Below are 111,813 nucleotides of genomic sequence, written 5' to 3' on the forward strand. Positions count from 1 at the left end.
AAATGGAAATAATAATAGCATTTCCTCCTGAGGGCCGTTGTGGAGATCAAATGAGATTGATATTAAAGCGCTTATATACTGCTATACAATAGTATGGTACTTCCTATGGCACATATTACATAAATGTTAGCTATGAATATTATGAGGATCAAATGAGATATTTGTATTTAGCACTTAGTACAGCTCCTGGCACACAGGCATATAATGAATGTGTTGTCTTTATTTTTTTTTTTTCTTTCAGCCAGTTGGAATAAATGAGTGGATAAAAAGGCATTCCTTAAGTGCAATTTACTATAAGCAAAGCACAGTTATAAGTGGTAGGAATACAAAAGTAATGCAGTCACTGGTCTTAAGGAGCTCACTTCTAATAGAGAAATCATACATATGAGGGATTAGCTGCAAGATAGAAAAAAAAAAAACTCAATGGTCCTTAGGTTTATCAGCAAGGCAACTGTTAAAGCATCTTTGGTATAATTTGACTGACAAAAATCATAATTTTTTTCTGACGTGGAAGAGCCAAGAACTTTGGTGGCGAGAACTTTTTTATTTGAGGCTTCAAATGGGGTAGGCCGGGGATATATCATGGGCCAATACTGAGCTGGACAATGATTGTGGGGCCAGGGTGGAAATATGGTTAGTGTTGTGGGGAGTGTTGTTAAATGTGATATCTGAGTGTAGGTCCTGGGCTGCCTCTACATGGGTTTGGGAAGAGATAGTAGTCATATTTCTATAGTGCTTTATAGTTTCCATTAAAAACGTAAATTCCCTCAGAATGATTTCAGAACAATCTGAAAAAACTTCCACGAACTGATACAAAGTAAAGAGAGTAGAGCCAGGCAAGCACTGTAATCAATAATAGCAATATTGTATGATGACCAACTATGAGTGATTTAGCTATCTGTAGCAATGCAATAATCCAAGACAATCCCAAAGGACTCATGAAAAATGCCAATCAGCCTCCAGACTGACGTATCCTATTTTCCTTTTTTATTATTAGAGTTTACTTGCAAAAAATTAATATGGAAAATGTTTTACTTGTGTGCACATATATAATGTAGGTCAGATTGCTTACCATCTTGGAAGAAGGGAAAGATAAAATTTGGAACTCAAAACTTAAAAAAAACCCAATCAAACCTGGGGAGGAGTAAAATATTTTAAAAAACTTTATTGACATAAGCAAAAAAAGAAGAAGAAAGAGGAGGAGGAGAAATAGTAGTAGTAGTCAAGGGCCATTTTTCTTATTCCTTGTAATTTTTTTATTCCCAGTGTTTAACACATTACCACATTACTGTTTTAACTAGACTGACCTACTACCCCATCTATTGCAGTTGGCGAGAGATCAGTGCAGGTTGTGGCAAAGATGACTGAATTCCTTCTTGAATTTCAGGGGATGTTCCCCCGGAAGATGGTGTTGAGGGCTAGACTGAAAGCTGGGACTGTGATCTAGAGAATGGGGAGGGGACTCTGTCCAGCAATGATTGGTTAAAAATGAAGTAAGCTGATCTCCCTCCCAACCCCCCCACATATACATCTCTTCTCTCCTGTTCCCTTCCCTGACTGCTGTCTTCTACATAGTTTCATCATAATCTATCTCCTGCCTCACCTCCACCCTCTCTCTTACTTGGATTCTTTCTAGACTCCACATCTTTGTTCTCAACTATTGCATTGCTGCCCTGAGAAATGTTTGTCCTGGGGCCTTCTCATTGGTGATAACTTCCTTGGGACCACCATTTTGAGAAGGACCCCTAGCCCAGCTTTGCATCACTGTCACCAGAGCTCTCTTGCACTCTTCCTCCTTCTTGCTCCTTGAATTGCTTCAGCTCAGGGACCTTTCCTCCCTCACCCTTCCCATCTACATCATTAGAGCATAAAGCGTTTGTGGATAGGAGCAGTTTTGTTTTCTTGTATCAGAATCCCCCAGCATCCAGAACAATACCTGGGCATACAGGAAGTGCTTAATAAATACTTAATATCCACCTGTGTGTTCCCCTAGGCTCTGCTCTGAAATCTTTTCTTTCTCAAGTCCCTGATGTCATGAATTTAATTATGATCTCTATGCAAATCTTCATATCAATTGCTAATCTTGCCTAAACTCTGGTCATTTTTTACAAAGCTTGCTTGTTGTCAGTCAACAAGTAGGTGGCGCTATTGATAGAACATGGTACTGCAGTCAAGAAAACTTGAGTTTGTCCAACCTTGGACATTTACTAGCTGTGTGACCCTGGGCGTGTCACTTAATTTTACTTTCCTCATCTGTAAAGTGGGGATAATAGCAGCACCTACTTTCCAAAGCTGTTGTGAGGATCAAATGAGATAATTATAAAATGTTTGGCACAGTGCCTGGCTCATAGTAAGAGCTATATAAATGTTAGCTATTATTATTAAGTGCTCACTCTATGCCAAGAACTGTGTGAAGTGTTGGAATATACAAAAAACTATGTTTAGTAGGCATCTCATACTTAACATATTCAAAACAGAACTTTCCCCAGAGTGTTTCCCTTTTCCAAACTTTCTTATTATATGTCAAAGGCATCACTATTCTCCCATTCACTCAGGTTTGCTGTCTGTCATGCTCACTCAGCTCCTCATTCTTATCCCACATATCCTATCCTGTTGCCAAATCTTGTGTTTCTACCTTTACAATATCTCTCATTTATGAACCCTTCTCTCTTCCTCTTTCTCCTTCTCTCAGCTTCCTACCTGATCTCCCAGTCTTCCTTCCTTAATTCCCTCTGATTCATTCTCCACTCAGCCTCAGGGGCAAAGGCTGACTTGTCACTTCCCCTGCTCTATGAGCTCCACTGGCTTTCTGGTGCCTCTAGGATCAAATACAAAAGTCTCTTGGCATTTAAAGCTTTTCCTATCTTCCTAGTCTTTTTATCTTATTCCCTCCACATCATCTGCGACCCAGGGAGAGTTTCGGACAAAGTGCTCCTCCTCCCTACTCTTTGCTTTTTCAAGGCTGTCCCTCCTGCCTGAAATACTCTGCCCTCCTCACTTCTCTTGAGTTCCTGGTTTCTATCAAGATAGATTAAATCCTACCTTCTCCTGGGGATCTTTCCACATGTCTGCAATCCTCCCCCCCCCAAAAAAAAGCAGCTAATTCATTTCTCTTTCAGATCATTTTCATCTATTTGATATATATAATATAAATATATTTATATAAAATATTTGATATATTATGGGGTATTCAAAGAGGACTAGCAGCTTTGTAATGAGGGCTTGCTAAGGCAATTGTAGGGCTGCTCATCCACCTTTGGTGTCCATAGGCACCCAAGTCTTACCAATGGCTCCAAGAAGCTGTAGCATGTGTATTGTCCACAACTGGGTAACTTTTTTGACAGAGGGGTTAACCAGGTGATGGTATACCAACCAGTTTCCAACTTGTTGGGTAACATGGAGGGTGTCTACCCTAAGTACTCAAAGACCTCCCTTGACAGAATGAGCAGATGAGAACATTTGTCCCAAAGGCCATGAAAGCCGCTGAAGGCAGGTACTGTGAAAAGCTTGGTCAGATATGGATCATCCTGACTTTTGTCTTGCCCTGGATTTGGATGACTCTGGAAGAGGGAGTGAGGTTGATGACTTTGCTTCATTTAAATCCAATTCACATCCAATTCAAGACATCTCACATATCATTGGTCATCTTTGAAAAGAAAGACAAACAACATATATTTTGTATGCTCCCAGGTTTTTACATGTTTCTTCCATTAAAATTTATATTCCTTAAGGACAGAGGCTATTTTGGGATGGAGGGGGGTTTTTCTTTGTATCCATGTAGCTTAACCCAGTGCTTGGCACACAGTAAGAGCTTGACAAGTGCTTATAGACTATTGACTGACTAGTGAGGGGAAGAGAGATGTGAAAATTATTGTAAAGGTAATGATACCCATTTTCACCAATCAACATTGCACTAGAAATGTTGGCTTTGTCAATAAGAAAAGAAAAAGAAATGAAAGGACCTAGAATAGGCAATGAGGAGATAAAACTACCACTTTGAAGATGATATGATGATCTTCTTAGAGAATCCTAAAAAATCATCCAAAAACCTACTGGAAACAATTCACAGCTTTAGCAAAGTTGCAGGACAGAAATAAACCCATACAAATTATTAGCATTTTTATATATTACTGACAAAGTCCATCAACAAGAGATAGAGAAATTCCATTTAAAATTACTGTAGAGACTAGGGGAGGAGATGGGGGGAAAAGGGAGGAAATTTGGAACACAAGGTTGTGCAAGGATTAATGTTGAAAAATTATCCATGCATATGTTTTTTTTTTTATTATTATAGCTTTTTATTTACAAGTTATATGCATGGGTAATTTTACAGCATTGACAATTGCCAAACCTTTTGTTCCAATTTTTTCCCTCCTTCCCCCCATCTCCTTCCCCAATGGCAGGTTGACCAATACATGTTAAATATGTTAAAATATAAATTAAATACAATATAAGCATACATGTTCTAACAGTTATTTTGCTGTACAAAAGGAATCAGACTTTGAAACAGTGTACTATTAGCCTGTGAAGGAAATCAAAAATGCAGGGGGACAAAAATATAGATTGGGGATTCTATGTAATGGTTCATAGTCATCTCCCAGAGTTCTTTCGCTGGGTGTAGCTGGTTCAATTCATTACTGCTCTACTGGAGCTGATTTGGTTCATCTCATTGTTGAAGATGGCCACATCCATCAGAATTGATCATCACATAGTATTGTTGAACTATATAATGACCTTCTGGTCCTGCTCATTTCATTCAGCATCAGTTCATTAAGTTTCTCCAGATCTTTCTGAAATCCTCCTGCTGGTCATTTCTTACCGAACAATAATATTCCATAACATTCATATACCGAATTTATTCAGCCATTCTCCAATTGATGGGCATCCACTCAAAGAGGGCTGCCACAAACATTCGTCATGCATATGTTTTGAAAATAAAAAGCTTTTATAAAAAAACTTTTTTTCCCAAAAAGTCACCCAATCAATAAATATTTAGTAAATGCCTAAAAAAAAAAATACTGTAGACAAAATAAAGTATTTGGGGGTGTACCTACCAAGACAAACCCAAGAACTTTATGAACACAATAACAAAACACTTCTCACACAAAGTCAGATCTAAACAACTGGGAAAATATTAATTGTTTATGGCTGGGCTGAGCTAATGTAATAAAAATGATAATTCTATCTAAAAAATAAAAAAAGGTAAGAGAGAACAATATTTGGAAACAGATTAAAGATGATGGAGATCAGGTTGACCAACAATTGAAGATGATATTGAATTTTACAGCCTGGGGTGCTGGCTGAGAAGATGGTGTCCTTGGGAGTCCTAAGGAAGTTCAGAAGAAGAAAGGCATTTGGGGGGAAGGGAAGAGATACGGAATTCTGTTTCGGACAAGTTAAGTTTGAAATGCTTGAGGATGTCTCCATTTGGAGCTTCCCTATCAGCCTCTCAAAACTCAGCATGTCCGAAACAGAAGTCAGTATCTTTCCCCCTACACCTGGCCCTTCCCCAAATTTCCCTATTTTTATCGAGAGTACCACCATCCGTTTAGTCATTTAGTTCCCCAACCTAAGTGGTCCTCGACTTCCCACTCCCTCTCTCCTCTTCCACCGAATCTAAATCTTGTCTTTTTTGACTCTACAACCCCCCCTTTCCCTCTCAAGGCTATCATTTTAGCCAGGCTTTTAACCCCTCTTGCCTGGACGATTGCTGTAGCAATTCCCTCCCTCTCTAAGCTCCTTGCCCTCTCCACTACGTCCTCCGCACAGCTGTTAAATGATATTCCTTAACCCCCTTTCTGACTGTGTAGTTCCCTTGCCTGATGCCCTCGGTGCCATTAGCCATGGCCCGGGGCGCTAAGAGGGGTTAGATGTCCACGATCATTCAGCCAGTTTAAGTCGGAAAAGAGGGCGGCTCTCTCCGTCCAGCGTTTCCTCCTCTTTCCTAGAACCCCTAACTTCATGCAAAGGCCGGCTCGGGTTCCATCCATTTTCCGCGGGAGTCTCGGTGGCGCTCTCTTCCTCCCGGCTCAGCCGTACTTGCTCACGTTTCCCAGGTGGCCGGTCCCCAGAGGGATAGAGAGAGCAAGGTCTGATTGCGTGGGGAGGCGGCTTTCTCCCAGAATAACGACCGGCGCATAGTAGGTGCGTAAATGTTAGTTGCATTGAATCTCTGAGATGATTGTTTGTCTCGTCGGCTCTCAGTTCCCCGGGTAACAGACGGCATGCATCTTTGAACCCCTCTAAAGCGCTGGGCGCTGTGCTCAGTAAGGGCTGAGGAGGTGCGGGTCACCTCAGTCTTCTCTCTCTCAAGGTCCCTTCCACATCCCTGACGGCGTCAGCCTCCAGTGGAGGCCGTTAGAACACGCGGGCGCAAAGGGCTCCGCCAATCTGCCTCCCTGGTTTTATAGCAAAAGGAACGGAAACGCAGAGGCGGGAAATGACCAACCCAAGTTTGGAGTCCGAGCCCTCGGCCCAGTCCGGCTGCAAACTCACCGCTCTTCCCGTTACACCGCTCGGCCTCCGAACCTGGAACACCTGCCAAGGACAATGTCAAGGGCACCGCTCCTTCCCCGGGGGGGCCCCGGGACCTAGGGGCGCCCTTTCCCAGGCGCCCGCAGGGCAGCGCGGGGCTGGCCGCCACTCCGCCCCCGTTCCCACCCCGGGCGGAGGGCTCCGGGGAAAGCTAGGTGAGGGGGCGGGGACTGCAAGGGCGGGGGGAAACCCCTCCGGATCCCGAGCCGCCTGGACTTCAGGGCGGGGCTGGGCGCGCCGCTGCGGCTCCAGTCCGGACCGGGAGCCCAATCCCCGATCCTGGAGAAGATCCCGGGAGGGTCCCGGGCTCTCGGGCTGCAGCACGGGATTTCCCAGGATCCCGAGAGCCAGTTGCAGGGTCTCCATCCTCGAGAGGGGGCGCTGGATCCCGCGACTCGGGAGCTGCTTCCCCGGGAAGTTTCAAGTTTGAAAGGGCAGTTGGAGGGGCCGAGGCTTCCGGACGAGCCGCATCTGCGGGGCCCGAGCCGCCGCGGGCAGCATGGGGGACCCGCGGCAGGTGAGTGCGACCCGGGCGCTGACGGGAGGGGCGGGGACACCTGCGGGGGGCAGCAGGGGCCGGCCGGAGGGGCGACCGCCGAAGCCCGGAGGGGAGGAAGCAGGGTGACCTGCTGCGGAAGGAGGCCACCCGACAGGCACTGGGGGGTGTGCCTGGGGTGGGGTGGGCGGCAGAGAGGTCCCTCCCGCGGGCGGAGCGCGCGCGAATCTGCACTCCCCGGCCCCAGCCCCAGCTCCTGCGGACTCCCCGGCCCCTGCCCCAGCTCCTGCGGACTCCCCGGCCCCTGCCCCAGCTCCTGCGGACTCCCCGGCCCCTGCCCCAGCTCCTGCGGCTCCCCGGCCCCTGCCCCAGCTCCTGCGGACCCCCCGGCCCCTGCCCAGCTGCTGCGGACTCCCCGGCCCCTGCCCCAGCTCCTGCGGACTCCCCGGCCCCTGCCCCAGCTCCTGCGGACTCCCCGGCCCCTGCCCCAGCTGCTGCGGACTCCCCGGCCCCTGCCCCAGCTCCTGCGGACTCCCCGGCCCCTGCCCCAGCTCCTGCGGACTCCCCGGCCCCTGCCCCTCCTGGGCCTGGCCTGGCGGGCGCCCGCTCCGACCTGCTCTCCAAACCCCCACTGCTTCCACAGACGGTGGTTCTTTGCGTGCATCTCCGGGCTCTGAGTCCGTGAAGCGACGTTTAAGACCCTCTGCCCAGCCTTACGTTTCCCCCAGGAGGGCGGCCCCGAAGACTTTGGCCCAGATGTCTCTTCCAACCGTGGAGCCCCCGTGGAGCCCCGGGAGGGGCTGAGGGGACCCCTCCGCCGCAGGTGGCGGCCCACACACTCACTCCTGGGGCTTTCCCCAGGGCAGATGGGATGTAATGGAAAGACTCCAGATTGGGAGCCTGGAGACCCAGAGCTCCTTGAAGTAGAATTAGAATTTAGGGCTGGAAAGCTTCTGGAGGTGACTGGATGATTATTAAATTTAGATGGAGCAAGATGGGACCTCTACGGTCTAGTTCCCTTGCCCCATTTTACAGGGAAGAGCCTGAGCCTTGCCAACAAGTAGATCACACAAATAATGTTAGGCAAAAGTCAGGACAATGAGGGACAGATCTTGGGATCTTTTGATGTTAAATCTGGTTCTCTCTCTCTGCTCACTGCCCCACTACCTGTTACAGGACCATCTCTGCCTCTGATTGGCTCTGTGATCTGCTTATTTATTCTCTGGGGTCTCTCAGTCTCCCCATTCTTAAAACAGTGGAATTACTCCAGAATACTAATGGATCAATAAGGTCTCTCTCTCTCTAGGTCCAACAGACTGTCATACATGTCCAGGTTTAGGAAAACACAAAATATGGTAAAAATGGAGTGCATGAAGAGCCCCAAGCTAAAAAGAAGAGGGTATTAAATTGGGGGGCAGTTCCCAGCCCCTGCTAACATAGGGGATGAACTTGCCTAGGTTGTCCTTTCTCTGGGCACTGCTCAGCCTCTTCATCTCCCCTCACTAGGTTGGCTGGTTTGTTCCAAGGATAGCTTGTACACATTTTCCGATTTCCTGGCTGGGAACCTCCCTACCAGGGAGAGTGACTCAGGACCCTAGTGGCCAGGCCCCCCTCTCCATGGGATCTTTGTTTGCTCAGGAGCTTGGCCTAGGGCCCGGAGCGGGTGGAGGGTGAAGGATTTCCTGAGCCATTTGGGCCCCCACCCCTGTCTTAGGCCCCAGCCGGACTGGGAGGGGCAGACAAGAGGGCAGCTAGAGATCAATTGGGGCTTCTCCCCTCCCCCAGGCCAAGAAAATGGAGACTGGTGTGACCCCCAAGGTAACATAGAAGTTTGGAGGGATCCCCTGGGCGGGGTTCCTCTGGGCTGGTAGCTGAACTGGGTGAGGCCAGTTTCTGCTACTGGGAAGTATTTTATTTTTTTATTTTATTTTTTTTTTTTTTTAATTTAATAGCCTTTTATTTACAGGATATATACATGGGTAACTTTACAGCATTAACAATTGCCAAACCTCTTGTTCCAATTTTCACCTCTTACCCCCACCCCTCCCTAAATGGCAGGATGACCAGTAGATGTTAAATATATTAAAATATAACTTAGATACATAATAAGTATACATGACCAAAACATTATTTTGCTGTACAAAAAGAATCAGACTCTGAATTATTGTACAATTAGCTTGTGAAGGAAATCAAAAATGCAGGTGTGCATAAATATAGGGATTAGGAATTCAATGTAATGGTTTTAGTCATCCCCAGAGTTCTTTTTCTGGGTATAGCTGGTTCAGTTCATTACTGCTCCATTAGAAATGATTTGGTTGATCTTGTTGCTGAGGATGGCCTGATCCATCAGAACTGGTCATCATCTAGTATTGTTGTTGAAGTATATAATGATCTCCTGGTCCTGCTCATTTCACTCAGCATCAGTTCGTGTAAGTCTCTCCAGGCCTTTCTGAAATCATCCTGTTGGTCATTTCTTACAGAACAGTAATATTACTGGGAAGTATTTTAGCTTTGAAATTTGGCAGCCCCTAAATTTTTTTTCCTCTGAGCGAGTTAGTGAGACTAATCTTTACCCCACCTCTGGGTTCTTAACCAAAGAATTCTGCTCTTCTTAGTATCTAAGCCCTATCTGAAGATACTCCTCCTGCCTTGATGATGATATAATAGAAAGACTTCCTAGACTAGGAATCTAGATATCCAAGTTCTAGTGTTGCCTTTGTCATTAACTCGATGCATAACATCAGACAAGGTACTTACTTCATCCTTGGGATCTCAGTTTCCTCATATGAAAAATGAGAATAATCCCCCCCTCTCCTCCCTTCTTGGACAGAAATGGGAAATTACTTTGGAAAGTTTGAAAACATAACCTTTGAGGCCAGATAAGAAGGGGTTGTACTGGGGCACATATGTGAGGATTTTGAGCTAATATTTGGATTCCTTTGAAGAGAATAAGGGGGGAAAACAGATTGATTTAATGGTAGTTATTAGGTAGGACTTAGTGGATAAATGGTAGAAATGTCTTCCTGGGGGATCTTGGGAACTAGGGATTCCCCCCCCAAACTTTTTAAATGACTTGGATAAAATCCACCTGGAATGGGAGGAGAGAAGGAAGTGAAGGAACTGGACTGGTGACCTTTAAAGGAGATTTAGATGACATAAAAATCCTGATGGATGATGTTTGAATTTCATTCTATTGGGTGTGAATTCCAACCTGATGGTCTAAACACCATGGCCCTATGAGTCCAAGGCTGTAATCTGCATTTACTTCTGCCACTTAAGTTGAAAAATAGGAATTAGGAAGTTCAGGTTTCTCTTCTTGCCTAGGAACTAATTTAGGATCAGAGAGAAGACAGTTAGACCTATCTGTAAAAGGCTGTAAATAATATTGACCCTGGCTAATATCATCGTGATTGCCCAGAGTGACAGCAATGAGTGTCAGAGGCAGGACTCAGTCTTCTAACTCTGGGTTCACCCACATGTGGTTGACTTCAGTTGAGCTTGTCCTAGAGGGCCAATATGAAGCCAAGCTTTAATTTGTATGGATTTGCATAGAGACAGCATGCTGGCTGCCATGGGAAAGCAGAAGCCCAGAGTGGGGAAGCTCCGGTTCACTTTAGACATTGTTCAATTGCTATGTTCCTTGTCAAAAGATAATTAGCAAATAATAGGGAGATGCAGGAGCTTGTTCTTCCAGATGTCTTTTTGGCCAAAGGTTTCAGATTTGGTAGAGGAAAGAAAGTTTGACATCATTTTACCAAAGACCTTCCAGGACTTCTTTGAGGAGCTCCCTTGGATGAAAGACGCATCCCCGTGGCACTGGGGTCCCTCTATCACAAAGGCTCTTCCCCTTTTTGGAGTTATCCCCCCCTCGATTCTGGAGAAGCCTCGGGCCTTCCCATCTGACTTGTGCCTCCTTTTTCTCTTGCAGGGGACTTCCACAGTGCAGCTGTGCTCAGGTGAGAGCTTGTCAGACCCCAATTCCCAGCATCGGCTGGAAGGTGAAAAGGAGGTGATCCGAAAAGCCATTCAAAAAGAGCTGAAGATCAAAGAAGGTGCTGAAAATTTGCGCAAGGTCACCACTGCCCGTCGGGACCTGGGCCATGTGGACCAGCTTCTCCGTTCCTCCACCCGAAGACTGGAGCAGCTCCATTGGGACCTGCAGGAACTACATGCTCACATCTTGCTCCCTGACGAGGCCCAGAGCCCTGCTGGTGAGCCCTGACTGGACAAGGAGGATGGGTCTGGCTACTGGGGAAATTGGGGATCCAAGAAAAGAGTAAAGGCCAGGTCCTCATCCCTTTAGCCCATGAAAGCTACATGGGGACTGTATGGGGGAAGTTCTGGAGTATGGCCTGAAGGCTTTATCCCACATTCTAAGCATTCTTCCCTGTAGCTTAGTAACCTATTATGGAACCAATGTGGCCTTATGGGGAAAACTTTGTATCTGAAGTCAGAGGGTCTTGATTCCAATTATAGCTTTGTTACTTATTACTTCTATGTCTCTTTCCTCTTCTGTGACTCAGTTTCCCCTCTGAAAATGAAGAGATTGAAATAGATGATCTCTAAGAATGGTTCCTTCTAGTTCCAAATCTCTGATCCTATCCTCTTTTTTACCTCTAAATACCATGAGCCAATGTTCAGCAAAACTAAAATTGAAAACATTTCGGGTCCCTACTTCTGGGGTGTCCCTTTGTCCCGTAGGAGCTCAGTCTGATGGAGGATGATTATTCTCAACTCTCAGGTCCTTCTAGTGAAAGACTTCACCTTTATTGGATTATGCACCCTTTAGGCAGTCTAGGGAAACCTAATGGCTCCTTTCTCAAACTAATGTTCTTTTTTTTCCTAGTAAATTTATTTATTTTTAATACACGTTGCTTTATGAATCATGTTGGGAGAGAAAAATCAGAGCAAAAGGGAAAAACCATGGGGGAGATTAAAAAACAGACAAAAAAAGTGAACATATGTTGATTCAGTTTCCTTAGTTTTTTTTTTTTTTTTCTGGATACAGATGATACTTTCTGTCCAGAGTCTATTGGGATTGCTTTGAATTACTGAACCACTGAGAAGAACCAAGTCTTTCATAGTTGATCATCAAGCATTCCTGTTGTTATTGTGTACAATGTGTTCCTGGTTCTGCTTGTTTCGCTCAGCATCAGTTCATGTAAATCTTTTCAGGCCTTTCTAAAATTAGCTTGTTCATCATTTTTTATAGAACAGTAATATTCCCTTATCTTAATTACCACAACTTGTTCAGCCATTCCCCAATATTGGGCATCTACCCATTTTCCAATTTTTTGCTGCCATAAAAGAGCTGCTACAAATATTTTTGCACATGCATGTCCTTTTCCTTCCTTTAAGATTTCCTTGGGATTCAGACTCAGTAATTAGAATAATGTTCTTAAATACAACAAAACAAAATAAAAAAAAACACATAGGGTTAGAAAGAAAACATATTGAAATACAATTATTAAAATAGAAAACTAATAAACAAGTTCAGATTCCAGATTAAGAACCTCCCTTCTAGTTGTTACCTAATAAATGACTGAGCAGCATAGAGATACTGGGTTTTGTAATTCTTTAGTCTTGAGATCACCTGATTTCCCGGACATGACCATGTTTATTCTCTGCTGCCCTATGTGGCTATCTTATAGAACATGCCGAAGAGGCTGAGATGTATCTTAATGACCAGGGAGTTTCTAGGTTTGAGAAGAGGCCAAGTTTAGGAGATCTGTCCCCCACCTTCCACCCTAACCTTTTTCTACTCCTGCTGTTTTCTCCCCATCCTGAATTCTTGGACAAAGGTTCAGGAGAGAAAGGAGAAGGCCAGGATTTTGTTTTCTCCTATAAATTTCACAGCCTCTGAGCCTCACCCAAGGGAGGAAAAGCCAGTGACCAGACATCTGGAAGCTTTGAGAAAGCAGCTGCAGATAGAGCTGAAAGTGAAACAGGGAGCAGAGAACATGACTAACACCTATGCCAATGGCAGCCCAAAGGTGAGACCCTCATGACCTATTTTAGAGTTGGGCACAAGGATACTTAGAGCCTGGGCCTGGGGCATTCTCTCCTCAGCAAACGTGAGAGGAGGTTGGTAAACTGAGCATTTAATGTGGGAAAACTTCTTGTGTTCCTACAATAAATGCTAGGACACTCTGAGTAAAGACAATAACAATAAACATATATTAAGCACCTGTTGTATGTAGTGTACAGTGCTAATTACTGGGGAAGGGCCAAAATAAGATCCTGCCCTCAGGTACTTGCAGTCTGGTAGGGAGGTAAGATGCCATAGGTACCCATAATCCAAATTATTATAAAATAATTGAATGTATTAAATCCTACAAGAAGTGCTGAATTAGATCTGTAAAAGATTAAAAAATCATGGAGGAGAAGAACATTTGAGTTTGGTCCCTAAAAAATGGGCAGCACAATATGACAAATATGGAAATATGTTTAAAAGGATTGCACATATTTAATCTATATCAGATTGCTTGCTGTCTTGGTAAAGAGCGGAGAAAAGTTTGGAACACAAAGTCTTACAAAATGAATGTAATTGGAAAAATAAAATAGTATTGAGGGAAAAAAATGGGCAGAAATTCCATAGTGAAGGGGAATATATTCTAGGCATGGGAAACACTGAGCAAAAACACAATGATGTAAGAGATCAAAAAGTATTTAGGTGCCAGAGAATAGTCAGGCTTGGTTATCGCTTACTTGAGCACCAGGAAGGGAGTAACATGAGATAAAGTTGGGAAAGAAGGGTAGCAAAAGATTGAATGCCAGACATAGGACCTACAGCTTCCCTGAACTAGTGATAGGGAGAGGCTGAACATTCTTGAACAGAGAAATGATGTAATGAAATCTGTGGATAAGGCAAAGGAGATAGGAGATCCAGGGTTCCTGCCTCAGGAGGACCTACAGTGAGGAAAGAGTCATCACTTTTGGGGAGCCCAGGATGACAAGACAGATGTCGCTCTGGCCCACAAGAAGGCCTAGAAGAGATGCAGTCATATCCCTGGATAGCTCCTAGATTGAGGAGGGAGAGAAAACAATGGAACACGCTAAGTCTCAGTTAAAATCCCCCATCCTAAAGAAAGCCTCTTTCTAGTCTCCCTTAGTTATGATGCAGGGTTGATTATTTCCAGTTTATTCTCTAGATAACTTGATTGATTGTACATAATTTTTTGCTTGTCATCTCTCTGGCAGACTGTCAGCTCCCTGAGGGCAGGAAATGTTCCAGGACTTCCCCAAGACTTAGCACAGTGCCTGGCACTAGTAAATACTTAAATGTTAATTGGCTGATAGAAGAGTTTAAGAGATAATTATGGAGATAAAAATATTAATTTCATAGGGCTCTCCCACTGCTGTGCTTTTGCATAAGCTTTCCTCCATGCCCAAAATATCCTCCCTTTTCCTAATCTCCTCTCTTTTTTAACCAATTTTTTAAAATTAAAAAATGTTTATAATAGCTTTTTATTTTTCAAAATACATGCAAAGATATCAATATTCATCCTTGCAAAACATGTCTTCCATATTTTTCTTTTTCCCTCCCTCTTTCTTCCTTCCCTTAAACTGCAAGTAATCCAATATAGGTTAAACATATGCAGTTCTTCTAAATGTTTTTCAACATTTATCATGCTGCACAAGAAAAAAACATGTGTTCCAAATTTTCCTTTCTCCCTCTCTTTTCCCTTCCTTCCCTCGACTGCAAGTAATCCAATAAAGGTTAAACATGTGCAGTTCTTCTAAATGTATTTCAACATTTATCATTCTGCAAAAAAAGGAAAAATGAGAAAAAACAGGCAAGTAAACAACAACAACAAAAGTGAAAATACTATGCTCTGATCCACATTCAGTCTCTATGGCTCTCTCTGGAGTACATGGTTCTATCACAAATTTATTGGAATTGGCTTGAATCACCTCATTGTTGAGAAGAACCAAGTCCATCACAGCTGATCTTTGCATAATATTGTTGTTGCTGTATACAATGTTCTCTTGGTTCAATGTTCATTTCATTTATCATCAGTTCATTCAAGTCTCTCCAGCCCTTTTTCATCCTGCTGATCATTTCTTATAGAGCAATAATATTCTATGACATTTTTATACTATAACTTATTCAGCCATTCCCCAATTGATGGGCGTCCACTCAGTTTCCATTTAACCAGTTCTTTAGAGACAAAACTCAAATGCCACCTCCTCCATGAAACCTTTCTTGATCCTGTTGATTAGTTACACCCTATCCAATGGGTGTTCAGAGCTAATACAGATGAGGTATCTGAATCTTTTCTTCTGCAGGGGGATTTTTGAGTAGAGTTTGGAAGGGGGTCAGATTGGCTTGATAGAAAAGGTTGTGTTTGAAGGTCTGCTGTAGGTGTCATGGGTAGGTATTGGCTGAGGCATCTAATGGCCTGGTCCTCTCTGCTTCCCTTGAACCCACAGGAACGAAGACTGCTGTCAGCTGCTCAGCAAATGCTTCGAGACAGCAAAGTGAAAATCGAGCTTCTTCGAATGCAGATTGGGAAGCTGGGAGCCTGTGGGGAGGCTCTGGCGCTAGGTGAAGCACCTTGAGCCCCTGGGGCTGGGGAAGGGTCTGAGATCTGGAGTGGGGAGGTCTCCCATGGGGCTCTTCTTCCCCCTCCCACACTATTCCCCACCTGCTACCACATACATACTGTCCCAGGACCAGAACAGAGAAGGGAGCTCCGGGTTGGGGACCTTCGTCATCGGTTTCGCATTGAGACAGCTGTAGCAGAGGGTGCCAAGAATGTGGTGAAACTGCTGGGGGGCCGGAGGCTACAAGAACGTAAGACTCTGGCTGAGGTGAGATTGGAGACCAAGGTTGAAGATGGGGTTGGGGGGTATATCCACTGCCTGAGTGTCTCATTCATTCCTCTGAGAGGAGGTAGGCAGAACAGTAAGAGAAAAGAGAGGTCAGTTTAATGTCAAGAGGACCTGACTCTGCTACTTGCTCCCTGGATGACCTTGAGCCTTGGACTCAGTTTCCTCATTTGTAAAATTAAGGATGGGCTTGATAACTTCTAAGGCTTCATCTTGTTGTTCTGAATTACATGAGTTATTCTGCAACCTTGGGAACTAATTCAAATAGAGAATGTATTTTTTGCCCTTGCCACTTTTACCCTTTCTCTACCTTTACTTTCCTTTTCCTTTTCTTCTCCCCTCTCCCCCTCTCAGATTCTCCTGGTGTCTCTTCCTTTTTTCCCAGTCCCTAAATAGGACAATAAGGAAAGATCTTCTGAATGGACCACTCAGAAACCCTGAACTTTAAAGGGAGAGAATAGAGCAGGGCATTTGAGGGGACAATTCTGGTCTCTACCCTATCTCTATTTCTTCTCTTTGCCCTGAAGGCCCAGACTCGACTCCGAGAATCCTTGCAGAAGCTGGATCTCCTCCGTTTGGCTCTGGAACGGCTAATGACAGAACTTCCTCCAGCTCACCCCCTCCGAATCCTTGTGGCCCGAGAGCTACGAGAGGGCATGCCAGGGAGTCCCCCGCCCACTGGGTCTCTCATCAAACCCATAGCCCTCACAGGTAAGGATCCCCTTTACTCATTTTTAACCTTCACCCAGAGCATAGAGGAAGGTCTAGAGGCACTGTCCTCGATGCTCACTCTAGGCCACATGGCCCTCCGCCTGGCCTTAATGGTACAAAATTTAGGGCTGGGGAGGCTGAAGATGGTATTCCTGGTGGGTTTAGATTTCCTGGTATTCTTCAGGCTTAAGCTCTGCTTCCCTTCTCTTTCAAGTCCTACTTTTAAGAAGAGAGAACCTTGTATGGAGAGTCAGGAAGACTGACTCATTAGTCTTCTATGAAGTGGAAGTGGGTCATTTGATTTCTCTAAGCCTCTATTTATATGTTAAATACTATTACCAAACAAATAAAAATAAAAATAAAATAAAATAAAATACTATTACCAAATTCAACCTTGCCTCCCTTCCTGAGATATTGTGATGATCCAAAATATTAATGAAGGTGAAAAAAAAATACTTAGCAGTTTATTCTACAAGTCCAAGGTAGCTTTATTTATTGTACTGTTAATAATATTTTAATGATAATAGCAAAAGTTCCTCCTCTGCTTCCTTGTCTCTAGAGATATGCCAGAGGCCAAATGACCTCTATGATCCTACAGAGAGGAATCTTGCAATGACATTGAGTTGACCTGGATAGTAAGCTCTGACATTTTATAATTCTTTTCTAATATCCTCTCTTGTAAGGTCCTTGCCAGCTTTAAGATTCTTTGAGTCTGTGTTTTTTAATTCCCTTCTTGTCTTCTTTTGACTCCCTCATATCTGCCATCTCTTGCTTCTTCTGTTATATTTAACCTCTTCATGTCTTTATTTTCAACTTCTCCCTCTTGTATTTGAGTTGAAATGACCCCCTAAGGGGTCATTATCTTAGAGTTTCCAGAATCTAGGAAATGACAGAAAACAGTCTACTTCAAGAACCCCAGGGCATGGAAGAGTAGTCATTGAGAGTCCAATCTCAAAATCACCTGAAAGAGAAGGATGAAGTGCCTCTGAACTACAGAGGAAGAGGGAGACAGGAGCAGCCCTAGTTTCTCCTCCCCAGGCAAAGGGATATTTATATGATCCATGGGGTATCTTGTCACCAAGGACTTGAATCTCTTGGGTCCTTGCCTCTTTCTTGCTTATTTCTTAGAATTGGGGCTTTCTGACCCAAGTTAATAAATCAGTTAGCATTAATCAGTTAAATAATTTATTAACCATTTCTTAAGTGCCATAAATTACTTAGTTTTAAAATAAAATTTTATAGATAGCTTTCATTTTCACATCATCTAATATATTTCCCAATGTCCTTTCACCCATTCTTCCCAGAAAGCCATTGCAATAAAGAAAAGAAGTTCAACAAAATTGACATATTGAAGAAATCTGACATATGTATGGTGTTCCACAATCATGTTTTCGACTCCACTTCTACAAAGAAGCAAAGAGTAGCATCTTCTTATATCACATCTTTGGGATGAGATTAATCATTATAATTTCTAACCTTTCTCTTTTACTTTTTTTTTTTTTTAATTTTCTTGCCCTTTACACAGTTATAGTTGTCAAAAATAACATTTACTGGTTCTGCTCACTTTACCCAGCTTCAGTTCATGTTAACCTTCCAGTGCTGCTCTGCATTCTTCACATTCATTGTTTCTCATAGCTCAGTAATATTCCATTGCATTTAAGTATGAAAAAGTGGGTTAGCCATTGTCCAGATGTTGGTCAAACTTAGTTCCAGTTCTTTGATGTTTGTGGGACCTTTCTTTTTGTCAAATCAATCAGTATTTTCTGATGTCTTTCTGTGTAGTTTGAAGAAGTCATGATCTCTGCCTTAGAAGGGCAGATGCCCTGGTTGGAGAATAAGACATAATAGATAAAAATATCTTCTTGCATAAAGTTTTCCAGCCTGGAATGACCTTCTTTTTCTTCCTGATATTTTGTGGCTACAATGCTGGATTTATGTTGCAGAGTTAAGTATTGGAGCTGGGATGCAAATGTTGCCATACCTGACACCAACAGATTCTCAGTTTCCTCATCTCTACAACAGGAATAATAATATTTGCCCTCATGGTGCAGAGTTGTTGAGGAGAAAATACTTTGTATGCTTTAAAACATTGTATAAAGACAAGTTAGGGGTGGGAGAAAGTTATTTGACTTCTGTCTCCCAAGTCTCATCTTAAGGGCCAGCTCTTCCTTGAAGGTTAGAGGGTTAGAATGGTCAGAGATCTTTCCTTTCTGAATGTTTCCAGCATTTGCTATTTGTACCACTTGTTCTATACTTCACAGATCCTCCATAGTAGCATTATTCTTTTCTCTTCAACTTAGTGTCAGGTTCTTGGCCATATCTTCTTCTTCTGTGCCCCTTTAAGGCTTGGGATCAGAGTCAACAAGGTTGGATGTATTATTAGACCATAAGCTCATTGAGAGCATAGATTGTCTTTAATTTTTAAAGTTTCTCAATGTTTAACACAGTGCTTGGTAAGAGAAGTTCATGCATTCATTTTTATTAATAACTTAAGATAGAACAACTCCACATTTTAAATTCCCCAGGAGTGCTCCAATTTTAAGAAAAGAAATTCACCTTATTTATTTTTTATTTAATAGCCTTTTATTTACAGGTTATATGTATGGGTAACTTTACAGCATTGACAATTGCCAAACCTCTTGTTCCAATTTTTCCCCTCCTTCCCCTACCCCCCTCCCCTAGAGGGCAGGATGACCAGTAGATGTTAAATATTAAAATATAAATTAGATACACAATAAGTAAACATGACCAAACCGTTATTTTGCTGTACAAAAAGATTCGGACTCTGAAATATTGTATAATTTGCCTGTGAAGGAAATCAAAAATGCAGGTGGGCAAAAATATAGGGATTGGGAATTCAATTTAATGGTTTTTAGTCATCTCCCAGAATTCTTTCACTGGGCGTAGCTGGTTCAGTTTATTATTGCTCCATTGGAAATGATTTGGTTGATCTCATTGCTGAGGATGGCCAGGTCCATCAGAATTGGTCATCATATAGTATTGTTGATGAAGTATATAATGATCTCTTGGCCCTGCTTGTTTCACTCAGCATCAGTTCATGTAAGTCTCTCCAGGCCTAAAAGAAATATACTTTTGATAAAACTTAGCAAATATAGCCTTTATCGGATCATGAGTTTCATTTTTCAATTCAGAAAATAGTTACTATGAAAGTGGAGGTGATCAGTCAATCACTAATGAAAGCGGCCTTCATATATTTTTGAAAGGTGGTTATATGGAAGAGATTGGACTCTTTGTTTGGTCTTAGAGTAAGACCAGAAGCAACAAATAAGTTAAAGGAAGACAGATTTTGGCTTAAAATAAACATTTTTTTAATGATTCAGCTTCTGAATGCCTCCTTCTCAGGGACGTTATAGAATGGATTTCTGCTGTGGGAAGAGGTTATACTAGATGCCATTGAAGTTCCTTTCAGTCATGAAAACTGTCTGATGCTTTTGAATGGTTCAGATCTCCCAGGCTATAGGAGCTCAGGAGAGAGGCCCTCCAGGGCTGCTGTTCCCGCTTGGCCCTCTCCCAGCTGAGGGAGGGGGGAGGTAATAGAACAGCTTGGCAATGGTTGGCCTCTGAGTAGTGGTCATGACTTCCCACATTTTCTCTGATTTCCATGACTGCAGATATGGCTCCTTACTTCCTCTTTCCTTTTCTTTCTCCCTCCCTCTCTTATTAGTCTTACATAAAGGTAAGAGGAAGCCAGGAACCAAGTAGTCCTGCCTGAAGAATGTTTATTCTTTAAACCGTATTTCTCTGCTCAAAGTCTTTTGAGCTCAAGGATGATGGGAGAAATTAAATCTGAACCTGGCACTGTACCCCACAGGGACCCTGGAGGTTCGGCTCACAGGATGCCAGGAGTTGTTAGAAGTGGTTCCTGGCCGGTCCCGTGTGGCTACACTGGTGGGTAGCCCAGGAGAAAGTCGGCCAAGGGGCTGGGGCAAACAGCAGCGTGTTGAAGAACTGACCAGTAAGTTTGGGAAGTGACCAAGTGGGTCCTCTGGGGTAGGTAACCCTTCTCTCCCTGATATTTGCTCCTCTGGAGCTTTGTATATCTCTCCCCCAACCCATGGCTTAGTCTTGCCCATGGCAGGGGAGTCTCCATCCTCTCTGTGACCATCCGTCTCTCCCATACTCCACTTAACCTCTCCCTGCCTGCTGAGTTCCCCATCTCATTGGCCATGACCTCCACCAGAGGCTCCCTGCTTATTTACTTCCTGACACTCCTGCTGGTGTCCTTGGTACCCCATTTCCTGTTCTCACTGGCTCTAATCCTTACAGAGGAGGTTCTGGCAGTGCTGAAGGTGGATAACCATGTGGTGGGCCAGACAGGCTGGGGGCCTGTGAGTGCGCAGGCCTGGGACCAGACTTTTCTGATTCCTCTAGAGCGGGTAAGGCTGACACTGGCCCTGTCATCACTTAGTTGAGTGGAATTAACACTGAGTCAAAATTCTACCTCCTCACCCTTCCCCAGGATGGGTAAGGGCCCCTCTTGCCCCAAAACTTAACATGCCCCTCACGTCAGCTTCACTGGGAGTGAGCTGGGTTCCCAGGGCATTGAGAACCATCTACCCCAAATCAACTTCCATTGTAGTCTCGTGAATTGGAGATTGGGGTCCAGTGGAGAGATTGGCGGGAGCTTTGTGGTGTAGCTTTCTTGAAACTGGAGGATTTTCTGGACAATGCACGCCATACACTGTCCTTGGCATTGGAGCCTCAGGGCCAGCTCTTTGTGGAGGTAATGCAGTTCCCTCTTCTGTCCATGGGCAAGAAATATCCTTGAAAGTCATTCTGATAGAGGTTATAGGGTAGGAGTTGTTGGAAAAACTATTCATAAATGGGAAAGGTTCACATGGCCCACCCTGTACCCCCAAACTCTTGAGGAATGACCCTAGGCCATCTTCTCTCTGGCTCTGATTTTAGAGCTGGGTTCGGGTCTGAGCTTGATGATCAACCTGTTATGGAACTTGGGCTATATCTTTTGGAAACTGATGTTGGACTCCTGGCAAAGTGAATAGAGCACTAGATTCATGAGCAGAAAATAATGGTCACAATCCCAGCTCTATTTCCTAATCCCAGGGGACCTTAGGGGAGTCATTTAGCTTTTCTAGGCCTCAGTTTCTGAATCTGAAAATAAAGGTGTTAGAATAAATATTCAAAAACCCTTTGAGTTTTAGGAAGATAAATTTTAAAAAATGAAAAAGAGATGGGAAAAAATGGACAGATAGTTCTTGATTGAGAGCTGCTTACACAGAGAAACTACTATGTACGTTTGTAACCCCTATGGCTTCTCTCTCCATGCTGCCCTTAGGTGATGTTCTGTGACCCTGTTATCGAAAGGAGGCCACGGCTTCAGAGGCAGAAGTGCATTTTTTCCAAACACCGTGGTGAGGAATCTGGTGAAGCTGGGGAGGAGCTGCCAGAGTAAAGGGGGGAAGAAAGGGCTCAGCTGACCCGGCTTTATTTCTTTCAGGTCAAGACTTCCTCCGGGCCTCACAGATGAATATCAGCATGGCTGCTTGGGGCAGACTGGTCATGAGCCTGCTACCTCCTTGCAGCTCCCTGAGTACTCTCAGTCCTCCTGGGGGGCGGCCTTCCCCAAATCCCCCACATGACTCCCCTGGCTCCTCCTCCCCCAGGTAGGTTTAGTGGAGTTGGAGGGGAAAAAAAGGCTTTTGTTGTTCATTCAAGGTCAGAATCATCAAGTCTTTATGCCCCATGAGCTTTGCTATTTCATCAAGCTAAAGATTCATAGTGTGGAGGACAGAGTACTGGATTTGGAGTCAGAAGACTTGTATTCCAATCCTGTTTCTGCCACTTAGTTACTGTGTGAACTTGAGCATTTAATATCTCTGGGCCTGTTTCCTTACCAGTACAAAGAGGTGGTTGATGAGAGATGACCCTTCAAGTTCTAAAATGCCATGCTCTCATGGAAGCCTTATCTCCATGCTCCCTTTTCCCCATAGTTCCTTCCCTCTGACAAAGCCTCTGGTTGAAGAGGTCCCGCCACAGAAAACTGGAATGGGAGAGCAGCTGCCACCAAAGCCCCCACGTCTCCACCTGCCCCTGGATTCAGCATCTGTGGGATCACCGGTAAGGAGCCCATGAGGTGGCAGATGAGGGGCAGGGCTGTGCATTTTCTTCCTCCTTCGCAACCTGGGATATAGAGAGCCATAATGGTGTCTGAGAGGGGAAGCCAGTTTTGTTTTGAGAGCTCTTCCCAACCCCTTTTCCTTACAGTGTACCAAACGTCCCCATATGGAATACCGGAACAGTCTGAGACAGGGTTCGTGTACCACTCCCAGCAGGTAACCACCACTAAAGATCAGAACAGGAATAGCATTCAGAATGACAATAACTCAATTACCTAGAGAATGCCTGTGTGCTAGGGTTGTGGGGGGATGGGAGATAAGGCAGAAGTGGAGAGGCTAGAGGCAGGGATCTGGATGTTCCACCCCAGCCTCCGCTGTTGCTTCTTTGCCCTTAGCTAGGCTTTCATCAGTGGAGGTACAAGATTTAGGTAGTAAGAGAAATCAGGACCCAAGAGGTTGAATATAGTGCTCCGGTGGGTATTTTTTCCTTTATTCTGCAGGCTCTCCTTCCCCTTCCTCTAGCACCCACCCTTCTTCCTTCTTGTAGGAAACCTCCCAGGTTCCAGGACTTCTGTTGTGTTGCTGTGCTGGGCCGTGGTCATTTTGGGAAGGTATGATAGGACCTCAGAGAGGTCTCAGGTCACAGAGGACTTCCCTTTTGTGTATGGGAAAAAAAGGGTGGCAGAAGGGGAGGATTTAGATGGGAAAGGATCCATTCTCTAGAGAAGGGGATAGGATTTGACAAATGCAGATACTCAGGATGCCAATGGATTATTCTCACTGGATAGCATAGGAAGCTCCTTCTTAGTTCCACCCTTTTCTCTGAATCCCAGCCTGTCTCTGGGTTCCAGGTTCTCCTTGCTCAATATAAGAAGACTGGGACATTCTATGCAATCAAGGTGCTGAAGAAACAGGATGTTTTGAGCCGGGATGAGCTGGAGAGGTGAATGGATGGGAGCACCTTTATCCTGAGGGGTGGCTATAGTAACCAGGGCTGTCTCCAAGGCAAACAGATGGGGAGGGGGATGACAGTTGGCCCCAGATCAAGAATACCCTTTGGAACTGGCCTCCTACCCCATGCTTTGATGCCTATACCCCATATCCCTGTTTGCAGCTTATACTGTGAGAAGCGGATCCTGGAGATGGTGGGCCATTCTGGCCACCCCTTCCTGCTTTCTCTGTTGGTGTGCTTCCAGACTTCCAGCCATTTTTGTTTTGTGACTGAGTTTGTGCCTGGAGGTGACCTGATGATGCGAATCCATGCTGATGTCTTTCCGGAGCCCCAAGCTCGGTGGGCATTCTTCTCTTCCCCTCTTTTGTTCCCCCACACTGCTCCCTATCTCTCTTTTCTCTAACTGCCTGGTGAGCAACATGCCTTTTCCTCTGGGCTCCTCAACCTAAGGCCAGTTGTTGGTTCATATAAATTTTCATTCAATGCAACTAAGACTTAAGTTTAAGATACTGTGCTGGGTTTGGGGGATTCAAAAATGCAAATTGTTCTATAGTCACTATCCTCAGTTCAGTTTATTACTATCCATAGGCACAAATAGACATCTTGATGATGCAGCAAATGAAGTGCTGGGCCTAAATCAGGAAGACCTGAATTCAAATCTGACCTCACTTAGTAATGGCACCCCTACCTCATAAGGTTTTGAGGTTTAGAAGAGGTGCCATGATGAAGAAAAAGCACTGTATAAATGCTACTACCAAGCATAAGATGAGGTAGTGATAGCAGAGGAGAGATGCAAAATGTTTCAGTCAAATGGCTACTTTTGGCTGTGGAGCTCTAGGCAAACTTGATAGAAAAGGTGGCACCTAAGCTAATCACCATGAAGAGAATTTCAACAAGACTTTGGGGCCATGAGTGCAGAGGGTTTTTGAGAATAAAATCCCTCCTTTATTTGTCCCTCATGTTCTAAGGGTCCCTTCTCATTTGCCCTGTCTCTGGCTTATTGATCCCTGTGTGTCCTAGGTCATGCATTCTCATCTTAAAGACTTTTTCTAGGGTTCTTTTCAGGTCTCCTAAATGCCATTGCTATGATCTCTCTTCAGGTTCTATCTGGCTTGTGTAGTCCTAGGCCTGCAGTTTCTGCATGAGAAGAAAATTGTTTACAGGTAAATCCTCAGGTTGTTGAAGAAAGGGAGTCTGCGACACCCTTCTGCTTCAAGTCTGAGCTTCTTCATTGGGAGATATCCTGGCTGGGGGTTGAAGAAGACCCTTGCCTTTCTAGCTCTTGCCAAGTGAAGACCGTTAATTCAGAGCTGATTAGTTGAGGTCTCTTGAGACCCAATCTTCTTAAGTTTCTTCTGTTGCCTTACTTCCATTTTTCCCTTTGGTCATCAGGGACTTGAAACTGGATAATCTCCTCCTGAATGCCAAAGGTTTTCTCAAGATTGCTGACTTTGGGCTGTGTAAGGAAGGTGAGCTTAGTTTGGGGGCAAAGGTTGAAATCCAGCAATCCTCACTACAGGCTTCTTGGTACCTTGCTTTCAGGGTTAGGATAAATCATCATGTAACTTCCAAATGTCAATTCTAAGTGATCGTTTCTTGGTTCAGATTTCTCTTTAGATGAGCTCAGACTCAGTTTAGCTCTACTTGGGAAGAATTGTCTTTCTGTTTATTATTTACTGGGGCTATATGTGTATTCTTTAAAGGATTCTGAGGCAAGAATTTACTTACATAGAGTAGAGAAACTTTGGTGTGAAATGACTCTCCCCGGGTTCCCCCCGACCCCCAACTGCCCTGGTTTATATATCGGAAATTAAGAATTTAGGCGCTTATGTATATGTTGAGCTCCACTTCTTTGACCCACTGCTCTGATATGTTGGCCTTGCAGGAATGGGCTTTGGAGACCGTACCAGCACATTCTGCGGGACTCCAGAGTTCCTGGCACCTGAGGTGCTGATAGATGAATCATACACACGAGCAGTAGACTGGTGGGGGCTGGGTGTGCTGCTTTATGAGATGCTTGTGGGCGAGGTAAGTCCACTCTTTCCTGTCCTGCCAGAGCACCTTTCTACTGAGGCATGAAGCCAGGCAGGAGGGACTTGATAGGAACTAACTCCCCTCACCTGAAATGCTTGTCTTCACAGTGCCCATTCCCTGGGGACACAGAGGAGGAGGTATTTGACTGCATCGTCAATGAAGAAGCTCCCTATCCCCATTTCTTGTCTGTGGAGGCACTTGCACTCATTCAGAAGGTGGGCACCCAGGCAGGCAGGATGCTGTACCAGGACCCTTGGTGCAGAGCAACTTGCCCCTCTCTTCCATCAACCCCTAGTCATTAAGATCCTACTTCTGTCTAGTAGCTATTGTGATTAAGGAGAAGAGGCCTGGGGCTGCCTAAAGTGAGTCTTGTCTCCTTTGCCTTCCTAGTTACTCCAGAAGCGTCCCGAGAAGCGTTTGGGGGCAGGCCGACAGGATGCAGAGGAAATAAAAGTCCATCCTTTCTTCAGGGTAAGATGGTGGTGCCTCCAGGAGGGTATGTGTACATAATCCTTGTGGATTGGTGCCTTGCTTTGGGAATGAGTACTCCTGGGTCAGTTATGAAAGGGAGAGCAATTGGGTTTGGTCAGTAGAAAGGGAACTGTACCTGGGAGCAGATGCCTTTAACCTCTCTTCTGTTTCTCTCCCTGCCCCAACCTCAGTCAACAGATTGGGAGGCTCTGCTTTCTTGCCGTGTTCAGCCTCCCTATGTGCCGCTGCTTCATGGACCTGCTGACCTACGCCACTTTGACCAAGAGTTTACTGTGCTGCCCCCAGCCCTGACACCTCCTGATCCCCGCTGTCCACTCAGTTCCCGACAACAGGCTGCTTTTCGAGGCTTCGACTTTGTTTCAGACAGGTTCCTGGAGGTCTGAGCCATCAGAGAAGGGGGCAGCCTTGAATAGTATGCCATTCCCTTTCTTCTTTACCCGGCTGGGTTTACAAAGCCAGCCTGGGGACAGAAGAAAGCTTGGTAGGCCTTCTATATATACCCCTCGTAGATTCTTTTCTCCTCAGTGGGCAGACCCCATCTTCCACTCACCTTGAAGCTTTAGGAATTATTTCTCACAATTTTTGCACTCTTTCCTCCCTCTGAAGCTATTGGCCATCATCAACCCCAGGGAAGGGAATGATCTCCCTTATTTATGAATCCTATTCTGGTCCCAATTAATTCCCCTTGGTTCCCTTGCAGACAAGCAGGGAAGGTTGAGGAAGAGGCTTCTCTAGTGGTTATAGGCCCTTCCCAGGTTAGGTCTAGACTGGGAAAGGATGAGAGGAGGATGTGGAAGTTGGGGAGTGAGCTGGTGACAGCAGCTGGAGCCAAGGCTGGTCAGCAGCCAGGATTTATTGAACATATCTGTACAAAGCACACACCCCCTGAAGGGTCACAGTGGAAAGCAGGGTGCACTGGTGTTTTTTTTTCCCCCCCTCAAACAAGCTACCTGCTTTTTGGATTATTAAATTTGTAAACTGCAGAACCCTAGGGGAACTGGTTTGAATTGGGAAGGCCAGGGATGCCGAGGGGAAGGAAGGAAAAATATAAAAGTTCTGAGGCTACATTGGGAACTAAAATTCAAAGGTCTTTATGCTAAACAAGAGTTCCCATGTAAACAGACTGGGTAGGTGTGGGGGTGCCTCAGTTCCTCTTTTCTCCTTCCCTGGGCCTTGAGCCAGCCGAGGCCTCCTTGACACTACCTCTGTGACCGTTTCCAGTTTGCCCTAAAAAGCCCTACTGTCTTAAGTCCCTAGTCCTGACCCAACTGAATATGCCTCTGGGATGAAACTTCTGTCTCCTGAGGGGGCATTGTTCTGCAGTGGTTTCCCAGGAGGCCAGCAACCTGCCACAGGAATGGAGAATGGGAAAGAATCCAGGGTTTAGGCACAAATGGGTCAAGGGTAGCAAACAGGTGACCTTCTTTTCTAGAACCTTATGGGGATAGAAATGACAAGATGGAATAAAATCTAAGTGGAACTTTGACAGGCACATGTTAGTCTGAATGCCAGCCACCAGAGCTTGCCTTCTACTGTCCCCTTCTCCTAGAGGCCCTACACAGCCTCACCCTCTTCCTCTTGGGCATAGAGTACCTCCCAGGGCACTGCCCCATAGCCACAGAAGAATCGAGCCAGGTTTCGAGCAAGGCCACGGTCAAAGGGGCTGTCGGATCGGTGGCGGAGGTAGGCGATTCGATGTGGGGAGATAAACTCCCATGTGGTCATATCACTGGCCACCAGGTAGAGATGAGAGGCCAGAAGCAGTGTCACCACAGTTGAAAAGATGCCCAGCAGCAAAAAGGTAGCAAAAAGGAGACCGTTGTGTTGCAACCAGCTCTGCCAGGGCTCTTGGAAATGGAGGCCAGACCTGCAGGGGGCAGGGTGGAAGGAGGAGCATTGGGGAACAACTCTCAGTTGAACTAAAAAGATCCTTCAGAGAGGAAACACACACCTATTCTTCATATGGACTGGACTATCCCTAGGATCTAGAAAGCTATGGGTACATATTAATTCTTGATAACTCCACACTGTAGGGCTGTCCTAGACCCTATCCCTCCTGAAGTGTTTCTGGGCAAGGAGGCAGGGCAAATCTCCAAGTTAGGGACGAGGGTACGTACCAGGCCAGGTGCAAGCCCCACAGGAGCACCACCAGCTGAACTGCCAAGTAGGCCAAGAAGAGGGGGTGGTTGCGCTCCCCCACACAGTTTTCAATCCAAGGGCAATGGTGGTCAAAACGACGGACACAGCGTTTGCAGGAGCGGCAGTGTTTGGAACGAAGGGGCTGCTGTGGGGTTGGGAAGGGGATTATGACAGCCTGTTAGTACGGGAGCAGGGATGAATGTTCACTTTTGAAGCTAGGGATACTAGGGCTATTAAGGGGAATGGAAGAGCTCCCAATGGGAAAGAGGAGAAATAATGCGGGCAAAAAAATGTCAACAAGGCTATCACTAGCTAGTCCTGAGGGCAGCTTGTTAGATTTGAGTGGCTGCTGGGATTACAAAGACTAGAAGAGGTGTAAGACTAGGAACACTTCTTGGAGGAAGTAAAACTGGCAGAGTTTGGAAAGCTTCTGGGGGAAGATCACAATCTAGACAGGACAAGCAGGAGTAGGGAGGAGGAGGGGACTTGAGTGGCCCCCTCAGCTTTTCCCTCGATTCCACAAGCTCCTGGCTCTGAGGGAGGTCAAAAAGCCCCTTCGGGCAAAGAGACCGTTCTGCCTCCGATGTCCCTTCTGGTCTCAGTCCCCTGGTGTCTCCTTCACCAACCTGTAGCAAACAGTAGCCACAGCGCCGGAGCCGGAGTGTCCTCGAAGGGATCATCGCTGTCTGCTCCTCCTTAGGTTCTTTCTGGGTGAGAAGTCAGAGAGGAACAGAAGCTGTCGCCTAGTGGGGGCTTCAGACCCCCGAAGTTTGGGAACAGTCCACACATAAACAAAACATGGGGAGTGGAAATCTGGGCTCTGGTTTCAGCTCTGCTCCCTCCCTGTGACACTGGGGACACCCACGGGAGCATGTCGAGGAAAACCTCTCCTGTCCCACATTTCCAGGGGAGCGGGGGTTACCTGGAGCTGGCTCAATGGGGGCTCCAGATCAGGCCCCACGTAGCCAGGGTCCATGAGAGAAACGGCCAGGTAGAGCAGCAGTGAGCAGAGCACCAGCAGGATGAAGAGCAAGGGCTGCAGCAGTTCCCCTCGGGCTTCCTGCTGCTTCAGCTCTGGAGGCGGGGGAAGACAAAGACCCACAAACACCGGGATAGGTGGGGGGGAGACCGGCCCCAAGCAGCTGGCGGGAGGGAGAGGCCGGGAGATGCTCGGGAAGGGAAGCCGAGTCCCGCAGGCAGCGGCAGAAAGAAATGACGGCGAGGAGACAAGACGACCCCGGGCGGCCGGGGTCCCGGGAGAGCGGGCGCCGGGCCAGCAGCGGCTGAGGCCGGGACCTGCGCGTGCTGGGGCGCTGGCACCCACCAGATGCGGGTTCTCAGGGATGGGGTGGGGAAGGGATGTCCAGATTGGGGGCGGTTCCCACGGGAGTCTGGCAGCTATCGGGTGGGGCCCCAGGCTCACCTGTCTCGTGCAGGAAAAGCACCAGCGTGATTCCCCAGGTCAGCACCGTGTGCCCGGTTCGTACCAGGACCCCGGGGCTGAGGAGCGCCCGCGGCCCCATCGCCTCGGCCCCCGGGCCCCGCCCCCCACCCGACCCAACCGTAAACCCGGAAGAGGCGGTCGAACGCGCCTCGGCGCTTGGAGATTAGAGGAGCCGGGACAGGAAGGCGGGAATTATAGGAAGCGCCTGGAGCGAGGATTGGCTGAGGGCCGGAGAGGCGGGACTCCACGAGCAGACAGGTGCAGGGGAGGCCGGGGGCGGAGCCGGGCTGAGCGCTCCAGGGTTCTTTGAAACGTACCCGCCCCCGCGCGTGGCCACACTCTCCGCCCTCTCTTCCAGCCGGCCCCACCCCGGAACTTAATCGCCCTAAAGAAAGATGGCCCCCCAATCTCTTTCGTTTCTTGGGGGGAGGGGAGGCGTTCTTTCAAGCGGGAACTTCCCTTATCCCTCGCAGTAGCTGGTGTCTACGGACACCCCCACACACACATAGATGTGACCTTCTTAAGGACACACAGCCATGGATCCTAAATATGTTTGTTGATTGACTGGATCTGCCTGCGTGATAGGTGGGACCGGAAGATCCACCCGCCCTCCTCCCAGGAACCTGAGCTACCTAACCTCCAGCCCGAATGCCCTTTTCTCCCTCCTTTTACTAATGTGTTATTTGTCCATTCCCGATGCCTAGATAACTCCCACAGGATCACAAGTCATTTCCTTCCCCCAAAGGAAGGGCGTTAGTATAGAAAATCTCTTCAAATTCATCTTGTCTCTCCACTAGTTGAGAACCCAACTTTTCATCTTTTGGAGTACGCCAACAATGAGTAGTTCTTCGTGCCCATGTGTTCTCTAACTTCCCAGTAGCCGAGCCGCGAGCTCAGAGAGTAGGCATAATTGAATATAGGCAGTCTCCGAAAGCACAGCTTTGAACAGTCTCCTCAGGCCCGGGTACTGGTTCAGAGAGGCCTCAGAGTCCCATCACCGAGTTCCCGGCTCTCTGCCTCGGTTGTAGACTACAGGAAACTAGACCTGTGATTTCTCCTGGATGAGAGGAAGCTACTCCTCGCAGAGCTCTCAGCAATTTAGGAGGTGCCCTGGAACCTGGAGGGTAGGTGACTAGGGCTGGCTGCCAGACAGCCAAGGGGTGGCTGCAACTCGAAGCCTAGGCTTGCTGGCTCCCCTGGCCATCCCACCTCAGATGGCTTGTTCAAGAAGCAGACAGGGGGCTCACAACTGTAATGGGGCTCCACAAGCTTGACTATTTTCTAGAAGTTATGTAACCAAATTGTGGGGCCATAAACTGGTCACAGGGATCCCGGGATCTTTCTGTATGAAATGGGTTAGTTGCTATTCCTTGATAGAAATGAGGTCTCTCAAATTGTTCCATCATCAGGTGGCACTCAGCCCTCCCTATCCATACAACTATCAATGAAATAAAAGTGGATGAATTAATACTGGGGCAAGTAATCCCTATTTCTTGTATGGTTGTCTGGCCCTGAGGAGTCCCATCCTTCCCCAATAAAGACTCTTGACACCCCCTCCACTTTGCACAAAAATGTATTTCTGTGACATCCCAAGTTACAGACGCTTACACTGGACCTGGTTGCTCCTTCAAAGCAAAAGGCTGTGCCAAGGTCCTCATAGCAGGGACAGTCCAGGTTGGGGGGGGGGAGGTTGCTCTGTCCCTGGTGGATGGTCTGGCAAATGGCTCAAACTCAGCCCCACTACAAAGACTGGAAAATTCAGAGTTCACCCAATACAGGCTCATCCTTGTTGAGAGCTGAGCATGAGAAAACCAAGGAGGAAAGGGATATTTCAATTCTCCTACACATCCTGTTTCAGACAGAGTTAAACACTCAGGGAAAAGGCTAGTAGGAGGGGCTAGGAAGGAAGAAGAGGAGAAAAGATTTTCTGAGTGGTTGGCTTCCAAGTACTTCTCATTGACAATCTCCCAAGGCCCCCCTCCAAACTTAAAACAATTCAAAATTACACCCCCCAAAAAAAAAAAAATCAAGAGGGTTTGGAACAAAATGTTTAAAAATACATACAAGTCTCACACTGTCCAAAACAAAGCACAGAGGTTCCAAAGGAAAAGTCAAGAGATTACAATGCCCCATGGTACTGCCTGCTCCCAATGGGACGGGTTAGGCTGTACCACTGAAAAGTGTCTGTTGTGCTGGTCTGGAGAAATGTGTGTTGCCACAGTGTTAGCCTGGGGGAGAGGGGCTGCCCCACTCTAGATGCAGTTTCTAATGCAAATCTGAGTGGGAAAAGGTATGCTAGAGTTGAGGGCTCTTTTTTAGCAAGCTCTCACCTCCAGCTGTCCCCAGGTCTCCTCCAGCTGCTCTGAGTCATTCCTCCAGGCTCTAAGCCGCTGCAGGGAAGCAGTGACAGGATTGTCAGCTGCCAAGGGTTAGTTGGGTGGGGGGAGGGGGGAACAGGGAAGCATGGCTAGCTCAGCTATCCTGGAAGGAATGCCTGAGACAGGCAAGCACTTAGTAGTTCCAGGGCCTTGGAGGCAGACATTTTAAGCATGTGCATCTGCTGGGATGGTGGAGGAATCTGTCCCTGCTCTATTTTCTATGGGAAGAAGAGATCCTTCACTCCTCTTTTATTTGAAAAGGAGAGAGGCCTGGGCCATAGCAGGAGAGGGAGAAGAAAGGAAGTAGCTTAATGCTACCTTAGCAGCATGGCTTCAGAGTGGGAATATCTGTGGCTTGTAAAAACCAATGCAAAAAATCACCATGGAGAATAGTGAACAGGGTACAAGACTCTCCAAAGGGGTAAGGGGCAATTCTGAGCTTACAAAGGCTAATGACCTCTGTCCATGATGAGTCTCCTAATCAACACTGTCTGTGCCTTGGCACTTTGAATGGCTTTGTGCCCTGCCTCTTAACAGTCAACAGCCAAAGACCCTGAGCTTTCTAGGACCTCTTCAGGGTTTGTTCTGAGACCGTCTGTGTTCTTTTACTGCTTTCCTTCAAACCCCCCTCCCCACCTAGCCTGCTTCCACCAGGCCCAAGAGCCTAGCCTAGTCCCCCAGCTAACTCAGGGATTTAGTATAGGATACCAGGGGTGGGCAGGGACAGTGGAAATAATAAAAGAAGAGAGCTGAAAGTCACAATCCAAGCTTTGAGCCAGTGGGTAGTTGGTGGGGAAAAAGGAATGGATATTGGAGGCTCTTTGTGGGCTTAAAAAGGCCAAAGAATGTTGCAAGGACTTGGAGAGGGGGATGTTTCTTTTGTTTTTGTACAGAAATCATACACACAAAACTTCAATTCACACTTCCTAACAAAAAATTATATATATATATATATGCATATATATATATAATATATATATCTTACTAATGTTAAGGAAAAGCATTGGTTGTGCAAAAGTTCCCCCAGTGCACCTTCATCTCATTGGGGTCCCACACGCACAGGATGGGGGCCTTCCGACAGCCAGGCTGGTGAGAATTCCTCCCTAGATACAGTAATTTAGAGAGAAGTTGGGACCTGTGCGGGCCAGAATCGGGAGGGCCCATTGCCTCTATCTGGACGTGTCCATGTTCTCCTCCTTAAAGTTACTGCAGTGCTCTATCACCTTCCTGAGGATGACACAAGGAGAATGGGAGGTATGATTTAGTTGTAGGGCCTAGAAAAAGGAGGCTTCAAGGTACCATGAATAAGCATCAGGTGCTAGGACTCTAGGACTCCTATTTCTCAGAAGGACAAAGATGTATGCCTAGACATATCAGTCAGCAAGATCAGACTCATGGCACTAGGCCATGGGCATCTGTTCTCTATCCCCAAAGGGCCACTGCTACTATATGCTGTAGCAGACAAGCATTTCATTAGTCTTTTATCCAATCGTCCTTTAGTCATTCTTATTCACTGACCACCTCCTTTTTTCCCCCATAATTGGGACTGCCTTGCATCCCTCAGCGTTTCATGTCCTCTCACCGTGCTCTTCCATTCTGCACAACCATCTGGTCAGTGTCAGGCTGGCCGATGATTAATATTCATGCTTATATTCCTTGTCTACTATCCCTCTGGAGCACAGCTCTCTCTACCTGTTCAATTCTTGCTCATATCTATCATTCTTTTTTATCTGAAACAGTCAATGATGCTTTAGCCCCAGAAGAGAAAGAGCTAAAATTGTGATTTCATTTGTTCCTTTACCTGAGCAAAGAATGTCTACTGTGAGACAGGAGGTCTTTTGTGAAACAACTACCAAGGTTCTAATGCCTAAACTAATGCTAAGTTCATTTTTTTTTTTTCTTGTCTAGATCTGTGATTTCATCCACAAAGGAAGCTCTTTGTGAGGAACTTCTACCAGTAGAAATCACCAACTTCTTTCTCTGCAAGTGGAAATTTAAAAAGTTGCCTGGGGGCAACGAAGTTTTAAAGTGACTCTCCCAGAGGTCACATAGCCAAAATGTCAGAAGTTGGAATTAATTCCAGATCTTGGGCTCTAAGACAAGTTCAGCTCTCCATCTACTCCAACACTGGACTAAAGGGAACTACTTCTAAGGAATACCAGAAAGGCCAAGTTTCTCATCTGGCACAGGCATAAGAAGAGAGGTGACCTTTAGAGTTCCCAGCCATTTAAGAAGCCAGAAATAAAGCAATTTTAGTTATTACTGGTTAACATCTGAGGTACTGGTCTGAGAATCATTTTATGAAATCATCTCTAAGTGTTATTTAGCTTCATATTTATAAATTCACTCCAATTTTGCTTTGTCTTAATTCTTACTTGTTTTTAAAGCTCATACTCTATCTATTCTTTGCTCTATAAGTCTTACAACAGTCTTTGACCAATAACAATAAAAAATTCTAATCTGGTGCCAACATTCAGAGATGACAAAATAGAATGGAGAATTGGGGAAAACAAGATAACTTGGTTCAAAAAATGAAGACAATCCCCTATCTCCCCAGAGAGTTTGGCAATACAACCATGACTTCCTGGGTTGTGGCCATCCTGCCACCTCCCAATGTGACACTGGTGTCCATTATCCAGCTCATGCTCCCCTTACCCAGTTTAGCTGTCCTTGTTCTAATTCCACATTCTAATGTCCTCAAGCTGCCTGGGGTCTCCAGGACACAAATTTCATGCATCCAAGGTGGTACATTTCTGCCCTGCCCTTTCATAAAGCACCCCAATACAGCCCACCTCTACAAACCACAGCTGCACACAGTCAAGTATTAAAACATCTCCCCTGTTTCCTACCGGGCCATTTCCTTGGTCTCCTGGCGGGCAGAAGCCATTTTGATCATGTCCCTCAGAAGCGGCATGCCGCCTTCTTTAATCAGCAGGGGGCAGTACTTGTCAGCTGTGTGAAGGGAGGGAGACTACAAGTCAAAGATAAAGCAACAAGAATCTATAGTGTCTCCAGAATAAAGGGCCCTTGATTCAGGCACTGTAGGTAATACAAAGATCCACAAAAAAAAAACAAACAAAAAAAAACAGTTCCTGGCTTCGAAGAGCCTACAGTCTAGAGGCTCTAGATTCTGACTCATATTTAAGTAATATTTATGGATCACAGAGTGTTTTACATACATTATTTTACTTTTAGTTATAGGATTATTATATCCTATGAAGTAGGTGATAAAGGCAGACAGATTAAGATAGGTCTCTTGGCCCAGAAATTCAGCCTTACTCACAAAATTTTTTTTTTTTTAAATAATAGCTTTTTGTTTTCAAAATGCATGCAAATATAGTTTTCAACATTCACCCCTGCAAAACCTTATGTTCCAAATTTTTCTCCCTCCATTTACCCCTTCCCCTCAGACAACAAGCAATTCAGGAATTCAGGAATATACTTTCCTTTTATCTAAAAGAGGGAAAGTAGAGATCTGGCAAAATGAAAAAAGCAGATCCATCATAGAAGGTGGGTTTGCTATGAGTCAGACTGAAAGTTCTAAGGCTTTGCTATCTGCTAAGACCTATCTTTCCTAGGATGATTTATGAGCATGATTCAGGCCAATGTAAAGGTCCTCTCTGGGGAGATGAAGTAGGCAGTAAGATCCAATTCTCTTATACCGATTTTGGAACAAGCAATGTCTTCTTTGGTTCTGGCTCCATGTACTGACAATAACAACTGAAAGCTGTCAACAAGGCAGAACTATGATTTTTCATTTGGTGGAAAACCAAGGGGGTTTTGGAAATGATTCCGAGTTCTTGGCTAATTGCAATACATATGAGATAATGGCTGTGTCCCCTATTTTCAAGTCTCCCAAACATTCATTTTGCAGCACCTATTGGCTTGTAAATTACTTTTAAGATGTATGTCTTGTACACTCTAGCTCAACTCTATGTGGTCTAAAGACAAGGATGATGGCTATAATTTGTGATTATCTTTCCTTAGGTTTCCTCCCAAGCTCTTGAACAAGATGGGTCTATCTGAATATCAGATGAACAGATACTTACGATAGACTGACACAAGGTTGTACAGAGCCCAAGTTGCCCAGTGCTGACTGACAGGGGATATGCCCTGGGGAAGTAGGCGAAGAATTGGTTCAAAGGACCTGAAAAGAAAAAATACTGTGACCTCTGCTATATATAAAGTAGCTCTCCTTATGTTTTTATATATTTTTGAAAGTTCCAAAGCATCTGGTTAAAAAGGAAGGACTTCTGTGTTACAGAGGACCAGCTATTCACAGTGATGGCATTGGAAAGGCAGTGTTTAACTAGGTTGTCAAAAAATATTTATATTCAATATCTTGGGTTCAAACTAATAAGCTCACTGGGGTAAGGCTAAGTAATAGAAGGGTAAGAAGTAAAGTAGAGGAGTCAGGAAGGAAGGGGAGGAACCAAAGCACAGGAGTGAGGAGAGATAGGAATAGGGTGAGAAGGATAGTGAGGAAAATAGGAAAATGAACAAGCAATTATAGCTTAGAATATGAATTAGATGAATTCACTCATAAAATGAAAACAGATAGTAGATTAAAACTTTGAACACAAAAATATATTGCTTTCAGGAAATGCTATAAAAATGAGATATATATACAAACATAAAATAAAGATCAGGAGTAGAATTTATCATTAAAAAAAACAAGGAGTAGTAATCATGATTATCAGACAAAATTAAAGCTAAAATGATTTAATCAAAAGAGAAACACAGGGAAACTACATTATATGTCAGTTTTATTCATTTTAAATTTTAGGCTATTTAAAATAACTAGATAGTATAAGATTAGAATATTACTGTGGTATAGGAAATGATGAAGTGGTAGATTAGAAAAACATGGAAAGACCTAGACATATGAAGGAAGATGCTATCCCACCTTCAGAGAAACAGAGGATAAATGGAAATAAGCATAGTACAGTCTTACATAGATGCATATAAATGTATGGATATGTTTATCTATGTGTCTAAATGTCTACGTACATGTATGCATATATAAATTATATATAAAATATACCTATGCTTAATTGTAACATTCTTGGGAGGAGGGGAAATAAAGTAAAAAATGCACAGCAGAAAACAAAAGAAAACTTACAAGGAAGCAAAAATGGACAACTTTTCCATTTCCATTTCCCATAATGTATAGGATTTAATATATAGGCTTTCTTGGAATAGAAATTAATTGCTTTAGTATTTTGAATTTTCTCATGTTCTGCTGTGTACATGGAAATTTTTTTTCCCTTTTTAAAATTTGCATTTATGTTTAAAATAAATAAATTAGAAAATCAAACTAATCCACTGTGGTGAGTTGATTAAGTAAGAGGAAAGAAATACAGTTAGATTCAAGTAAAAACTATGTGGTTATGAATTTGTAAAACATTAGTCTTCAGGAAGAGGAGGAAGACATAACTTTTATGGTCGAGGAAGGAAATAGTTCTGTCTTGGGACAAAGTGATCTCAGGTAAAGGGTCAGTAGAAAGGGACTGAATAAACTATCTAAATCTTTCACTAGAAGACTCATAGAATACATTTCTTTCTTCTTAGCTTTCTGTATGGGACATACAGAATGTATAAGATTCTGTAATGAATCTTATACCAAATAGGGAGACTTCCTCCCCATTTCCCAACTTACCTATAATTGATGTTTCTCCGGGAGTTGATGTCCCAGCTCTGGATGGCTGTCCACATTCGTTCTACTACTTCCTCTCGCCGAGGTTCACATATTCCCCAGGCCTCTGGGCCATCAAACATAATGTGGGAAAGAACACCGCAGGCATTGTAGGATACTTCAATTCCATCTGCTTTACTCTCCAGCAAGTTGCTACCAGAAAGAGGACAAGAAGAGGTTAAAGTTTTGGCTAACATAACTGGAATCTGGTAGGAACTAGGACTGACTCAGTGTGGTCACTAGTCCTGAAATGAGGGGGCCAAATTCTGGAAGCACTAACCTGAAGACAGTGATGAATTGTGAAGTCATTAGCTGGGGCCGCAGTTCCTTCACCTCTGCAACATTTCCCAGAAGTCCTAACATATTTCGATGTAATTCCTGCTTCTCTGGGAACTCCTGGGAAAATGAGAAATGACAGAGAGGCAGATACAGGGATGTGGGCTAGAGGGAATGAGGAGACTTGGTAGTAGCCATTAAAGCAAAAGTTTCTCCTAAGGTACAGAAAATTCTTAATAAAAAGTTGACAGGATTCCATGTCTCTGATTAAGAATTAGGGAAAAGACCCACGCTAGTTCAGACTAAAGAAAATTCCATATAATTGTTCTTACAATATATTTGCTCATTTTACTTCTGTTCCTTTTTTCATCCTATTTCTCTGTCCAAACTGTATCTTTAGTCTGAATCAAGTGTTCCTTTCAAGCTCATTGGTCCTCCCTTCTGTAAACCTTTATAGTAGGAAAGTGAGTACTGCATAATTTAGTATTAAGTAATGCAAAATCTTCTAGCACAGTGTTTCTTGTGCATGAGTCATATTTTCACAATTAGATTATAATTCTTTTTGAGGAGAGGGACTATAAGACTATGTAGTCTCTCTTGTGTTCCTCACAGGCTCACCACAGATAACATTAGACACAGATTAGAAAAACTGATTTTCTTTAGCCTATAAAGATGAATGCTAAGAAAAAACATAATTAAGTTATACAAAGACAGAAACAGCATGGGAAGAGGCAAATATAGAATATTTTCTAAATATTAGAATGAAAAGGCCTCTTTTGAAACCAGAGCAAGATAAGTTATTTCTCACAATGAGCAGTAAGTCTCATAATGGAATTCATAACACCAAGAAACTAGAAATATAAATGGATCTGAAAAAGAGTTTGGACAACACATGAAAGACTTTTGAAATCTGAAGTGATCAACTGAAACTTCCCAAGTGATGATAAAGCAAATCTGCTGACTTTTCTTCAGAAGTGCTAGAATACAGAATGACGCAGATATTTTCTGATGTGGCCTAGGTGTTCATTTATTTGCTCAACTTCATTTCTTTGTTACAAGGGAATGTTCAACCAGAATGTTAAAGAAAAGTGGTCACGTTTTCTAAATAGCCAAGCCAAGATATGAATACTAAGAGAAACTGAAATAGACCTAACCTTTAAACTTTTATCAAGGAAAGCCACCCTGCCTCGCCAATACAAACCTCTATAGGATGACTGATAATGACATCATCCCCCAAAGGGATGGACTCAGTGATGGCAGCCCAGTGTACCTGTGTCATAGCTGTTGCCTGGTTGAATGGATAAGTGGGACCTGGGAATAGAGGGCTGGAATTACAACATCCAAATCCCAATTCCCAGGAAGTCTCAAAGAGGACAATGCCCCTGGGATGACATATGCTCAGCCAGGCTGGCCAGAGGGCACTCACCTTTAGGCATTCCAGGAAGAGCTTCATGCCACTATAGTTAAGGAACATCTCACAGTTGTCTGGCGTCTCGTCAGTGATATTCCACAGGGCGCTCCAGGAGAACTCCATCACCTGATCACACTGCAGAGGGAAACAATGGATCAATCTCTGCTATTTCCCAGGGATAAAATATGCCCTTATTACCAAGATAGAAGGAACGGCGGTTACGGATGCCCGACTATCGCACAGAGGAAATGACATTTAAAAGTTATCATACCACTTCCCCATGAGGAGTTCTGAGGAGGGACCAATCCCACCCATGGAACAAACCATTTCCATTTGTTGAAGGGAAGAAGAGCTGATAATTATTATCTAAGAACTTACTGTTTTGTCCATTAGCTTTTTCTGAATCAACTTTAGCATGGTCTGTAGGCAGAGAAAATGAATTACTAAGTAGGTATCCAATCATGACTCCAAAAAATCCTAAAACTGGAAGGGATCTCTATGGCTATTTAATCTTGTCCTGTTTAAATCAACTCAAGCAGGCAAGTATCAAGTCTATTTTGAAGGCACTCTAATGGAAGATATACCCCAAACATCTTTTGTTCATCCATTGCAATACTTACCAAATGTTCATAATTAGAAAATCCTGCTATCTAAGCTAAATGACACACTACGTCCTATTTCCCCAAAACACTTTCCTTTGCCCTCTACCAAAGGCAGGAAGAAGTACAAGTTAGATATCACGGAGGGAATTCATGTAGTCCAGAGAAGTTTCCTATTGGCAGAAAAGGACCTGCATTAAAGAGGTTAGGTTGTCAACCCCAGACATTTCACGCACCATGACAAAGCCCATCTTGCCCACAGCCTCCTTGTGGTCATTGTCCACCTGGCAGACAAGGGCATTGCAGAGGTGCACAGCGATTCGCTGGATTGACTCATCCTGTCGAGTGGGGTTGAGGATGCTGAGCAAGAGTTCATTGACCCTCCGGTACTGGAACTCCAGCTCCTCTGGGATGCTGAAGTTGCAGAGTGTCAGGCAGCAGTTCCGCTGAACCTGGGGAGGGTGGACCGGAAAGTGGTGCTCAGTCATGTCCCATCACCCTGACTCTTTTCCTACCCCTCCCTTTCCCTTAACTCCAATTTCTCCATGAAGACTTCCCAGAACTAACCCTATTTGGCACCCTATTTCAGACACATACATAGATCAATCACAAATTAATCAAGTCTTTCTCAAGCCCCAGCAGCTAGATGCTAGGAGGAAAAAAAAGAAGCCCCTGCCCCTTAAAGAGCTCAATCTAGCTATGAAACATAATATCACAAAAGAATGTTAAAAAAAATAGGTACTAAGCTATGTAGTGTTAACTCAAGAAGGAGACAGAACTGTGGCTTGGGATGGTTGGAGAAGTCTTCCTGGAAGATGAGGGAGTTGAGGAGTCAGGGAGAGGGTAGTTGGAAGGCAATCCAGATAGGGAATAACCATGAATAAAGGCTAGTAGAAGAACTAAGAGAATTAACAATAGATGCCAAGGACAGTGAATAGTTTCACTTGAGTAGAGGGGAAGATACAATGAGATAGAGCAGGAAGTATTGATGGGTAAGGCTGTATTTATTATAACAAGGATAAACATGGAGTCTGGAGATTAAGACAAATAGAGGAAATACTGTAATAGGCAATACCATTTCTTAGGTTCTTAGGGAAAGGGGCAATTTTCAATTTACTTCAACAAACATTTATCATGCACCAGCTATATAAAACACCATTAATAGATGCAGAGGATACAAACAGAGGAATGAAAAATAGTTTCTGGCTTCTACTAGTATATATAGTAATCAGCTAAGTAAATAAAAGTTCACATAAAAAAGGAGAGGGACAGCCAGAGGGAGACATAGAAAAGAGCTGCAGAGGAGGAAGCATCTTGGCTGAAGAAGTAGAAGCTATCTGAAAGCAGGAACCATGTTTCAATTTGGCTTATTCTTGTTAGCACAGTTCCTTGGACATGGTAGATGTTCAATTGAAGGAAGCTAAGGATTCTTAAAGGTAGAGATGAGGGAAGAAGGGCAGTCTATTCAAAGAGATGGGAACCAGCCACCCAATGCTGAACTAAGGGAATCTTGAGCAGACCAGTCTGCTGGCATTCTCTTGTATTACAAATCACCTTTTTGTTAAATGCCTTTATGTAAGTATCATATATTTCTGCCTTATCTTCCCCATTAAACTGAAAGTTCCCTTAGTGCAGACCAACACGCGATGGAATGTGGACAGAACTCAATTCATGCCATCCGAATTTGCTCTTCAAAGCCCTGCATCTCTGACCTTGACAGATATATGACTAAAGATTAGGGTTCTTACCGTCACCTCCTGGTAGGATTCCATGCCATTGAGTACCACTTGGATGACTTGCCGGCGGAGCTTGACACTCTGCTCGGGGCGGTACTCTGAGTTGGTCAGGTAGAAGAGCGCAGCACTGCCTGTCACCTGAATATTTTTGTCATATTTATGGCACTTGAGGGCGGTAATGACCAGCTGTTCAGGGAGAAGAAGAGAGCCAGGAAGAGGAGACTCTATCTTAATTTGAAACCAAAAGCAAACAGTCTTTGTAAGTAAGCCTCCCTTCTTCACCTCAATTATGGCAACTATGTGCAAGGCATTGGGCTATAATGAATATCGATAAACTTGAGGGGAGAAGGCAGTTCTGGGAAACAAGCAGCCAGGCATTGGGAGCTGGACCTCCTGGTTGCTGGTCCAACAGGCCCTTCATAACTCAGGTGTGTTCATTCTCCCTTCCCTTGTCAGCAGTGCAGGACCTGCACTAATTACACCTCGTTGTCATATCCCAGGGCAACGTTGGCTCAGGTGGTGACTGAACCCCAGAAACCTCCCCCAACCATGAGATGACAAACAGCTCCAGGACCTCCTTTCCAATTTCAGTCCAGATCTAAAAAACCAAGAGTGCTTCAGACTTTCTCTGGGACCAAGACAGACAAGACTTTATAAAGCATAGAGTCCTTTCCAAGAGAATGATAGCAGGAAGGAACTAGGATAGTTGTGCCAGAACACTGTGGCTTCAGGGTAGGGAAGTTCTGCAATAGAAGAAGCCATGGAAGGTGCTGGAGATAGGGAGGGACTCTGGGTTGAGGGTTGGGCTGACCTGCAGAGCTCGGAGTAACTGATTGCAACGCTCAATTCGGGCGATGTCAAAGAGAAGGTTGATGGCTCGAGAGGTGATTTCTGGCCGATGCTCTGTGTAAGCCTCGATAGCATTTAGCACCTGTTCCTCATTCTTGTCACCACTCACCTGGTGGTATGCAGGGGAAGATGAAAAGGGGCATTCAGTTCAGTGATCTGCCCAGAGAGCAAAGCAGAGAGAATCACAAGGACCTGCATTAACTGAATTCTCACATCTTAGGATCTCCTACTCATTTTAGCCTCGATGAGGTAGATTTCTTTATACTTGAGCTTCCTATTTTAAGAGAGCAGTCCTCACTTTTTCTGGCAATTCAGAGCTTTCTTCCTGCCAAACCTGCTGTAGGGTTTTAGTGCCAGGGATTAGGGGAAAGTTAGGAGGGATTCCTTACAAAATCATAAGCTACCTTGTCCTCTCTTTGACTCTTACCTTGTAGGCTGGAATGTGTGTCAGACGGCACAGAGAGGTCTCAAAAAGCCCAAGGAATTGCAGAGGCCGCTTCAAGGCCCGAAAGGGGGTGATGCTGCTCTTACAAGGCTCGATGCTGGGGAGAGATGCCCCCCAAGAGGTCACTTGCTGCAGTACTTATGGGAACATGCAAATTCTTCCCCATAACAATAAAGAACCACTCTAGACCCTGCTCAAACTGAAAGGCTGAATGTAGATTTTACACAGTGTGGCAATGCTAACCCTTCTTCTTAGTACCTTTGGGTGTTTAAATGAGCTACAAGGGAGTGCCAGATTCCAGGATTTCCTTGAAATATACTGGATATTTGCTTATTGATGGTCAGTATGAGGCAGGGAAGTAGGGGGAAGGAATGCTGTGAATCTGCTACATTTTCTGTAGTTTTTTAAGGAGTAAAGAAAATAGCTTTGACCTCTTAGAAACCCTTTCCAGTAACCTGGGAATTTATCCAAACTCCTTCATGAAAGATTCCATCCAAATCAAAGCAATAAGCCTCCTGTGCCTGAATAATTAAAGTTGTTTTCCAGTGGATGATCACAGGACATTGAGAGACTCAGGAGATCAGGGGTCAGGGAAATGAAATATAGCATCCTATCTTGAGTGAGCTCTGGGCTTTCTTCATAACACCATGGCTTGGCAGAGCCCAAAGGGAGGCCAACCCTTGAAGAAAATGGACTGGAATACTTTACTTAGTCCAGCCTGTCCAGTTCCTACCTGGTCTGCCCGGCTTCCTCATCCATCTTAGAGATGCTGCAGTTTTCTAGCATCATGTGGCCAGAAATGTCCAGTGATACCAGATTTCCCAGCTTCTGAACAAAAAGGCTCAGCACCTTCCTTGTCAGCTTGAACTTATAGTAGCTGGAGAGGCGGTCTCTAGAGATGTCCAAGTGCCTGGAGGACAACAGGATGTCCAAGAGGTCAGGGGCTGGTTTGCTTGGGTGCATGATATTCCCTTGATCCAGACCATTCTGGGAAGAAACATGCTGGGACTTGGATATGCTCCAGAATAATCAAGTTCAGTTGTATGTCTGCGATGGAGGGGCAAAGTTTCTCAAAAATGAGCACCTGTCTCATATCTGAGGACCAGAGAATATAGTTACCTCTGAAACAGCCCTCTGTTCCAAAGAAGACTCAGAGTCCCTGAATTATCTGTACCCTAAGAAAACTATAGGTCACCAGAAAGGTCCTTTTTTTGGGGGTCCCCAGAAAGTTTATTTTTCTGTCCTAGAGTATGTAGATGAAAGGATAATGAGGAAAGGGGAAAAAAAAAGGCTCACCGAAGTTTGTGAAGCTGAACAATGACACGGATATGCTCATCAGATAGGTCCATGTTGTAGAGAACTAGAGACATCAAACTATCCTTCCACTGAGTCAGGAAGGCCACATCACTGGTCTGGATGCCTGAAAGGTCCAGGGCAGCCAGGGATCGGAGGGGTCGAAGAAGAGATTCTACAGGAATTCCCTCAGTCATTCGACCAAGGTTGAGGAACCGAAGACGGCTGAAGCCCTCAAATGTGAAGTCCTTAACCAGTACCTGGCAGGTGGGATTGACCACACACTCATCTTCACAGCCCCCAGGATTCTCCTCTTCATAAAAGATGTTTCGGCATCCAAAGAGGCTCAGGGACACCAGGGTGGGGCTAAAACTACCCAATGTCTGTAGACTCTTGGCAGTCAGCTTCTCACAGTTGGTCAGGTATAATTCAACCAGATCCTAAGAAAGCCAGGGAGATGTGTAAGAATCACAACTACTCCTTGTCCTCCCCCTTTCCATATGGCATCAGCAGGTAATGGGATGGAACAGGCATCAAAAGCCTGCATTCAAATTTCAATTCTGTCATTTGTGACAGAAAGTCACAAGTCATTTCATCCTTGTTGAACATCCTCAGTTTCCTCATTTATAAAACTAGGGACCTAACCATATCATTGAGGATATTGTGAGGCTCAAATGAGATAACAGAAGTGAGAGTCCTTTAAAAAAAACTAAAGTGCTACACACAAATATGAATTATCACTATTAACAAATACAAAAGATATGAGGCAGGATAAACATGGAAACCTTTCTAGCTTGTACCATGTATGTCACATAATGTAACATATATGACCGATATGAAATTGTTTGCTTTTTGAAGGAGGAAGGGAGAAAATTTGAAACAGAAATGTTAAAAAGTGAAAACAATTTTTATGTGTAACTGGGAAGTATTTAACAAAATAAATGAAACTATATTAAATCTAGGGAAAAAAACAACCTATATTGGCATACATATTATTTCCTCAACTAGACCAAGAACAAACATGGCATCTTATATTGGCCTCCAATCTTATCTCCTTTTCCCTCCCATATGCTGTAGTCTCCCCATCATGAAAGCATCTAACACTGAGCTGAGTTTAATCTATATTCAATTGATGTTAATATCACTAATATTATATCATTATTATCAATATTATATCAGTAATATAACCATGGCTCCTTTTATGATAAAGTCCGAGGGGGTTGTCTGCCCTGACAACAACTTCAAAAAGTAAAGGTCAAACAGGATGATTTCAGAAAGGCCTGGAGAGACTTACACGAACTGATGCTAAGTGAAATGAGCAGGACCAGGAGATCATTATATACTTCAACAACAATACTAGATGATGACCAGTCCTGATAGATCAGGCCATCCTCAGCAACGAGATCAACCAAATCATTTCTAATGGAGCAGTAATGAACTGAACTAGCTATACCCAGATAAAGAACTCTGGGAGATGACTAAAAACCATTACATTGAATTCCCAATCCCTATATTTATGCACACCTGCATTTTTGATTTCCTTCACAAGCTAATTGTACAATATTTCAGAGTCTGATTCTTTTTGTACAGCAAAATAACGTTTTGGTCATGTATACTTATTGTGTATCTAATTTATATTTTAATATATTTAACATCTACTGGTCATCCTGCCATCTAGGGGAGGGGGTGGGGGGGTAAGAGGTGAAAAATTGGAACAAGAGGTTTGGCAATTGTTAATGCTGTAAAGTTACCCATGTATATATCCTGTAAATTAAAGGCTATTAAATAAAAAAAAAAAAAAAAAAAAAAAAAGTAAAGGTCAGCCCCCAAATTTCCCTTGATAAATATTCTGGTATGGACATTCAGTGACTTAGACAAGCCTCTGATGTTTCTATTTCTATTTTTTAGAATATGCCATCAGAGGTAATATATTCCAAATTTGATAGCCACTTATATAAAATAAGATTTCCTTTCTCTAAAATTATTCCAGTTATCATCTAAATCTTACCTTCCTGCATTCTCATTTTTGCTTTAAAATTTCAGAATGTGATAAGTGAGTCCTAATAGTCGTATGTCCCAATTCTCTTTATTAGTTTATTTGAGATTCTGCCTGGGTCAATCTTATCTATAGGCCTCATACCGCCTACCTGCTTTCGAATGGCTTCCAGGTCCTGGTCTTGCACCAAGTCCTCTCGAAGATGAATACGAGTGAGACGGGTACTTCGGGGGTCTGAGAAAAGGCTGAAGAAACTCTCATGGGGCTCAAAATTACAATCAGCATTGACTAGCTCCACATACCTGAGGAAGAGGGATGGCTTAGTCCTGGGGTTAGGAGATGGAACAAGGGCAATATCTTGTACTTGGAATGTCCTCCCAGCTCTTCTCTGTCAATACAAACCCTATTCTTCTCTTTTAAGACCTAGTTCAAGTCTCATCTCTTCCAGAAGGCCTGTTTCCTGATCTGTCAAATGGGAGAAATAACTTCTGCCCTGTCTATGGCCCTGGATTGTTGTGAAGATGAAATATAATGATAGATATGAATATACTTTGTAAACTATATACAAATACAGAGTATTATTATTACCATTTCATCATAGTATAATTTAATCCCCGATTTTCATGCAGCAAAATTATCTTTTACTGTAATTTCACTACACCTTAGTGGATAGTCTTCATGAGATGTTATGGCTGAAAAATTGTGACCAACACAATTTGGGCTTTGGTTCCTTGTGACCAGCCTGTAAATAAGCCATTTTACATTTAGGTTGGTCTTCAGAGTAAAGACTTAGGATCCAAGACCAAGCTCATAGTTGGAGGCATTAAGTTCCTCCTGATACTCATCTTTAAAAAAATGGGAGATTGGAATACCCAGGAGTTTTCAACTGGAATCCTGAATACTTTCATTCATCCACAATCATCTCTATATATATGTATTCATTTACCATAAACAAACCCCTATGCACATGTATATTTTACCCCCAACCTCCATTAACCCCTGACCTACTCATTGACAAGCCGGTCACAGATCTCACTGGGTAGGAAGACATCTGGGTGCAGCCGCAAGGTCTCGTTGTCCAGTAGGTAACCTAAGGTCCCCTCTAGATTTCGTAGGCAGAAATCTGTGCAGAGTGCCATCAGGGACTCAGGGCTATCCGAAGCCATCCTGGGGCTGGGGCACAGGCGTATGGCTTGAGCCGTGGGTGCCCCAGGGATGATAGGGAGTCCTGTCCTGGTGGTAGTCACAGAGACATTTGAGGTAGAGACAGCCTGGTAACAAGGAAAACAAGGAGATGAGCCACAAACCTGGCCTGTTTCAATTGAAATAATCTCCTCTACTGGGCTTAGGGGGTCCCCTTAGCAAATATGGACACAAACACAACTGATCAAAGATCAGGCTTCTTTGTGAGCCTAGACAAAGGGTCTTAAAGCATTTAATGACAAGAGTTTCCTAGAATTGGGACCAAGCTAAGAATCTGAGCTTGTGATGTAGTTCTTCAACAGGAATAAGATGAGCCATCAACGCATAGACCTCATTTTAGTCTTTATACCCACATTCTTATGTTATTTGTTGAAAGTCTTTCTTGTACCCACAATTCTCACCAACTTTTAAACTAAACATTTTAGGACACTGGAAAGTGGCTTTAGACTGTTCCCTATCTTTCTGATAGTGGAAAACATGGTCCACAATAGGACCAAGTAGGACAAGTAGGATGGCCTACTTGTTCCCTCCGGGTTAGAGGTGGCTTTCTTGACTGGCCCAGTTCCTAACTGCCAGATATATGAGTACATTCTCATCCCAGGACCCTGTTATTCCCAGCTTTCTTTGGATTCTTTCCCCTCTGGTTTGGAAGCCTGATGGTTAGTAGTTACCACTAAGATCAAAAGCTAGAGAGGAATTGGAGTGGCTGGGAAAGTTGGAAAGGCTGGGATCTTTGGTTTGTCAACTAGGTAAGAAGTTTTTGGGAAGTGATGTACATGAATGGGATATATTTGTAGTGTGGGGGGATGAATACATTACATATGCTGATGAGTGTGGGTAAATGAAAAGTGTGCAGGATCCCAGCTAAGAACTTTTAGGGATGCTGATTTGTCATGTATTTTAGATGGTTACTAGGAGGAGCCTAGTACCTCCTGTGCTCCTGGTCATGGATTCTAAGTCTTTCATCCAGGGTCTGGTCAAACTCCTTCCCAAGTTGGTCACAAGGTAAATTTTGAGTAAGATATTGGAGTCTGTGTTATATCACCTTCCATCACTTACCAATCTGAAAAAACTGATTATAAAACTGCACATTTCTTTTCTGGGGAATAATACCTTCCTCACCCAACAGACCTTAGGTCTCTTGGGCTAGAGACCTCACTATCCTAGATATTCCTGGATGTGTTCAGTGGTTTCTATTCCCCTACTATGCTTGTGACATGGCAAGCTAGCCTGTTAGGACTGATTCAATTCTTCCAGCCCTACTCCATTTATCCTTTCTCAGGCACCTGCTGGCCTTTGCAAGGAAGAAAGCTATCTCACGATCCCACTACTAGGACTGTTCCAAGCAATCCAATCCCTTGGGGATCCTTGCCTCAGGAGGCAAGTCTTGGCTACCCACTTATGCTTCACCTTCTGGCAGTTTTAGACAGAGTGGGTTTTGTGCAGCCCTGGGCACTGGGCCTGTGTTCCCACTAGCCTTATGTACCTAATATAATAAGTCCATTGTGCCAACTGTCCCTCTGGCGACGTGACACCCTCAGGGGACGGTACAGTAAACAGGATGCTAGGGTATGGATTTACTTTGCCAATATTAACTATTTTCTCACAAAATGTCCAGTGGTGCCTGAATTCCATTGTCCTCAAGTTTAGGGGGGGAGAAAGAAAGAAGGAACTCCAAGGCTAGCAGAGAATTACCTTTCTGCTAGGATGGATGAAATCCAAACTACTCTGCTTAGCATTTCAGGTTTTCAGAATACTCATTGCCACTTAACATGGACACTTTCTTCCAATTATGCCAATCTACTCACTATCCATTGAATATTATGCGCAATCGTGCTCCCATGGCTAGATTCGTACACACATTTGTACCTATATATTATCAATCCTTTAGTCTGGGTCAATTCACATAGTTTTTCTTAGAACTTCTCCAACTCTATTCTAAAACCAATGATCTACAGATTTTTACAATCCTCATGGTACTTATAGCCTTTACTAACCATTTAGCACTAAAACACAATCTGCTCTGAATTATCAAATAACTATTTCATGTCTTATCTCTCTAATTAGAGTGGATTGTCATCTCCTAAAGAAAAGAGACCATATCTTACCTTTTTTTTCTGTTTTAACACTGTAGTGTTAGAAACAGAGGCAGTGCTAGAAATAAGAGACAGAACTCATGCATTCACCAAACTTGTAAGTACCCACTATATTTATGGCACTGTGCTAGTCACTAGGTGATAAAAAAGCAAACTTACACTGAAGCTTCCATTCTACTACAGGACAGATATGATGTGAACACAGATAAATATTATAGGAAGTAGGGAGCGATAGAGACAAAGGAGATTCCAAAATGTTCTTTTAAAATTTCAGGAGAAAGTGAACACTTTTGGCTTACTGATTAAGGACTAAAGACCAAGTGATGCCCCATTCTCTACATTTTCAGGGACCAAGAAAACTGACTGCCTAAGGAAGCTTGGGCACACCAGTCCCCTTAGATGCCTGGTTCCCAAGTCATCAGAGGATTCTCCTGGGATTAGAGAACCTGGCACCAAGACATATCAATATTCTCAATAGTTGCAACACTTGTGCTAACTGTGGCAAAATGCAAGGCTCCCTTTCCCCCTTTTCCTATCCCAGGGTTCTTCAGGACCCCATCATATATCATGGCCAATCCAGAAACCCATCAGTAGATGACAAGCCCCCCCCCCCAAAAAAAAAAGATAACAATGACAGATCACTGAAGAATAATAATCTTTTGTGTTTCTCTAGTCCCCAGAGACTAAAGATAATGGCTGTTTAATGAGGGTTGAGGGAATGGATGTAAAGGAAACTGAGGTCCACAGAGAATAAGCAATTTTCCCAAAGTTGGTGGAAGAAGGATAATTCCAGATTCAATTCAACTCAACCTCAAAGAGAAGTTAAATATTTTTTGATGAAGAAGGGAAAGGCAAGGCCTTGGAGCAGCTTTGGCCCTGTGAAATATTAACTAAGACACTCAGGGGAAAATCAAAACAAATGCCCTATTTATAGAGGCTGGAAGGTCTCCAGAACTAAAAAAATAATAGAGCAAAATTGGTCCAACCCATAGGGGAAAAAAAGATGCAGCCAGTCCAGAGAGTCTGGTTAGATCAAAGAGGTCAGAGTGTAAATCCCCATATAGTGCAATGATTCTCTTGGTACTTAGGAAACTACTACTGAATCCTGGGAGTCAGTGAGCACTTCAGCCTGGGCATCAGACAAGAAATGAGGGGCAGAGAATGACAAAATCCATGACATTAAGATTAGATTCAGAAATGAGAATGACTTAAAGATCTTGAGGTAGAAATTGTGGAGAAAAGGAAGGAAAGCATGTGGCTGTTGGCACAATTCCAAAGAAGTAAAGGGTGGATGTACTAGGTCAGAATGGGATCCCAAAAGCCTGGGCACACTCTTGACTCTATTATTCTTCTGTCATCAAACATGGGTAAGAAAAAGAGTCTTCTATGTGGGTCTCAATTTCTTCTTTATGGACGACAGGCTTCTCTTAGCTTCCTTTGAATCCCTATACCTCTTATTATCCATTTCATTCTTTTGGCACTTAAGATAGCCTTATATTATTATTTATCTGAGCTCTTCAGTTAGACTATAAAGTCTAAAAAATATTTGTCTGTATCTCTCCCATAGTACCTTGCAAAATGCTTTGAATAAAATAACTGATAGATACATTCCAATTAGCTAGTTGAGGATAGAGTAAACTTAAAGCTATAAAGTCTTAGAACAATATCCAGCTATATTTTTATTGAGAGCATACAGTTGAGTCAACATAGAAAGTTAAAACCAGTAAGCAATCAGAGGTGTAGAAAGGTTTTATGTGCTCCCTGCTTCCCAGCATTAAACTTGGGAGTGGGTAGAGAAGTCTTACTGCCTTTTATTCTGTTTATTCATACATAAGACTATGGATGAGAACCCTTGGCCAAGACAATCTCTGGAGAAGACACTGATATCACTACTTCTGAGCTTTGGCACTATAATTAAGATAGCTGGGTTCTAGTCCTAGTTCATTACTAAAATAAGTGCATAGTCACATACAAGTCAAAGTGAACCTAGGATTCCTTATGTATAAATAAAGAATCCATGCCTTGACTATCTCAAAGGGTTATTGTTAATTTCTAGTGAAATGTAAAAATGTTTTGAAAACTCCTCACGGTCCTGTTATTATAAAGGAGTTTCGAGAGATTGGGAACATAAGGAGGAAGACACACTATTTAAGCCAAGAAGCAAAATCTCTTTTGGAAAACCTAATGCCTCATGGTAAGTGACCTGAAGGAGTTGACCAAGTGCCCTTGGATTTGGAAGACAAGTGATCTTTTAAATTCATTTCAAAGGTCATTCATCTTAGAATTTAGTCACTTAATGGGTTCTATGAATCTGTTCTAATCATCCAGGGTGGTACTTTAGGGTTTGCAAAAAACGCTTTACAAAATATTATCTCAATATTACTGGTCTGTAAGAAATGACCAACAGGATGATTTCAGAAAGGCCTGGAGAGACTTACACGAACTGATGCTGAGTGAAATGAGCAGGACCAGGAGATCATTATATACTTCAACAACAATACTAGATGATGACCAGTTCTGATGGATCAGGCCATCCTCAGCAACGAGATCAACCAAATCATTTCTAATGGAGCAGTAATGAACTGAACTAGCTATGCCCAGAAAAAGAACTCTGGGAGATGACTAAAAACCATTACATTAAATTCCCAATCACTATATTTATGCACACATGCATTTTTGATTTCCTTCACAAGCTAATTGCACAATAATTCAGAGTCTGATTCTTTTTGTACAGCAAAATAATGTTTTGGTCATGTATACTTATTGTGTATCTAAGTTATATTTTAATATATTTAACATCTACTGGTCATCCTGCCATCTAGGGGAGGGGGTGGGGGGGGTAAGAGGTGAAAAATTGGAACAAGAGGTTTGGCAATTGTTAATGCTGTAAAGTTACCCATGTATACATCCTGTAAATAAAAGGCTATTAAATAAAAATTAAAAAAAACAAAAAACAAAAAAAAAATTATCTCAACTGATTTTCACAACTCCCTAACATAGGTGCTATTATTATCCTTATTTTATAGATGAGGAGACTGAAGTATATGGAGTTAAGTGATCTACCTAGAATTACTGAGCTAGTATTTGTGGCAGAATTCAAACTCAAATCTTTATGGCTCCAGGTTCGTTAATCTACCCCTATACCAACAATCTTGGCCCGTCCTGCTCCAGCCCCGTAACCCACCACAGCAGCGCAATCTAAGAGTATGGGAGGGCGAGGAAAGGAGGTGGCTCTACCATAGCTAAAAAAGACACAAGGCTGGTACCATGTCCATATTTCTTCCCTCTATCCAGCCCCATCCTGTTCCCATTACCAAGACAAAAAGGAGATAGGATTGCTCCACTGATACATATGCCTTAGAATTTAGGTTGCACTTTTGTGATCTCATGTCTTTTTCAAGGCTGTTTTTGATATTTGTTTTTGGTTTTGTTTTACTTTTACCAGATTTACCTGAACTGAAATGATTCTGGTGCCATTAGTGGAAATTCTCAGGCAATTTCCACTCCCTTATTCCAAGGAATCAGAGGGAGAACCTCAAAGAATAAGAAACAGAAAATCCTCAAACGAGGCACCAGCCACAGAGCCTCAGTGGATTGTTACTGCCGTGTTTTTCTAACTCCCCAAAAGTGTTGTGTTCCCTTTACTACAAACATTACATTACTTGGAAGCAGTCCATAACTTTTGAGCTTGGAGACTCAGTACCACATGGGTCGGAGTGAAAGGAAAGCACTCAAACTCCATCATCCATAATTTTGTCCACAGAGAAGATAAAAGAAAAATAAGAACAGATACACCACCAATATCCCCAGTCATTTAACCATGTCACTGAGGGTGGAAGTGGGAGGGGGAGATCGAGGAAAGAGTTAACAGCCAATTCTAAAACGAAGTGGATTTCACTTATCCCAGCCAAAAGAACGCAGTGCTTTCCAGAACCATTCCACTGGGGGAGTGGGAATGTTGAGGGAAAATGGAGAGACCAAGGGAAATCTTGCACCGAGGGGGTGGGGACGTGAGTATAGTGGTGGGGGGGCGGGGAAGCAGAGTGGGGAGAGCTTTCATCCTCGGGTGGTGCTGACCCTGGGAGAAAGTCGGGGCGGAGGTGGGGAGGAGTCGCCCCGGAGTGGTTTCCTTAGCAGCCTTTAGTAGAAGGCGGAGGGAGGCAGCAGGGATAGGAGATGGGACCTGGGGATGGAGGGACTAGTTGAGGATGCCCGATCTAAGATCCAGCAGAGACAGTGGGGAAGGCAGCGAATCTTGCACCAGGAGTCAGGAATCTACTAGATCCGGTGGGCGCACGAGGGAGCGGGGAGAAAAATCTAGTGGATCCCAGATTAAGGATCCCAATGGATTTATTTGATCCGGTTGGCATTTAGAGGAAGGGAGAGTGAGGTTATCCCAGAGCTTCGTCGGGTGTTTTCCAGGATCCACTAGAGGCGGAGGAAGAGGGGAATCCAATGGATCCCTGAGTCTGGAGAGTCCAGGCAGACGGAGGGGGGGGGGGGGGGGGGGGGGGGGGGGGGGGGGGGGGGGGGGGGGGGGGGGGGGGGGGGGGGGGGGGGGGGATCCGCACTCACCTTCTCCCGGCTGTCGGCGGCACGTCTGTTCCCTCGGTGCTGGGGCGGGGCGAAAGCCGGCCCGCCCGGCCGCTGCTGGCTCTGGGCTCCGGGCCCCGAGCCCGTCCTCCCGGATCCGATCCCAGCTCTTCCGTCCGCCTCTCGGTCCTTAGGTCTCAAGCTCAGCCGCCGCCGCCGCCGCCGCTGTCAACAAACCCGGAGCCCGTCACTTCCGGGGCCGCCCCTTAGCAACCACGAACTGGTTCCCTCGCTCCGAAGTCCGGAGGGGAACGTCGGGGAGCCGAGGGAAGGTTCTGCTGTCGAGGCAGAGCCTCTTCTTATTCTGGCTCTCCCGCTTTTTCACTCGTGATCTCCACCTTTCTCTCGGTCACCGTCTTCCTATTACCGCTTCTCCAAACCCCCAGCCTCTTGCTTCCAGCAAATGGCCGTTTTTATATTCGACCCCACTCCCCATCTTTACCAACCCGGAACTTTCTCCAAAATCAAGCGGTTCCCTCCCTCTGTGCCACAATTGCTGGAAGTGAGGAGGAGAGCACAGTCTGAAGTCTCTCTGCGTGGAACAAAGACTGAAAGAACGCTTCGGGGCCCCCGCCCACACAAAACCTTCCACCCTTCTGGCAAAAAATCATAGTGTTCACAATTGATATGGCCCTTAAAGCCACTTTGGGAATGTGGTCTCATCTTATGCGTATAACACTCTGGGTGATAGGTGCTTAATTATTACCCTTTTACAGGTGAAGAAACATAGTACCTAAGCTGAATTTGAACTCAAGTCTATCTGGATCCTGCGTCCCCTAGCTCTAACCATTGCGCCACCTAGCGGTCTAACGTGGGAAATGTGTTCCCAAATCTCTTCGTTTCCTAGTCTAAGCATCACTAAACTGGGTTTGAATGCCTCGGGCCATCTCCCTCTCTAGACCTTTCTCTTCTCAGTGCGGCTATCTTCTTGTCTGAAAAACTGTGGGAGTTGGGGAGCGTGGTGTAGTGGAAAGCCGAACTGGATTTAGAGCGGGAAGAGAGGTTATACATGGCGGAGGCAGGATTTAGAGCTGGAAGGCGCGAACCCTAGCGATTTGCCTCATCAGCCCCTTTCTTTCTCCCGAGGGTTGAAGTGACTCGAACAAGATGCAGAAGCAGGCCTGGAGTCCTCCGACTCCAAATCCAGCATTGCCTACTGCCCTTTGTCCTCTGCACGCACGCACCCAACATCTAACAGCGGTGATGGCTTAATGATAAGGGGAAACGGCCCTAAGTGAGCCCTCCCCGCAGGGCGCGATCCTGGCCTCTACGGACTTGCGTTGCCCAGGATTTGCAGTGAGTCTTTTGGCCCCGGATTCTGGCCCACATCCAATAACCGTGCCTTCATTCCTCCCTTCAACAACGCGTATCAGGCGCCTAAAAGGACCCTTTCGTTGATCGCTCAGGTCCTAGCTAGGCCGGACCTCCGGGATCTCGTGGGCTCCCGGGGAACATTAGGGGAGCTACAGCAAAGCGAAGGCTCGGGAAGGACAAGGGTTCAGGGCCCTCGCGGCGCTCTCTGGCGCTGGATAAAGAACGCCGGCCAGGCAGGGGAAGGAAGCGGACCCAAGGGGGAGCTGGCCTCGCCCCCGGACTAAGCGGGTGGGAAGGTAAGGGCCGGAGGGCGGAGTCCGCGCTGAGATGGGCGGAGTCCGCGCTGAGATGTCCAGAGTCCCACCGCCAGCAGGGGGCGGGGCGGCCGGTCGGAACGGCCGCGTATGGGTATGCGCTTCCGGCCGGAGGCTTTTTTTTTCTGTGCTCAGTGATATCCGCTGGGGGCTGGAGTGGGGGAACGAATCCGGAAGTCAACAACATGTCGAGTCGGCACCAGAACCGGTAAGCCGTGCTAGGGCCTGAGGAGCTGGGGGTCGGGCTAGCTGAAGCCCCTTCCTTCATCCCATAACGCCCCATCTCCTGTGCTTCGCTGGAATCAGGGGGCTCTCCCAGGGACCCCTTCCGCTCCGCCTCCGCCTGCCCCGCAGTCTGTCCCCGGGCTCTCTCCGCCCTGCCTCCTCTGGTGCCCCGTCCGCCCCCTGCCCTGCTCCCGGCGCCCTCATTCCTGCTCTCCCGCCGGGTCCCAGCGCTGCTCCCCCCTCCTTCCCTATCTCTGTTGTGTCCTCTCCTCCCCTCCCCGCCCTCTGCCCCGGCCGGACTCTTGCCCCCCTTTTTCCTTCCTCTTCTTTCCTATCTCCTCACTCTCCGTCCCTCCTCTTGTCCTCCACGCCTTCCATCGCAACGCCTTCCATCGCAACGCCTTCCTTTTCTCTTTCTCCCCATCTAACTTGCGCCGTCCTCCCATTTCCCTTCCCTGATTCCCCGGCATCTCTTATCCATCCCCACCCATTCCTCTTGTAGCGAGTCCTCACTCTCTTAGCTACACCTCCCCCCTTCTATATGTTGTCATTACTTTTCATTGTCTTTTCCCAGGGATTTCTTTTCTAAGGAGTTCTTGCCCTGCATCACCTTCATCTCTAGTTCTCTAAGCCCTGTTCTTTGGGAATTCCTCTTTTGTCACGAGAGAGTCAGAGGCAGCAGGAAGATCAGTTTTTCTAGAGTTCTCTCTTGAGAAGAAGCCACCTTCCATTAATGTAGCAGCTTTGGGGGGAAATCTCTGTATTCGAGGGAAGCCCCGGTCAAGTCAGAACTTCTGACTCGTCAGAGTCAGGGTCCGCGGTCATGCAAGAAAGAATCCATATGCCTTGCTTCCCAGCCTCACCGTTAGAAATGATTCATGCTTCAAATTTATCATTGGCCTTTCCCATCTTGTCTTATGGCACAGCTAGATTGCAAAAATAAATTTGAGTGAAAAAGTGAGCATCATTCAAAAAAGTTATGGGCACAAGTAGACATATTTTAGAGGAAGCATCATAATGGAGCGGAAAGAACACAGGTCTGTAAATTAGGATGCTCAAGTCCTAGACTCTTCTAACTCAAGACTTTAATAAACTTTTTCCACCTTTTCACCCAAGAAATTTTTAAGTGACCCATGTTATGTGAGTATATAAAATAGGTATACAAATCAAACATTTGCTGATAATAAATGATAAAGAAATGTATTTTAAAAAAATTTTGGATATGTATGATTTTACCATTTATTAAAGACAAAAGCAAATTTGCATACTAGTGAGATGTTTATTTTTACATAAAGAATTGAATCTTGAGAAAGAAATATTTAATAACTTTTATCATTGCCAAATTTTTCTCGACCCTTACATTGAGTTACATGAGTTCATATGAGGTTGCAACCTCTAGTTTAAGAAGCTTTCTTCCTGTGTGACCCTAGGCAAGTCACTTAATCCCAATTGCCTCAGGAAAAAAAAAAAAAGGCAGCAGCAGCAGCTTTCTCCTAAACCAGTTTTTAGTATATGATTTTGGGCAAGATCATTTCCCCACTATGGATGTCAGTCTCCTGTGTACAATGAGAGATTTGAACTAGATGATCTAGGAAGTCCTTAACTCTGAGAGTCTTTTATTTTTGGGTCACTTTAATGGCAAGAAAGGTGTTTTTTTTTTTTTTTTTTTTTAAATTGTTACCATATTTAATAAGTAGCTTCCAAAAGTTTCTTTGAGAAAACAACCCTGGAGCAGATGATTGAGGTATGTTGCAGTGAAAAAAATTAAAAATCCAAGTACTTACCTTCAAGAGCTGGAAGTACTTATGGATCTTTTGAATTGGATGTTCCTTTCTTTTAGAATTGCAGATTTCCAGGATGTCCTGAGGGAACCCAAAATTGCCCTGGGAAAGCTTCGGGAACTCAGTTTCAGTGGTAAGGCAATTTTATGTTTTTGGGAATTCCTTAGGAATACAGGCAGGTACAGGGATGTAATTCCCATACCTGGCCTGATCTAAGGTAGTTCTAGAAATAGTCCCCAGAAATATTTACTAGTGTCCTTACAACTGAGTAGGCAGAGACTGATGAACCTGGGCTTTTACACTCAGACCTAGTATAATAACTGTAATTACCATTGTCAGCAGAATTTAAGTCCCCTCCCACGTCTTTTTATCTTTAGAGTTTTGAAGCTATCACTCCATTTTCTGGTGGGAGCTGTCCCACCTAGTATCTCCCACCTAGGAGTCTTGATGTTCTGGGGAACTTTTGGGGTTTAAAGAAGCCTACCCTAATTTTATTCTTAAATATCTTAATCTGATTAGTCCTAGAATCACTTCTATTTTTACCTCATACCTTAGAATCATAAGATTGACTCCCTGAACAAAACCTAAATAAGACTCTGGTTAATGCTGAAATTCCAAGAAGCACTGATTGCATCAATGTTTAACTTGGTTTTAACTGGCACTGTGTACGCTCAGAGAAGAGATAGTTGTTCTTTGACTGGCTTTTAAAAAATATCATTGGTGACATAAATGGTTCTTCTTTATCATATCTCAAGCCCCCCAAATATGTTTTGTTTGTATGTTTTAAATAAAAATGGACAACTAGGTGGTGAAGAAGCTATGGGCTTTGAGTCAGTTAAAATTTAGCTTCAAACATCTTGAGATACTTACTGATTGTGTGGTCCTGAGCCAGTCATCTAACTTCTGTCTGCTTTATTTTCTTCATCTGGGAAATAGGGATCATAGTACTACATGCCTCCCAAGGTAATTGTGGAGATCAAATGACATAATATGTATAAATCACTTAGCATAGTGTCTGGCACATAGTAGATGCTTAATACATATTTGCTTTCTTTCTTAATAATAATACAATGGTTCATTTACATAGCACTTTAAGGTTTATGTATTGATTTACAGATGCTATCTCTTTTGATCCACACAACTGTGCTGTGAGACAGATGCTATTTTTAGTACTCCCATTTACCAGATGAGCTATCCAAATCCCAGTAAGTTAGTGAGTTGCAATAAAACTAATAACTATCTGAGGTAGCCCAGATCTTCTCCAAGTCCATTGCTGTGTTCTTTAAGCCAGTGGTGTCACATAGGGCCACAAGATTATATGTAAAGATGCCTGTGGATGCATATTAATGCAATTTTTTTTAGTATTTTTATTTATTTTGTTAAATATTTCTCAATTTCATTTGAATCTGGTTTACATATACACAGAAATTTTGCAGACTGCATGTATTTGTACTTCTGCTCTAAGCTATGCTGCCTCTCTCTTACTTTTTTAACCTATGCAGGATAAGGGTTCTTTTCTTCCCTCAAATTAAATTGAGATGTTGGGGAATTAATTTATAGTTTGAGTTTCCTTACATACTAATGCGTCTGTAAAATGAAAATCCTTCAGGATCAAGATAGAGGTTTGTCTAACTGTCTATAAATGTGTAAGCTAAAGCATGTAGACATTGAATCTCTAGGGATTTTAGAGAGAGCTTCTTGATTGAGCTATAGCTTCTGATGTTTTGGATAAATTTTATGCAAAGTCAGAAGATATGTTGTCATTTGAGATATATAGTCATTTGAAATGTATAAAACATCTTGTTGGGAAAAGATCTTTTAGGAGTCCACAGATAAACATGTCCCATTGGAATTCAGGACCTATCCTTAGAGAAAAAAATCGAAGCTTCAGAAAGTTTATTGAGCTGTTTATGATGCTGAACCAAGAATATCTTTAATCTTTACCACTGAGTAAATGAGGTCACTGCCTGGTGATGCTAGGGCATAGGGAAATGCCTTCAGCAGAAAGCCTAGCTGCTTCTGGTGTGCATTCAGGAGCCTGTCTTAGAGAGCCCTAAAGGATAAATTAAACCTTTGGCATTATATCTCATGCCATCACTGCCACCACCATGAGTTTAAACCTAGTCCCTTGTGTGCAGTTAGTGCCCTCAAGGCCCTATCCCAAGTGAGTGACTTTGCCTGATGTGTTCCACAGGGATCCCCTGTGAGGGTGGACTGCGCTGCCTTTGCTGGAAGGTGGGTGTTCCTGGGGGCTTGGCTTTAGCTCCCCCTGTGAGTACATGAGCTTCTGCATGGGGTAGCCCTTGTCTAGCTCTCTACTACTGGCCGGGAAGCTTTTGCTGGTGGATATTGGTTTTCTATTCCTCTTTGATACTCTTTCCAGGAGCCCTTTTGGGGCCTGTTCTCTAATTTCTTGTATTAAACTTGTTCATAAAAGGTCACAAAGTAAATATTTCCTTGATTCTTTTTAGACCAGGTGATCCCTTTCAGACAATCAAAAAATAACTTCACTCCAAATTTAATTCTCTTCAATCTGAGAAGTTTCAAGTGACCTTGAGCCTTGAAAGCTCTCATCATTGGAATGTGGGGAGGTGATGTGCATGAGGTTGAAAAAGTCATGGATTTACCTAACGGCTCTGACCCAAGCTAGGAGGAAAAGCCAGACTTTCTGTCTCCAAGCTTTCCTGTAGCCCAACAGAGAATCTTTTAAACAAGGGCTCATGTTATATTTTAGATGTTATAGTGGGAGAAGAGCAAGGATAAGGAATGACTTTGGATAGTGGCAGGAGGGAAGCCACTGAGTAAAAGAGCAATCTTATCCCCATTTTCCTAAGGATACAATCTCTGATCCTATCAGAAATCCTATCAGAAATCTCCCAGCATTTTTTCCCCAGGGCTGCTATTAGGGCAGAATACCAGAACCTCAATCTTTCCCCTTTGTGCAGATTCTTTTGAACTACCTCCCTTTGGAGAGAGCCTTATGGACCTCCATCCTGGCCAAGCAAAGGTGAGTTTCCAAGAGGAATGATTTATTCTCAGTGCAGTTACGGTTTTTTTCCGGAGAAGAAGGTTAGTCTCAGCTAAAGAAAGCCAACACGTTCTCTTTATGCTGAATTGATCAAGAACACTGGGCAAGGTGTGTGTGTAAAGAGGGAGCCAGCCTTGTGCTGCTCACTTATCTCCTCCTTTTAACAGGGAGCTGTATTCCCAGTTCCTGAGAGAAATGATCATTCAGCCTGGCATAGCCAAAGCTAACCTAGGTGTCTCTAGAGAGGATGTCACCTTTGAAGATCATGTGAGTACCAAGGGCCAACTGCTGATATAATTAAAGAAATTGAAGAGTTTGGGGTGGCAGATGTTTACAATCAAGATAGATTCCTCCTTGGTTTCAAGAATCCCTTATGTTCTTCTTTATTTCACTCGCTTCCTCCTTCCCATCTCTTCCAGAACTTAGAAAAGGAGGATGAATGTTGTTTTAATTCATTCTCAGCCTCTGCTTGTCTCTTCATTTCTGTCCTATTATGGTCAAACATTACCTTTAACTGAATGACTTCTGAAGGCAGTCATTGTCCCACTGTTCTTCCAGGACCTTGCTAAATCAGGAGATACTTTTCTCTTGACTTTTGCTCAAATTTAGAGAAGGGCAAGAACTGGAAAGTAATATAACCTGCTTTTTCAGATTAGGTGAGGCTTCCAGCAAACACACGTTCATTCAGCATCTCTGAATGCCAGAGATTGCTAATTGCTGTAGAGGATGCAAAAGACATATAAGCCATAGTTTACAGTCTAGCTGAAGCAAACAAGAGAAGAGAATCCCTTCCTTACATTGCTAGTGAAGTCCCATATAGGAGCTTTAAACTCTGTACTAAGGAAGTTCAAAGAAAGAAGGGCTCACCATGGTGGGGGGGGGGGGGGGGGGGGGGGAGAGGGAAACTTTAGAGAAACATGCTCTTTGAACTGGTTCTTGAAGGAATTAATCAGAGAAAAGAAAGCATCCCAAGTAGGAATGCCCATAGTTTATTTGGAAGACAGTGAGAAAAATATGGCTGAGACTAAAGGTTCAAATAGGAGAGGAGGAAGTGGATAGGTAGATTTTCGCTAAATTGCAGAAGGCCTTGAATGCTAGACTAAGGAGTTTAGATTAATTTCCTGTCTTCTCTTCAGTGGTCATAATATTCTGTCTCTGTAGCTAAGAACATTGGATTTTCCAAGGCTGACCAGATTCAGGATTATAGATGACAAGTTCAGCTGTAATTATTGTCTTTCCCTGCCTTGTTGGGTGTCAGGATCTCTTTGCATTCCTAGATGAGATTGTTGATCCTACCTCTTTTTCCCCCCAGCCACTCAATCCAAACCCTGATAGTCGGTGGAACACCTATTTCAAGGACAATGAGGTGCTGTTGCAGATAGACAAAGATGTCCGGTGAGTGTGGAGCCAGCCAGGCTGGGGAAGTGGGAGGATACCAAGCTGAGGCACTCAAGCCACTTTGGAGTTCTGTGTGGTTGTTTGGCACATTGCTGTTTCCTTCTCCTCTTCCCCAAAAGGCCTATGGTAAGGAGGCCTGAATAGCAGTTTGTGGGGTTTTATTCAGGAAGCTGAAAGCCAAGCTATATTGGTGATAGAACTGGAGAAGAGAGATCCTGGAGGCTGATTGTCTGTGGTATTAGGACTTAGCACTCCTGGGTTGGATTCAAACCCCTTTCACTATCTCAATTTCTTTCATTTGGCAAAGATTTATTGATGTTTCTGTCTTCTTCTCCTCTGCTTTAGGAGGCTATGCCCAGACATATCCTTTTTCCAGAGACCTACAGATTACCCCTGCCTCCTTATCCTAGACCCTCAGAATGAATTTGAAACCCTCCGCAAGCGGGTGGAACAGACCACATTGAAATCTCAGACAGTGGCAAAAAATCGGAGTGGAGTCACCAATGTGAGAGCCAGGTTGGGAGGGATGAGAACCCTCATAAAACCATTCTTTTCTCTGACATCCTCCCTCTTCTTGCTACCCTTGGAGTATTAGCCATTCCAAGCTGTTTGGGATAGTCTGCTCTTGCTCTCAGTGATTGTTTTTAAGTGGTTTAGAGCTGTCATAACTGTTTTTTAATTATTATTATTATTATTATACCTTTTTATTTACAAAATATATGCATGGATAATTTTTCAACATTGACCCTTGCAAAACCTTCTCTTCCAACTTTTCCCCTCCTTCCCCCCCATCCCCTCCCCTAGAGAACTATCATAACTATTAATGAGAGCTGGCTACAAAATAAGTTTACAGTATATTTATTTATTTATTTTTTATACTAAAGTTGTTTTAAATTTTTTCCCTTGTAAACAAAATTACTTTTGTTAAGGTAATTATGAAACACAGTCACTTATGGAGGATAAACATTGTTGCCTAACAAGACAACAATATGCACTACTTTTAATACAGTAAACAAAGTTTTATTACATTTTGGTTACCTTTTTCAGGCACACATATTTACACATATTTCATCCAGAAGGTTTAGAAAAAAAGGACTAGGTAACAATATATAGTCAACTCTGATTATGGGTAGATTACAATATGTTTTTTAAGAAACTACTTCTATTACCAAACAAATGAGCATTTCAGGGGACTAAGTAATAGCTGACTATACAGCTGTTCATATGATGCTCCAGCATTTTCAAACATTTTTTGTAGCCTGAGGCAAGCTTCATGAAAGAGGTAAAATATTGAATTCTTAAGTTTGGTTTGCTGGACTTATATATATATATATTTTAATAGTAGCACTGAACTTCTGCCTTCTATGCCAGATTTTATGATTGAAAATATTTTCTTTATAAGCATCACTAAGTTAGTGTTTAATTTCTGCAGTTGAATTTTTTTTTAACTTAAAAAATCAAATCGTCAGCCATACTTTTCTGACAACCATGTGTCTAAAAGAGCAGCAATTGGTGTATGTGTGTATATTTTTGTCATTGGTAGTTACAGATAATCGTATGTGAACAAGAGCATTTGGTGAGAAAAAGAAACATTTAGACATTTTTAATGGGCTTATGCCAAATCTTAGAAAATTCTAACATAAGGGTGCCATAAATGTCTAGCAAAATATTGTTTGACCCAGGAAAGTATGTCACTGAAGGAAATAACGCTGTAAACTTAATACTGCTGGTTTTCTGATGGCAGAAAGGAAATCATTGGTTTTGCATTCAGAGATCTCTTGATAGTTATTTGAGGGGTATCTCTTGCCATTGGCTGTCAACTCAGTTTCTATTTCATCAAGGCCTTTCAGTTTTACAAGACATAGCATTAATGAAGAAACTAGTGAAATATTTGGTAAGGACATTACTTTTCTCTTAGCCTTCTTGGCTTTCCTTGATGCAATGCATTGTTTTTTGCAATGGTGTCAAACTATATGGAGGATTTTTGCAGAGGCATATTGGCTTAGTTCTAAAATGTAATTTTATATATGCTTTATTGTATATTTTTTTAATCTTGTCAAATATTTCCCAATTACATTTTAATTTGGTTTGACCTATCTGGGGCAGTGTTGTCTCCAGCTTTATGTGACCCACATGCTTCCTGTTTGACATTTCTGCTCTAAACTATGTATTCCTTCAGCATATATAGTAGTCCTCCTTTGGTAGGAGAATAGGACGTGGGGTTCTAGAAGGTCTTCTTTAATATGGAGTGTCTTCCTCTACAGATGAGCTCACCTCATAAGAGCCCAGCCCCAAATTCACTAAGTGAGTATGAAGTGCTGCCCAATGGCTGTGAAGCTCACTGGGAAGTGGTGGAGCGAATTCTGTTCATCTATGCCAAGCTGAACCCGGGCATTGCTTACGTCCAGGGCATGAATGAAATTGTGGGCCCTCTCTACTACACTTTTGCCACTGATCCCAATAGTGAATGGAAAGGTGAGAGACTCAATGCTGACCCATCACAATCAGGTTCCTGCTTTTGCTATAAGACCTCCTCTTACCCAATTTCCATTTCCTTTCAGAAGAATGGGGAAATCAAATGAAAAATCAAGAAACATCATGGGGAGGCATTATTGCATAGAAAGAGCTTTAAACCTAGGAATCAGGAGGACTTGGATTCTAATCCTGCTTGGCCAGTACCTATAACTTTGTCTTTCTCAATTTCTTCTTCTGTCACATAAGAATCAGGAGGTCATTGTTGGAAGGGATCCCAGACCAATGGGTTCATTATAATGCTGATCAGAGCCTAAAGATCAATGAGATGAAATTATCTTTCTTCAGTTCTGTGGCTCATTATTGATGGATAAACTGGAGCAAGAGCCCTGGTCTCATTTTCTTGCACTATTAGCTCATTAGTGCTCATTTCCTTGCACTATTAGCGGTCTCTGCCCATTTTGCCTGTCAGCATTGTTTTACATAGCAGATGCCCAATCATTGCTGATTCTATTGAAGTATTGTGAAGATCAAGGGAAATAAAATATATTCATTTAGCAAATATTTATGATATGTCTTCTCTGGGTGATAGAAGTATAAATCAGGCATACTCTCAGTAGTAGCTTACTTGACAAATAGATATAGTGCCAATTAGTCCCAAAGAACTAAATATTTGTAAAATTGCTTTGAAAATTTCAAAGTTGCTATACTAATGTAAGGTGCTATTATTATTACTATGTTTGGGATGTTTGATGTTAGGTAAAATAAGGGATGCAGAGAGAGAGAGAGAAGCTCTTAGCTTCAAAGAGCTTAGTTTAAGGAAGAGAAAACCTACATGTGAAACATTTAAATAAGAATAATAGTCTTAAAAACACACCAGGAAAAACCACACAGTTAAAAACGTTAAATGGTACACAATCATTTCCTTTGATCATTATAGGATATGGTTAGGCATGTAGAGGAGTATAGGATCCCTATAGTTTGGGATGGTCAAGAAAGGTTTCACAGAGCAAGGATTTAAGAGAGGCCCCAAAGGATGGGTAAGGTTTGTCTTGGCAGAGCAGAGGAAGAGGAAAGAATTGTAGGTGGGTGCCCCAGACCGACTGGAGGAATTTGGTGGGGAAGAAGTATAACTGCTTCCTTGCTCTTTCTCTGTGCCGGTTGAAGCCCCCAGCCCCAGCCCCTCGGGTCTCTTCCAGAACATGCTGAGGCAGATACATTTTTCTGCTTCACCAACCTGATGTCTGAGATCCGGGACAACTTCATCAAGAGCCTGGATGACTCCCAGTGTGGCATCACCTACAAGATGGAAAAGGTGTACTCCACCTTGAAGGAAAAGGATGTGGAGCTCTACTTGAAGCTGGTGAGGAAGGCTCTCAGGTTATTTGATCCTGTTCCTGCTATTATCAGTATTGATCTACATGTTAGCTGGTGATTGAGTGAGAGCTTGGAATTTTAGGGCTTCTAGTTGTTTTTTCCTAAACCAAGTCTTAACTGGAATTTATCCTTCTTTTAGCTGCCAAAGTGAGTCTCCTGAAGTTACTTTCTACTCATAAACTCTAGTGGTTCCCAGTTGCCTCCAGAAACAAATATGATATTCTCTACTATTTCAACCTTGGTTTTCCTTGATGCACTCACAAAATGGCTCTTTCCTACTTTTATTCTTCTACCTTTTCTTCCTACTAGTCTTTTTATGCTTCATTCTTCTCCAGTTATTCTATAATCTAGTGACATTGGCTTTCTTGCTATTTTTACATGTAACATTTAATTGCACAAATCTTGGTTTTTCCATTGACTACCACCAGGCCTGAAATGCTCTTTTTGTGTCATTGCTATCCACTGGCTTCCTTTAAATTGAATTCAAATCCCACTTTTGCATCCTTTTGCCTGTCTTCCTTTTCTTCTTCCTTCTCTTTCTCCTTACCTCTCCCTTTCCCATGGAATTGCTTTCTATCTATCCTGCACATATCTTGTATTTATATAATTTTTTGCTTGCTATCTTCTCCAATACAGTATGAGCTCCTTGAGGACTGGGGTTTTTTTTGCCTTTCTTTGTGCTGCCAGTGCTTAGTATCACGTGTGATACATACTACATGCTTAAATATTTGTTGACTGGTTGATTTTTTTTTTTGTTCCTTCCCAGCAACAGTTCTGGTAAGAGGTATGTTGAGAGAAATGTTGATTTAAAATATGACATGCAAATGGATGCTTTGTTGAGAACTTGCTTAAACAAACCCTTGATTGGAAAAGGATATTGGAAATACCATTTGCTCAGTGATTGCTGTCCTAACCCCAAACTACTTTCACCTAACCCACAGCAAGAGCAAAACATCAAGCCACAATTCTTTGCTTTCCGATGGCTGACTCTGCTGCTGTCCCAGGAGTTCCTGCTTCCTGATGTCATCCGCATCTGGGATACCCTCTTTGCTGATGATAACCGATTTGACTTCCTTCTCCTTGTCTGTTGCGCCATGTTGGTGTGAGTCTCCTGTGAATCAGGAATGCCCTCCCTCAGCTGGACAGTCTCTGGGATGCCATGGGATGGGGACTGGGAGGAATGCCAGTAGAAGGAAGAAATAACTCTCTTATTTGGCCGGAATGGGTTTTTTTTTGATCGAGAAAACACTGAACTGATTTGACATTGGTGTTCTTTGGGGAAAGCATTCCATTAAACTCCTCACTGATGGTGGAAGGAAAAAAATTATTGGTCAAGCAGGATCCTTTCTCAGGGTCTTGGCTCTTAGTGATAGGTATCTATAGTCCATGTATTCCTTTTTTGAAATTTGAAGGTTCAAGTTGTGTTGGAACTTGTTTTCTTTAGATTGATCCGGGAGCAGTTATTGGGAGGAGACTTCACCTTGAACATGAGGCTGCTTCAGGTAAGGATCTGAGGAAATCCAGGCTGGGAAGAATGTGATAGGACCCACAACTGTTGTTGAACTGTTCCTTCTAAGGAGACCTGTCAGGGAGGATATTGATAGGGAGACTCGGGTGACCCAGAGAACTTTTGCCCTTTGAAGATTAATAAGAACAGTTTCTGTGAGAGCTACTATAGGTGAGCGAGGGAGGAAGAGTTGGTTAATCAACAAATATGTATTAACCACCTACTCTGTGCTAGGCATTAGGTTACCAAGTACTAAGAATGAAACATTCCCTTCTCACAAAGAGCTTACATTTGCGTGGAAGAGACAACTGGTACACATGCAAATACATACAACATAATAATAAATTGAGTCAGCTCTCTGGTACAATGGATAGAGTACCATCCCTGGAGTCAGTAGGAACTGAGTTCAAATGTGGTCTCAGATACTTGATACTTACTAGCTGGGTAATCATGAGCAAATTACTTAATCCCAATTGCCTGGAGTAGGGATGGAAATACTAACAGGTTAAATACTAGGTAGTTTGGAAAGGGAGGGTACAGATTAACAGAGGCCTTATACAGAAGATTTCATTTGATTTTTAAAGAAAGAGGGATTCTGTGAGATGGAGGTAACGAAAAAGCATATTTCGGCAGGCATTGAGTGAGAAAGGGAAGTGTCATATGACAAGAATAGAGTGAAGGCTTGTTTGTCTAGTTTTCAAAGTACATGAGAGCAAGTGATGTCCAAAAGGGTGGGAAAGATAGACCTGAGTGTATATTTTATGCCCAGAGGCAGAAGGGAGCTACTCGAACTGAGTAAAAGAGGTACATGGTCATATCAGTACTTAAGGAAGTGGTATAGGATGGACCAGAAGTTGGAGATAGCCAATGAGGTAGGAAGGTATTTCAATAAATCAGGCAAGAGGTGATATAGGCCTAAACTAAGGGGTGTGTGAGTGGAGAGAAGAGATAGCGAAAGCCATGTGAGCCGATGCAGTTCCTTAGAAAGTGTTTAGACGAGAAGCAGACTTAGATAGAATCTTAGGGAACGTCCAAAGTGAAGGGGTCAAATGTGAAAACTGAGAAGGAAAAACCAGATAGGTAAGAAGAGAAAGAAATATTAAAAACAAACAAACAAACCTTGGAGATGGGAGTCTTTTAGAGGAGAGGGTAGGCAGCGGTGTTACATATAGCCAAGAGACGAAAAAGAAGGAAAACTAAAAGGTTGAAGATTTGAGAGGGAGAGAAAGAGTTCCAGAATGACAGAAATTGTAACTTGTTGGAGAAGATGGGAAGGAATGTGATCAAGAACAATAAGCAGAGTGTTGGCAATGTCAAGAGGTTTTGAGATGAAGAGAATGGGAGAAGAGAGCTCATGTTGAATGGTCTCAAGTTTTCTCAATTAAATAGGAGGCAAAGTCCTCACCTGCTAGGGAGGGAAGAATTAGGAACTTGATAAGGAAAGAGGCTTGATGTAGCTTCTGTAGATAGATGTCAGCTGGAGAGAAAAAAAGGACTGCCTTACTGCAGTGAGGGTCTAGTTTATTGGCTAACATGAATTTTTTTTAATATTATTATTTTTTTTTATTATAGTTTTTTATTGATTGATCATATGCATGGGTAGTTTTTCAGCATTGACCTTTGCAAACACTTCTGTTCCAACTTTTCCCTTCCTTCCTTCCACCCCTTCCCCTAGATGGGCAGTCTCATACACTAACATGAATTTTTAATGTATGGTAGAACAGTTGTGATACTTCCTCCAGTTTCATTTAATTCAATTAAATTAATTAAGGAAGTGGATGGTGGGAGTAACCTAACAATGAGGATCAAGATGGGTAAAGCATAGGGAGAGGTAGAATCATAAGTTAAGGTCAGAAAGGAAATGTCAGAATTTCCAATAAGGGAAGTAGAGACTGACCTAGAGGTAGATATATAACAGCCTCTATAATAGCTAGCATTTATGTAGCATTTTAAGATTTTCTAAATGCTTTTCATGTATTGTCTCATTTGATTTTCATAACAACCTTGGGAGAGATAGGTGCTATTATTATAACCATTTTACAGATAAGGAGTCTGAGGTTGAAAAGGTGAAATTTCTTAGCCAGGATTACACAGCACAATACACCTGAGACAGGCTATGAACTTGGGTAGATCTTCTAGACTCTAAACTCAGGTTTCTAGCCACGGTACCATTTAATATGGATTGTGTGGAAGATTTTGATTGAGTAGATTTCAGAGGAGTATAGGTTACTGATTGAAGGCAAAAGGAATAAAAGGAAAATAAATGTGATGGCATGTGGTTTACCTAAGGTTGCACAGCTAATTAATAGTGACAATATGGGACTTTAAATGAGGTGTGTGTGCCCCTTAATACAGTGTTTCTTCTTTGGGAGTCTTTTACCAATTACAGTGTCCTGGTTCGTGGATTCATACTTACTGCTGTGATATCTACTTTGCTCCTGGAAACAAGACTGTCTGCTTTCATATTCTGTTGCCACTACACATATTTTTATGTAGGGATTTCTGATCCCCTTAAATTCTAGACCATTGTTTTCTAAAATCAGTCAACAAACATTCATTTTTATAGTATTTCATTTTCCCAAATAAATACAAAGATAGTTTTCAACATTCACCTTTGCAAAATCTGGTGTTCCAAATTTTTCTTCCTCTCTCCCTTACCCCTTTCCCTTTCTTCTGTCCCCAAGACAGCAAACAATCCGATATGGGTTAAACTTGTGCCATTCTTCTAAACATATTTCCATATTCATCATGCTGTACAATAAAAATCAGCTCAAAAGATAAAAATAAAACAGGAGAAAGGAAAAAGAGCAAACAAAAAACAACAAAAAGGTGAAATTACTTTCCATCTTAAGTCACAATAAATATTTATTGACTACAAAGTGCCAGGTATAGGGGCAGCTAGGTATCGAAGTGGATAAGAGTGCCAGGCCTGAGGTCAGGAACACTTGTCTTCTTGAATTCAAGTCTGGCCTCAGACACTTAGCAGCAATGGGATCCTGGGCAAGTCACTTAACCCTGTTTGTCTCAGTTTCCTCATCTGTAAAATGAGCTGGAAAGAAAATGGCAATCCAGTGTCTTTGCAAATGGGGTTAGGAAGAGGAGAGACATAACTGAAACAACTGAACAACAAACTTTGCAAGTAGTGTGCTAAATGCTATTAAAAAAAAAAAAAAAAGCAAAATCAGTCTCTGTCCTCAAGGAGCTTACAATTTAAAAAGGGAGGCAACATGGAAACAAATAGATAAAAGCAAAGTATATACAGGAAAAATAGATGAGGTGGAAGGCACTGGTTGATATAGGAAAAGATGGAAAGACTTGTACTTAGGAAGATCTATCCACTTTCAGAGAAACGAGAAAATAAGTGTAGTATGGTCTTAGATATGTATGAGTATTTGTATGTTTGTCTTTAGATAACTGTGTGTATGTATAGATATTCAAGAATAGTTAAAGCCTTTAAGGTGGTAAGGGTAAGGAGGTGGAAAAAGTAAAAGTAAAAGTGCACAGCAGAGAACAAGAAAGGAAAAAGCAGGACAGCTTTGCAAACAATGTGCATTATCTATTATATTATTATATAGGTTTTCTTGAAATGGAAATTTATTGTTTTATGTTGAAAATTTATGATCTGCTGTGTACATGGCAATGTTTTTTTTTTCTTTTTTGTATTTAGTATAAAATAAATAATGGCAGAGTAGATGACAAGAAGATAGTAATGGCTAACATTCATGTAAGTAAGCACTTTAAATTTTGCAAAGTGCTGTATGTGTATTATTTCACTTGATCTTCACAACGCTCCTAGGAGATGGGTGCTATTATTATCCTCAATTTACAGATAAGTAAACTGAGGTTGAGACATGTTAAGGAACTTGCTCAAGATTGAATGAACAAAACATTAATCACCGGGCTATGTGTCAAGCTTTGGGGATACAAATAGAAAAGGCAAGGAAATCCCTGTTTTTAAGGAGTTCATAGTCATAATTTAGGGAAATAGCATGCTAAAGAAAATTCAGCTACCAGTTGACTAGAAAGACCTGAAAGGTCTAAGGATCGAATGACAGAGCCCAGAAGTCCTCAGGTTATATGAGCAAGTCCAAGATATTCAGGAACTGCAGATTTTAGGGGCAAGGTAGATGGTAAGGCCTGGTGCTTTCATCAAAAGAGAAAGCATTTATTAAGTACCTATTATATCCCAAGTATTGTGTTAAGTGCTTTACAAATATTATCTCATTGAATTATGTAGTATCCTGGAAAAGGAAGTGGGGCAGGGTGTTCTAGAAGTAGAAGTGGGTTTTCCCTATTTTGGCCCGTTCCCCCATCCCATTATGGGTTCTGTGATTAGTTTAAGGATGGGCAGAGTGGGAACCCTCTGTGGTAATTGTGATGATGGTATCTGTTCTTCTCTAGGTGGGTGACCTTCCCAGTGATAAGTGTCTGAAGCAAATTTTCTGTCTCCAACTACAATTCTCTATTACCTTGTCAGACTGCTAATACATTCTCAAATATGGATGACCAATGATAGATTGGCAGATGTCCAAAAACAGTACCATAGACAAGCATTGTTAAATCAGTTACTTGGGTTATATCCTTTTTTCTATTTTTTTTGAATATGGCCAGATATTTTTCTCTTCTCCCCATAACTTTTTAAACATTTTTTGATTTTGAGTAGACTCTTTTTCCTTACCCTTTTTGAAGGAGGGGCCTTTTTTTTATACTATAGTTCATTATTTGGTGCACTGTACATGCTGTACCTATATTAGTATATACATACTAAACAAACAGGGCTCATTTGAAACCACAGAAAAAATGGAAATCAGATCAGAGAGTATAGTGCCAGATTGACTGTTGGAAAAGAGGCTATGGTCATGCTCATTTACATTATAGAAGAAACATAAAATCTTGATGTCAGAGGAAATCAGCTTTGGCATCTGTTGAATGGAGGTGCAAAGAGTCCATTTAGTGTGAAATTCAACTGGATGAGTTATCTAAAGAAGCTGGTGCTCATCTAAATCGTATGTTGCATTTTATAAAAGTCTTTATTAGTATTTCTCATCTTAGCAGCAGTTTCCTCCAGCCCCTGAATCTTTTGTTGATGATAAGGATTACATCCATGTAGAAACCTCTGTTGTTTTCATCCTTCTCCAGGATTACCCCATCACAGATGTTCATCATATCCTACAAAAAGCCAAGGAGCTCCAGGACTCGAAGTAGGTCGGTAGCAGAGAGGCTCAGGACTCCAACTACTTAAGGAAAGACCCTATGGTCAGGGCTGAGTCTGTGTCAGCCCTTGGAGACTACCAGAAGGCTCTGCTTTGCCTGGAGCTATTGGAGCAGTAGTACAGTTCAAGCTGATTGAATACCCTGCTCTAAGTATCATTCATCCACATGACCCAATCAGCACCTCTGCAGCAGCCCCATTCTTTTATAATTTTTATTTTCTTAGTTTGACTCTTCATTATCTGTCTATTTCCTTGTCAATCTCCCTACCCTCAACACACTCCACATCTTATCAGTGATTTCTTCCCTGCTATTTCAAGATTGGAGCCAGCCAGGCTTACTTTCTTTAGGAGGATTCTGTTAGATTACTGGGCTGTGTGGAGGTTGACAAGGGTCCTTTCATGTCTCTACCTCCCTATTTTTCCCTTGGTCCTGCTGCTGGGGATCATAATTATTGCTTTTCCTGCTTTTGGGGATGCCTCACCTTCTATCTTGGGAATGGGTGGGGAAGTAAAGAACTGTCCAGAGGCCCTTCATTCCTCCTCTTAGCAGGGATTTTGAAAACATCTCCTCTGAGAAAGCAACACTAGAGAATCACCAAGAGGCTGATTATGAGGAACTTTTTTATGCTCTTGTTGTTTCTCTCTTCCTTCTCTTTCATTCTTCTCTTTTGCTTTATTTTATTTCCCCTACCAATATGATCAAATGAATTAGATGAATAGAATCACCAGATAGTGAATCATGTGATGACACTAAAAACCCATTTTCAGGAAGCCCAGGACAATGTCAGTATGCAGTCAGTATGACTAGACAGGTTTAGGAGCTTGGAAGTCTCTTCTACCCTAAAGTCCCTCACCTTCAAACCTCTGCCCACCTTTTTTGGCAGGTATAAAGTGTTTTCTGAATTTGGCAGGCCTAGGATTCCTCACTGCCCAGTTAAAGATCTCTGTCTTTGAGATCAAGATAGCTAAGTTTTGTCCTATGGATGTTTTGAGCCTGTTACCAACTAGAAAACCTTTGTTGCTTCTCTTCCGTTACTAGTTCTTGTCGTTAGCACCCTAACATGGTACCACTTGTCTGGAAAGGGCTCGAGGACCATGGAAAGCAGTGTATCTCATTTCTTCAGTTCAAATCCAGGGTTTTAACTGGAAATGAAAAGTTCTTAATAGGAAAATGGCTTAGAATTATTAGCTTATACTATTGGGAATAAGAGTTAGATAATGAGGAAACTGGAATCAGTAGACTGTTCCCACTGGGATCAGTTGCTGACTTCAGTCAATTGCTCATAGGCACTTACTGTATTTACATTGGAGTTTATCTCCAAAGTGATTTCCTGATGCTAATGCTAAGGACTGAGGAGCCTGAAGGTGCTAGTACAGAGAAATCTGTTTACTTAGGGAATAAGCCAGCTCTGTTGGCATAGACACCAAAGCAGGTCACTCTTAGAAGGCTTTGCTGGTCAGCTAGCTCTAGTTTGACCCCTTTGGAAGCCACTTCTCCTCTTGCAGTGGGTGAATGTGTGACTTACTTTTGTCCAAAAGCATGTTATTTCTCTTTGGAGTTTGTATGTATGATGTTAGACAATAGAAAGAAAAAGGTATTAATATGGAGAAGGTACTAAATTTTGTTGTTTTTTTTCCCCCTTTCTTTTATCACATGCTATCCAGCAGGACCAGGGTCTTTTGAGTCTGACTTTCCAGGCTTTCTCCCCATTGTGTGCCTCCACAGGTGTTTCTCAAGCTCGAATTCTGCCATATTCCTGATAAGAAGACAGTTACTTTTGCTGGTCCCCATTGGTCCAGGGTCCTCATTCTGTTTCTACCAGGGTCTTCTTGATAAGCTTCTTAATTCTGCTTTGCCCTTCTAGCTCTATCGGTATCTGGGAGACTACTAAAACTTCATTATTTATTGCAAATGAGTAGGTTTGGTCATGGAATTGAATGTATGACCCTTATGACTTGTCAGAGTTCCCAGAAGATCCTAGCACTTCTCTTTCCCTGTTTTATTTTTGTAGCAGTCTGATTACAGTTTCTGATGGTCTCTGCCACTTTTGTAATCTTGATTCTGAAAGGAGAGGAAAAAAATAGATGATTTCCTTCCTTTTGGACTTCCCACCTCACGGTACTTGTCCAGATAGTATCCTGGATCATTCCTTGTAATTACTTCTGATTGGAGCTCTGGAGTCTCTGGTATTCTTAAGGCAGTAAGAAGGCAACTTGAACATAAACAGCTTGTAGAAGATATTCTCCATTTCCCACCCTATCATCAAGTTCTATCGGCTGTCCTAGAGAATTTCAAGGGATAAGGCACGCACTTGAAGTACTTTGGAGCAGTTAGAACTTTCTTCCCATTTACTGGGTTAGAAGAAAATTATTCTGTCACTAATTTTCCTCTTGGATGACCCTCTATAAAACTCTGAAGAAAGGAGGAAGGAAACTGAGTCATGTTTTCTAAATCTGACCCTCTTAAGATTGTCCACCAGCTTTTCTCATGGAGTATTAGAGCAGGTGGTCCCTTCTCTGGTTTTTCTTTTTCCTCTTCCAAGGACCCTAGACTGGAAAAATATTCTGTTTTACCTTACTATATCAGGATTGTACCTCAATATTTTTATGGCCTGAAAACTTTGGCTCAGGGGTCCAGCCAAGACTGCCCAGATATGCTCAGACACATTCCCTTCTTGCCTTCTCCAGGCCTATGCTGTGCGATATATATATATATGTATAGTCCTCTAACAAAATGATCCCGCCAAAAGCCTATCACCACTCTACTGCCCTCACCTTTCTTGCCCATAAAAGTAAGACTGGGAATATAAAGAAGATGTTGTGTTAGCAATGAGTCAAACTGACAGGTTTAAATTGGGAAGTGTCCAAACCTTTGGTCTTATTTGTTGCATATCTTCCTTCCCTTTGATTAATCCTTCAGATTCAAATTGTAGACTCATGAAAATGGTCAAGTCTACAGACCCGAGTCCTAAGTCAAGGGTCTCCTATAAAGACTGGTACCTATAGCATTGGGTGGCTAGAGGCAAGCCTTTCTATTGGAGAAATTCCTCAAGAACTGGACCTAAGGCCCTAGCCCACACATAAAACTTTTTCCAATTTTGTGTGTGTGTGTGTGTGTTTATGTTTATGATATCCAGTACACTTTTCTTTGGATTGCTCAGAATGTCTTTTCTTTTAAATTTTTTGTTTGTTAATCAGTGCTGTTCATGACAACTTGTCTTAATAAATCATGTGTCTTTGCTTTGCAACAGATCCATTGGGTGTGATTGAATTGTACTAAAACAGTTCTGTAATGGGAGAAGATCTTGTGATGAGGTCAGAGAACTATTGTGAAAAAGACTGGTAGTATCAAAATTCTTTGTAATATTAAGAGATGTCTCAAACTTCAGGATTATCTAGTTCACCCATTCTCCTATCTCCCCTTTTTTTCCCCAAGGTCCAAAGAGAAGCAAAGCCTTCAGAACTAGTATGTTCACTGGTGCTAATTCTGGCCTGACATAACTGTTGGTTCTCTCTACTGAGAGCCCATATTTAAAACAAAATGACTGAAAATCAAGCAGAGCTAACGACTTTTAATTTTTGCCTCAGAATAAGCATTAGTCAGCAGAATTTGCAAATCCTCAGATTTTTAAGACATGGGATTTTTTCCCCCACTTAACAATATTTCTCCTCCCTCTCCCAGTTACATGTAAAGATAGTTTTCAACATTCATCTTTGTAAGATTTTTGAGCTCCAGATTTTGCCTTCCCTTTCCCCTTTTCCAAGACAGCCAGCAATCTGATATAGGTTATATTTGTATAATCATGTTAAACATTTCCACATTAATCCTTTTATGAAAGCAGACCCATAACAAAAAGGAAGAATTATGAGAAAGAAAAAAACAAAAAAATTAGTATGCTTCGTTTTGCATTCAGACTCCAAATTCCATTCTCTGGTTGTCAGCATTTTCCATCAGGAATCTCTTGGAATTGTCTTGGATCACTATAATGTTGAGAAAAGCTAAGTTTATCATAGTTGATCATCACATAATGTTGTTGTTAACTGTGTACAATGTTCTGGTTCTGCTCACTCAATCAACATCAGTTCATTTAAGATTTTTCTGAAATCCACCTCATCATTTGTTATAACAGTGTACCATTACATTCATACACCACAATTTGTTCAGCCATTCTCCAATCGATGAGTATCCCCACAATTTACAATTCTCTGCCACCACAAAAAAAGAGCTGCTGTAACTACTTTCATACATGTAGGTTCTTTTTCCTTTTTAATGATCTTTGGGGAATTTTAAAAGGGACTTTGCCTAAAAGGCAACAGCTTCAAAATGTATTACCTATTTTTAGGATTCACAACTAGTGGACCAATGGATTAATAGAAGTGCAGTGATCAAAGTACAATTGTAGTTATATTGAGCTTGGCTCCTTTCCATTGGGGTTACTTTTAGTAAACTGGTAAAATGTAGGGGCTTGTGAAGGCTGGAGTTGGAAATAACAGGACCTTAATGTGTTACATTTATGAGTATCCTTTTGTTCTGTAGAGTTACTAAAGCCACCTGGCTACATATGTACCCATCAACCGTTGCTTATTAAGCATTTTAATCCCACTATCTAACCTTGTAAATTTGTAACCTTCCAGTCAAAAGGACTTAAAGGGAGAATCTTTGCATAGCTGAGATTTACGCCTGCGTAATCTAGAGCCGCCTGGAACTATGCCCCAAGGCAGGAAATCGGAAGTACCAATCAAATTCCTCTAGGTAGCAGGTGACTAGAGCCTAAACCAGATTCTTAAAAGGTCAACACCCAACTGTAAGAGAAATGTTAGGGTCAGCCCCCGCTCCAGATCCCGGAATTTCCGGGTTGCCGAGCGACCCCCTTCGGAACGCGGCAGGTGTGAGCAGCAGCTAGGCGCCAGGGGTCGTAGCCCCTTTAAGAACGACGTCCGGGGCGCGCGGCAGAGCCGCGGAGGTCGAAGTGTTCTTGCTGTTGGAGAGGCTTGAGAGCGCCTGGCGCGAGACATGCAGGCGGGCCGCTGGCTGGTCCCGGGGCTGTCCCTGGCCCTCGGGGCCGGCTTGGGAGCGGGGGCCGTGGCCTGGATGAACAGGAAAACTAGCCCGGGAGTGGGAGGGCTCTGGAGCCGGCTACCCGTGCTGCCGGTGGCGGCGGCGGCCGCGGGGCCCGTGGTGCCGGCCGGGGGCCCGGGCGAGCTCGCCAAGTACGGGCTGCCGGGGCTGGCGCAACTCAAGAGCCGCGAGTCCTACGTGCTGTGCTACGACTCGCGCAGCCGGAGCGCCCTGTGGGTCATCGAGCAACTGAAGCCCGAGCGGCTGCGGGGCCCCGGCGACCGCCAGACCTGCGGCTTCCAGGAGGACGACTCGGTGCACGTCTACCATCGGGCCACCAACGCCGACTACCGGGGCAGCGGCTTCGACCGCGGCCATTTGGCGGCAGCCGCCAACCACCGGTGGAGCCAGAAGGCCATGGACGACACCTTCTACCTGAGCAACGTGGCTCCGCAGGTCAGGGACGAGAGCCCGGGGCCCCGCGCCCCCAGCCCTGCTTGCACAACGGGAGGAAACCGCGGCGGGGGAGGGGGGGGGCGTGCTCAGGGACTTCAGTTAGCGCCGCCAGCATCTAAGCTCCTGACTCCAGGCATACGGGGGTCGGCCTTTACCACGGACCCGTACAGCGGGCGCATTTTCCCAAGGGTTTGTCCGTTGGTGGAATGAGAGGAGGCCATGTGCCCCAGCGTAGACAAATCCAGAATTTCCTGGGGATGATGGCATGTAGAGGTGAAAGGACTTGGCTCTGCCCTAGAGTGGAGCGACTCTAGTCATCACTCTGGTTTATGGCTTATCTGTGTGGGTCGGTCATCGAGCATTTATTAAGCACCTACTGTAAACCAGGTGTGTGCCAGGCACTGTGCGAAACTCGTGGAAATGAGACAAGCAGGAGTTCAAAGTCAGCATGCAAGCAGCTGCCTACAGACAAGCTTTGCACAGGGTAAATTGGAAATGATACTTCCAATTACAGAATTTCTGCAAGATAAGAATATTTGCAATGGTGTTTTCCAGTCTTACTTTGAAACTTTGGTTTTACCATTTTACCATTTTCACCCACAGACCTGAGTTTCTTCTTCCCACAGCCAAATGCCAAGTAGTGCTTCGCCATTTCAGTGCTCAAGACAAGAAATGGGGATGTGACTGAAATCATAGGACATTCCGACTTGGCTCCCTCTTTGTGTTTTTTCTCTTTTAGGTCCCCCACCTAAATCAGAACGCCTGGAACAATTTGGAAAAGTACTGCAGAAGTTTGACCCAGACTTATCACAATGTCTATGTGTGCACTGGTCCTCTCTTCCTACCCAGGTGAGCTCCCTGGGTAAAGGAGGAAGCCAAGGTAACTTTGTCTCAAGAAAGGGGGAGAGATCCTGACCCTTTGCATTTAGTCCCATTTAGGCCTCCCCACTACCTTCAGTCTTACCCTTTCCTCTGAGCTCATCACCCTTTAGTACCTCCAGATATCATTTGTTGGTCCGAGTGGTCTAGCTCAGCACGGTTATAAAGCCTGTCCCCTGCCCTCTCTTAAGTCTACAGGTAGGTACACTGGGGATATTTTTTTAATCAGTCCTGTAGAATGCCCAGATGTAGGGACTGCTTATAAGAATGCCAGATTGAAATTTGTGGAGTTAGTCAAACCATCTTCACTCCACTTCACCCACATACACACAGATGGTTAAACCCTCAATCTCATCATTGCTCATAAATTACACATCCAGAATCAAGAATTCAGAAGCTGCTCTACTGTTGTTTCCCCTCTTTCTCTCTCTGCCTCTCTCTCATCTTCATCTTTACTGTGACTTTTAGTCCCTCAATGTCCCACCAAGTCACCACCACTCCTATTTAATCTCCATTGTCTTCCCCTCCCAGTCTTGACCCTGGAGAAATCTCCCCCTTTTGTGAGTTTGAATCCAGCCTCAAACATGTACTATCTGAGTGACTCTGGGGCAAGTCACTCACATCCTGTTTACCTCAGTTTTCCCATCTGTAATGGCAAACCACTCCTGTATCTTTGTCAAGAAAACCCCAAATAGGGTTTTAAAGAGTCTGAAATGATTGAACAACAACAAAAGTTAACTGGTTGAATCAGATATTGTCTTCTCAGTCCCTCATCATCCCCTGTGATGATCTTGCCTTGCTGTGTCCCAGCCTGATGTTACTTTCCCATCTACTTCTTCCATTCACAGCTATTCTGAGTCTACCATGAATCTGTTATTCTGTCTCACTTCAACCTTACTTACCAACTCTTTTTGTTCTTCTCTCTTGGATGATTTTTCTCCCTATTAGGCATTGTTCCAAACCTTTTCCTACCATTCCCCATTTGGCTCTCAGTTCTGTCTTCTCTCCTTTCTTGTGTCATTATTGCTCTTGATTGAATCTTCTGGTTAAGGAAGTGGTATTTCTGGAAAAGATCAACTCTGGAATTGGCACCTGTGACAGTTTTGTCTCTCTCTCCCTGACAGTTTTGTCCCCCTCTCGTACTCTATCTGTAATCCCATTTATTGACTCCTTTTCGTCTATCTACAAACATGCCAGTATCTTCCCCATCCTTAAAAATATCCTCTCCATAGCTGTCAAATGATGTACTCCTCCCTTTCTTGGCCAATAATGTCCTGGAAAAAGCTCTACAACTTTTTCCATTTCTTCTCACTTTTTAATTCCTTGTAATCTGGCTACTAACCTCACCTTTAATAAGAAAACCCTCTCATCTGATTACTAGTGTCTCTAAATTGCTCCTACTTTTCCTCGAGTTCTCTATGGCATTTGGCTTGTCGATCATTGTCTTTTCTGGGTCTTTGGGACTCTGTCTTTCCTGGTTTTTCTACCTGTCTGGATGCTTCTCATTTTCCTTTGCTAGAGCATCATCCAGGTCCCTAACCCCAAACTATGGGTGTAAGCCCAGCTTCTGTCTTGAGAAGTCAAATACTTGTGTATCTTCATTAGCCTTGTGAAGGGCTCCCCATTCTTCTAGGCACCCTGCTACAAAATCTCAAAGATGGCTCGATTTTACCTCCACAAAATTTGAGCCAGCTGGGTGCCAGAGTGAATAGACTGCTAGACTTGAACTGAAAGACCGGAGTTAAAATCCTGCCTGAGATGTCTACTAGCTGTCTGACTTTGAGGAAGTCACTTAACCTCTCTCAGCTTCAGTTTCCTCATCTGTAAAATGGAGTTGATAATAAGACCTATCTTCCAGGGTGGTTATAATGATCAAATAAGATAAGACATTTGCAGTATTTATAAACTTTTAAAGTACTTTATAAATATCAGCTATTATTATTCTCATATTAAACCCTCTTTTCTCCACTCACATGGCTACCACTATAGTTCAGAATATCATCACCTCTCATTTAGATTATTTCAGCATCTTTTTAAATAATCTCTTTGCCTGAAGTCTCTCTCCTCTGCAATTCATCCTCCCCTTAGCTTCCAAAGTCATTTTCCTAAAGCCCAGGTATGACCTTGGCACTCCATTTCTCCAAAGCCCTAGTGATTCCCTTTTGCCTTTAGGAAAATATTTAACCTTTTCTATTTGACATGTAAAACTTTATATTATAGCATCATACCTTTACAGCCTTATCCCATGTTTCCCTTTATACTCTCTGTGGTCCAACCAAAATGGCCTCCATACTGAATGATTTTCCATGGTCCTCCCAGGCTTTATCACCACATACCTGGAACTCACTTTCCCTTTCCTACCTATTAGACTTTCTAGTTAAGCTCAAAGCTTAGTCCATATACCATCTTCTTTGTCTGTTTTTTTCTTGATTCCCCATCAAATTATTTTGTCTGTTTTAACTCCTTTCTGGAGTATTCCCTGAAGAAGATAACCACCATTTTCCTACAATTCAGATTCTTAATATGGCTAGGGATAACTTTTGGGGAGATTACATTCCTCTTAGCCCTGTAGCTCTTGAACCCCAAGCAACATGCTTCCCATCTATACAAAATCAGTATTCACAATAAGGATATTTTGTTTTTTTAAATAGTATTTTTTTTCCAAAATACATGTAAAAACAGTTTTCAACTTTTTTTGGTAAGACTTTGTGTTGCATATTTTTCTCCCTTTCTGATACAGGTTAAATGTGTATAATTCTTTTAAACATATTTCCATATTTGTCATGTTGTGCAAGAAAAATCAGACCAAAAGGGAAAAAAAGAAACATGAGAAGGAAAATTAAACAAAAAGTGAAAATGCTAGGCTTTGATTTACAGTCAGTCTCCATAGTTCTCTGTCTGGATGCAATTGGCATTTTCCATTTCAAGTCTATCGGAATTGCCTTGAATTTACTTCATTGTTGAGAAGAGCCAAGTCCATCACAATTGATAATCACGTTTCCAAATACATGCAGATTTCAACATTCACCTTTGCAAAATCTCGTGTTCCAGATTTTTCTCCTCTTTTCTCCTCCTTCCTTCCCAAGACAGCAGGCAATCTGATATGGTTTAAATTTTGGTTACTATGAAGAGATTGACTATAAATATTTTAGAATAGATGAATCTTTTAGTTTCTTCTTTGATTTCTATTAGTGTGCATATATTCCTGCAGCCCTGCCAATGGTTTTCATTTTTCTTTTTTGTGAATCTCATGGGTGTGAGGATGAGCTTCAGACTTGCTTTAATTTGCATTTCTCTAATAGTGATTTTGAGCATTTTTTCATAAAGTGGTTGATGCTTTGGGTTTCTTCCATTGAAACTGTTTATATTCATTGACCATTTCTCTATTGAGAGTCTTATAAATTTGAACCAATTCCTTGCATTTCTTGGATATGAGATCTTTATTTTTCACAGTTATGTATTACCCTTCAAATTTTAGTTGATTTAGATTTGTTTGTGCAAAAAATTTTCAATTTTTTATAATAAAAATTGTCTATTTTTTCATATACAAACCACTCTTGTTTTTGTTTGGTCATAAACTCTTCCCTTATCTATAAATTTGAGAGGTAATTTCTTTGCTCCTCTGATTTGTTTATGATGTGCCCCTTTATATTTAAGTTATATATCAAATCATCTAATCTTGATTTTTTTTTTCCTTTTGGAGTTCTTTTATAGCTTGTATAATTTCTTTTTATTATATTTGAGTTATTTAAACTATTTTTAGGTTGATTTGTATAGTTTATATTTTTTGGTAAATATTCATCCATCTTCCTTTTAAGTGATAAGTGATAAGTTCAAGATAGCTTGAAGTTAGGTAGAATAGCTTCTGATAATTCCCTTGGTTTTCTATTCAGCTGTGAAATGTCCTTTTCCGTTTTTGGTAAACAAAAATAGTTTTGATTTCCCTTTCTCCTTTTATTTACATCAGATGAGTTATTAAAAAAAAGTGCTAGTATTATTTATCAATTTGATATTTTTTAACTTTACACTTTATTAATCATTTTCTTAATTTTTATAGAATTTCTATTGTTTTGGTGAGTTGGAGGGGGTTGACATATTCTTATTCAGGTTGTTTAGATTTGTGTCCAAATCATTTATTCTTTCTCTTTTTTCAGTTGCATTTGAAGATACAAATTTTCTTCTAAGAGATGTTTTTGCTACATTTCATGAATGTTAGTATTTTATTATGATTTTCTGTGAAATTTTATGGTTTCTATAATTTGTTAGTCTTCAGTTCTTTACCTTTCTTCAAAAACTTTAGTTGTGATCAGCAAATGATGTTTAGCACTTTTCTACATTTTTTATTGAACTCTTTTTGACCCAATATATGGTCAACTTTTGTAAAGGTAACATGCACAGATGAAGTATTCTCATTGAGTAATAGAGATTAATAATTGCAGTGATAAGTAGCATTTCTATGGTACTATATGGTTCTATGTGAACTCTGAGCTAAGTGTTTTACAAATATTATTTCACTTAAGCTTCATAACAGTCCTGGGAAGTAGATGTTTTTCCTAATTTTTCCAAAGTTCTCTTCAGATACTTAATTCTTTTCCTTGTTTATCTTTTGGTTAAATCTGTCTAGGCCTGTAAGTTGTATTAGTATTATAATTTTATTATGTGTTTCTCTCTTTAATTCAGTTATCTTGTCCTTTTGAAGTATTTAGATGTTCTACTATATAGTACATATATATTAAAATGTTGCCATTGATTTGTTACAGTGCTTGTAAATGGGCTTTCCTTTAGCTTTACCTGAAATCATGATTATTACTGGTGGATTTGTTTGTAGTTCAACTGAAGCAAAACTATTTTCATTCTAATCCCTCATTTTGACTCTAGGTGGACATTTATATTTTAAGTATGTTTCCTGTAAACAACTGTTCTTGGATTCTGTTTTCTGATCGATTCTGCTCTCTTCCATTTTGTGATTGAATTAACCTCATTCTTGCTTATGCTTAATTGTATATTTTCCTCTCTTCTGTTCTTTTGTAATTATTCTTCTTTTTGTCTCCACTCCCATTTTTATAAAGAGGAAAGTGGTGAAAGAAACTGAGTTTGCTTGATATCTGTTGGGGAGACCCTACCCTGTTGCAGCATTTCTTTTCTTTGCTATACTCTTGATCCCAAGGTTTTATTCTTCTTTTCTTTGTAATGTTTTCTCCCCCTCTCCTCTCTTTGATATCAGAGTTTATTTTTGTTATGACTGTTTCCTTACTTCTCTTTTCCCTTGTTCTTATCTTCTCCTATTATCTCTTTGAGATTAAGGACTTTCTATACCCTAATCTTTGTATAGCTAATTTTTTATTCTTTTTAGATGAAAATAGGGTACCCTTTCTCTTCATTCCTTAATGTTTAAATACTTTTCATTTTATGTGGTAGTGATTCTTCCACCACAACTCCTTTCTTCCCTAGAATAGTTCACTGTCCTTCCCAATTATTTTCTTTTGCAACTGTTAATGGAGGGGAAGGGAGAAGAGAAGAACTACATAAGATCTTTTTTGTCATTTTTATCTTTCTCTATAGCTTTTAAGATAGTAGGTTTTAAAGGAGAAGATATTTCATTCCCAGCTGTTTTCCATTTGAACAAATATGTGTACTTTTCTGTTTCTCTTGGGTCTTTTGTTTATATTTCAGGGTGTTTGCTCAGTTTTACTTTTTTCATTCATAATACTTGCAAATCCTCTATTTTATTAAAGATTTATTTTACCTTACAGTATTATATTTAATTTTTCTGGATAATTTATTCTTGGTTTTGAACCTTCATATTTTGCCTTTTGGAATAGTCCTGGCTTTTCAATCACAGCTACCAAGCCTTTTGTAAGCCTTATATGTATCTCCTTGATGTTTTTAATACTTTCTTTTTTGACTAATTGAAGTATTTTTTCTCTGACCTGGAAGCTCTGCATTTTGACTATGATATTCTTTGGAAGTTTTCATTTTGTTGCTTCTTTGAGAAAATAGCTGGAAATTCTCTCTATTTCCCCCCCCTTGTGTTCTAAGAGTTGTAAGCAATGAATTTTCATTTATAATTCCTTCAAACATGGCACCCCCTTTTTTTCCCCTTGGGCAGTCATGATAGTCTGATAATTCTTGGATTTTTTCCCTTGACTTTTTTTCCAGGTAATTTAAAAAATATTATATATTCTTTTCTTCAATCTTTTGATTTTGTTTTCATGTTTCTTATTGTCTTGTTGAGTCATTGTTTTTATTTGACCCATTTCCAGGGTAATCGGTTCTATCTTGGGCAGAATTTCTCATCAATTCACTTTTCTTGGTTCTTCATTGCAGTCTCAGTGTCTAGATGAGGGAGAGGGCTGTGCTTAGGTCAAGTTTTGCTTTTGTACTTTTGAGTTTTGCAGGGCCTTTTTGGTCCTTTCTCTTGCTTCAGGGCATGACTTCTGCCACTGGCTCCGGCCCACTTCTGGGCTGTAGGTCTCTCCCTTGCTGAGTTCTGCTTGGGCCTCTTGTTGTTATGAAGTTACTTTGAACCACACTTTCCACTAAGGTGCAGCTTTGTGGGTCAGTGGATAGAACTCCCAGATCTGGAAGTCAGGAAGACCTGAGTTTGAATTTGACTGCAGTCTCTGGGACTTTGCGACAGTCATTTAATCCTGTTTTTCTTAGTTTCCTCATCCATGCAATGAGCTGGAGAAGAAAATAGCAAACTATTCCAGTATCTTTGCCAAGAAAACCCCAGAGGGAATCACAAAAAGTTAAGACACGACTGAAAATGACTAAATACAGACACACTTTCTCTCTCCCTGTTTCTCTCTTTTTCTCCTACTCCATTGTCTATTTCAGAGTTTCTGCAGAATTTATGGGCAAGATAAAGGACTTTTCCAGGTGATTCTCCTTACTTCTCTTTAAAATGTTAAATTTAAAAACTTTAATGGGGAGTAAATGAAGGGGATCTGAGTTCCTATTGATCCTAACATGTCACCATTTCACAATACTTTTAACCCTCAGCTCTGTTTACATAATGATGCAAATGCAAGACTAATCAGTACATTATAGTTACTCAATATGAAGCAAATGTGTAACTTTATAAATCCCAGTTTATCCAGGTGACATTCTCCTATCATCATATATACTATCTAATAGGAAGAGTGGGTATGTAGAAAAACTATTATACCAAATGTAAAGGACGTAAAGAATTGACTCAGAGACAGAAACAAAAAAGTAGATTAAAAAAGGCAGAAAAAGACATTTGATGCTTGAAAAACTTTTAAAATCCATGTGTGAAGCAGTACCAGACATGGAACTGAGAGGACTTATTTGAGAATTAGCCATTTTGAATGGAACTGCTTTTAGAACTTGCAAAGTTAAAATTCACAAAATGAAAAACTTTGAAAACTCTGGCTCAAAAGAGTCACAGATCTAGGACAGACCAATATTGAAAACTGGTTCTATGATAGGGAACGGTCGTAAGTCCTGATGTAGCTCAGATCCTAGGAGCAATGTAAAGTTTCATTTCTGGCTTCTAGCACTGTCTAAAAACTAGAAGAATGACCAGGAGAAATTCAAGACCAAAGGGAAACCTGCAGTTCTGTCCTCTTAACTCAGCCGCTTCTCAGGTGGATGAGAGTAACTGAGTATAGCAGCAATCTACTCTTATTCAGACCCAAATCCAAACCAGGAACTTAAATCCCAGCTCTGCAAATGAAGGATAGGAAAACAGTCTGTTTGTTTGAAAAATCTGATTGTTTGAAAACAATCTGGACTGTTCTGGATCAGACCATGTTGGGAGCTCTGAGATCCTGAAATGACACAACACTCAATTCCTTGTTCTATTTCTTTTTCTGAAATGGGACTATTTAAGCAATTTACTTCCTCCTCTGATAATCTGGGAAGCCTATATTTTTGGAGGTTGTCATCCATTTCGTTTAGGTTATCAAATTTATTGGCATAAAGTTGGGTAAAGTAACCCCTTATTATTTCTTTAATTTTCTCTGCATTGGTGGAAAGAACTCTCAATTCCTTAAGAAAGCTGTCATAAGACCAGCCTAAACATTCCCTCTAGAAATATGTAGAATTCAGTTCTAATGTCAAATATAAAATCAGAAAGTAGAATAAGAAAAATGAATAAACAAAAAGAATCCTATCATAAGCTTTACATGAATTTTACATTGAATTGCTCAAGGCACAAACCTAAAAGAGGATGACATAAAACATTTGCAAGCAAAGCCTCAGAGAAAAGTACAGCATGGGCACAAGTTCAATTAGTTCCTAGAAGAGAAAAAGTATAAGTTTTAAAGAGTATAAAATGTTTTTTATAAATTACATGAGAACTCTAGAGGAAAAAAATCACAAATTATGGAAGAAACAGTTGGAAAGAAAATCAACAGCTTGGCATAAGAGGTACAAAACTGCACAAGAACCAAACTCTAAAAATCAAAGTGAACCAAATAATGACCAATTATCACTCAGTGATTACTCATTGAAACAAATACCAGAAGTCAAAAAACTGGGAAGAAAATTGAAGAAATTATAAGATGTTTCTTAGCAATAACAACTAACTTGGGAAACAAATCCAAGAGGGAGAAAAAATCGTTGGAATACCTGAAAGCCTTTACCAAAGAAATCTTAAAAAACAAAAGAAAAAACTGTCCAGATCTCTTAGAACCAGAGTATAAGGTGAAAATAGAATTCACTAGTCATTTCCTGAAAGAAATTGCCAAATGAAAACTCCCAGGAACAGTATGGCTGATACTACAGGCAGCCAGAAAAAAAAAAATTCAAATACTGAAGAGCCACAGTTAAAAGTCCTAAGATTTAGCATCCACTTCTACAAAGGAGCAGAGAGTTTGTGTTGCTTGTGTCATTTCAGAAGGCAAAAGGCAAAAAACTTTCTGCCAAGAACTTAGCCCATATAATGGAGTTTAATCCTATGGGGGGAAAATTGAATCTTAATGAAATAGTGGCCTTCCAAACATTTTGGATAAAAACACCAGGTCTACATAGAAATTGTGAAGTTCAAGCACAAGAATTAAAAGGTCATAAAAAATAAATATGATTAAACAGTTAAAATGCACTAAACAAGGATGAGCTATTTACATTCAAATATAAGGAGATGATACCTATGTTTTCTATGGAATCCTACAATCATTAGCAGTTAATGGGGGAGGAGGCAGTCTAATTAGACAAGATATCAAAGTGGCTGTGTATATCTAGATCTTGAGAAAAAAGTGTAAAGGGCAGGGAGAGAAAAATACTGTGGGTAAGGTATTAGGGGAAAGGATGTCAAATAATCAGGTGCACAAGTAGAAATCTGTACAAAAAGGATGGGTGGAGTAGATGACATTTGACCCAAACTTTATCTGATGTAATCAAAAAATACACACACATATATATATGCATATAAATACAGAAGTTAGCAGGAATTGGAGAATAGATTAAAGGAAGGGACTACACCTAAACAAAAGAAACTCTTAAGAATGTGTATATATAGTTCTTTTTGAAGTGACAAAGAACAGAAAAATCTAAGGATGCCCATAAATTGTGGAATGTTTGAACAAGTTATGTGATAGAAGACTATTGGGTTGTAAGAGATTATGAAAGGGATGGTTTTGGAGAATTCTGCCTGGGATAACTTACATGAACAGGTGTAAAATGGAGTGAACAAAATCAAGAGAATAGTTTCTACTATGACAGTGATACTGTAAAGACAACTTTGGAATATTAGGGATTCTGCTTAGTGGAATGAGCAGTCACAATCCCAGAAGACTAATGATGAAACTTCCTTTCAGAAGTATATGACTGAATACAGAATGAGACATTTTTTCAATGTGACCAATGCAGAAACTTGTTTTTCTTGATATGACATATTTGTAATGAGTTTTGTTTTTCATTCTTAACTCGGGGTTGCCATGAGAGAAAAAGGAAAGGTATTTTTGCTGATTGAAAAAATATATGTATGTAATTTTTTAAAGCCCATAAAGGGATCTTTGGTTTCTTCAAAAGCCAAATATTTCTTGTTAGCTCTACTAGCTTATAGTTATTATTAACTAAAGCTACTGCTGGGTCATTGCCAATCAGATCACCCCATGCTCTGGGACCTCCAGTTGTGTATTTTGTTTCAACTATTTCTTCCCCAAGTTTTTATTGTGGCATGGAGGAGACTCCTGGAGTCTGGAAGTCTATAATAACACCTAACATTTATGTAGCACTTTAAGGTTTGCAAAATGCTTTCATAGCTACTTTCAGAGTAGCTACTATTATTCCCATTTTACAGATATGGAAACTTGAGTCTGAAGGATACATAATTTGCCTAACATAATAGCCAACAAATATCAGCACATGGATTCAAACCGAGTTCTGTCCTGACTTCAAGTTCAGTGCTTTCCTGCTGTGTCTAAAATCTACCTTGGGAGAGGGGGTCCAACTGGAAAGAAACAGGGCTTGATATGTAGTAGGTGCTATATAAATGCTTATTACCTATCTGTTCCTCTTCCTTCCTCCCATTGATTCTGAACCCCCAGCTGCCATTGCTTGCATCCCATTTTTGGTTTTTTTACTAACTGCTTCTTTATTCCCTTTTTCCCTCAACCACTCTAAAGCTACCCAGCAATTCCACTGCATCCTGTAATCTGCTGCATAGGTAACACAGGAGTTTTCATCTTACACTTTTTCCTTTCTTGCTCCTTCTCACTTCTTCCTCTCACTGAGCCTTGCTGTCTCAACTTCCCTGACCACTTACTAGTAATGGCTGGGAAATTGGGTATTCCTTGCGCCCATTGCTACTTCCAGACTCTACCACCATCACTGAGTAGCCCTTCCTTTGAAGTTGGTTCAGTTTGCATTACAACTAATCAGCCTTCTGTGGGCTGTCTGCCAATCTTCAAGATACTTTATTTCCTCAGTTCTTAGTGCTCACTCTTTTCTTCTTTAACTTTCATTCAACATACATACCAATACTTGCTCTAGCGCTGTATTCTCCTACTCCTTAATCCCACCTCAGCTGTACATTTCCATGTTCAGTAACTCTGAATTCCTTTATTTTTACCATAAGCTCGTCATTCACCTCTTCTGCCATGAGATCTTAGATCCTTTTATTTTTTTGAGACAATCAGAGCTAAGTGACTTGCCTAGGCCAGTTATAACTGAGACTTAATTTGAACCTAGGTCATTCTGACTTTGGGGCTGGTATTTTATCCCCTGTGCCACCTAATTGCCATGACCTGCTGCTGATCATCTCTTCTGGACGTGGCTCTTCCTTGTTGCCATCCTCCAGGACTCCTCTCACCACACCCCCTCCCTTCCCTCTCACCCACCACATTCAGTCATTCGGCAAGCCCTACTGCTTGTACATTTACAACATCTCTCCCTGAACTGTCGTGATAGCATGATGCCCTTCTTTTCTTCCTTTCCTCAGCTCTCAAATTGATGCCCTGATCTCGTCCTCCCCATTTCCTCCAGGTGTTTGGCTTTTTAGATTGTCCCCTTTCTTTATCCCCAGTATTCCCCTCACTCTCCAGCTCATCACATCCTCTGCTTTTCAGTGACACTGGCCCTCTTGTTCCTCACATGTGATGCTCCATTTCCTGAGTCAGTCAGTGTTCACTGACTAACATCAATGGCAGGAATCTTGCCCTTCTTGGGCCCTCCTCCTGGCTTCCCTGATTTCCTTCAGGTTTCAAATTAAAGCCCCTTTCTGCAAGAAATCCTTCCCAATCTTCCTTAATCTTGGTGCCTTTCCCTTTGAAATCATTCTCCATTCACTGTAGGGATGTATTTTTTGTTTATACATAGTGGCTGGCACATTATTTTGCCTGTCAAACTCTGAGCTCCCTGGGGCCCAGTTTTGTGTCCCCAGTACTCGGGACAGTGCCCAGCACATGGTAAGGATCGGATAAGTGCTTGTTGACAGCTTTAACTGGATTGTAATTTTGAGGGCAAGGACCTGGGTCTACTGGGGACATTGTTGTGACATGCATGAATGTCTATTGATCCACTGCTTTTCCCTGTCTTTTCTGTTCTGCCTAGGAGGGAAGCTGATGGGAAGATGTATGTGAAGTACCAGGTGATTGGCAAGAACAATGTAGCGGTCCCCACTCACTTCTTCAAGGTGCTGATCCTGGAGGCTCCTGGGGGGCAGATCGAGCTCCGTTCATATGTGATGCCCAATGCTCCTGTGGATGAGAACATCCCATTGGAGCGCTTCCTGGTTCCCATTGAAAGCATTGAGCGGGCCTCTGGGTTGCTCTTTGTACCCAACATTCTTACACGGACAAGCAACCTGAAGGCCATTGCCCCTGGAGCCAAGTGATAGCAGGGCAAAGGAACCTGAAGAGGAACAGAATAAGGGACAGCTCAGTGCAGTGGATAGAATATTGGACAGGGTAATTGCTCTGATCCTTAACTATCTGTATGACTGAACAAATCATTTTCCAATATGTAAAATGCCGGAATTTCTAGGGATGGATACCTGAATCTTCCCTATTTATTCCTAGGTATCTTAGGATGCTAGACTAAAAGTCTGACCTTACCCTTGAGTACCTAGTCCTGCTTCTGGAGGATAGATCAGGCTGGGACTTTTTCATCTCTGTTGAGGAATGTCTTGTCTTCCCTAGAATTGTTTCAGGAGGTTCTCAGGCACTTCATATTATGATGGGGAAGAGTCTGTACCTGTGGTTTGTATTTTGTTGGACCTACCTTTAATAGGTTAAAGGGGATGCTCCTTGTACCCCTTGGAGTAGAGTTTCAGCTTTGTAAGAAAGAAAGGGTTTGCTGCTGGTTGTAATTTATGGCCTACTAGACATGGAGAATGGGCATGTACTTAGGTAGGAGAGGTTCAGAAAATTCCAAGGATTCTACAGCTTGATGGAGTCAAGCCACTTCCATTGGGCACCTTCATCATCTATGAAAGACTTATTTTGTTTCCATCCCTGCTGCCCACTACCCTTAGGTTTTTTGGGAAAGTTATTTTTGTCTTTTTGGACTTCATTTTCCTATTTGAAATGAGGAGGCTGATAAGACATTAAAAAGAAAATAGGAAAAATTTTACAGTGTTCAAGCATTCATTGTGTTAAAAATTATATTTCTCAAATCTGTAGCTCCAACGATAGACTAGATGACTAAGAGTATACTTTATGTAATTAGAATAATAAAAATGTATGTGAAGGATATTACCAAGGGATAACTTAATAGTTGAGCCAGATGAATTACATTTTGAGGAATAAAACATGAAGATTAACTAGGAAATAATGAAAAAAGTAGGAATGAGGTTAGTTTGGTTTTGCCAGATCTTAAATGATTAAAATAGCAATGAACAAATCTGTTTAGTACGGGTAAAATATAGAAAACTTTATCAGTAGAATGTAGTCATTAAAATTTGGAAGGAAAACCATACTGCCCTTTAGTCTTTGATGATCAAAGAACACAGCATTCTCCTGGGAAAACTGGTTAATAGTTTGGTAGCAAATAGGTGTTGACCTACCTGTTACACCATATGCTGCAATACTAAGTAGGTAAATGGTTAAATTTAAAAAGTTGTATTAACAATTTAGGGGAAAAAGAAATCATCCCGACTCTTAGTAGGGGATGAATTTGTAACCCGCTATGATGCACATATAAAAAATAAAAAACAACTTCGATTACTTGAGCAATTATAGATTTTGCAAGTCTGAAAGGCAAAATCTACCAGGAACTTCCATGGTATGATTAAAAGCCATTTTACAATAAGTAAAAAATTTCCCTTTTTTAGACCATTCCCAGAATTCTTAAACCATTTCCAGAATCATTTTGGGGAACTTTTTAGATCCAGTTAATTAGTATTGAAGAATACTATCCCCATTATTTTATAGAAGTACCTCACCCCTCCAGAAATTGATAGTACAAAGCCTAAGAGATCTCTCAATACTTAAATCCAGCTACCATTTGTTTGAAGGATTCCAGAATCAGATTAAGATGTTGGTCTTAGTGAATTATCAGGCTCAGGATGGTACACATATAATCCTCCATAAGAGGCATTTTAATCTCCTTGAACACTTCCAGTGATGAGGGGTTTGTTATAGTATGACAAGTTATTTTTCTTTTTTATATAAAAAAATTGTATATGACTATTTCGTGTTTGAATAGCTTGAAATGTTATATTTACCTGAAATCTGCCTTCCTTTAATTTGCCACCACTAGTTCTAGCTGTGCTTTCTTAAGTTATATACAACAGGCTAACTTTGTTCTTGTGACCCTTAAGATAAAGACTGATCATAGTTACATCTTTTCCAGGTTAAGCATCCCAATTCCTTTAACTTTTCCTCGCAGGGGTCATGGTGATGAGTTCTCTTAGCATGTTATTCTTGATCTTACAGACAAATTTCAATATGTCAACATTCCTTTTAAAATATAAGAACCGTAGAATACCAAGGATGGAGACTTTTCAGAAGTCCGACTCCTAGTTAGCGGAAATGATTAAAGTAGGAAAGCTGATTGGCAGGCTTCACCCATCACATATCCAGGAATAACCCCACAGTGTCTGTCTTCTGTGGGAGCTTTGGGGTGGAGTATGATGTCTTTCAATGAAACTGTCTTAAAAAGTTGAAGAAAAAAAATTTGAATAAAATAAGGGTCATGAAACTTGCTCTAAAACGCTTGCCTCAAACTGAAGATAGTGCTCCAGTTTTCTGAAAGTGAAGCACTTATCAAGTAACACTGTCCATCCTGATCAATAAATCAACAAATGCCAATCCAGCCCCGTAGTCCTGAATTTTCAATTTATCATCTCTAAATAGTCATTAAACACATGACTGGATAAAATGTTGAGGAGACAGATCATCTGAGGAGGAGCTAAGAGAGAACTGATCCTCAGATAAATTCACTGAAAGGACCGTTTAAAACTAGAGCACTGACTGAAGTAGTGATGGCTGCAGGACACTGTGATCTACCAGAAGTGTGTGACTTAAGAGTTGTGAAGAACATAGCCAATAAATTATAAGTAAAATAAGTGGGAATCATGGGAAGATCATATAAGGCCTGCTGGTCATACCTGACAGAAATGTGGAATTTGAGTTGGGTTTCTTGCAAGGAGATTCTGATATGAGGTATTGAGAAACGTAAGAACAGAGAAAGAAAAAGAAAGGACAGGACATGGCCCGAGGAACATAGAGGCAGGAAAGGAGACTCACTGAATGAAAGAATAGCTGACCGGAAGTGATCAAAACTGGCAGGCAGGGTCTGCAGCTGTGTTACTGCCAGAGAAGCAATTCTTTGTGAGAGCTGATCGCTCAGAGAAAAGCAAGATTGCCATATAACTCCTTTTGTCCTGAAAGATGAAAAACTTTTTAGATTTCTTGGGTTGTTCTCCTCTGTTTTTGGGGGGAAGGATATAGAGGAAGAAAGACAGTCTTTGCATCTTTTTATTCAGAATTAATTGGATAAAATGGGATCCCTTGCTATGTGAAGTGCTGGGTGGAGAATGCTCTGTGACCCTCTCACTATTTATAGTATGAGAGGAGGGAGGAAAGTATTTAGAACAGATCTATTAGAACTTTGCAGATTTCTGGCATTAGGGAACTGAAAGAATGTAACATTTTCTTAGCACCTGGACAAATGAGGATATAAGCTTATAGAGCTCCTCACTGTTTCAATGGCTGAGAAACACAGAGAAGCCCACCTGTGAGGGCCAGATAGATAGGGTGCAAATAGCAAGGAGGTAATCGCCAAAGAACCCAAGGACATCAATGCTTGCCTTCTGGAGTCATGCACTGCCCTAAGCACATGGGTCTCTACTCATCTATCTTCCTACTAGGTTTTATATGCATCGGTAGGAAAGTGTGGCTCAAGTTTATGGTTGAGTTGCTACATTATAATCATTTATGCTTCTGCTTTAATTGAGCAAACTATCTTTCTATTAGGTAAATGTTGATTGTACATGCTTTTGCCTTCTTTTGGTAATTCTTGCTTTTGTCTTGTCACTTAGTAAAAGTTCTATCTTTAAGAGTCAGTGGTGTCATGGTGTTTGGTTTTCTGTAAATTGTAAATTCAGCAGGGCAGGGCCCTAGGGCTTCAGTGGAGTGTATTACCTAACATACACACTATACCGTCTTTGGAACTGTGGGAATCCAAGTAGCCACTGCCTTAACTTGTTGAACTGAACTCAGTTGGAGCAAATGGGTCTAGCCCAGGAAAAGGAAGAGAACCTAGAGACACTTGAAGGAATCAGTACCATTTCCAAGTAACACCATGGTGGTTTCATCCAGGATTTATTGGGTTGCCTTTTGTTTTGGTAGGGATTAATTAAATTATCCATCCAGGATTTACTGGATACACTAGTGCCACAGAAATCCTGTGGAGAAATATTTGAATAATTTTTAGGGGCAGTATCTCAGCATTTTACTTTGTAAAGGGGCCATTTATGGGTTACTCATAAGATCATAGATTTGAGGCTGGAAGGGATCTTTGAGGGAAGTCCAATACTTGCGCATTTTTCACATAAGTAAACTGAGGCACAGAATTTCTGCCCAGTTATCCAGGGTCACACACTTAAGTGTCTAAGGTGGGATTTAAATCCAGAGTTTCCTGACAAAGTTTTGTGATGTGTCTACCACATCATGCTACCTCTCATGGGCATGGATAAGAATTGCCCAAGACAAAGAGGAAGGCACAGATTTGGTTGTAACTTGCACCAGGGAAGAGTACCGACACTGGGGAGATCACAAATCCATTGAAATATATTTTCCTAAAGCTAATCTTTCCCCTCCCACTCAAAAATCATCTCTTTCCATTCCTTGCCCCTTTGTTTCCATCATTAATTCTTTCCTGATTCATTCCCCTTAGTCTAAAAAATCCTGCTTCCTTATCTTAGAACATAAAATTCTGGTCCCTTGTATGCCTGATTTCTTCTGGCTCCTGTCCCTCACTTCCTCATCCAGCATCTTTCCTGAAGTGCATCCTCCCTTCCCTTTAATCCCCTTTAATTTAAGGGGGATTAAAGGGATCTGTCTCCAACATCTGGGAGAATTTGCCTTTCCAAAACCCACAAATGATTGACATTTAGGGCCTCCTCCCAGGGCTTTTAACTGAAGAAAGCCTGCCCTGGTTGGGGGGGGGGGGAAATCTGAGAAACGAGGGGAAGACAGACTGGGGGGGCATGATTGACAGGGATGGGAGCAGAGGTCTCCCCCTCCCCCCCCCCCCAGCAATCAGGCGCTAACATCCTCAGGGTCCCGGGAACAGGGAGCTTGGTGGGGAGAATATGTGAAATTCTCCCAGAAGACAACCAAGTGGAACTAACTAAAAGGCCTGGTGCTGCCACCCTATAGTTGGGCTTGGAGAGTCGGGACAAATGCACCTGTGCTGCCACCCCTGTTCCGGGGGGGGGGGGGGGGGCGTGCATCCATTTCCTCCACCAGGGTCTGGTGGGGCTCCTTTTGGCAGCTATTATTTTCCTCCTGCATTTCTGCAGCCTCCATAGGCAGTGGGATGTGGTGGCAAGTGCAGCAATGCAGAAAGCTGCCTCGTCCCCTGCTAGGTGGGGACAGTCACTGCCGGTGCCTCACAGACAGGAGCATGAGGACCACCTGAAGGTTCTAGCTGGCACAGTGCTCTGCACACAGCAGGCACTTAATAATGGCTGTTGTTACAAAGGTGTTTTATAAAGGGCCGTTCTTGGTAGTCCCAGCATGAAACCAGAATATCAAGGGTTTGTAAAAGCAAATTATGAAAAGGAAGGGTCACTACCCCACTTTATTGGTCAATTGTCTATGATCCCTCTTGTCCCTGGGTCAGGCTGGGTTCCCAAGAACTAGTTCCAAGCTTGGGGTCACTCCTCATCCATCTTGCAAACGGCAAATCGCTTCTGGAGGTCTCCACCAGCAGATCGGCTAACACCCAGAAAGTCAGTGCTGCGTCTGGAGGCGCCTTCAGTCAGGCCGGGGAGCCCCAGCAGCAATGATGGGAGGTCGAAGGGTAGCCAGGGAGATGAGGATAGCTTCCTGTAAGAGAAGAGTAGAAATAACCATCCAGCAGTGCTGATAGGGAGAAGCCAAGTTCCCAGATCTCAGGTACAGGAATCATTCCCACAACTCCCCTCAAAGTATATAGTATGCTTAGGAGATGGCAATCTCATCGTCTTGGGGCTTAACTCCCCCTACACACACACACACAGAAGGAAGCATTTTCTGTAAGGTATCTAGTTTGTATCTAAACTTTTTTAGTCACACTTCCAATTGTGTAAAATGATGGAGTCAGACTAATTCATTTCTAAAGGATCTTCTTAGCCTAATATTTAGTATTCTATGACTTCATCTTTCCATCTACAGCCAAGGGCACCACCAGCTTCAGATGGGCAAAGCACACTTGGGGAAGTGAAAGGCACGGTAATAAGAATAACAAACCGTTCCCTCCTCTCCCCTCCCCGCAAAAGCTGCTGCTAGAAGTCTCAAAAGTTCTGGAAGAGCACCGAGCTGCATAGTAGGGGCCCATATGTCCAGAAGAAAAGGAGGCAAGAGGAGTCCTTCAGGAGTAAGAGTTTTCAGGACAGGTCCAGGGTTTGGCCCTGGCCAGTGGAAAAGGAAGTGGTGTCCTGGGAAGGTGGCAGTCTTGAGAGAAAGGGCGCTAGGACACTTACCTCAGTACGAATGGTGCGGCTGCCTTGTCCTGGGCAGGTGTTGAGATAGAAGTCAAAGAGAACACTGGGATCTGTGACTTCTAGGTTGGGATCGGCCTCAACACTGGCCTCCAACCCCTGGAGACCCCCAAACACCACAATAGCATGGCTAGAAGGAGAGAGAAAGAAGATGAGCAGAGTTAGGGGAGGGTGAAATTGGGTGCTCAAAGTGGGGTATTCACAACACTTCCAATGTCCATTCAAATCTTACTCAGCCTTCACAGCCCAGCTCACACACCACCCTCCTTCAGGAAGCCCCTTTAAGCATTCCTTCTCCATTTCTAAAGCACACAAACGACCACAGCCGCCTTCACGTGTAGCCTCAACACTGGCAAAGAGAAGCCTCCTGGAAACAAGTTCAATGTAACCCTTGGCTATCTGAAGGGCTGCTGGGTGGAAGAAGAGCTGACTGCTCACTTTGGGCCTAGAGGACAGAACCAGAGGATCCTATGGAAACTATAGCAAGCCAGACTTTGGCTTTTAAGGAAAAACTTGTCAGAACGAAGTAGTTAGTAGGCACACTGATCAGAGTTCTTAAGTTGTTCAAAGTTGTCTTTAAAAAACAAAAACCAAAAGAGATAAATTGTGGGTTCTCCAGACACTGGGACGTATCAGAGCAGCTGGCCTCCACCCTCTTTTGTCATCCACCCTTCCTGTCAGAGACTGTTTTCTGGCTTATCTCAGAGCCAGACACACAGCAGGGAACTGACAATGGACAACTATTGTCAGTCTTACTCCTGGGTCCATGCTTTGGAGGTCATATGATGATGGTTAGAATTGGCAGGGAGATAACTCAAACTTTCTGCATACTAAGTGGGAAGGGATAGGAGAGAAAGGAACAAAAGTAACTCGAGTTCTGGGACATCAGCCAATTTCCTGGCTCCTCAGCATCTCGCTTCCTCTGACCCCTGGTTTCCTGCCCACCCCTTGGTGCTTCTGTCTTTGATGGTAGCTCACTTGAAGTTGGGAAGCTGGACCGAGGCCAGATCCTCTCCTCGCTCTGAGGTTCCAATGGTCAGGTCATAGCCATCCTTAAAGGGACCCTCGGCAAATACCGCACCTGGGCAGAAAAGTGCAGCTTAGCTGAGAGTGGAGATTCAAGTCAGGCAACCTCTTCTCCCTCCCACTCTGAAAAGGACACCTAATTCTGAGACCCACTCCTAGGTGACACCCATCCTGTGCCAAAAAGAGAAACCTTACAACCACTAAATATTAGAGCTGGAAGGGCAGCTAGGTTGCAAAATAGATAGGTCTTTGGACCTGAATTCAAATCGAGTCTTAGACACTTACTAGCTGTGTGACTCTGGACAAGTTCCTTTACCCTATTGCCTTAGTTCCTCATCTGTAAAATGAGCTGAAGAAAATGGTGAACCACTCCAATGTCTTTGCCAAGAAAACTCCAACTGGAGTCAGGAAGAACTGGACATGACTAAAATAAATGAATAAGTCCAGGAGTTCTTAATCTAAGATTTGTGAACTTTTAAAAATATATTTTAACTATTTCATATAGCTGGTTTCCTTTGTAACAAACATTATTTTGAAAAGAAATCCACAAGCTTTGCCAGTATGGCCAAGGGACCCGAGGAACTTGGGTAAAGGAACCCCTGACTTGGCCAAATCCTCTCATTCTACAAATGAGGAAACCCAGGTCAACAGAGGGAGGCTGACTTCCCTCGCAAACAGCTTGTAAATAACTAAATTCAGATTCAGATCTGGCCTTGACTCCAGTCCTGTGTTCCTTTTGCTGTACAAACGGTTCACCTCCAACCCCATTCCCCCAATTTTACGAATGGGGAAATAGAGACCCAAAGTCAGGATATGAATTGTCCTGGGTCTCACAAAGACAAGGGGCACAACCAGGACTAGACTTGGCAGCGCTTGTCAGGCACATTAACCGATGGGCCCTGGAGGTGGGAGGATCAAATACTCACTGAGACAGGAAGCCAGGCGGACACTGTAGCCCCAGTAGAGACCAGCGTGGGTACGGGGCTCCTGGCTTGATACAACTCGTCCCTTGAGGCTCTTGCTCTCTGGAGAGAAAGAAAGGAGACTGTGGGACCTCTCCCACTGTGAACCATAGGCCGCTTCTGCAAACCCAACCCTAAGAAAGGCATCCAGTCAGAGTCAATTTATTCAATAAGCATTTGCTAAGGGCTTCCTATATAGAGAGGACTAGTTACTGAAGAAGATAGAAAAAGATAGAAAAAAAGGGAAAAAAAAAGGATAGAAAAGGAATAATTACACAAAGCAACAATCAATGATTAAATGTCCATCATGTACTAGGCACCGGCAAATTGAGCTTATAGTCTAACAGGGAGGACCCCGTATGTCTAGTATGTTGGTGAAATATAACAGAAGCAAAAGAAATCCAGACAAATTGCAAGAGACAATTTAAGGAGGAAGGTTCTGCTTTCAGCTGGGAGTCAGCTGCATCCTAAGGAGGCCCTCTCAAGGCCTATGGGTCTGTCTGTCCCTTGAGAGGGGCTGAGGGTCAAGATACCTGGGATCTGCTGCTGGTCCAGCCGCACAGTGACTCTCAGACCAGGTTCCAGGTTCTTGTCTATCTGCACCTCCTATAGAAGAAGAGGCTGGGTTTAGGCCTGAGCAAGCAATCTCCCCCATTCCCACCCTGAGAGCCTTGCCTACTGGAGTCAAGAAACATTTATTAAACTCCTACTATGTGCAAGACATTGTGCTAAGCCAGTGAAAGCTTGGTAGCCCCAGGTACCTTTTTCATGCCACAGTTGACAAAGGAACCCCGTCCAGGCCGGGTAGGCCGGTGTAACACAATCCCTTCCCTGTACTCCAAAACCTCCTCCTGCCGCACATGGTGAGGGCTGTCTAGGGGATTCAGCAGTCCTGAGGAAAGGAGAGAAAGGAACTGAAGGTGGCCATAGGCTACCAAGAGAGAACCCAGAGAAGTATGGAGGAAAGGGCCCTGGCCTGGGAACTGGGAGAATCAGACCTGACTTCTAGTTCTTGCTTAGTCACTTTTGAGTTATGTGATTGGGGAAAATGCCAGAAACTGCCACAGCTGGGAAAAACTCTGATGGCCAAGTTGAACATTTTAATCAAGGTGGAAACTGAGCTTCACATTGAACAAATGAAGATGGCATTTGCTCCCATGACTTTGATATACCCAAGATCAAACATGTAGAGTGAACATTTCCAATCTTCCTTTAGTAAATCCACCTTATACCTGTCATTTGGATCCTAATAATAATCTCGCATTTTATATAAAGCTTGAAGGTTTGCAAAGCACTTTACTCCTAAGTCTGTGAAAATACTTCACTTTACAGTGGAGGAAACTAAGGTTCTAAGAACCTGATTTGTGCAGGGTTGGAGTTTTCTCTTAAAAGGGAAGGAACATGACTCCAGGATAACCTCCAGGACCCAGGGGCAGGGAGAGATTAAAGAGCAAGAGTGATGACCCAGAAGATAAGGAAACACAGATGAGTTCTTACCTGCAAATTGCAGATCCTGGTGTTTGGGGAAGAAGGCTTTTCTCAGGTACCTAGGATACAGTTCTCTAGTAAATTCCCAGGGGGAGAATTTCCTCTCCAGTCCAGTCCTAAGCACCTTCCCTCCTCCTGGGCCTGCTCTCCAATCCTCCCCTTCCCCTTTCATTCTGGGTTTGGGACCTTTCCCCCATCCAGCAAGAGGCAGAATCTGGGGGCAAAGAGATTCCTGGGGAGAGGCTTTCCACCCTCCACTCCTATTTCCTCCTCTCCCTCACTCCCAGCACAAATTTCTTCTTACTGTGGGCACTCCAGGTACTGGAGAATTCGAGCAAGTTGTACCGAAGCCTGTCCTTTTTTGCCAATGCCAACAAATTCTCCTTCAACACTCCTGGAAGGGAATAAAGGGTTAGCTAACTCAGATATTCAGTTCCTCCAAATGCTTCTGAAAGCAGGTGGTTCCATGAACAGTAGAGAAAGAGTGAAGATCCCTTGCCTTTTCTGCCCAGGACACAGCACTCAATCACCCTTCCATTTTCATGAAACATTCTGGGATTCCAGGACCTGTCACCCAGCTGTATGTGCTGAGCAGGCAAAGCCCACCTTCCCCCTACCCTTCTCTCAACATTGCCCCTTCCTTCCTGCCCCAGATGGCTCCTTACTTGACATCTTCACCCTCTTCATCAAACACCACGATCTCATCCACGCAGAAGATGGCACAGGCCCGGGCGATCTGGCCAGCCAGATAGGTCCGAAGCTCCAGAGACTGCGCGTTGTTGAGGATGGAGCCAGGGAGGGCCACACTCAGGGTGTACGTTCGCCCTGGAGGAGCCAAAGAGGGGACACAGTGAATGTTTCTGAATGGGGCCGAAAACCTAGATTTCTTGAATCATCCCCTCATGGAAGCTCTAGGGCCACATGTACCAAGGCTGCCTTCTTCCCACTCCGGCCCCTTCTCCAAATCTCTTTTCTGAGGGTCACATTCAGTTTGCTATGCCACTGGAAAGGTGTAAATCACTGAAAATGCCTCCAAGAACTTTTTAGGCAAGGACAATTTCTTAATGTAGTAACCCAAAAACCCCAAGTTCTACTCCTGGCTCTACTCACTTGCTGTGTGACCTCAATGAACCACTTTTCTCTCTCTTGGTATTGGTTTTCTCTGGGGTAAAATGCAGGCACTGGCCTAGATGCTCATGTCCCTTTGGCATCCTGACAGGTGGTGCTTCTATGATTTTCTAATGGTGGAATCTAATCCTGGAGACCACTCAATTTAAGGGCTGGGGGGGGGGGGGGGGGGGGGGGGGTGCATTCTGTGGGGAGGATGCTTAGCTCCTCCCATCACGTTTGTGATCACTGAACAACCCTGTCCACATCCCCAGAAGAAGACAATACAGGCCACAGGCCTAGCGCTGACAACAAAAAGTCGATAGCACTAAAGACCAGGCCCCTGACTGACTTCCTGGGGCACAATTCCTTCCTGGAGAAAGGTTTTTGGGGGATACCTTTTGCTTGCTGTTGTGTTTCTTCAGCCTCCTCTTTCTGCTTCTCTGCCTCTTCCTGAGCTCGCTGCTTCTCCAACTTTTTTATCATCTTCAGCTCCCTCCATTTCTTCTTCTCTTCTTTCCCTGTAAGGAAGATCTTCAAATGGGGGATGGGGATGATCAGATGGGTTTGGAGTAGGGACAGTGTAGCACTGGCCTAAGGGTAACATTTTTGAAAGCAGGGGACTAAGGGAAAATTCTGAGGGAAATGTAGAAAACTGAACAGCAAGTTCCAAATGATGCAAATTCTGTGGAATAGAGAAATTTATTTTTATATAATGCTTTATCTTTTGGTTTTGAGATGGAAGGCTTAAGCACAATTATCTTTGTTTAACAGATGAGGAAACTGGAACTCTGAAAGATTCATAGACTTTTCCATTATTACATGGCTAGTACATTTTTGACACAAACTCAAATATGGAGACTTGCCAGTCCAGTAGTTTTTCCACTCTGACATAGTGACTATCAGATTTAAAATTGCTTAAAAACAAAATGCTGGCAAAATGTAAAAGAATAAAGGATACCTAAAAATATTGATCACTGAAACCTTTAGCACATTTAAAAAAAAAAAAAAAAAACCCCAAATGGTTTTGTTAAACCTAACAGACAATGCCCAGAAAAAGAACTCTGGGAGATGACTAAAAACCATTACATTGAATTCCCAATCCCTATATTTATGCACACCTGCATTTTTGATTTCCTTCACAAGCTAATTGTACAATATTTCAGAGTCTGATTCTTTTTCTACAGCAAAATAACGTTTTGGTCAGGTATACTTATTGTGTATCTAATTTATATTTTAATATATTTAACATCTACTGGTCATCCTGCCATCTAGGGGAGGGGGTGGGGGGAAGGTAAGAGGTGAAAAATTGGAACAAGAGGTTTGGCAATTGTTAATGCTGTAAAGTTACCCATGTATATATCCTGTAAATAAAAGGCTATTAAATAAATAAAAAAAATAAACCTAACAGACAGAGCCGTATGAGATTCCTTAAGCAAATACCAGGTTGTCTAATGCTTAGGATTTTTTGAAATTATAAAATTAAAAAAAAATCCAATTTATTCATTAGTGAATTTTCTTAAATATTCAGCTACTTAATCCATCTTATAGTAGATGGAAAACAAAACAAAACAAAACAAAAAGTCAGGTATTCTATAAAGTTAACTTCACTCCATTCCCATTTTTTTCTTCCTGGGCTTTAAGAATGGATATTTCTTTTTTTAATTAATTAATTAATTTTTATTATAATAACTTTTTATTGACAGAACCCATGCCAGAGTAATTTTTTACAACATTATACCTTGCACTCACTTCTGTTCTGATTTTTCCCCTCTCTCCCTCCACCCCCTCCCCTAGATGGCAAACAGTCCTATATATGTTGAATATGTCGTAGTATATCCTAGATACAATATATGTGTGCAGAACCAAACAGTTTCCTTGAAGAACAGATATTTTTATACAGATATATATCTACACAGATTTCTCAGATGGCTACTATCCTGGAGTCATAAGATGGCTATCTTCCTGTGGCTATATTCCAACTTCCACTTTGAACTCTGGCCCCAAGGGCCTGGGTTTCTGATTGATGAGCATTTATCATAAGCCACCTAGACACAGTTTTAGCCTGTAATCATGTCCTGGTCCCAGGGCATCTTGAAGCATACTCTGCCCATCTTCTTTTCTTAACACTGAAATAGTAATCTAATCGACACTAAGTACTCCTCCCAGTTGACTTTTCTATCCAATGTATCAGTACAGTTTTTCCCAATTAGATTGAAGCTTCTTGAGGGTCCTTTTTCTTACTTGTTATGCCCACTGCCTGGCACAGACTGAGCTCTTAGTAAATGTTTTTCCTCTCCATCTATTGAAGAAGTGGGAGGCTAAGAGTGTAATACATTATCAGACCTGATTATGTTGGTTAGTTTTGCTCAACTGCCTTTTTTCTTTGTTACAAAGGCTGGTTCTTAAGGGAAGGAAGGGAAGGGAAAGGGGAAATAGTGGAACAGAAGGTAAATCAAAACCAAAAGGTAGCAATAAAAATGACTATAAATAAATCCATAAATAAAACCCATCAATATTAATAAAAATAAAAATTAAAAAACAATAAATGTCAAAGACCACGAAAAGGCCTGCTGCCCAGAAGCAGTTTGGGAAAACCATCGTAATCTGCTGGGAAACTTCCCTTGCCCGAATCTCGGTTTTCTCTTCTGTAAAATGCAGTTTACGACTAAGATGTCTTTAAGGTTTCTCCTGAGTTCTGACATGCTACAGGATGCCAAGAGAGAGATGAGGAGAGATACTATGACTGGAACTAATCAAAAGCATTAATTAAATTTAATTAGTTAAATAAATTTAATCAAATTTAAATTAATTAAAACTCATCACTCTAAATTACTCCTGCCCCCAAATTCTTACTCTCTTTCTTCAGTTTCCGCCACTCGGTTTTTCGTGCTTCTCCCTGGAAAGGAAGCAAAACAAAAACCGCTTTCATGCCACACACTATACGGGCCGTTCCACGCCCGGACTCGGGCCTCGCTACGAGCTGAGCCCGGAACCCGGTCAGGCCCGAGCGCGGCCCCGGCCCGACCCCGCCTCCGAAGCGCCCCCCCCCCGCTCCCTCACAGTGCCCCGCCACCGCGGGCAGGCCGCACGTGCCTACACCGACAGCCCCAAGGGAGCAAACCCGCCAGACCACCCCTTGTGGTGCGAGCCGCCTCTCGGAGGCGCTACGTCCCCAGGCCGTGAGGCCCCTCCAAGCCCAGCCGACCCAAGCAGCACACCTGAGGCCGGGGCCGCTTGCCCAGGAACTCCGCCATCTTCCAGACTGAATCTCGGAAGCCCTTCCCCACAGCCAATCAGCGGGTATAGCGAATGCCACGCCCCCTTTCCTTCAGCCGTCCAATCAGGGAGCTGGAGATGAGGGCGGGGGCGGGGCGCAGGGAGGGATGGCACGTGCTTGGGAGCTACCGGCTCGCCCGCCGTTCCAGATGTCCTGAGCTACCCCGCCGAAGGGCTAGCGTTTGCTGGTGCCCCCACCCCAAACCACCCGCAATCAGCCTTCCGGAATAATGTCTGTTGTATTTATGGGCAGGGTCGGAATTAAGCCCCATTTTCCAGGTTTTCCTCATCTCTCCCTCATTCCAGCTCGGTGCAGGGGGGCCCGGATTCTCAGCCCGTTTCCAAGTGAGGCGGCCGAGGTCCAGAGAAAGGAAACAGCTTGTCCGGGATCACAGGAAGAAATTCGTGCTTGAACCTTGGCCAGAAGCCAGGCCTTAGGACTCCCAGTCTCGCGAGCAGTGACGGGACTTTGCGCTGTGTAAAAGTATGGGACTACCTGCCATGGGGGGGGAAGGAGGGGGAAATTTGGGACAGAAGGTTTTGCAAGGGTCAGTGCTGAGAAATTACCCGCGCCTATGTTCTGTCAATAAAAAGCTATTTAAAAAAAAAAGCATTCTGCTGCTGCGGCGGCGGCGGCGGCGGCGGCTGCTGCTGCTGCTGCTGCTGGATTTCCTGCCCAGCCGCTCCCGGTGACATACGTTCCTCATGCCCTCCGCCCTGCAGAAGGCAAGCTTGGAGATCTGGGATCAGGCTTTAGCAAGTTTTGTCAGATTCAGACAGGGACGGTTTCCAGGCTAACTCAGCTTGGTGCGGAGGAACTGTCCAGCTACAGCACTTAAGGCAGACTGCTGAAGTCCGAAGGAGATTACCTGAGCGGAGGTGAAGCCACAAATCCTCCGAGCATGTGCTGTATAGTCACCGGGCGGCTCTATTGGTGATAAATCTTTTTAGGTGCGGCCACAGGGACAGACTGCTTGCTAAGGCACAGAAGAAGGCGTTGAAAGTTACCAGGACCGAGGAATGATCTTTTTTTCTGAAATTTTTTCTGAGATTGCCTTGAGCCAAGTGTCTTGCGCAACAGCCAGTGACAATGGATCAGAGAATGCAGGCAGAAGTAAGAAGGCAGAAGGAGTTTGAACCCCAGAGGATTTTGAATTTGCTTTTGCAGGCGATAGGAAGCCACCTGAGTTTATTTAGTAGAGGGCGGGACATGATTGGATCTTCCTTTTGGTGGCTGAATGGAGAATAGATTGGAGTGAGGAGAGGTTTAAGACAGGCTGATTCAATTATCCATTTGTGGGACGATTGGGGCCTGTACTAGAAGGGTGGCAGGGTCAGAGAGAAGGGGGCGTGTTTGAGAGATGTCACAAAGATGAAGTGGACAGGTCTTTGCAACAGCTGGGATATGGGATGGGAAAGAACCCAGGATGGCTCCTCAGCTGGGATCCTAAAAGGACTGGGAGGAAGGTGTTGTCCCCTATAGTAATCTGGAAGGTAGTAGTGGGGAAGGAGGGTTTAGAGGGAAAGATAATAAGTTCTACTTTGGATACATCAAGTTTTAAGATGTCTGCTGGATATCCAGCTCAAGAGGTCTGAAAGGCAATTAGAGATTAGCTGAGTTTGAAGCAGGATGGGTAGATCTGAGAATGATCAGCATAGAGATGGTCATTACATGCATGGGAGCTGATGAAGTGATCGAGTAGTATGGAAGGATAAAAGAAAAGGGCCCAGGACAGGGACAACTACAGTTAGAGGGTGTGACCTGGAGGATGATCCAGCAAAAGAGATGGAGAAAGAACCAGGCCTCAGACTGACTTTGAAAACCACAGGTTAATATTATCTGTGTTTTGGTGTGTTTTTAAAATATTTTCCAGTTATATTTTAGTTTGGTTGGCAAGGGATAGTGGGGACTCACTTAGTAGTGTTTTGGACTTCATATGGTGGCTAGGTGGCCGAGTAGAAAGAGTGCCAGGCCGAAATCAGGAAGGCCTGATTTCAAATTTGGTCTCAGGCACTAGCTGTATGACCCTGAGTAAGTCATTTAACCTCAGTTTCCACATCTGCAAAATGGGATGATAATAAATAGAATGTGCTTCCCAGGATTGTTGTGAGAATCAAGTGAAGCGACATTTGCTTAGCACAATGCCTGGTACACAGTAGGCACTCTAGAAATATTAGCTGTAGGTATCTTGTAGGTTATATGTTCGATACCTCTGGACTAAGGGAACTTCAGCCAGGCTCAGAGAAAGCCATCCTGTTATATTTTGTTCATTGTATATTTTGTTAAAAGAGAAGGAATCTACTTGAAGGTGAAGGAGATGTTTAGTGTTAAAGCAAGGAAGAGGAGTAGAATCTGTAATATTGTTTTAGAAAACTCTCACGTGAAGAAACCTGCTCTGTGTTATGAGTCTCTTAGACTCTTGTGTCTTGGAGATAAATTTAAATTATTTATCCAGGTTACACAGCCAGTAAGTGTCAGAGGCAGGTTTTGAATCTGGCCTTGAGACTTGCTTTCTTCAAATGCCTAGATCATTTTCAGCATACATTTTTGTAAAACTTTGTGTTCTAAATTTTTGTCCCTTCTTCCTTTGCCTCCGCCTTCCCCAAGACAGCAATTTGATATAGATTAAATCCAAGCAATCCTTTTAAATATATTTCTTTATTTGTTATGTTATTCAAAAGAAATCAGACCAAAAGGAAAAAGAACCCACAAGAAAGAAAAAACAAACAAGCAAATAGGTGAAAATGCTATGCTTCTCCATAGTTTCTGTCTGTGAACAGCATTTTCTACCCCAACACAGCTCATGAACCAAGTTTATCGCAGTTGATCATTACATAATGTTATTACTGTGTACAGTGTTCTCTTGGTTCTAATTAGTTCACTCAGCATCACTTCATGTAAGTCTTTCCAGGTTTTTAAAAAATCAGCCTGCTCAATTACGCCAACTCTGAGATACCACTACACACCTGTCAGACTGGCTAGAATGACAGGGAAAGATAATGTGGAATGTTGGAGGGGATGTGGAAAAATAAGAACACTAATACATTGTTGGTGGAATTGTGAATATATCCAGCCATTCTAGAGAGCAATTTGGAACTATGCCCCAAAAGTTATCAAACTGTGCATACCCTTTGATCCAGCAGTGTTACTACTGGGCTTATACCCCAAAGAGATCTTAAAGAAAGGAAAGGGACCTGTATGTGCAAGAATGTTTGTGGCAGCCCTCTTTGTAGTGGCTAGAAACTGGAAACTGAGTGGATGCCCATCAATTGGAGAATGGCTGAATAAATTGTGGTATATGAATATTATGGAATATTATTGCTTGGTAAGAAATGACCAACAGAATGATTTCAGAGAAGCCTGGAGAGATTTACATGAACTGATGCTGAGTGAAATGAGCAGGACCAGGAGATCATTATATACTTCAACAACAATACTATATTATGATCAATTCTGATGGACATGGCCATCTTCAACAATGAGATGAAACAAATCAGTTCTAATGGAGCAGTAATGAACTGAACCAGCTACACCCAGTGAAAGAACTCTGGGAGATGACTAAGAATCATTACATTGAATTCCCAATTCCTATATTTTTGCCCGCCTGCATTTTTTGATTTCCTTCACAGGCTAATTGTACAATATTTCAGAGTCCGATTCTTTTTGTACAGCAAAATAACGGTTTGGACATATATACTTATTTTGTATTTAATTTATACTTTAATATATTTAACATGTATTGGTCATCCTGCCATCTAGGGGAGGGGGTGGGGAAGAGGGGAAAAATTGGAACAAAAAGTTGGCAATTGTCAATGCTGTAAAATTACCCATGCATATAACTTGTAAATAAAAAGCTATTAAAATTTTTTTAAAATTCAGCCTGCTCATTATTTTCTATGGAACAATAATATTCCATTAAATTCACATACCATAACTTATTCAGTCATTCCCTGACTGATAGGATCCATTCAATTTTCAGTTCCTTGTTAACTACAAAAAGAGCTATGACAAACATTGTTCCATATATGGGTTCCTTTTCCCTTTTTATTTTCTCTTTGGGATAGAGACCCAGTAGTGAAAGTACTGGATCAAAGTGTATGCACTGTTTGATAGCCCTTTGGGCATAATTCCAAATTGCTCTCCACAATGGTTGGCTCATTTCATAATTCCACCAACAATGTGTTAGTGTCATAGTTTTTCCTCATGCTCTCCAACATTTATCATTCTTTTCTTATCATCTTAGGCAATCTGAGAGGTGTGAGGCAGTACGTACCTCAGGATTGTCTTAATTTACATTTCTCTACTCAATAGTGATTTATGGCATTAATAAGAAAGTTTTAAAAATTCACTGAAGAAAACAAAAAAGGGAATACAGCAATTTTTTTTCTATCTTGTTAAGCTTGACATGTTTCTTAAAAACCAAGAATAACGTACCAGAAGTCCATAGTTTCTTTTTTATTTAAAGTCCATGGTTTCTTAGACAAATCCTCTTTCCTGTTCTTTGTATATTGAAATGGTGTTTGTTGACGATTAGGTTTACAGTATATTTTAAATTTGCCACTCTTGGATGCCCATCAAATGGGAAATGGCTGAATAAACTGTGGCATGTGATTATAATGGAATATTATTGTTCTATGAGAAATGATGAGCAGGATAGTCCCAGAAAAATCTGGAAAGTTCTCCATGATCTCAAGCAAAATGAAATATACAGTGTAAAGAGTAATAACAATGTTCTGAGATTATCTGAATGACTTTGCTATTCTCAGCAATACAATGATTCACAACTACTCTGAAGGACTTATTATGAAAAATGTTATCCATTCCCAGAGAAAGAACTGATTGTGTCTGAATGCAAATTTCAATATACTCTTTTTTTGTGGATTTTTTTTTGGGGGGGGAAGGAGGGAGAACTCTGTTTTCTTTTACAACATGACTTTTATGGAAATGTTTTGCATAACTTCATATATGCCTTCTTAAAGAGGGGTAGGAGGAAGAAGGAAGGGAAGAATCAGGAACTCAAAGTTTTAAAGTTACATGTCACTGGGGAAACTAAAAATATTAAATATTAAAAAGATACAAAAATGAAAATAGCCCCTCTAAGAGGAACCATCTAAATTGGGATTATAGGAATATAGATTTAGACCTGGAAGAGATCTTGGAAGGCATCCAGGCCAATCTCCTTATGCTACAGTTGAGAAAACTGGGTCCTCACATGGTCAAGTGACTATTACAAAAATAAAAATAGTAGCAGTTAACATTTGTATAGCATTTACCACGTCCCAGGCACAATGTTTTCCAATTATTATCTTATTTAATCTTCACAACCATACTGAGAGGCTGATGAGGAAGCTGAGGCAAACAGTGGTTAAGTGACTTGCTCAGGATCACACAAGTAAAAAATGACAGAGTCACTTGAGTCCACCACCTTGGTTCTTTTAAAAATATTTCTTTGTTTATTAATCTATCATTGTCACTATCCAAATCTTTATCACAGCATTAGTCAGAGTCCTTGGACTCTTTCAAAGTTGTTTTTCTTTCATAATGTTATCATTGTATAAATTGTTCTCTTAACTTTTGCTCATTCTATTATGCTTCAGTTTGTAAAGTCTTTCCCGTTTCCTCTGCAACTAGTAATTTTGTTATTCCTTATGGCACAGTAATATTCCCTTACATTCATTCACTGCAATTTATTTAACCATTCCCCAGTAGCATAATATCCTCTTTTATTGTCAATTTTTGGCTACAACTATAGAACTGCTATAAATATTTTTGTACAATCAAAACCAATGCTCAAATGAGTCAAATTTATAAGAATACAAGCTATCATTGGTCAAAGGTAGTTTTCAGATGTAGAAATCAAAGCTATCTAATGTAAATGTACTACACTAATATGATAAACTAACATGATAGAAAAAGGAAAATGATAAATATTGGAGAGGGAATAATTGGGATATTAAGGAGTTATGAACTTTGACCCAAAAATACCACTACTAGATCTGTATCTCA

The 111,813-nt window shown here is 42.6% G+C and overlaps 6 protein-coding genes across 8 annotated transcripts; 3 read left to right on the forward strand and 3 right to left on the reverse strand.

The window, feature by feature from the left end:
- Positions 1-6,237: 6,237 nt before the first annotated feature.
- PKN3 (protein kinase N3) lies at positions 6,238-27,603 on the forward strand. Its single transcript, XM_031954756.1, has 22 exons — positions 6,238-7,051; positions 10,959-11,241; positions 12,887-13,023; positions 15,464-15,578; positions 15,705-15,844; positions 16,390-16,573; positions 20,406-20,549; positions 20,861-20,970; positions 21,174-21,317; positions 21,891-21,966; positions 22,053-22,218; positions 22,546-22,672; positions 22,820-22,887; positions 23,219-23,282; positions 23,523-23,614; positions 23,786-23,962; positions 24,724-24,786; positions 25,016-25,092; positions 25,509-25,651; positions 25,765-25,872; positions 26,048-26,128; positions 26,320-27,603. The coding sequence occupies exons 1-22, from the start codon at positions 7,034-7,036 to the stop codon at positions 26,530-26,532; spliced, it is 2,730 nt and encodes a 909-aa protein (XP_031810616.1). The 5' UTR covers positions 6,238-7,033; the 3' UTR covers positions 26,533-27,603.
- On the reverse strand, positions 26,985-29,888 carry ZDHHC12 (zinc finger DHHC-type palmitoyltransferase 12). The gene is made up of 5 exons (XM_003757323.3): positions 29,712-29,888; positions 29,211-29,362; positions 28,915-28,995; positions 28,267-28,433; positions 26,985-28,016 (listed from the first exon to the last, which is right to left on the reverse strand). The coding sequence occupies exons 1-5, from the start codon at positions 29,809-29,811 to the stop codon at positions 27,704-27,706; spliced, it is 813 nt and encodes a 270-aa protein (XP_003757371.1). The 5' UTR covers positions 29,812-29,888; the 3' UTR covers positions 26,985-27,703.
- Positions 29,889-31,287: 1,399 nt separating this feature from the next.
- ZER1 (zyg-11 related cell cycle regulator) lies at positions 31,288-54,496 on the reverse strand. 2 transcript variants are annotated; one of them, XM_031954757.1, is made up of 16 exons: positions 54,285-54,496; positions 47,419-47,681; positions 46,562-46,712; positions 44,418-44,854; positions 43,855-44,031; positions 43,104-43,218; positions 42,639-42,785; positions 41,840-42,013; positions 40,328-40,543; positions 39,871-39,912; positions 39,508-39,627; positions 38,086-38,201; positions 37,770-37,958; positions 36,160-36,257; positions 34,960-35,062; positions 33,280-33,337 (listed from the first exon to the last, which is right to left on the reverse strand). In XM_031954757.1, the coding sequence occupies exons 2-16, from the start codon at positions 47,574-47,576 to the stop codon at positions 33,280-33,282; spliced, it is 2,301 nt and encodes a 766-aa protein (XP_031810617.1). In that variant the 5' UTR covers positions 47,577-47,681; positions 54,285-54,496. The 2 variants fall into 2 exon arrangements, with proteins under 2 accessions (XP_003757373.1, XP_031810617.1); XM_003757325.4 differs by lacking the exon at positions 54,285-54,496 and having other exon boundaries at positions 31,288-33,337; positions 47,419-47,576.
- A 1,537-nt stretch (positions 54,497-56,033) lies between these two features.
- Positions 56,034-76,183, forward strand: TBC1D13 (TBC1 domain family member 13). Its single transcript, XM_003757327.4, has 12 exons — positions 56,034-56,138; positions 57,996-58,069; positions 60,131-60,171; positions 60,882-60,943; positions 61,132-61,231; positions 62,277-62,359; positions 62,708-62,867; positions 64,627-64,837; positions 66,034-66,197; positions 67,153-67,313; positions 67,656-67,713; positions 72,858-76,183. The coding sequence occupies exons 1-12, from the start codon at positions 56,116-56,118 to the stop codon at positions 72,921-72,923; spliced, it is 1,203 nt and encodes a 400-aa protein (XP_003757375.1). The 5' UTR covers positions 56,034-56,115; the 3' UTR covers positions 72,924-76,183.
- Positions 76,184-77,701: 1,518 nt separating this feature from the next.
- On the forward strand, positions 77,702-95,301 carry ENDOG (endonuclease G). Its single transcript, XM_031954761.1, has 3 exons — positions 77,702-78,446; positions 79,186-79,295; positions 91,347-95,301. Exons 1-3 carry the CDS (start codon positions 77,946-77,948, stop codon positions 91,627-91,629), a joined length of 894 nt encoding a protein of 297 aa, XP_031810621.1. The 5' UTR covers positions 77,702-77,945; the 3' UTR covers positions 91,630-95,301.
- A 1,713-nt stretch (positions 95,302-97,014) lies between these two features.
- On the reverse strand, positions 97,015-105,851 carry SPOUT1 (SPOUT domain containing methyltransferase 1). Of its 2 annotated transcripts, none has more exons than XM_031954758.1 (12): positions 105,749-105,851; positions 105,384-105,426; positions 102,926-103,048; positions 102,086-102,245; positions 101,725-101,814; positions 101,430-101,479; positions 100,694-100,824; positions 100,466-100,538; positions 99,897-99,995; positions 98,923-99,025; positions 97,927-98,074; positions 97,015-97,291 (listed from the first exon to the last, which is right to left on the reverse strand). In XM_031954758.1, exons 1-12 carry the CDS (start codon positions 105,782-105,784, stop codon positions 97,220-97,222), a joined length of 1,128 nt encoding a protein of 375 aa, XP_031810618.1. In that variant the 5' UTR covers positions 105,785-105,851; the 3' UTR covers positions 97,015-97,219. The 2 variants fall into 2 exon arrangements, with proteins under 2 accessions (XP_031810618.1, XP_031810620.1); XM_031954760.1 differs by having other exon boundaries at positions 102,926-103,061; positions 105,749-105,838.
- Between the last annotated feature and the right edge of the window lie 5,962 nt (positions 105,852-111,813).

Source organism: Sarcophilus harrisii, chromosome 2 (genome assembly GCF_902635505.1).
Source record: "Sarcophilus harrisii chromosome 2, mSarHar1.11, whole genome shotgun sequence".
Taxonomy (NCBI): domain Eukaryota; kingdom Metazoa; phylum Chordata; class Mammalia; order Dasyuromorphia; family Dasyuridae; genus Sarcophilus; species Sarcophilus harrisii.

What these genes read in the sequence shown, in the direction of transcription:
- PKN3 (XM_031954756.1), top strand. An exon ending in TCGTGTACCACTCCCAGCAG is followed by an intron (nt 22,888 to 23,218) that starts GTAACCACCACT and finishes TCCTTCTTGTAG; the next exon opens with GAAACCTCCCAGGTTCCAGG. An exon ending in AGCCGGGATGAGCTGGAGAG is followed by an intron (nt 23,615 to 23,785) that starts GTGAATGGATGG and finishes CCCTGTTTGCAG; the next exon opens with CTTATACTGTGAGAAGCGGA.
- ZDHHC12 (XM_003757323.3), bottom strand. Translation starts at nt 29,811, where the DNA reads ATGGGGCCGCGGGCGCTCCTCAGCCCCGGGGTCCTGGTACGAACCGGG. An exon ending in GCTTTTCCTGCACGAGACAG is followed by an intron (nt 29,363 to 29,711) that starts GTGAGCCTGGGG and finishes CCCCGCCTCCAG; the next exon opens with AGCTGAAGCAGCAGGAAGCC. An exon ending in TGGGGCTTGCACCTGGCCTG is followed by an intron (nt 28,017 to 28,266) that starts GTACGTACCCTC and finishes TGCCCCCTGCAG; the next exon opens with GTCTGGCCTCCATTTCCAAG.
- ZER1 (XM_003757325.4), bottom strand. Translation starts at nt 47,576, where the DNA reads ATGGCTTCGGATAGCCCTGAGTCCCTGATGGCACTCTGCACAGATTTC. An exon ending in GAGGAAGCCGGGCAGACCAG is followed by an intron (nt 43,219 to 43,854) that starts GTAGGAACTGGA and finishes ATCTCTCCCCAG; the next exon opens with CATCGAGCCTTGTAAGAGCA. An exon ending in AATCCTACCAGGAGGTGACG is followed by an intron (nt 40,544 to 41,839) that starts GTAAGAACCCTA and finishes CACCCTCCCCAG; the next exon opens with GTTCAGCGGAACTGCTGCCT.
- TBC1D13 (XM_003757327.4), top strand. Translation starts at nt 56,116, where the DNA reads ATGTCGAGTCGGCACCAGAACCG. An exon ending in TGGAGCTCTACTTGAAGCTG is followed by an intron (nt 66,198 to 67,152) that starts GTGAGGAAGGCT and finishes CCTAACCCACAG; the next exon opens with CAAGAGCAAAACATCAAGCC. An exon ending in GTCTGTTGCGCCATGTTGGT is followed by an intron (nt 67,314 to 67,655) that starts GTGAGTCTCCTG and finishes TGTTTTCTTTAG; the next exon opens with ATTGATCCGGGAGCAGTTAT.
- ENDOG (XM_031954761.1), top strand. Translation starts at nt 77,946, where the DNA reads ATGCAGGCGGGCCGCTGGCTGGTCCCGGGGCTGTCCCTGGCCCTCGGG. An exon ending in TGAGCAACGTGGCTCCGCAG is followed by an intron (nt 78,447 to 79,185) that starts GTCAGGGACGAG and finishes TTTCTCTTTTAG; the next exon opens with GTCCCCCACCTAAATCAGAA. An exon ending in GGTCCTCTCTTCCTACCCAG is followed by an intron (nt 79,296 to 91,346) that starts GTGAGCTCCCTG and finishes TGTTCTGCCTAG; the next exon opens with GAGGGAAGCTGATGGGAAGA.
- SPOUT1 (XM_031954758.1), bottom strand. Translation starts at nt 105,784, where the DNA reads ATGGCGGAGTTCCTGGGCAAGCGGCCCCGGCCTCAG. An exon ending in CCAGGATCTGCAATTTGCAG is followed by an intron (nt 100,825 to 101,429) that starts GTAAGAACTCAT and finishes TCCTTTCCTCAG; the next exon opens with GACTGCTGAATCCCCTAGAC. An exon ending in CCGCCTGGCTTCCTGTCTCA is followed by an intron (nt 99,026 to 99,896) that starts GTGAGTATTTGA and finishes TTTTCTGCCCAG; the next exon opens with GTGCGGTATTTGCCGAGGGT.